The 141786-nt window shown below is 46.6% G+C and overlaps 3 protein-coding genes and 1 non-coding gene across 12 annotated transcripts; 3 read left to right on the top strand and 1 right to left on the bottom strand.

Annotated features, from left to right (window-relative positions):
- Positions 1-7255: 7255 nt before the first annotated feature.
- On the bottom strand, positions 7256-7359 carry LOC111718970. Its single transcript, XR_002769313.1, has one exon. It is a non-coding gene; the product is annotated as a U6 spliceosomal RNA (small nuclear RNA).
- Positions 7360-22667: 15308 nt separating this feature from the next.
- CCDC124 (coiled-coil domain containing 124) lies at positions 22668-63118 on the top strand. Its single transcript, XM_012542156.3, has 5 exons — positions 22668-23011; positions 40359-40530; positions 59409-59595; positions 60443-60557; positions 60728-63118. Exons 2-5 carry the CDS (start codon positions 40372-40374, stop codon positions 60930-60932), a joined length of 666 nt encoding a protein of 221 aa, XP_012397610.1. The 5' UTR covers positions 22668-23011; positions 40359-40371; the 3' UTR covers positions 60933-63118.
- Positions 63119-65284: 2166 nt separating this feature from the next.
- Positions 65285-103351, top strand: KCNN1 (potassium calcium-activated channel subfamily N member 1). 7 transcript variants are annotated; one of them, XM_031948232.1, is made up of 11 exons: positions 65285-66529; positions 80712-81191; positions 83141-83236; positions 87113-87531; positions 88560-88568; positions 91290-91431; positions 91660-91770; positions 91985-92112; positions 96281-96289; positions 97039-97108; positions 98543-103351. In XM_031948232.1, exons 1-11 carry the CDS (start codon positions 66515-66517, stop codon positions 98771-98773), a joined length of 1710 nt encoding a protein of 569 aa, XP_031804092.1. In that variant the 5' UTR covers positions 65285-66514; the 3' UTR covers positions 98774-103351. The 7 variants fall into 7 exon arrangements, with proteins under 7 accessions (XP_031804092.1, XP_031804091.1, XP_031804093.1 ...); XM_031948231.1 differs by lacking the exon at positions 65285-66529 and adding an exon at positions 75874-76725; XM_031948233.1 differs by lacking the exons at positions 65285-66529; positions 98543-103351 and adding an exon at positions 76278-76725 and having other exon boundaries at positions 91985-92087; positions 97039-97100.
- Positions 103352-104432: 1081 nt separating this feature from the next.
- On the top strand, positions 104433-127649 carry ARRDC2 (arrestin domain containing 2). Of its 3 annotated transcripts, none has more exons than XM_031948226.1 (8): positions 104433-105048; positions 119972-120038; positions 120413-120560; positions 121538-121640; positions 122174-122430; positions 124738-124900; positions 125326-125477; positions 126675-127649. In XM_031948226.1, the coding sequence occupies exons 1-8, from the start codon at positions 104796-104798 to the stop codon at positions 126726-126728; spliced, it is 1197 nt and encodes a 398-aa protein (XP_031804086.1). In that variant the 5' UTR covers positions 104433-104795; the 3' UTR covers positions 126729-127649. The 3 variants fall into 3 exon arrangements, with proteins under 3 accessions (XP_031804086.1, XP_031804087.1, XP_023352589.1); XM_031948227.1 differs by lacking the exon at positions 104433-105048 and adding an exon at positions 117079-118338; XM_023496821.2 differs by lacking the exon at positions 104433-105048 and adding an exon at positions 118948-119680.
- Positions 127650-141786: the final 14137 nt, after the last annotated feature.

Raw genomic sequence — 141786 nt, 5'->3', positions numbered from 1 at the left:
GAACCTACAATAGAGTGGTTGAGGAGGTAAAGGGAGGGATTGAAAAAGGAGGGAAAAAAAGGGGGAAATCTTGTTTTGCTGGTGAAAGGGAGTATTGTTGATGAATCCTATGGGAGAAGAAAGATAGTCTGTGAAAGGAGAGGATGACCTTAAAATGTATTTTATTTGGTGTTTAAAGAGCTTAGTCATCCAGCCTCAAGAGAAGTGGGAATAACAAGTCTTAGGGGCAACTGACACCCAGAAAAGTGGGAGGATATGGACCCAGGGAAGAGATCTTTAAATGACCTAGGGGAGGGGGAAAATCAACACTGAACAGTTAATCAGGGACACAGGAAAAATTTACTGTGAGGCAATATTTTCTTTGTCAGCTGCAATAATTGGTATTTGCCTAAGAATAAGGCATATCCAAACAAAGGGAACCAGAAGGCAAAGTCTGTAAGACAAGAATAGCAATAATTCAAAAGGGAGAATCAAAGATAGGGAGCCCCAAAGTTTTAATTTTATGAGGAATACAGAAAATAAGTATAAATATTATGCCCTGAATAAAATTATTATAACCCCATCTTTTTCTTTGCCATTAGGACTGGGAAAATTGAGTCAGAAAAGAAGCCTTGAAATACCATTGAGTCATAAAACTGCAGGTGCCTTATCTCAATCCTTACTGGAATAATTCCCCTTCTTTTTGAGTATTGTCCCTCGCCTTGCTGTCTCCTGCCCTGACCTTCTTATCTTGCTCCTTATCCTGTCAGGACTAAGTTATGATCCTTTCCTGGAATTATGGTTTGTCTGCCCATCCAGTGTCCTCACCCCCCTTATCTGCCTTTGTTTCCCCTTTAATACTGTATACACAGGTTATTCTGTTTGCAAATCCTTGTTAGCTATGAGTTCCCTGCTTAAGTCTCTCAGGGTTGAATGATTTTTGAAAATATATTAATAGGTACAGAAATTGAAATTTCAAAAACTAATGATATGATATAGTTTCTAGGGAAATATAGTGGTGGTTTTGGGGTCCTCTTGTTAAAGTTGGGAAGGGGACCCCAAAAGTTTAGGGTCATAGACCAGTGAGATGTCTCAAAAGACTTTGCAGGTTTGAACCCATTTCCTTAACCAAGGGGCAAAATTTATTGTAATTTTAATGTTATTATAAGCAGACTGAAATTCTGGGAATTCTTCAGAGAAACAAAAGCAAGGAGACACATGTATTCAGCTTTTAATCATTAACATGCTAATTCTATGGCTCTGGAGTGGTCTCTGGAATTTGGTGATCACTGACCAATAGATTATCACTATTGTCTCAAGCGTTTAGTCCCTGGGATTATTTTGAGGAGACCAGAAGTTATCTGGCAGTCAGCAATGAATTGAGGAGTGGTCTATTCAGAATCAGACAGATTGTTGCTCTTAGACTGGGAGAGTGGGAAGTCCCTGAGGCAGACTCCAAAACCAGAAGATTTAGGATTACTGATTTGTTGTTAGAATAGAAGCCTCCCCCCCAAAAAAAAAAATCAGGGGACCACAAGATCATATTACCTCATCCTGACCTTGCGGCTTCTGTTGTGGCAATCTATTTGATTCTGTAGTTCTCTGGTTTTGCCCCACACACACCCAACCTAGGAATGCTATTGTTCTGCCAATCTGTTTGATACTCCTCAATTCATTGCTGACTATCAGATAGCTTCCGGCCTCAGGATAATCCTATAGACTAATGCTAATCCAGCACAGAACAGTGCTAATCTGTTGGTCAGCAAGACCAAATTCTGGAGACTACTCTCTAGTCCTACCCTTGAGCCATAGAATTAGCATGTCAATGATAGAAAGCTGGATAAAAGTCTCTCCTGGCTTCATTTTTTCTGCTGAATTCTCTTAGAATTCAGTCCACTTGTAATTGTGTTAAATTACAATAAACTTTGCCCTTTGACTTGGAACCTGTTCAAGCCTGCAAATTCTTTTGAGACACCTATGACCCCAAATTTTTGGGTCCCCTTCCCAACCTCAACACTGACAAAAAAAATTAAGACAGGAAAAATCTGACTATTTCACTGATAAGAAAACTAGAGGGGGAAAATTAAATAACCAGAAAACAATGACAGAATAAAAAAGAATTAATTTTTTAAAATTCCAAAACAGGGGAAGGAGTAGCATATAGGGGAGCAGAATTGAGGGGCAGGAGTGTGACAGCAATGAGAATAGAACCACATTAACAAAGTTTATGCTAAATAACTATAGAGATATAATACTGTGATTGCAGAGGAAGAAATAAAAATCATAAGTGTGGGGAAGGACAATATCAGAGACAAATAGAGGCAATTGGGATTCCTGAGGCAATTGGGATTAAGTGACTTGCCTAGGGTCACACAGTCAGGAAGTGTTAAGTGTCTGAGATCCAATTTGAACTGGGGTCCTCCTGACTTCAGGGCTGGTACTTTATCCACTGCATCATCTAGCTGCCTCTTAAAGCTTTCTTTTCTTTTCTTTTTTTTGAAGATATAAACTTAACTCAATTTCAAATGTGACTAGATTAAATAATTCAATAGAAGGAAAAAGAGTGACAACTTTTAATGGTATAAACTGAGTGAAGACCTCACATAAGGATGTGGCTTCCACTTATGCCTAATTGGTACTTGAGACTTTGAAATAACAAATTGAGCTATTGTTAAAAACTGCAGGTGTTTAATTGTCTTAGATAAACAAACATTTCTCTCCTGTCTCTCCCCCACAAATACACCTTTTCATTAGCATTTAAGTACTTAATATGGTAAAATATGTGCTAGAGTCTATATTTAATCTCTACGTAAATTAGAACTCTTCAGCCAATGTGAGAAAAGTTCAGAGGGTGGGGTAGGGCTTCTGGTTAAGGTATATAAAACCCTATGTTTGCACTTTGCATTTTGCATTCCTCTGTTGACACCTTGTCTGCTGGCAGTTGCCCTTTCTTGCAAGATCATAATAAAGTCCTTTTTGCTTTTCTTACTCTGAGAGTCTTTGATTTTAATTTGGGTTCATTGTCCCACACAATTTGATTAAGAAAACATAACCCTACAATCTGTTGCGTATAAGAAATATATTCTTAAAAACAAAGATTCAGAGAATAAAAATAAAAGACTGGGGGAAAATGTTTTACTATGCAACAAGTGAATCCAAAAAAGCAAGAGTTGTGATCATGCTATCAGATAAAGCAAAAACATTCAAAATACAAAAAGAGATAAACAAAGGCATTATATTATGCTAAAGGAAACTATATCAATTAATTAATTAATATCAATTTAATTTTGTTAATTAATATCAATATCAATATTCATTAATTATTATCAATTACTTAATATCAATTAATATCAATATTAAACTTATATGCTTCAAATGCCTTAGCATTTACACATTTAAATTTGTAAAGGAAATATTAACTGAGCTAATAGTGAGAGATTTCAATGTTTCTCAGTTTGGGATAAGTCTAACAGAAAGATAAACAAAAAGATAGAGATAGATAGAATTGACCACATTGCTGGAGAAACTAAACCTAAAAGACTTAGGCATCATTTAAATCAGACAGCAAAGGAATATACATATACATGGAATTTATTGACTATATATTATGACACGAATATTTTGCAAACCAATATACAAAGGCAGAAATAGCAAATATAGACTTTACACCAATGATTAAGAACTATTAACAAAAGACACAAATTCAAGTGGAGATTTCACCACGAAATCCTAAATAATAATTCATTTAAAGAATGAATCATATTTCCTTCACAAACTAATTGTACAATATTTCAGAGTCTGATTCTTTTTGTACAGCAAAATAACGGTTTGGTCATGTATACTTATTGTGTATCTAATTTATATTTTAATATATTTAACATCTACTGGTCATCCTGCCATCTGGGGGAGGGGGTGGGGGGTAAGAGGTGAAAAATTGGAACAAGAGGTTTGGCAATTGTTAATGCTGTAAAGTTACCCATGCATATAGCCTGTAAATAAAAGGCTATTAAATTAAAAAAAAAAAAAGAATGAATCATAGAAACAATTAGTAATTATATAAAAGAAAAATGATAATGATGAAACACATATCAAAATTTCTAACACGCAACTGAAGCAGTCCGAAGATAAAAAGAAGAAACACTGTCCCTACAAACATATATTAACTAAATAGGAGAAGAGAGGATTAACGAACTGAATATGCATTAAAAAAATCAGAAAGTCAACATAATAGAAAATAAAGCTAAAAGAAACACAAAAAAGGGAATATTAAATCTTAGAAAAGAAAGTGACAAAATGGAATAAAAAAACAAACAAGGATAAATAAAACTACAAGCAAATTATTTTTAAAAACTAATAAAATTGATAAACCTGTAGTCAATCTAATCAAACATAAGAGTGAAGAAAACAAAATAAATAAAACAATAGGTAAATACATAAACAAAATCAGAAGAAATAAAAAAAGAATAATCAGGGAAGGGAACAAGTTTGTTTTTTTGTTTTATTTTTTGCTGAGGCAATTGGGGATGTGACTTACCCAGTGTCACAAAGCTGGAAATGTTAAGTGTCTGAGGTCAGATTTGAACTTCTGTGCTTCTGACTTTGGGGCTGGTCCTCTATCCACACTGCACCAACCACCTAGCTGCCCCAGAATAAGTGTTTTTTAAACATCTACTCTGTGCCAGGCACTATGCTTAGTATTTTTATAATTATTGTCTCATTTGATCTTCAGAAGAATCCTGTGAGGTAGAGGCTATTTTACAGTTGATGATGTTGAGGCAAACAGTGGATAAGTAAGTTGCTGAGGGTCTCATAGCTAAGTATCTGAGATTTGTGAGTATCTGGATTTGAACTCTGATCTTCCTAACTAGAGGCCCACTGCACCACCTAGCCTACCTTAATCAGAACATATTATTTGCTGACAAAACTGAGCCTACCAAAGAAACAAAAGAATACTTTCAAAAATACAAAATAAACAAAATGACAGAGGATCATGCAAAGATCTAGTTTCAGAAAAAGAAATAGAACTAGCTATAAAGGAACTACAAAATATAAAAACTCATCAGGGTGGATTCACTGGAGAATTTTTATGAAACTTGAAAAAAGTTAGTACCCATATTATAGAAATTATTCTAAAAATTGAGAAAGGAAACACTCTATAAGAATCCTTTTATGAGAAAATATAGTTTTAATGTCTGAACTAATGAAGGATAAAATATAGAAGAAAAACCATATTATTAATATAAACCAATATTATTAATAATGGAGATTCAAAAATTTGAACAAAATCCTGTTTAAAAAAAAAGACAATGGCAATTTATCAAAGGAATCATTCATCACAACCAAGTTAGATTTATACCAGTCAGTTGGTCAGTCAGTAAACATTTATTACTTGGCTTCTATGTGCTAGGTATAGTACTAAACAGTGAAAAAACAAAGAAAAGAAAAAAAAAAAATCCCAGTCTTTAAGAGGCTCACAATCTAATGGAGGAAACAACATATAATTAGAAGCTGAAAAGTATGTGGGAGTGGGGTGGGGGTGGGGGTTCCTGCCCAGGTCCCATCCTGAAAAGAAGGATGAGGGAGGTATTCTCCATGTTATCCACCCTCTACTTTCTCCAGTAAGAGGGAGGGAGGCACCCTGGGGAAGGAGGTATTGAGGAGTTATGATCTTGCAGGAAGATGAGTTTCCATCATTGGAAACAATGGTGAAGTCCAGTTGGACATCCAGAGAGGCAGGGATGGTTCAACATTTAAGAAAACAATCAGTTAATAATTTTACAAACAAAATAATCAAATACAAATGATTATCTCAATAAATGACAAAGTACAATACTTTGTTTAAATTTTTTTCAACACCTAATAAAGTATAATCAGAGAGACTTTTTAAATATCATAAAAAGTATCTATTTAAAACTAATAGCAAACATGAAATGCAAAGAACTCCATATTTGACAAAAAACATTCAGAAAACTGGAAAACAATCTGTCAGAAATTAAGCCTAGAATGATACCTTACAGTATATTTTCAAAACATATGCAAGGATAATTTTTCTTTTTCTTTTTTTTTTTTTTATTTAATAGCCTTTTATTTATAGGATATATACATGGGTAACTTTACAGCATTAACAATTGCCAAACCTCTTGTTCCAATTTTTCACCTCTTACCCCCCCACCCCCTCCCCTAAATGGCAGGATGACCAGTAGATGTTAAATATATTAAAATATAACTTAGATACACAATAAGTATACATGACCAAAACATTATTTTGCTGTACAAAAAGAATCAGACTCTGAATTATTGTACAATTAGCTTGTGAAGGAAATCAAAAATGCAGGTGGGCATAAATATAGGGATTGGGAATTCAATGTAATGGTTTTTAGTCATCTCCCAGAGTTCTTTTTCTGGGTATAGCTAGTTCAGTTCATTACTGCTCCATTAGAAATGATTTGGTTGATCTCGTTGCTGAGGATGGCCTGATCCATCAGAACTGGTCATCATCTAGTATTGTTGTTGAAGTATATAATGATCTCCTGGTCCTGCTCATTTCACTCAGCATCAGTTCGTGTAAGTCTCTCCAAGCCTTTCTGAAATCATCCTGTTGGTCATTTCTTACAGAACAGCAAGGATAATTTTTCAACACTGACCCTTGCAAAACCCTATGTTCCAATTTTTCCTCCTCTCTCCCCCACACCTCCCATAGATGGCAAAACTTATTTTTTTAAAGTTGATATTAAATAGTTAAAGGGAACTGGAATGTTAGTCACTAAAATCAGTAATGAAGTAGAACACAGCAGGTAGGGGCTCAAGCTGTTGGATTTAGAGAGACACCTCCAAATATCTCATGGTTCCTCTAAGCCCTGAAGGAATGAATCTTATGGAGGAAATTTGCTGAACTATACTTTTTAGAAATGTATACATGAGCTTCTTAGCAAGGCATCATCTAGAATGCACTTTTGTTGGCTGAGTGCACTATCAATATATGAATTTAATTTTAATTTTTAATATTAAAATCTTAATTTTTATGGAATTATTATAATTGATTTTTCAATATTAAATAATTTTTATTATGTCCTTGTTTACAGTATTAGCAACTTTTAGAATGAAGAAAAAAAATGGCTTCATGATGCTTGAATTTACAAAAAAGAAAAGAAAGAAAACCTTGGGTGTCTGACCCTCAAAGCCATAACATCACAATTGTATCATCCATATAACAACATCTCAATATTACAGGTAAGTTGGAAAATGAAATGTCAACATTGATGCATACATTTTCTGAGATAGCAAACCCAAATTCTAAATTTCTTCATCCTTGTGTAGGGGTCACATTAATCTTCTCTGTTATCATTCCAATTTTAGTTTATGTGCTGCCAAAGCAAACACTAATACATGAATTTTTAAAGGACAGTGAGTCTGGTAAGATGAGATGGCAGGCGTCAGTTAAGAGAAATGAGAAAACACAACATCCACATCTAAGTCGTGCTAGCACTTATCACGGTCAAAAGAGGTGACAGTAGCACTGAGGAGATCTGCATGTACTAATATGCAACTCTGAGAGAAAATAGCTCCCCTAGACTAAAAGTTGGCAAATTATAGCCTAGGGACCAAATCCAGCCTACTGACTACTTTTGCATAGACCATAAGCTAAGAAATTTTTTTATGTTTTTAGATGGTGGAAAAAAATTTTTTAAAAGAATAATATTTCATAGCTCATGAGAATTATATGAAATTCAAATTTCAGTGTCCATAAAGTTTTATTGGAACACAATGATGCTCATTCATTTATGTACTGTCTACAGATGCTTTCAATCTAAAAAGTCAGAGTTAAGTACTTGTGAGAGTGATGTGTTCATTGTTTCTTGCATCTCGTTGTACTATGAAATTGCAGTGATACAGTTAAAGCTCAAAAGTATTCCAAGAGTCACATGTATGGCCACATTCTTTTTTTGGTCCCAGTACATAACCATAATGTAACACAAGAAAAAAAAAGTGAACTTTGAACATCAAATGTTATATTTTATTTTTTATAAACTAAAGCTAGCATTTATTTAAGAGATTATTAGCAATATTTATATCTTGGAACAAAAAATTTTTTTGGTTATGGATAAGTGGTGAAATTTAGGCAGAAAAAGTAAAAATACTGATGAAAATGAGGCAGTCTTTGTTATCAGATTGTAGTATACCTAAATTGACAAGGAGAAAAATCTATTAAATCATTTTGCAATATGGATTTACTTCTTTAAAAAAAAATAATAATAGCTTTTGGAACAGCTAGGTGGAGCAGTGGATAGAGTACCACCTCTGAAGCCAGAAGGACCTGAGTTCAAATCTCACCTCAAACATTTAACACTCCCTAGGTATGTGACCCTGGGCAAGTCACTTAACCCCAATTGCTTCAGAAAAAAATAATATATTTTTATTTTCAAAATACACGCAAAGTATTTCAACATATTTAACATATATTGGACTACCTGTCAGCTAGGAGAGGGGATGGGGGAAAGAGGGAAAAACTTGGAACAAAAAGTTATGCAAGGGTTAATTTTAAAGAAAAATTATAATGTATTAGTGTCCCAGTTTTCCCACCTCCCCTCCAACATTCATCATTATCTTTTCCTATCATCTTAGCCAATATGAGAGGTGTGAGAGAGCAAAAACTTTTAAACTTAATATCATCAAAATTATCTATTTTGTGATCAATAATGATCTCTAGTTTTTTTTTTTTGTTGTTGTTGTTTTTTTTTTTGGTCACAAATTCCTTCCTCCTCCACAGATCTGAAAGGTAAATTATACTGTGTTCTTCTAATTTTATTTATAATCTCATTCTTTACGCCTAGGTCATGAACCCATTTTGACCTTATCTTGGTATACTATGTTAAGTGTGGTTCAATGCTTCATTTCTACCATTCTAATTTCCAATTTTCCCAGCAGTTTTTGTTAAAGAGTGAATTCTTTTCCCAAAATCTAGGGTCTTTGGGTTTGTCAAACATTAGATTGTTATAGTTATTGACCATTTTGTCCTGTGAACCTAACCTATTCCACTGACCAACTAGTCTATTTCTTAGCCAGTACCAAATGGTTTTGATGACTGCTGCTTTATAATATAGTTTTATATCTGGTACAACTAGGCCACCTTCATTTGATTTTTTTTTCTTTAGTTCCCTTGAAATTCTTGACCTTTTGTTCTCCCAGATGGATTTTGCTGTTATTTTTTCTAGGTGAATAAAATAGTTTCTTGGGAGTTTGATTGATATAGTATTAAATAAATATATTAGTTTAGGGAGTGTTGTCATCTTTATTATATTTACTTAACCTATCCAAGAGCATTTGATATTTTTCCAATTGTTTAGATCTGACTTTATTTGTGTGGAAAGTGTTTTGCACTTTTACTCATATAGCTCCTGACTATGAAAAGTTATTTCACACAAATAAAAGTTATTCCATTTTCTTATTGGTTTTATATTATTAAAAATATGCTGCTATTATTATATTTTGAGTTTCATCAATAAAAATTCCATGGAATTTTTTTCTCATTATGTAAGTATATATGATTTGCTTCTCAGTCTGCAAAGTCTAAGCTATTTACTATCTAGTTCTTTACAGAAAAAGTTTGCTCACCCTTGCCCTAAATTACAACTGCTTTACTAAAAAGAAGCCAGCAACAATTTCTCTTAAAATTCTTCAGTTGTATATCAAGAAATTAGTGGTTCCCATCTGCTACTATAATGAGTTTCACTTACATCTATGTGTAAGTGAACTGACTTGTCACTTTTCCTCTGCATTAAAGAGAATAAAGGGTCAGTTGGAAATTAAGGATAGTGCCATCAAGAGTATTTAACACCTGACTCAATTTCTTATTATTACTTTGTTATTCTATTCCTATTGGATGTCTTTTTATTGAGTTAATGTGCCATCTTTTTGATCTGGCATTAAGAGACATATTGGTGGGGCCTTAAAACTATGAATTTGAAAAATGACAAACCTGACAGTAACATGAACCTGGATCTGAGGGAACTCCCAGTTGCCCTAAGTAAATTTTCCTTTTTCTCTTAATGACCTTCAGATAAGATAAGAAAAAGGGGATTGCCTCATCTCCTTTGCTCTGGCCAGATATGAATATGTTTTTTTCCCCCATCTCCCCAGCTTCTAGTTTTTTATGACTTTCTTCTATGGCAACAAACTAATAAAAGTTTGCATGTTTCACCAAGGAAACAAGGCCATTGAGAGAATAAAAAGAGCATTTATATGTAAAAACCAAACAAAAGTAGTCTGGGTTGAGGGAAGGCTAAGAAGAATTGAATTGCTATTTCTTGGAAATGTTATAGATGAAGGTCACTCAAACTAGTAGCTGGAGAGATGGTGATGTAATATTGGAGGAGGAGTACCAATGAATCATGAAACACAGTAGTATCTGGCCCAACCAAAGAGATAAAGCAATCCCTTTTAGAGGTCTTACCTTGTCTGGAGGCCATCCAAAGGACAAAGAGAAAAAACATTTAATGTTAGGAATCAGTAAAGAAGTGGGAATGACTCTCAGTGTTGAATATAGTGAGTAAGAATAATAGAAGCATAGTCGGAGACAGGAAAGAGATCTTAGAGACAACTGGATAACTCAGTTTCTTTTGTAGACCCCAGGGAACTAGGGTCCAGAGAGACAGAGTAATCATACTTATAGGTGGTAAATGGAATAGCCTAGATTTATCCTGATTCTTAAAGTCTCCCTCTGAATCTATTGATCATCTCACCATGTTGCCTCCTTAATCTTTTAAAGAAATGGGAAGGAACAGGGGCAAAACAAAAGAAAAAATATATTGTTTCAGGAACAGTTGGGTCAGAAGACAATTGAGAGAACAAAGAGGATAAGACCCTTCAAGAGGAAAATGACAAGCAAAAGTACTTTAGAGGAGGAAAGGAAAGGGAATTAAAGAGTTATCACAGAAAGAAGAAATTAGATTTGACCCCATGATGAAGAAGTGGGAGAACTGGAGAGGCAGGTCTTGGTTAAGTTTAAGGGAGTACTTCTTAAAAAGAGCTAATGTGAAATGATCACCTCTGGAAATAAATAGTCCTCCATCATTGAAAACTGGATGATCACTTTTCAGGGATGCTATAAAATGGATTAGTGGAAAGATAGGGAGTCAGAGGAGCTGGCTTAGAATCCTAGCTTTACCACTTAGAACCTGGGTGACCCTGGTTAAAGGTGACCTTGATCTCCATGATTCAGGTTCTTCTTTTGTAATGCAAGAGTGTTAGATTAGGTGGTATTTGTAGTCCACTCCAGCTCCATATCTATGATTTTACAATTTCTATACAATACAGGTCCACCTAAATTAGTGGAAAATTAATGAATGAAAAAGTATTTATTATATGCTTATGATGTACCCAGTACTGGGCTAATGCTCTATGTTGTTCCTTCCATCTCTGAAATTCTAGAATACAATTTCCTGTATCCTTCTCTAAAAAGTAGTCAGAGTGATGAGGTTCAGCTCCCCTTGATTCTCGGTCAGGGAGCCAAATGATGAGGTTCGGTCAGGGAGTTATGGGAACCCCTTTGGTTGGCACAGAAGTCCTTCATAAAGGAATTTGCAAACTTGAAAAGCTAGACTGGCAAAAAAAAGTTTATTATTGGCATTGGGAAGTCAGCCTTTGCTATGCATGAATAGAAAGACTGAATTCCTTGGTGGCAAGATCCCAACAGAGAAGTAAAGTTTCTAGTGGAGGAGTCCTGGCAGAGAGAGAGAGAGAGAGAGAGAGAGAGAGAGAGAGAGAGAATATTTCTAGCAGAGAAATCCCAACAGAGAGGTGAATAAGGTCTACATTGTAAGGGAAATAGGTGAGAAAGATAAAGAAGGGGTAATGCTGAAAGAGAATATCATTTCATTGGGCAAAAGATTGCAGCTGAGCAAGCTACTTTAGGCCTTCTGCAAGGAGTAAGCCCCAAGTTGCCTTTTTTTATAATGGAAACCTTGGCTAAAAGCTGGGGGCACCGCTTGATGGGGGCTGGAACCAGTTTGAGCTGGAATCAGAATAGAAAATCTTAGAATTCTTTTTTGGAATTCAGTTTTTTTAGACCATGAGTGAAGTAGAATCCACTACAGAGGCAGCCTATTATTAAGTTTAAGAGAATACTTTCTTAAAAAGAGCCAATGTGAAATGATCATCTCCGGAAATAAATAGTCCTCCATCATTGAAAACTGGATGATCACTTTTCAGGGATGCTAGAAAATGGATTAGTGGAAAGATTTTGAAGTAGCTCTGATTTTTAATCGGTTAATAAGCATTTATTAAACACCTAATATGTTCCAGACTCTATGAATACAAAGACAAATGAAACAATCCCTGCCCTCAAGAAACTTATATTCTAATGTAGGGAGAGAAAGAAAGAGATCACTTGTACACATGTAAGTGCATCATCCCTTTACTCAAGGAGTTGGGTTGCATCTGAGATTGGTGCTTGCAGGATGAGACAAATTCTTGGTGTATTTGATTAGAGAACTATTCAAAGCCAAAACTGTATATGAAAAATCAGTCTCATCCTAAAAGAGAGTATTGAAATCTAATTTAAAAAAAATGCTTAAGCAAATTCTTAAGGGAGGACACAAGGTCTCTCTTGGTGTGATAAAAAGAGAGGCTACAGACTGCTACTGTCCTGACCAAGAATGAGACAATGAAAAATCATTATATTTGAACTAAGTAGAAGTCCCTCAGAAGAGATGCAGAATGATTGTAGCTGTCCAGGGTGCTGAGACAAAATTGGTAACAGTTCAACTTCCTCTCCCAATTTGACTCTTGCAGAGTCTATCTATATCCCTGAGATTATTTAAGGGTTCATTTTCTGTCTTTGCCATGTATTTTCAAAAGATGGCATTCATTGCTTATGTCTGTCTCTGAAGGATTAAATACATATGAGAGGGAGACTATAATCAGTCAAATTTGCAGAGGAAAAGAAGAAAATTGATTTTATGTCTAATTATTAAGACTACCAGTTAGGAATTTAAGATATACACACACATATATAAAATTCATATACATACATACACATGTGAATATGATGATGTGTGAATGAATAAGATCCCTTCTGCTTGGAGATGCAGGTTTAGAAGCTAAAGAATTCACTAACCTCAAAGGCAAAAAGAGAAGATTTTATTTTTCACTAAGAGGCTTTCCCTTAGTGGGCGTATTTTCCTAATGAAGAAAATTTTGCAAAGAATGACTGGCAAAGACCCACTTTATGAGCAAATCTGGGGCGGTTTGAATTGATAATCAGATCAGGATTTCTCAATTGAATGAAAATTTAGAATTTCCTGAATGAAGATGTGAGCTCCCAAAAGATCAATGGGAGTTGATTTGCCCTTGAATAATGCTGTTAATCTCATCCTGGGAGGGTGGGTCTTCTCTCTAGACTCCTTGGAGCTTGGGAGACCCTGACTTCTTCTTCTTCTTCTTTCTTCTTTCTTCTTTCTTTTTTCTTCTTTCTTCTTCTTCTTCTCCTCCTCCTCCTCTTCCTCCTTCTCCTCTTCTTCCTTCTCCTTCTCCTTCTTCTTCTTTTTTTTTTTTTTGCTGAGACAATTGGGATTAAGTGACTTGCCCAGGGTCACACAGCTAGGAAGTGTTCAGTGTCTGAGATAAGATTTGAACTCAGGTCCTGATCTCTCTTCTTTTGAAGATCAAAAGGGACATGATTTTACACAATTTTTACAGAGTTCATCCACATCAAATACACATACATATAAAAATATTATTGTAACTACTCCAAAGCAAAAAGAAAAAAAATAAGTGAATCTGTACTATCCCAGACATAGACTGACTTACAGTTTTTACTGGAAGGAGGCTTAATAAGGGAGTACAAATCAGTCCAAAACCAGTAGCCCAAGGCAATTTCTATTCAAAATGTCTCCCGAGAGCAAGTTTAAAAGACTCTCATCCTACTTGAAGGGCAGAATGAGAACACTATGAACAGAATGAGACAAAGATTAAAATCTTTCTAATGGGGATGCCTATTAGAAAACTAGGAAAAAGTAAAAGCCACTCACACAAACGTAGCAGGACATAGAGAGGGGGTAGCTATTTTTCCTCATCTAACTTCCTTGACCACTATTAGTAAAAAATAAAACAAATTTGCTTGCATTTTGTTTTCTTTCTCATTTTTTCCCTTTTCTAATCTGATTTTTCTCATGCGGCAACATAATTGTATAAATATGTATACATATATTGGATTTGCGTTTGAAAGTGGAGAATTTGCTAATTCTGCTAATTTGATAAAGTGGGAAGTTTAGGGATGGTTATGGGGATGGGGGGCAGCTATTTTTATAATAATTGTGTTTACCTACTTATCAAATACCATTTGTAAAATTAATTAATTGTCTGATGGGGGCTCAGGACATTCTAGAAGTACTAGAAATCTGTAGATCCCTTGGGATTAACTCTAGAATTTTGAGGGGAGAATTAGTTGTCCATCTTCTGGGGATTTAGCTTGCCAATGTGAATGGGAGGTGAGAAAGTATTCCCAGAGAGGTATTACGTTACCATATTAAAAGTAGCCATTATGAAAGGAGTCAACTGGAGGGAAACTTTGCATTAAATTTCTTGAATTATGATTTAGTATCCAAAATGCACAAAGAACAGACCAAAAGTCATTTCCTCAATAGAAAATTTATCAAAGAATATGAATAATTTTCAAAAGAAGAAATGCAAATTATTAATAGTCATAAAAAGGTCCAGATAATTAATAAGAACAATGCAAATAAAAGCAACTCTGAGGTTTAATTTCATACTCAGAAAATTGTCAAGAATGTTAAAAGATTGGAATAGTCAACTTACAGGAATTGTGGAAAGATAGGCACACTAATGTATTGTTAGTAGAGCTAAACATTATAGCAATTATTATGGAAGGTGATTTGAAATTATGCAAACAAAATGACTAAAATTTCTGTATTCTATATAGAAATTGCCCCAAATTTCCAAATTCCAGTGCTAAGCATAAAATCCAAGGAAGATATTATTAAAAAGATAAAGACTAAAGATAAAGATATTTAAAAGATAAAGACTGAAAAGATAAATATATCACTTCCATATAAACCAAAATGTTTATAGCAATTTTGTGATAATAACTAGAGCCTGTTTTATTGTACTGAATTAGTTTCCCTAATTGTCCTGACTCAGTTTCCCTAATTGGTCCTTCCTCATTTTCCTTAATTGTTCTACCTCAATCCCCTTAGTTGCAACCTCCTTCTCTAGTTCATTAAGACTGATATTGTAATGCCGGAGAAACTGAAGCAGGAGAGAGATTAGAGAGTTTTCAATATTATTAATTGGAGAGTATAATTGACTGGACAGGACTCTCGTCTCAAATTATCCAGTCAGATAAAGATATACTGGGACCACGGAATCCATGTTGGTCCCAGGGCTGGAAGAGACTGTCATCTCAAAGAATCCAGCAATCAATGGGAGGAATCCAGCTTCTTAAATACTCTTTAGAAACAAAGAACAAAGAAGCGCGGGAAAACTTCTGTCAGGTTGGGGGGAGACCATAAATCCTAAAAGCCCAGAGACAGGATGTCTGAATATGCAGAGATAAAGATGTCAGTGAGGTATCTTGGAATATTTTAGAGGAATATTGTAAATTCTTGAGGACAGAAAGAGGTCTACTCTCTTGTTTATCTTGCTTGCATTAACAATTTACAACCTTAGAGCAAATAGTTCCCAATCTTAATGGACCAGAGTGGGGTTTTACAGCTTAGGGGATTTGAGACAGAACAGTTAAGGAAACTCAGACAAAGGAAACTAGTTCAGGGAAACCGAGTCAGAACAGTTAAAGAGAACTGTGGCATAACAATATAACTTAGGGCTACTTGCTCTGTTATAAACTGTCATTGTGTAAACTCAAAAAGGGGGAATCTAGACTTTCTATCTGTAGTCAGACACTTTTTTACTTCCCAGTTTGTTAGAATTTATGATCCTACCCCCCAACCTGTCACAACCGGATTAATGGTTCCTGCTTGGAGTTTCCCACTCACCAGCGTTTGGACTCCATCCCTCTGCCTTTGTTTAGCTACTATGTACAAATATGTCATTGAGAACTCACATTGGTTGCTGGATGCTGGATGCTGGATTCTTGGAGACCATAGTCTCATTCAGCCCTGGGACCAAACCATGGATCTATTTGGACCCAGTAAATCTCTCCCTTTCAAATAAATTATTTAAAATTTTCTAATCTCTATCTTGCCTCAGTTTCTCCGGCATTATAAACCAAAGGATATGTTCATTGATTGTAGACTAGCCAAAGAATTTGTGGTACATAAATACAATAGAATACTGATGATGATGGAATTGGAGGTTTTGGAACAACAAGTGGTGGTAGGAATTTAATGAACCATATTGATTCCATCTTGTTACTCAATTCTGGAACGAGCTCAGTTCCTTTTCTTTTTAATTATGGGTCAAATCCAATTTCTGTCCTGTGAGAAAATTTTATTTGATTGTGGGAATTGTGAGGGGAAATTTTTGCTTTATTTGAATTTAGCCCTATGTTGCTGGGAAGCTGGAGCACCTCTAACTATTGCTTAGAGATCCTTAACTACAAACCTTGATTATGCTGATCAGAAACCTGGTCAGCTCTAAAGATTGATGCAGTTTTTTTTTTATAATTTTATAATTATACATCTCAAGCAACCCATATGTCTTGTCTAAAAACTAGACTCCTACTGATCAATCCGTTATTGTGTCCGTGTTCCTTTCATTGTTCACAGACCCTTGTGGAGAAATGAGGCACATCTGATTTCAAAAAATTGTACTTCTTTACTTTCCCCTTCCCTACTTAGAAAGTCCTTAATCTTTTCCTCCAATTAGAAATCAGATTACTTACTGTTGTATGCTGGCTAATTTTTTCTTTTGATTAATTAGTTTTATCTCATTAATTGCTTTTAATGTGTAAAAATTTGTCTCCCCCTATATTCAGGGTCCAATCCAAAGCTGAGGAAGGGGTCTGGTCCTGATATGTTAAATAATTGGCATGCATTACTTAATAAATCAATATACTCATAACCTCAAACTTTTGTTTCCTCAGTCATTTCAACTTTAACCTGCCATATTATGGTATAAGAAATGACAGATAATGATAAATGCATAGAAGCATAGACTTAATGAACTGACAATTGATATGAAGTAAGCAGAACTAAGACAACAAAATACAAAATGACTACAGCAACATAAACAGAAATAAAACTAACCTCAAAACAATTGAAAATGAATGTTGCAAAATTATAAAAAGCAAACTTGGTGTCCTAGAAGAGAAATAAGAAGACATTTCCTTCTGTCATTCCTTTGCAGCGATGGGGAAAGTAGCGGTCCATGGGGGTGGAACATTGCATGTATTATTAGATATGCTATATATGCATCTGTTTTGCTGTTTTTTCCCCTTTTTTTCCTTTTCCTTTTTTTCATTTTCAATTCTTTATTTTAAGAGATAGCTCTTTAGGAGGAAGAAGAGGAGGATATACAGAGGAATCTAGACAATGCAATAAAAATATATCAATAAATTTATTTTTAAAAATGTTATATATAGCACTTCAATGCCTTTGTTTTACTATCTTTTAGAAAAAATAAATATTGTGCTTTTTTCCAAGGTTTATTCTGCATCTTGCTATAATCATGTGGTTTGAGGCATTTTTGTTTTTAATATGATTATGTCATTTTCCTAATTTTGAACTATCCTTTTATGCTTAGTATAAATTCAACTTGATCATTCAGATGAGTGACCTGGGGGAAGGTGCATATTTTTAATCTCTTTCCTCTAATTTCAAAATTTTTCCATCAAAATTTACCAGTGATATTAATCAATAGTTCTCTTTTTGTTTACTTGTCTTTTTTTTAACTCCCTAATTAATTAGGACTAAATTGTTTTGTAAAAGAAATATGGCAACATTTTCTTTCTCAACTTTTTAGAATTTGTATAACATAAGACTATGCTTTTTAAATAGTGAGAGAATTCATATGAAAATGTTTTTTTTTTTTTTTTCCTTCAGTGGGCTCTTAATGGCTAATTGAATTTCATTCTCTGTGACTGTTTAAGTAAGATCTCTATTTCATGTTCTATTATTTGGGTTACTTTATATATTTATAAGTAACACTCTCTATCTTCTAAAATACCAGATTTACCATAATAGTGTAAAATTTGTTAATTCTCTTATTTGTTCTTTCCCTATTTTGATTTCACCCTCTTAATTTTTTTTAATTTGATTTTTCCTCTCTCTCTTTTTTTTCTTTTTGATTAGGCAATTGGAGCTAAGTAACTTGCCCAGGGTCACACAGCTAGGAAGTCTTAAGTATTTGAGGTCACATTTGAACTCGGGTCCTCCTGACTTCAGAGCTGGTGCTCTATCCACTGTGTCGCCTAGCTGCCCCTTTCTCTCTCTTCTTTTTCTTCTCAAGTTATTGATCTTTGCTGCTTTTATTTTTTGTAAGACAATTGGGGTTAAGTGACTTGCCCAGGATCACTTAGCTCATAACTATTATAAGTGTGGATTAGAACTCAGATCCTCCTGACTTCATGGCTAGTACTTTATCCAGTGCCATTTAGCTTCTGCCCAAGGCTTATTGATTTTGTTAGCCTTTCAAAATATCAATTTGGAATTTTGTTTATCATCTATCTTTTCTTCTTTTGTTTGTTCAACCTCTAATTTTTAAAATTGTGTGCTTATTGGGGAGGGTCATGTTTTGATTTTCTAGGTTTTTTAATTATATATTCAGTTCATTAATTATCTCTTCCTATTCATTAATTAAACTTTCAGAGATATACTTTCCCCTAGAGAATTTATTTAACTGCTTACAGAAATTTTGGTGTATTGCACATTATTGAAATTCTTTCACACAGTTATGAACTATTTTATGATGTGTTCTTTGACCCACTCAATATTCAGGATATTATTTCTCATCTCAGTCTGTATCTATTACTGTCTATATTATGTTATAATGTGTACATAATTTTTAGTTTTGCTTTTATATATATATATATATATATATATATAAATTTTCTATGCCTTAGCACACAATCTATTTTGTAAAGTCACCATGTATCTATGGATATTCAAAATATTAGTATTTAGATTCTACCTTAGTTCTTTTTTTTATTATTTAATAGCCTTTTATTTACAGGTTATATGTATGGGTAATTTTACAGCATTAACAATTGCCAAACCAAAAAAAAAAATTGCCAAACCTCTTGTTCCAATTTTTCACCTCTTACCCCCCACCCTCCTTCCCCCAGATGGCAGGATGACCAGTAGATGTTAAATATATTAAAATATAAATTAGATACACAATAAGTATACATGACCAAACCGTTATTTTGCTGTACAAAAAGAATCAGACTCTGAAATTAGCTTGTGAACAATTACAATTAGCTTGTGAAGGAAATCAAAAATGCAGGTGGGCATAAATGTAGGGATTGGGAATTCAATGTAATGGTTTTTAGTCATCTCCCAGAGTTCTTTCTCTGGGCGTAGCTGGTTCAGTTCATTACTGCTCCATTGGAAATGATTTGGTTGATCTCATTGCTGAGGATCTACCTCAGTTCTATATGGAAAGAGGCAGGATAGTTCCTAAATAAGTTGGGACACTGATGGGCAGCTCTGTTGGTATGGTAATATCACTATGGAAACTGTGCTTGTACAGTCTAAGTGTACAGGCTCCTTCCTAGGTTAGCTTTTGAAATGTGGCAAGATAGGGTACCACTCAAAGTCTCTGAGACTAAAATGGCAATTTGTCATTTTTCTTGCTTATTTGCCTTTCTACTAAAGGAAGAGAAAACAGGTCTACAGGTATCTTTTGCAAGACTTATAGAAGATAACACAAACCTTCACTAAACTGTTTTGCTCTCAGTTTTGCTGAACAAATACCTCTTACCTTTTAAAGGGAAATCCTTTCTCTCTCTTTTACAAATTATGCAAACTCAGTGTTCAAGGCCATTAGCATTTTAGTTGTTTTGTTTTTTTAGCATTAGTCTTTTTTATAGTATTTTATTTTTTCCAAATATTGCAAAGATAGTTTTCAATATTCACCTTTGCAAAATCTCGTGTTTAAAATCTTCCTCCCTTTTTACCTCCCTTAGCCTTTACCTCCCCAAAACAATAAGCATATGCTATTCTTTTAAATAGATTTCCATATTTGTCATGCTGCACAGGAAAAATCAGATCTAAAGTAGAAAAAAAAAAAAAAAAACCATGAGAAAGGAAAAACAAACAAACAAGCAAATGAACAATAACAACAACAAAAGGTGAAAATACTATGCTTTGATCCACATTTAGTCTCCATTGGTCTCTCTCTGGATGAAAATGGCTCTTTCTACCACAAGTCTATTAGAATTGCATTGAATCACTGCATTGTTGAAAACAGCCAAATCTGTCACTGTTGATCATCACTTAATCTTGTTGCTACTGTGTACAATGTTGTCTTGGTTCTGCTCACTTCACTCAGCATCACTTCAATGTAAGATTGTTCGAGCTTTTTTGAGATCAGCCTGCTCATGATTTCTTATAGAACAACAATATTCCATTCCATTTATATATCATAGCTTATTCAGCCATTCCCCAACTGATGGACATTCACTCAATTTCCAGTTTCTTGTCACTACAAAAATGGCTGCTACAAAAATTTTTGCACATATGGGTCCTTTTTACTTTTTTATAATCTCTTTGGGGCATAGACCCAGTAGACACACTGTGTATGGTTTTATCAAAGTGTATAATTTCATAGCCCTTTGGGCACAGCTCCAAATTGCTCTCCAGAATGGTGAGATCATTTTATAACTACACTAACAATGCACTAATTATCCATTTCCCTCACATCCCCTCTAACATTCATCATTATCTTTTATGTCATTTTAGGTAATCTGAGATGTGAAGTAGTATCATTTATCTAATCAATCATGATTTAGAGCATTTTTTCATATTGAAGAAGGGACCCTGAAACGCTAAAAATCCTTGAAGGAGAAAATCTCCTTCAACTCTAACTCAGTGAAAGACCCCCCCAACCAAGGGAAATAAGACAGTTTCATCCTGTTATCTAAGTGGAGCTGATTCTAGTCCTTAGGAAAAGAATTCCAACTCTATCCAACAAACTCATTCTATTCAAATTCCAGCTCAAGCTGAAACCCAGCTAGGAGATGAGCCAACTTGGGACTCCATCCAATAGCCCCCTTCAGCTTGTAGCCAAAGGTCCTATTATAAAAGAACCAAACTAAAATCCTCTCTTTGCAGAGGTTCTAAACATGCCATGCTAGGCTATGCCATGCTACGCCAAGTAGGCCTCTGCCCACTAGAACAATATTCTTTTCCAGGGCTATCCTCTCTTTACCCTCGCCTATTTCCCTAACCAGATTTTATACCTCTCTGTCAGGATTTCTAACCTTACTTCCCAATCCCCATAATAAACTTCTATTTATCAATCTAGATTTTTGGGTCTGTAAATTCCTTTACAGAGAAGGGAGTTCCCCCAAACTCTCCATCCTTGCGCCAAATCCCAAGAGGGTGCAGGGGAACCAAACCTCTCCATTTGGTTCTCTGAACCCCGAACCTGCCACTAGACCTTATCATTTAACTCCCTGACCACCAGAAACCCTAATCTCGTTTCGGTTCCCTAAATCTAGACCTTATAATTTGGTTTCCTACTAAAAGGAAACCCCCAAACCTAAACCTCATCAATATGACTAGAAATGGCTTTAATTTCTTCATCTGAAAATTGTATGTTTATATCCTTTAACTAGTGGGAAACATTTCTGTATTTTAGAATTCACAATGAAAGTAAAACATTTTTTAAAAAAATTGAAATCCCTACTCCCGTTGAGTACTCTGACTTGTCTCCTTTCCTTTGAATAGTGATATCAAACTCAAATAGAAATGGGTTCACTAAACTGTGCATAAAGATCCCTGCAGGCCATTTATTGACTTCGAATACCACATATTAATTTTAATAAGTTGCTCATAAATATGTTTCTCATTATACATTTCTGGATTTTTTTAGGATGTGTTCTTCGATCCACCCAATGCTCAGGATACTATTTTTTCTTTGTATTTTGTTACTATATTTACTATGTTATGATACATAATATTTATTATTTTTGCTTTTTTTACATTTATTTGTAAAAATTTCTGTTTTACTCTATTTTTATTACTTTGGTTAAATATTTACCAATTATATTTTAATCTGGTTTGTTGATGCTTGGGAGGATTTTGGACTGCACGGGGAATTCAGGCAGCGAGAGACAAAATGAGAAGAAGAATTTAGTTTTCCTCACCCAAGTCTTTGCAATCATTGCTCTTTGGGGACGGGGACGAAAAGCTGTTTTTTTTTGCTTATTTATGTTAGATTTGTCCGTCTGAGAGAAAAATATTAAAGATCGCTACAAGGATGGCTAACTTTTTCCAAGACCCCGTTTTTTCAAGGGCTATGGCCACCTTGCGCTCAGAGTTACGACCACCGATGGAAGAGAAGGATTGCAGAGATTTGTCTGGAAGACCTGAGTTGTTAAGCACCGGCAAGCTCCCCGCTAGGTCGGCAATAGGATGCTGGCGTTTTGGCCAGCTTCGCCGCCGGTCCCGCAGCGCGCTTCCAGAAGGAACTGACGAAGACGCGCTTTAAAAATTGTTAGCTGGTTTGTTCCCTGTCGGGCACCGTAGGCGTGGAAGGCTTATACTGGAAGGGCTAGCCCTGGCCGGGGAAGGAGGGAAGGAGATGAAAGACCGTATAATTTGGTTTCCGGCCTCTTGGCCGGAGTTCGCGGCCACCATTTTGGAAGTAGGAGGCTTCCCCACCCTAACCCGTCTCCGATAGGAAAAGACGAGGCGAGCCGCCATCTCCCTGTCCGGTTGTAAACTACAAAGTCGAGGCGGCGGAAGCCTCGCGACAGCTGGCTTCCGGGGGCGCTCTCGCTTAGCTCCGCCCAGCAGGCGCATGACATCAACAAAAGGCGTCGGCCCCGCCTCCCCTCTCGTCGCCAGTGACGGAGTCTGCACGCGACGGGGTCCTGAGCTCGGGGAAGGAGGTAGGAGGAGACGGCGGCGACGGCGGCGGCGGGGCCTGCGGGTGGGGGGGACCGGAGCGGGGCGGGGCCAGACTGTGGAGGGGGGCTAAGGCTTTGGAGCCCTAGAAAGCCCTGGGGAGGAGGGCTCTGCGACGTCCTCCAGGGACAGCGGAGGGGGTTTGGGCAGAAGGCATTTGAGAGGGGCGGTGGGAGAAGCGAGAGCCGGAGGCGGGAGCATGGGGAGGGGGAGGGGCTCCCATTCATTCATTCGTTTCTGGGGTCCGGCGTGCCGGATGTTGACGGAGCCAGGGCATCCCCGAAGTAACGACCGCTGGTCCGTCTTTGTCCCGCTTTACGGCAGGCGACCCCGCTGGAGACGGTCTTTTTTTTTTTTTTTTTTTTTAAAGGGCATTGTGGGGCTCCGGGGACCCGGAAGCCACGAGGTTTCTGGGCTCTCGCCGACTTGTGACTCTGGGCCAGTCACTTAACCGGTGGCTCAGTCAGTCAGCATTGATTAAGCTCCTACTGTGCGCCGAGGGAGAGCCAGTCCCTTCTCTCTGGGAGCTCAAACTCCAGTGCAAACAAAAACACACAAAGTGATACGGGAGAAGTTAGAAGCAGCCAACAGGGGAAAGGTAGCAGAGTTACGGAGGTCGGGGAGGACTCCCCACGAGGCAGAAGTTTACCAGAGATTTGAAGGAAGCCGGGGCATCCTGGGGGGAGGGTGTTAGAACGTTCCAGACGTGTGCGACCGTCCGTGAAAATGTCTAGAGGCAGGGGGCGGAGAGCCCTGCTTGAATGAAGGATGGCGAGGAGGCCAGGGTGTCGCTGGATAGCAAACTATAGAGGGGGGAGGCATAAAGGATACAAGGCTTTGAACGCCGACAAGTCCTGGAGGTAATGGGGAGCCGGTGGGGTTTATTGGGGAGCAGAAGGGGGCACTTGAGGAAAACACCCTGGCAACTAAATGGGACTTGAGAGGATGGAGTGGGGAGAGTGACTTACTTAAGTAACCCAAATACAAGACGATTTAGGGCATATACTAGAGGCAAATAAGATGCAGAAATGTTGAGACTTCAAGATGGCAACTATTTAAAACCCATGCAAATCTCTTAATGTAAATTCCTCACCTGGGAGTTTACCATACTTATACTTCCCAATGGAATCGCAGGTTCCCTTTCTGTGTCTTTATTGATGAGGAAATCAGGAGCAGAGAGGTGAAGTAATTTATCTAATAATAGTTGACGTTTGTATGATAGTAGCAAGTTTACAAAGTGCTTCTCTTTCCTGTTGTGAAATTTATAATCGAATCTGCCCTTGTGCCTGGTGCGAGTGTGTCAACCTCCACAGCCCCATTCTGTAACTTTCTGTGCTTTTCCTGACCACCTTTGTTAATAATAATAGCTTACAGATTTGTGAAAGCTTTGTGTGTTGTCTTATTTGAACCTCACTATGCTTTTTGAGGGAGGTTAATGATTAGTAATGATACTAATGATAAATGAAATGATTCATTTTCATATGAGGATACTGAAGCTAAGAAAGGCTGAGTTCCCTTGCCCTGGATCACAGTTAGTGTCAAGAGGATATGTCTAAAGCCAACCCTCTATCCACATTGCTCCTAGCTAGCTGTCTCTCCCTTTATAAGCCTTTTTAAGAGAACTTTAAAAAATATCTTTAGATAACTATAATTTAATATGACAGTTGCTTTTGTAATCTTGTGTTTAATGAATTTAAAAACATTCTGAGGAGAGGTTTTACTTAAGAGACAGGGTATAGAAAAGATTAAGAACTTTCATATATTTGAATGTAAGCCCCTTAAGTGAAGTGACCATTTTTATTTTGAAGTAAGCATTTAGTAACTTTTTCATTCATTTATTAATGAGGAAGCAGGCCTAGAGATATTAGAGTGACTCGCCTAATAATGGTTGACATTTAATGCTGACTAATACTAATACGTGCTGGAAGGTTGACACACCCCTTCACACATTCTCTGACCTCACAACCTTGTCTGAGTTAAGTTTAACTCCATTTTACAAATTCAGAGGCTCAGTGCTCAGAATATAGACAGAAATTAAATGGGGACTTTTGTGAGTTAAATATTAAGATATTTACTGTTTACAAATAAAGAAACTGAGGCTTAGTGCTCAGAATATAGACAGAAATTAAATGGGGACTTTTGTGAGTTAAATATTAAGATATTTACTGTTTACAAATAAAGAAACTGAGGCTTAGTGCTCAGAATATAGACAGAAATTAATTGGGGATTTTTGTGAGTTAAATATTAAGATATTTACTGTTTACAAATACAGAAACTGAGGCTCAAAGCTGAGGATATAGACAGAAATAAAAAAGAGACTGCCCTCCAGAGATAAAGCATGTGTGAATAAGTATGTACAAAATGTGTGTTAGGTCTTTGTATCTATCTAAAATAAATACAGCCTAGTAGGCATCAGAAGCAGGATTCAGGTGTAAATCAAACTCCCCAGTCCGTTGCTTTCACTGTTATACCAAATTGAAGACAAGGACAATAGGAGAGGAAGAGAAGTGATTGTAGATATTCTCAAGGAGGGAGAGCTCACCTTTTGCTGAGATCAAAAATATACAGAAGACTTCTTAGAAGGATGGTTTTTGAGTTATTCCTTGAAGGCTGTGAGGAGATGGTATCCAGGTATAGGAAACAGCCAAAGCTGGAAACCTTCCCTCAGACCTAAAGCCTCTTTCCCTAAGGACCCTGGAGTCTTTTCTCAGTTCCTGATTCCAGCCAAGAACAGGATATTTCCTTTCAATTTCCTGTCCACCCTGTGGGCTAAAGATCCATGCAATATATGCCATCAACCCCTTTGACTCCAAGTCTGATTACCTTCAAGTATTAGAAGGGCTATTTTAGGAAAGGCAGGATTAGACTCATTCTGCTTTTTTTCCAAATAGGATAATGGGGACCAGTAAGGAGAATTTGGACTAGGGAGGAGGACCACTTCAGGTCAACATAAAGAAAAACTTCCTACCAATTTGAACTGACCAGTGATAGGCTAGGCTGCCTCCAAAGGTGGTGGATTATTCTTGACTACTTGTCAGGAATGTTGTAGAAAGAACTGCTATTCTAGGCTGGATGAGACTTGCCTTTGCAGCCCCTTCAAACTTCGATACTCAGACTTTCAATTTTCTGGAAGAGGGGGTTATTTATTTGGACTTATAGGACAGTAGGGCAACACAAAATCAGACCTTGGAGCCTCACACTTTTCTCCTGTGAAATCAGGAGATTTAACAAGATGATTTATATGATCCTTTATAGCTCTGACAAATTGTGTGCTTAGGATGTTAGATGGAAATGTCCAATAAAGAGCTGCTAGAAGTATTTCTGAGGGCATAACCTCTTTCCTTGTACTGTTCCAGTTTGCCTCTATAGCACCAAGAGTATGAAGGAAGCTAGCTGGTGGGGGGAGTGGGGGAGATGATTCTGGCTATAGAGTTGTGGGAAAACACATAAGCCAGTGTGGGAAAGGAAAAATGTCTTTCTTCCCTTTAATCCTGGTTTCAGAGTCTTCCAGAACATTCAGAGCCCTAGCCAATGATAGGTCAAGGAGACAAAACCGGTAGGTAGAATCATATTCAAATGTTCCTTAGAACCATTATTAAGAGCTTCCTCCTCTTAATAATGCTAATAAGAGCTAACATTTATATTCAGTTTGTATGTGTCCTTTTCTTGTGAGCTGGGTACTGAAGTTACATGACAAGAGCTTGGGCCCTTGAATCAGGTCTTGGGCTAATATCTTACCTTCACTATCTGACCTCAGGCTAATCACTATGTGACTCCTTGATTTTTGTCTTCTGTGAGACAGCACCCTGGGATCTCTTTGTAACTTGGGATCCAATTTTTAAAAAAATATTTATTTTGTTTTCCCTCTAATTACACATAAAAACAATTTTAATTTTTTTAAAAATTGTTTGAGTTCCAAATTCTATCCTTTCCCTCCTCTTCCTTGAGCCAATAAGCAATCTGATATAAATGTGCAACCATGTGAAATATTTGTATATCCATCATTTTATGCAAGAGGACTTGAAAAAGGAATGAAAGGAAAAGGAAAATAATATGCTTCAATCATTATTCCAACAATATCATTTCTTTGGAGGCAGATAGTATTTTTCATCAGTTTGATGGGATTGTCTTAGATCATTGTGTTCCTGAGAATAGTCAAGTCATTCACAGTTCATGCAATGTTGCTATTACTGTGTCCAGTGATTTCCTAGTTCTGCTCACTTCACTTTGTTTTCAGTTCATGTACATCTTTCCAGGTTTTTTTTGAAATCATCAGGACCCAAGATCTTGTGGAAGAAATGGGTAGAGGTGGGGGCAGGGACATTTGGAGTTGAAATTAGTGAAAGGATTCATGGTCTACACTACTCTTGCTGGGGTTTATTTTACCTTTGTAATGGGAGGTAGGTGGAGGCTTTCTGAGATTTCTCTCCATGCTGATTCGAAACAAACCTAAGTCTCTTCCATCCTGAAAAAGTTCCCTACATCCTCTCAGCCTATCATCCTTTTTTTTTTTCCTCCTTTTTACAACCAAATTCTTACCAAAAAGCTCTTTACTTTTGACTCAACTTTTCTTTTCACTCTTAATCCTCTGCAATTAGGTTTCTGTCCAATTTATCCAACTATCCAATGCTGTCCAAAGTGAAAAATATTCTCTTAATTGTCCAACCACATGACTTTTTCTCAGTGCTCACTCTTCTCTAGAAGGATTTACACTATTGACTGCTGTCTCCTCCTGGATACTCTCTTCTCTGAGTTTTCATACCTTGACTCTCCCTCTCAGACTTTTTTGTGAATTCTTTATCCATATCCCAGCCTCCAGTTCTGGGGGTATCTTATGGCAGTGGGGCCAAATTCAGGGTCTCTATATAATTTTTAAAAACTTAGACTTAGAAAAACTTTTAAAAACCACAAAATGTATTTTTATTTTTTTTACTTTTTTGTTATGTATTTTTACTTATTTTGTCATAACATTTTTTGTTATGTATTTTAACTTCTTTCTTCTGCTATGCCTTTTTTCTGCTTAATCTGAACCCTTCAGTGAGAAAAAGATTAGTGAATCAAGGCTTTCCTTCTGACTATCTTTCCAGTGTCCCTAGTATCCAACCTCCCTCACTTGATTAATATTTTCACACCTGGTCATGACCATCACATCTTAGTGATTCTGAATCCCCATCTCATCTTCCAAACCCCATTCCCATCACCTGATTCTTTATTCCTGTCACCCTCAACCTTTCCACCCCAAAGTTTTAACCAACTACCACCACCACTTCCAGTCTTTCCACTGTGCCCTCTGAAATTCCTTTTCATCTTTAATCTTTTACTTTTCCACTCCTTCTGTCTACTAGCTTTTAATGAAACCTGGTTTCTCCTAGAAGACAACCTATGCAGCTACTTTTCCCAGTTCTGACTATACCTTCTTCACCCATTCTCCTCAGCTCACTGTTTGAGGAGAGTTTTAATATTCCTTGTTCTCCATTGCTCTTCTTAGCAATCTCTCCTTTAAAGTCCATGCTGTTCATATCTACTACCCAATCAAAATCCTGGTAGGTATTTTCTACAGATTCCCCTCCCTACCCTGTCCCTTTACCCTCCACCTCTTCCCAATGACTTCCCTTCTTTCTTAATGAGCTCAATACCTGGCTCATAGTTTTCCTCTCCTGCTCACATCTGCCCTTACGAGGGGACTTCAACATAATCTCTAACCATTCATTTCATTTCCTCAACCTACCCACTTCTATCTCTTCCATCTCCCCTCAGCCACATACAAAGATGGTCATATCTTTGGTCTTGCTGTCATCTACTAATGCACTACCTCAAGAACTTCAAAATCCCTGTATCTGACCATAACTTATTGGCTTTTCACTTCTCCCTGTGTCTTCTCTTACCAAACTCTAGTCTTTGTCTACCTGTGTGACTCTTGACCCTTTTAGTTCTTTTTTGAGACTGTCTCCACTAGGCTTAGGGTTTGATTAGAGTTAACTCTCCACTCCTCAACTTGATGAAGCAGCTCACCTCCATGCTATTTTCCTCTCTGGATTGCCTGGTCCCCTTACATTGTCACTGATTATGCTCTCCCTAGAGTCCCCCATTTGTCATCTTTGCACCGACACGTATGCTTCTGAACAAAGGTGAAGAAAATCACAGTCACTCTGAGTCTGTTACAAATGATGTTACCGAACCTCAACTGGACCTTCACTGCTGCTAGGCAATCCTAGCCATTAAGCAGCTCTTGCACATCTTTTCACCCTTTTTCAAACCTCCCATGGCTTCCCTACCACCTTCTCGACTGAGATATCACCTCATATTTTACAGGAAAAAAATGAGTCCAAACCGCTAAGAGCCTCCTCTTCTTCCTTCATCTTCACCTTACTCAGGTATCTTCTATCACCTTCTCCCCTATCTGTCTCACTTGATATAGTGGCCTTACTCCTTACCTAGACTAACCTACTTACTCAGAGGAATCCCATTCCTTCCTGTCTCCTCCAACTTATCCTTCTTTGTCATTCCTACTCTATCTCTTATTTTCAGCCTCATGACCTTCACATCCTACTGATTCTGAATTCCTGTCAATCATCTTTTAAACCCCATTCCCACCACCTGGTTCTTTATTCCCATGCCCTTCAACCCTCTCACTCCAAAGTTTCAACCGATTACTATCATTACAGTTTTTCCCTCTATTGCCTCATTCCCTACTGCCTACCCACATGCCAGTGTCTCCCCCATCCTGGAAAAACCCTCACTTGGTCCTTCTATCCTCATTAGCCAGCGTCCCATATCTTTTCTGCCCTTTGTGGCTAAACCAGGGGTCCTCAAACTTTTTAAATAGGGGGCCAGTTCACTGTCCCTTAGACTGTTGGAGGGCCGGACTATAGTAAAAACAAAAACTTGGTTTTGTGGGCTTTTAAAGAAACTTCATAGCCCTGGGTGAGGGGGATAATCGTCCTCAGCTGCCTCATTGGCCCATGGTAGTAGTTTGAGGACCCCTGGGCTAAACTCTTTGAAAAGGCTATCTAAAACAGGTGCTTCCACCACTACTTCTCTCTTAACCCTTTACAATCCAGCTTCCGACTTCATCATTCCACCAAAACTTCTCTCTCAGTGATCTCTTCTTTGCCAATCCCAGTGACCTTTTCTCAATCCTCATTTTCCTTGACACCTTTGCCATTGATCTCTCCCCTCTGGCTCCCATTTTCTTCTGAGTTTTTAGGACCTGATCTCTCCTTGTTCTCTTCCTCCATCTGATCGCTTTTCCTCAGGATTCTTTTTTGATCCTCCTCCAGATCATACTGCTAATCCTAGGGCCTCTTCCCTGGGCCCTCTTCTCTTCTCTCTCTTGGGAGTTGGGGAATTCATTTATGCACATTTTCCCTTCAATAAGAACAGACATTTTTGTTCTTGGCATGTTCATGGTCTGATGTGTTTTGAGGTTACAGCATATGTCTAATAGGCAAATTTTGTTTATTTTGTGAATAAAATGTTTAATCTGCAATAACATGACAAAATTTTGCAGCACACCTAGCAAAACACCAATTACACAGACTGTAACACGCTTTTTGAGAGCCTCTGCTCAGCTCACAGTACCAGCAGCAAAATGCAAACCCCTGTACCCTCTTACCCTCCCATTTTTCTCCATCCCTAACCTGTCCTTCCCACCTGTTGCCAAATGAAATGTCACTGCCTAAGAAGGTCTAGGGCCTCCCTGGTACCTTGAAGATCTAATAAAAATTCTGTCAAGCCCTTCACAAGCTTCATTCTTCACAAGAATCATTTGACCTCTTGGACCCTCAGTTTTTCCATATGTAAAATGAGGAATTAGGACTAGGTGGTCCGCCCCAGCGCCAACTCTCTTAAGTGCTGAGTAAGATTCCTTCTCGACCAAACTGTTGATTCTAAATAACTCCTCTTCCTTGTCTTATTTAAGATGGATTTTTTAGTTGACCTGAATCACAAGCTGGCTCCTGCCCATTCTAGCTGGAGTCTACTTGACTTCCCTTCTTACTATGTCATATATAATATTCCATCTCCCCCCCACCTCTAATTCTTGAAAACCCCTGTTTCTATCTAGGCTCACAAGGGCTTCCTTTTTTTCTATATGAAGCCTCTCCTAATCTTCAAAGTTGATAGCATTGTCCCTCTTGGACTTAATTACCTTTATATATTTTGTGTGTTCTCCATATCCTTATTTTTGTGTATTCTGTCTTCTCCAATAGAATATATTAGTGGCCTGGGCCACTTTGTTTTTGTCTCTGTGTCCCTAGCAGTGCTTGGCACACAGTAGGCACTTTCTGATTGAAATTCCTTCCAGCTCTCAAACCCATCATCTCCTCAGGTTTTAATCTGTGGGTTCTGCCACTAATTTGCTTGTGACTTGAATCATTTGACCTCTTGGACCCTCAGTTTTCCCATATATAAAATGAGGAATTAGGACTAGGTGGCCTGCCCCAGCGCCAACCCTCTAAGTGCTAAATAAGATTCCTTCTTGTACAAACTGTTTATTCTAAATAACTCCTCTTCCTTGTCTTATTTAAGATGGACTTTTTAGTTGAACTGAATGACCTTTAAGGTTGAGCCTTGCTTTAGAAATGGAACCAAGCCCATAAGTCTTCCTGGTCCCTCAGACAGGTCTTACCTGATTCTGCCCTGAGCTGGGGAAAGCTAGTCCAATACCTATGAGGGTGGGGATCTGTTGTGGCTTCCTGATGGACACTAGGTAACACCTGCAAGGCACCCTATGGAATCTTTCATTGTTTTCAAGCTCCAAGCCTCCACTATCGTAGCCAAGAGCCCACTTGGAGCCTTGTAAAAGGTGGTCTGTTTTGCATGTACATGAGTGTTAGGGTAAGAATGCACCATTCATATCACAATGCTATCATATGCTTTACTCTGTGGAATCTGTGAGACAGGGAAAAGAGGGAAAATGGTTATTTTTTGCTTTTGTAGTATTTTAGCCTTTCATTTGTACATCACATGCAATTCTGAGTATACCATTCCTCCCTTGCAGTCTTTATCAAACTTTCTTACATAACCAGAGTTTAAAAGGAAATTAAAACAGGTTGGAGAACCTAACATTCATGTGCAATATAGTCCATACCAAGCACACCCAATTCCAGTAAAAGGGGAAAGGTGCATTTTTTTTTATATTTAAAAGTCTCATTTTTATTGATATCTTTTGTTCTAATGTCTAAATTTTCAAATATATTTCTCTCCCAATATCCAGGAAGCTGTCCTATTAACCACCAAGGGTTTTTTTTCAAAGGAAGAGAAACAGTCAAGCAAAATGGATAAACAAATCAACCGTTACTGACAGGATAGATTATACTATATTCCATACCTCTGCACAATGGGGCTGGAAGTACATTTTCCTCAGTTTCCTTCCTGGGTCAAGCATGCCCATTACATTGATGACATCTTCTGATAAGTGGTGGTGGGTAAAAGACTGAAGTGCTTGAGGAAACAGGTTCAGTCTCTCCAATGGGCCAATTGCCCAGCATATTCCTCACTTGAAGACTGGACCTCAAATACAGAGGGAGGTATACTTTTACACATTAAAAACAATCAAATAAGACCAGTTAATTAAAAGGAAACAATTCAATATTAGGTAATCTAATTTCTATTTGGAGGAAAAATTGGGAGGGGGAGAGTAAACAGGTGCAATTCCCTGAATTCAGAAAAAGGTGGTCAACCTCCTCATCCCCTCCCACCAAGTGTCTGTGAACAATCAAAGAAACATGGAAACTTGCTTTTTTTTTTACATTTGATTACTAAGGGGCAGTTCTCATGTGAGGCATGGGTTTCTTGAGATGTCCAATTGAGAAAACTTTGTATCATTCTTTTGAGTTTGACTGGGTTTCTGGCCAGCTCCTTGGTTAAAGGTCTCTAAGCAGCAGGAGGAGTGGGTCACCTTCCCAGCCCCAAAGGTCCAGGTAGGTACAAACAGTACAATAAGGTTTTCTCCCAATTTCCATAATTGAATAAAGTTTTCTCAAAAGACAGAAGTTGGACTAGATCCATAAATGAATAAAAAAGGGAATAGAGCCAGCTCCAGATTGGATCACAAGATGTAGGCAACTTGACTCACTCAGTTCCTACAGTTAACCCCACTTTGCCCTAATCCCCTGAGTTTCCTCATGCTGGTAGAGCAGTCTTTCTATTTGTGTGGCTGTTGTGTTTTGTATGTTGTTTTCCTGGTTCCACTGACTTGAGTCACTCCATATGTCTTCATGTGAGTCTTTCCTGTCTCTGTTTAGTTATAAATGCCATAAGACTTTAAAGAATGTTGCATTGGGACCCTGTGTTCCTTTTTTTTTTTTTTTTTTTTTTTTTTTTTGATTAGGGCTTGATAGTCTCCTTTCATGAGGTTCTCAAAAGTTCTGAGTGAACAGCAAAGTGAACACTAATCTCTCACATTTACATGATGAATTTAAACTTTGCAATGGTACTTTTCCCATCTATTATTTAATCTGATCCTCAAATCAGACCAGGGAGGGAGATAGGACTAGGATTAATTTCCCCCTTTGATAGATTGTCATTGATGTGTGAAGGTCACCCTGGGTTCTCAAAGGCTGTGCCAGGGGAGCGCAAGCTCCAGCAAGCCCTTTCAGTCTGAAAATGAGTCCAGGGCTGGCGAAAGGTGCCATCTGTCCCAGGGTGGGGACAGGCCTTGTGTATTCCAGGACTAGCTGAGCTGAGCATGGGTGCTCATCCCCAGAACTGGGCTGCCTGTTGTTGGCTGATGATTGTTTGGGCCACAGTTACACCATCACATGTGTCTGTTTAGGTCATGAAGGGCCCTGACCTCTGCCAGTGGTATGACTGCCAACTCACACTACTGAAATCACTTTTTATTTTTAAGTACCTACAATATTTCTGCAATTGAAAACAAACATTTTATCCTTTCTCCACAACATATCTAACATCCAACTCCTTTCTACTTGACTGGATCTTAGACATTTTTGTTCTCAGCACAGCATTATTTGCCACTGTTTAGATTGGCAGCACCCGAGAGGGTTGAGAAACTCATTTATGCACATTTTTCCCTTCAATAAGAGCAGACATTTTTGTTCTTTGCTTTTACTAGTTTGATGTATTTTGAGATTATTGTATATATCTAATAGGTAAGTTTTGTTTATTTTGTGAATAAAATGTTTTATCTGCGGTAACATGACACAATTTTGCAGCATACCTAGCAAAACACCAAATATACAGACTGTAGCACACCTTTTAAGAGTCCTTGCTCCTCTCATATTGCCAATGCCATAGTGCAGATCCGTAGACAGTGATGGAAATCTGCCTGTTTTTAATCAGACATGCCCTTCTGAGTATGTCAGAACATTGTCTTTATTTTCCAGGAAACAGGGTTTTTTTAAATGTAGGTTTAGGTTTTTTTCTCTCCCACAGCTCCCCAAACCCACTGAGCAATTATTTTCCAAAAAACCTTTAATAAATATCTGCGTAGGCAAAACAAATTCCCCTATTATCAGTGTCTGAAAATGTGTCTTTGCATTTTAAATTAATCATGTCTGTCAGGAAGTGAGGGGCATGCTTGTTTCAATTTCATTCATTTGGATTTAAGAGTTTATCATCGCACTGATCAACTGTTCATCGTTGTAAAGTTTTTCAAAGTTGTGGGGTGGTTTTTATCATTATGTATTGAACCATTGACGGATGAGGAAAAGAAGGTCAGAAACTTCTGACTCGGAGTCACAGCACTTGTATGTTATATCTAGAACTTACATGGTCGAGCTGGAGTGTGCTGACCCTCCTTCTAGAGTTCTCCTTGACTGATGTTGGAGTTTCCCTCCATGAGTTTACCTAAGCCCCTCTTGGATGTGTTTGTACTTTACTTTGGCCTTGCCAGCTTGTTGGTGGTGATCGGGCCTTTTCAAGTTCATTGCCGGATAGGTAAAGTAGCTTCATGGAATCAGAGAAGAGACCCCAGAGCTCAGCTGGTCCCAGAATCCAGACCCTTGCCTTTTTTTTTTTTTCTGGTTTTCAGTGTTTATTCCTATCTTTGTTTTTTCTGTATCTTCTTTTCTGAGTCTACTCATCCCTCTGCCCTTCCCAGCAAGTTGTTCTCCGGTCATAGGGAGAGAGGCAGCAGATTTGCACGTTCACTGCTCCCCACGCTGGGAAGCAGGGAGTGGACAGGTGAGCTTCTCACCCTTTCCCTGGGTCGGGTCTGGTCACCAGTCACCCAGACACCAGTGAGTCTGTGTATTTCAGGCTGCGTCAGATTATATGACTTTGTGGCACCATAGTGCCCAGAGAGCTGGGCCTGGAGTCCAGAAACCCTGAGCTTAAGTGCGGCCTCAGTCACCTACTGGCCAGCAACCCTTGGCAGGTTACTTTTTAAAACCCTCAATTTCCTTCAGTTTCCCTAATTGTAAATTTTGGGGAAGGGTAGTAATAAGAGCATTTCCCAGATCCTCCCAGGGTTATTGTGAGAACCAAATGAGATATTTGTTAAGCACTTAGCACCCTGCTGCAGGCCAAGTGCTATGCTATGTCAATGTTTATGTTATTCTCTGAATTCTTCATATTCATTGATTCTCTTTGTTTTAAGGATAAAATGAAAGTTGAAAGTGTTAGGTAATCCCTCTGGAAGAAAGATGAGTCAGAATTTGAATCCAGATTCTTTGATTTCCACATTTAGTGCTCTCCACATTAGACCTTATCCTATAAAACTCTTAAAAAACAAATCCCCAAATATGACACCCTCAGTGCTCAGCTGCCCAGATTTGTTGAACTGATTAATGCTTACCCTATTCTATTGAGTTCTTGCTGTTTACACAGCCAGAACAGATGAAGATGAAAAGGCATTCCCATTTGATTCTGCAGTGTGAGCAGAGCACGGAGGCTGGAAAGTGTGGGCCTATCTGGACACTGAGCTATTCAGTTTCCTTGGAGCAAAAAGTCTTGTGTTAGGGAATATTGGTTGGTTAAGTTGGAAAGGGAACTTGGGGCTGGATCATGGCTGGCCTTGAATGCTGAACTAATAAGAACCCCTGGATGTGTATTGGTGGGAAGCCATCAAAGATTCCTAAATAATAATCACTTACACTTCCCTAAACTTTACAGTATATGAAGCAATACCACTCCCTACCCCCATTCCTCCTGTGAGCTAGGTAATGTAAGTAATGTTATTCCCATTTTACAGATTTTGAAGCTTGGGCTCAATGAGATGAAGCCCAGGGTCACAGAGCTTGTCTGTCTCAGGCCAGGGCTCCTGCCCCACTCCTGCCTGAGCCCAGAGGATGGGGATGGCCTGGCCTGAGCTGGCCTGGCAGCCCAGGCGGGATGGAACAGAGCGGGGAAATGGGAAGTGAAAAGCACAGAAGCCAAAGGATGCACCCCTGATGAGGGCCCACGAAACCAGGGAAAGACAATAATGGCCACAAATCCCTGTCCAATCAAGAGGAAAGAAGTTCATGATTATTCCTTGTGAGAGTCGATGCACGTTTGTTAACAGTCAGGAAACCAAGGAGCTTTCTTCAAGTGTACAGTGATTTATGTTTATGTGCTTTTCTTCTTGTTTGTGTATTTTATGCTTGTACTTGGTTATGGAATCTAAAATAAAATTTACTTTAAGAAATACAGGTAAGACTGAATAAGAGCCAGAGATGGAGAAGGACCAAGATTCATTTTAAAAATAGAAACTCCAAGATTTGACAGTTTATTGGATGTGAAACATAGGAGAGTCAGGCAGACACTTCGCTGTCAGAGAGGATGATGGTGCCATTAAAAGAAATTGGGAAACCTAAAGGAAGAATGTGGACAGCGTGTCTACTGGGTTTAGGAAAAGATGGATTTGAGGGGTGGCAGATGGCCACAAGACAGCTGTGCCTCAGCTAGTTGGAAATGCAGAACCAGCGCGTGAGGGTAAGATTGAGGGTTCATCCCTGGGGCCTTTGAGGATATTACCTCTCATTCTCAGGCTTTTTAGACCATAGCATCATTAGTCAGGATTAATAATAGTAGTATTTATATAGCACCCACTATGTGCCAGACACTGTGCTTAACATTGTGCACATTTTTTCATTTGATCTTCACAGCAACATTGAAAAATGGGTGTTGTTATCGCAATTTTATAATTGAAGAGCCTCAAGTAAACAGGTTAAGACACTGGCCCAAGGTCACGCAGCTCATGGGGTCAGATTTGAACCTGGGGCCTCTTGACTCCAGGCCTAGTCCCCTAGCCTCTGCACCAAGGTGGAGTAATGGCCCAGCAAGCCAGACTAGCTATTGGCATGTGTTAAATGGGGTCTTGACCATTTCAGGGATCCATCATTTCAACTTAGTGGATGCTCTTGTGGCTGAAGTTTGTAGCCAAGCCACTAGTGATGAACCTCTTAAACGTGGAGCTAGGTTGGTGCTTGGATTCAAGCTGTCGTGGTGCTGTCATTCAAGGCCTTAACCACTTGGTAGCATTTGCCAGAGCTTGTCCTCCATTGGGACCACTTTGGAGAACCTTGGTCTGCCCCAGAGCCACACTGAGGTTTTTGCGGAGTCCTTACATGGATAATTGTGGCATATGAGCACTAAAGGAGCAGTGCTACTCTTCTTCTGGATTCTCAATATTCTGCCTCTTTTGAAATCATAGAATCTTTGAGTTAGAAAGTCTGGTGCCCTGGCCTTGGCCATTGGTTCCATTGCATCTCCTGAAGCAATTCATAGATCCTTCCCTGAGTTGTAAGATTAGAAATAAAATGTCTGTCACTCCCAGGGCTGTTAGGAGGGGAATGAAGTTTTTGAGTTGAGACCTCTTTAAAGAACTGCCTAAAATTGAGATATTTAAAGGTCCAAACCTCCCAAGGACTAACTCAAAGCATCCCTCACTGGCAGCGGCCAGTATAACCTACACCTGATTGTTTCTGGTAATAAGGAACTCATTGTTCCCCTAACAGCCTGTTCCATCATTGGCTAATTTACTCCTCTTGAGCTGAAAACTTACTCTGTATTACTTTCTACTAAATAAGAACCCTTTAAGTATGTGAGTACATTCCCATTTCTTTCAACTGCTCCTCTTAGGATGCTTCCACTTAGCTACACATTTTTGCTTGTAGATCCAGCTGATAAGTGCCCCCTTTTAAAGTGAGCTCCCCAGAATGGGACGCAAAATCTCAGTTTTAGAGTAATGGAGAAAAAAAAAAAAACCACCAAAGCAAGGTGTTTAGACTGGAGGAATGGCCTGGAGCATGGAAGCTCCTTGTGGATAGAGGCTTTTGATTGTGTTTGTATCTCCAGTATCTTATACTTGGGAGATATTTAAAAGTGTTTGTTGAATTTTGCAAATCCTGTCCTCTTATCTTTGAGAACACAGTCCAGAAGAGGGCATTCCCTTTGCTTAGCCCTCTCCTTTTTGCATATCCCACTCTCCTTTGTATTTGTTTACTTCTTTTCCCATACACCATTTAATTATCTTTATATCTTGGTTGTGAAACATAGTGCCTTCTTGCTTATAGTGGATGCTTAATAAATATTGTATTGAAAATGCAATACACTATCCTACCTTGTATAAACCTTTTAAACCACCAAAAATATGGTTGAAGTCTTTCCCCTCATAGTAAAGGGCTTCTCTGTCATGCCTCAAGTGCATCTGGATATTTGAAATGAGATTGAATTCAGGGAGAAAAAATCTATCAGGTTCCATGTGAGAGAGAGCTCTTAGGCTACCAACTGGGGGACAGGATGACAGTCTTGTCAGTGACATTCCCTGGAGATAAGAGACAGACACCCTCCCAGACCAGGGGAAGGGCTCTCCAGAAACTGCTCTAATGTGCCTTTCCCTGGAGAGTTCTAAAATTGTTTTGTTGTATTTTGGTGGCTGTAGGCAGCTAGAAGTCCTCCTCACTTCAGCTGGGGTTCCCCCAAGGCTTCCCTGGGTCATTCTTAGGGCTGATTGGCCCAGGGATCTCTAAGGGCATTTTCCCTAGGAGTCACAGAGACAAATCATGGGATATGATAATATCACTTACAAACAGTAAATCTACCTCTGACCTTCTGTTTGATATTTTCTAAACTACAATTTCCAGGTCCTGTGGGTATTGTCATTGCTGCTTCCCATGGAAAGGAGGACCTATGCCTTACAAACATTTCTGTGTCTGTCAGTTATAAAGGTCCATTATTCACATATATTTTGCAACTGGTTGATAAATTGCAAATGCTTCCCTTAACTTGTCCCAGTAGCTGTAGGAAAGAAAATTGAACAATTAAAGCCCTTGGCCCTAGTGTGGAATTGGAGTCAAATACAGTTGAGTTATCCATAGCTGTATCTTGCCCTTTCATTGCTCTTCTTGGTTTCTTTTCATCCTTTTTTAATCCTGGATAAGGAAAATACATGAAGTCTCTGGAATCTCAATTTCCTAAATAATCTCTAAGATTCTTTCCAAAGAAGAATATTCTATGGTTCTAAGCCAGCGATAAAGCCAGGACTTTGGAGTCCAGATCTCCTGACACCCCAATTCATAGTTCTTTTCATCAGATTCTTGATGTTTATAATGATGACCATAAGTCATCAGCACATTTGATTCTGCTCTTCATACTGATAAAAAAGACAAGTGTGGATGTGTGTATAATCAATTTCTTACTGATTTTCATGCAGAAGAATTAAAAATGTTAAAAATGCTTACATGGGGTTAGCCTTCAATTATCTGAAAGAATCAGATTTATGGTCCTTCATTCAGTGAGGGTCAAGGATGATTGGTGTTTTAACATATTTGATTTTTATTTTAAGTAGCAAAACTATACCCAAATTTTGAGGTACATTTGAAAAACTGGGAAAGGGATAGTTAGCCAGTTTCTCCCCAGGAATCTGGCAAGTATGATCAGGAGCCAGGTGGAGAAAGGTTGACTAATAGATTGCCAATTTGGCCTATAATAGGTCTCATTTCACCCACACACAAAACAATTTTAAAGTTAACTCAAGTAGGAAGAGAAAGGTTCTGGGAAGAACCTTTACAGAATATTTGGGCCCGTGGGAAGCAGGACGCATGTTGTTTATTGGAGTTGTTCCTAGGAGCTACCTAAACCTCCCTTCCTCCAAGAAGCCTTCCCTTGGCAGCTCTATCCCCCACTGTCTGTCTGCTTACTGCATTGCAGCTTTTAGCACACCATTCATAGTTTTGGAACGGTTCTTAGCTCAGAGGGTGTCGGTGCCGAGAGGTCCACAGAGGGCCCCTGGGCCAGCTCCTTGCTTAGCTAGCGATGGGCCCTGACATCTTCATCCCGAGGCTGCACTGTGGGTCTCTGCGCTGGTTGCTCAGTGCGAAGCGAGGGGGACGGGTGGTCTGGAGCTCCCACAGATCCCTGACCCTTGTTCTTCTCTCCCTGAAGTCCATGCTGAGGGATGCCCAAGAAGTTCCAGGGCGAGAACACCAAGTCGGCCGCTGCCCGAGCGAGGAAGGCCGAGGCCAAAGCGGCAGCTGATGCCAAACGGCAGCAGGAGCTGGAGGATGCCTATTGGAAGGATGACGACAAACACGTCATGAGGAAGGAGCAGAGGAAGGTCTGTGACGGGCTTGTCTTGCACTTCCCGGGGGCCCCCTCCCATTCCTCTCCAGATTCAGGTTAGAGGCATTGGGAGTGTTTAGCTCGATGGAGAGAAGCTATAAGGCAGCCATGATGGCTAACAGCATCTCTGAGTGGCTGTCTTGGGACAGGGCCCATCAGGCAGAACTGGGAAGATGAAAGGAAACTGCAAAGAGACAAGTTGCTGTTGAGTGTTAAGGAAGGAAGTTCTAACCGTTGGAGCTGTCCAGCAGTGACATGAGCGCCCCCCAGAGTGAATGAACTCCCTATAACCTGGAGCATTTAAGAAAAAGCTGGATGGCTTCTTTCTGAGAATGTTGGAGGTGGGATCTGATATGATTTCAGCCGTAAACTCTTTAAAATAGCCTTGTTTGCCATAGAAGAGGCTTGCTTCTTATGTTCTTTCTTCAACTGTCAAAAACTTGATTTCCAACCTCAGCACTGAAATATTAATGTTTACCAGTGGATATAAAAAATACATTAGAAATTTCCCTGAAACCAGGAATGGGGATAAGAGTCTATCTAGCTGGAAGACAGGATAGATAGAAAGAGGAAATGTGGCTGAGGTCACATTTTCTCCAGTCTTCCCTTATCTTTTCTGGTGTGAAGTGACCTTTCTCATCTGCACTCACAGCATTTTAACCCTCTTATTGAAATACTTTCACATTATCGGGGGTGGGGTAGGGGGAGGTGGAGGGAGAAAGAAAGAGGGAGGGAGAGAGGAAGAGAAAGAAAGATCTCAGGACATGGAATATCAGAAATGGTACCTACAGCATAAAAATACAGGTTCTTAGAGTAAATCCTTGATAAATACTTTTGGGGGAGATTGTTGAATTTCAGAGGAGGAGAAACAGGCCCAGATTCAACTCACCCCGAGCCAGTGGGTCCTTCCTTTGAATCCCTCGGGTCATGGGGAGCCCCTGCCTGCCAAGGCTGATGGGAACACAATGGGCTCGCTCTGAAGGTTGGGATGGTCTTTCTGATGTTGACCCCAAATCTACCAATCATTCCTAGTTTTCTGCCCTTTGGGACCAAAGAGGACAAATCTCATCTCTTGTTAATGGAAAATTCTCTAAAGTACATGAAGACACGGCTCCCTAAGTGTCCCCTTGTTTTTTCTCTGACAGTTGTTCACTTTGGCCAGAAGGTGGCAGGAGAGGACCGGAGGTAGCGATCCTCTCCCTGGCACTAAGAGGACTGTGGTGGTGCCTGGGGGCCAAGGGAGCTGCCACCCCTTCTCCTTTCTCCTCCGACATGTGACGGGTGTCTGTGTGACACTGGTACTGATGGCCCGGCCTGGCTGGCCCCTCCCCACTTGAAGAAAATCATTTTAGGGTTCGGTAGAGCTAAGCACAGTGCAGGCAGGTGGGCTCAACTTGTGTATTATGGGACAAACAGCCCATAATAAGGATAAAGACTTGGAGACTGGGAAGTGAATGCCTGGAGGGAATACCATGGAGAGTTAATGGGCTGATTCCTGTCACTGCGACATTGCTATTTATTTGGCACTCATTTCAGCTCTCGTTGTGCAAGTCCCCAAATGAATGTCTGATTTCCTTGGAGAGCCGCATGAACATCCTTTGAACTAATATAATGTTCTAAACCTCTTATTGCATTCTTACATTTTAGTCTGTATTCTGTTTTTATATTCATAGGATGTCAAATCTAGATGCGACCTTAAAACGGGGATATAGAATTTGAAAGCTGGAGGGATTATTGGAGAGCTTTTAGTGTTTCGCTCGCTGCTGAGAGCTCATAGTCTAGCAGAGAAAATAAGAGAGAAGTTTATAGGAATATCACTACTATGATCCAGAATTGGATATAAGAACAGCAGCGAGGTGGGGAAGAGCCAGCCAGAATGGGCCATCAGCGTCAATGTCATGTAGGCCAATGTCACATGTTGGAGGAGAAAGGAAAATGGGTGGCAGCTTCCTTTCCTCACAGGCACCCACGTTGTCAGGATAAGCTTCCCTGACATTGTTCTGTGGTTCCTGCCATCCCTGCCATCACTCTGATCTAAGGTCTCAGGGACACTGCGAAAATAGACTCTCTCTGATGATGTACATTGCTTTCCAAGGAAATCAAGACATTCATTTTGAGGCCTCCAGAAGGCATACCACACTTGATGCCTTTCCCTACAACAGGGCATTTTCTCCAGGCCTGAAGGGTGTATAAGATTTCAGGATAGACAGATTGGGGGAGAAGACATTCCAATTATGAGGGTGTGTATCCTAAACTAAGGCACTGAAAGACAGGATACATGCAGAGAATGTCTAGTACTTGGATTTGAAACTTGATTCTATGCGACTTGGAGCAATTTCCTTGACCTCTCAGGGCTTCAATTTTCTTGTCTCTGAAATGAGAGGGTTGAATTCTATAGCCCCTTTAGCTCCCAACATTTGGTAAGTCTCAATAAGTGCAGTTTGATGAGAGTGTAAAGTGGGTGAAGGGGGAGTAGTGTCAGGAGAAAAGGTGGGAGAAGCAGCATGTGACAGTGCTCCAGGAGATGGAGCAGAGGAGAAAACTGTGGTTTGACTCCCAGCTCAGCCATTCACCATCTGTATGAGCTTTAACAAATCCCTTTCCTTCTCTGGATCTCATTTTCTTTTTCTGTAAAATGAATCTGTTGAACTCAGTGATCTCTAAGATCTCTTACAACTTTAAACCTTATGATCTTATAAATGGAGGATCAATTCAGAATATGACAGGCCTTATGTAGTAAATAAGTTAAGGAATACACACATTTTCTATAGGTTAGTCATTAGGAAAATGACTCTAGCCAGGTCCTTAACCTGAGATCCATAAACTTCTTAATCTTCCAATAAATGCATAATAATGTATTGGGTTCCTTAAATAATTCTATGTATTTAGTTTTACATATTTAAAAACATTTTTCAGAAAGAGAGTCCATAGGTTTCACCAGACTGCCAAAGGAGCTAAATAATAGATAAATAAAAAGATGAATAAGATCTTGTTCAAGCAATCTGATCAGAGAAGAGAAAGAAAGATAATATTAAGATCAGACTCTATCCCCTCTTGCTTAGATTGTTCATTCTTGATCCATTCAGAGTCAAGTCTTACTAATCCATCTCTGACCATTCAGAACCCTAGATCTTGAAAGAACCTTAGAGAAGTCATCCAGGTCATATGTTGTTTGGGTACTGCTGGTAGCAGGAAATTCACTTGCTATTCAGTCTTGATTTCTAGTCCACCCAATTTATACCTTTGCCCTATTTGGAAAATAGGGTACAAAAAATGTTCACATTGGAGGCAGCCAGATGTTGCAGTCAATAGAGAGCCTGCTTTGAAGTTAGGAGGAACTGAGTTCAAATTCCTGCCTCAGACCTCAACACTTATGTATCAGCCACTTTTTTCTATTCTATACTCACCCACTGCTGGCCCACTTCAGGTACCTAATACTTCAACTCAGAAACAACTAATTCTTCTTTTAACCTGTCCCAGGATTATCCACCTCCGTACCTTTGTTCCAGGCACTTTTAATATTAAATGAAGGAATGAAACTTGATATTCTCTGGAGCCTTTCTAAAGACCTCAGCTGCCTTGCTGCCTCTACTGAGGATGACATAATCCTGCCATTGTTCATGAAGGATTGGACTCAAGAAGTCTCTTTGACCCCTGGATTCCAAAGGTGATGGTGATGATAATGATGGAGGCAATGATGATCATTGAGGTGATGGAGGCAATGATGGTCATTCAGAATTAGAAGCTGAGAACTGGTTTCTGACCCCTCCATGATCTCCTCATAAATGTATTGGTTTTAAAACAGAATCAGACTCTGGCCACCAATTTCCAGATATTCTAAGTGAAATCAAATAGGGAACAGAGACATTCTGATTTTTCCAAAAGACAGTATGTTCTTGGGAAAACATATCTACTATTAGTGCAGGGATCCTTAACTTGTATGTATCGTGGACCTCATTAGCAATCTGACTGGAAAATGCATAAAATAAAATACATAGAATTAAGGCTAGAGACTCCTAAGGAAGGAATCTTATCCATTCTGTCCATCAATCCTCCAAGTTAAGAATTCCCTAAGGTATTAGTGTTGCTGTGTTGACTTATTAGATGTGTCACCTTAAGGACCAGGAGTTTTATCAGGACCTATATTTCTTTTAAAATAGTTCCAGCTGGGAACTTGGAAGTAACCTTGGAGAGATCATCCAGGTCAGCTGTCACTTGGATACTACTGGTGGTAGGAGATTCACTTGTTATCCAGATTTGATTTCTATTCTTCCTAATTTGTTTATTCTACTTGTGAAATGTCAGAGTTTGATAAGACCTGAAAATACAGAGCCCAAAATGGTAGAACTGGAAGGGACTTTTCATATACATACTCCTCACTTTAGGTCAGTTGTATTTGTTGGGAAGTTTTTTCTTACGTTGTACTGAAATCTGCCTCCTTGTGACTTGTGCCCATCTCTCCTAAAAGGTCCTAGTTCCGCCCTTTGGACCACACGGCCCAAGTCTGCCCTTTCTGATTTATAAAGGTTCCTCCCATATATGAAGATCACTGTCTTTCTGGACTGAGTGTCTGGGGAGGAAGTTTGTAATCTTTAAGAAAATCCTTCTTCCCCAAGCATCATCTCTTACTCGGGGTTGGCCGTCCCCTATTCCTTCAGCCAAACATCCTTGGCATGATTTGGGGACTCATCCCCTTCTGTTCCATCCAGTTTGTGCTCCCTGCCTGGAGGTGGTTTATGGTCTTGGGGAGGAGGGCTGCAGCTGTGGGAGGAGCAGGGAAGGTGAGATCAGGGAGGAGAGGAAAGGTCTTCCTTTCCACATCTGTGATGTCATGGGTGCTGGCCTTCCTCCCACTACTGTGGAGCTCTCTTGAGCCTCCCGCCCTTACATCCTGAAGCCCTCGACTCGATTCACAGAACCCCTCCGTGGGGGGAATTGCCCTGACTGCCTAGTCCGGCCCCCAGCCTCCCTCTGTCACCGATCACCTTGGTCCCCCTTCTCACCGTGGTGCTCAGCTTGGGTCAGGCCGGAGGTAAAGGGCAGGGACATTCTCTCTCCTCCCTGGAAGCCTGGTCTCTCTTCCCATAGTGAGACATCCTGAGCTCGGGGTTCCCAAACCCCCAGATCTTTGGCAAACTGCTGACTCACCCATGTCTGGGGTCCCTGGAGTCTGTTTTTAAAACCAAGAGTCAGACTTGAGATTTAATGGGTAAGTGCCGTCTTACTGTGTTCTTAGCCTGAGTTGCCTTTTAGGTTCTGTCATCCAGCAGGCCCGGTTCTGGTCATCTGCAGACAGCCCACACTAACTAAGGACCAGCCTCTGCAAGGCCCTGGCCCCGGCCCGGCCTAAAGGCAGACAGTCCTGCCCCAAGAGATATGCATACGTAGAGATCAGTAAGGAGTTGGGAGAGAGCTCGAATCCCCCGGCTGGCTGTGCGACCTTGGTCACGTCCCCCTCGCCCCCTTCCCCAGGCTGTCCGAGGCTCTAGCTAGAGAATGCACACTGAGCGCTTCGTTGGTGCTCACTACACCAGTGCTCACTACGCTCATTGGTGCTCACTGTGTCCAGTGCTCGCTACACCGTTCTCACTGTAGTGCTCACTACACCATGCTCACTACACTTAAACACAAGGAGACTCACTAACAAATAAACCCAAGGTGACTTGGGGAAAAGAAGGTTGACAGCTGACTCCTCCGGGAAGGCTTCCCTGAGGCACCTTCCTCCCTCGTCCTTCCCTTCTCGGGGTACCAGGGCACCTGCTGCCTAGCCATCTGTCAGCTGTCAAAGAGCCTCCCCTCCTCCCACTCCAGCCACGCACTTCCTGCAGCCCCTTGCTGGTAGGGAAGGACTGCAAGCTCTCCCTGGGAGCAGTCCTGGCGCAAGGTGGACGCCACCTCGCACCCTGGGCTCCTCACAGGTGTTTTTGTTCTGTTTCCCTCCCCCTTCTCCCTTCCAGAAAGCTGCCCCAAAGAATTCTTTTTAAGAGGAAGAAGGACAAAACAAAGCAAGCTGAGAAAACAGGCTGACTGGTGTGGGGCTGATGGGGGAGGGAGGGCCTGCTCTGGGGGTGTTGGGTTCTTTGCTGGTGGTTGGGTTTTCCCGTGTAGCCGGCTGTGGTCACCATGGAAATCACTGGCTCGGCTCAGCTGCCTTCCCGCCCTCCGCTCCTGGCTTCTCATTTCTCTGTATTCATCATATTCTTCCACAGCCGCCATGGGTTGCAGCTCTTCCCCAGCGGACAGGCATTTCCCTTGTTCCCAGCTCTTTGTTACTGTGGGGGTGCAGAGCCTTTCTTTGGGTCACTGACCTCCTGGACAACTTGGAATATCCCAGTGTCACAGGTGAGGAAGAGGAGTCTCTGTGTCAGGATTTGCCTGGGGTCACGCACCTAGTTGCTGGCAGAAGCAGGATTGGGTATTCCCAGATCAAGTCCTCTGTAGGCTGTGCTCCCTTCCCCCTCATGGTGTGAGATCAGCAGTTCGCCCAAGGCTTGGAGACCAGCGAAGAGGGAGTCTCACCAAGGGCTGATATGACGGAGCAGCCTGGCTCTGGCCAGAGGCCCACCAGGAGGGGAAAGGAGGAGGAGGGGCAGAGGCGGCCGAGCTTCCAGAATGTTAATGAATCAGTGCCCCAGTGACTGGGCAAGGACAAAGCTGTATGCGCAGGCGTGCCGGAGCGTCCAGCCGTGCCGAATGACCAGGCCAGAGGGAGGGGTTTGCGCCACCTGCCCTCTTCTACAAGCTACCGAGCCCGGTTAGTGTCCCCTTAACCCTGTTTTCTCCCTTTGATGGGTAGTGGCTAGGGGTCTGAGCAGTCTTTGCTCAGCCTGAATATTCTTCTGTTTCTTTCCTCTGAAAGTCCTTGGACCTTCCAGAGGCTGATGAAATGAGACTGACCACTGTAGATAGCAGCTTATGTGCTTTTGGATATGGAGAGATTCTTTCATTCCCTTCCAATTATGGGATCTTTAAGGCCCCTCCTAACACTGTAGCTCTACAAACTTCCTATCAGCCCAAGCTCTTGAATAATGAAAAGGGGAGTTGGCAGAAGCTGGCTGGCCACTTGGTGGGCAGCAGGCCCTTAATTGGGAATCAGACGCAATTTCTTCAACTCCCATCTCTGCAATTTGTCATCTCTGTGACCTTGGGCCTTGGAGAATGAGGGGGGTTAGAGAAGTGCGGATTGTTAGGGCTGGAAGGGGCCTAAGATCTGGCCTAGCCTCTTGTTGTATAGGCAGGGACTAAGGTCCAGGGCAGAGGGCTCTTGTCACCCTTGAGGCAGATTTAGGGCTTGATCCCAAATCCTTCATGTCCCTTTGGAGGACTCTCTAGGGCCCTCATCCAGCTCTCTGTTTATAATTGTGCATTTCTACATCAAGCAGCTTCATGAACTCCTGGTCTCTTCCAGCTCTGACAGAAGTTAAGGTGGTGAAAATAAATGCTGGTTATCTCAACCCCATTTCTACCTTCCTTTTACCTTCTTATCCTTCCCTGCCCCCAGATCTTGGAACATCTTCTCTCTTTAACCTTGCTATGTTAGTTTTGTTGGTAGTCTGAAACTCTGTTACAGATCTCTCTTAATTGCCCCCTTCACAGTGTTTTAAAGTTTTATAGTAGTGTGAGAGTTTTTAAGAGCATCTAAATGATCACCCTGGTTAAGACCATTATTCTTCTGCCTTTGACCTATCATCTACCTTTGAGTGGGAATGGAGGATGGGATGGAAATGAAGAATTTTCTAAAAGCTCCAAAACTGGGGGCTCAACCTGGGCCCAGTTCATAAACTCAGGTTGCTTGTTTGGAGTAGGGTTTTTAAATATTTTTATAACTGTATTTCATTATGTTTGGTTTCCTTTGAAATCTACAATTTTATGCTTTTAAAAATATTCTGAGAAAAGAGGTCTGTAAGCTTCATCATACTGCCAGGAGGGATCAGTGACATAAAGAAATTGAGAAGCCCTGATTTAAAATATAATGCAAATAAAACTCTTATATCTGTATAATGTGAGACAATTTATAAAGTCCTTTCTGACTTCATTTCCTGATTGGATGTGAGCAGCTCTCTTCAGAAGAAGGAAGCACTAGCTGGCTTGAGGTAGCTATTGATTGAATGTTGAATTGTCCAAGGTCACACATTGAGTCGGCTACAGAGCTGGGACTGGAATGAAGGTTTCCCATCCTTAGGCCTCATGCTTCACCTGCTATCCAAATAGTTCTGATTTAATGTCCTTGATATTCAGGATTTGTATATTCACTTCTTGTCTCCCAGCAAGAAACCTGCTGTACAATTGTGGCTACAGTCTTAGAATATCAAGATAAACATCTGAGGCCTGGGGTCCTTCTGAGACTGACTGTCTTCCCCGGCCTCTGAATAGAATAGCTTGGTTAATGAGCACAGACTATTTCTCCTCCACCCCCCACCCCCAAACACACACATACACAAGAAGCAAACATGTTGTGACCTGAAGTAGGGCTCCCTTTTAAATGAGGAGGTTAGACTTCATGTTCTTTGAGCGTCCCTCCTAGGTCTAATATCATGTGACCTATATCCACCCACCCCTTAGCTCTGACATTCTATGTTCCAAAGACCATCCCAGCTCTGATATTTTCTGTTCTAAGGGTCCTCACAGCTCTGGCCTGTGTTCTAAGGGCCCTTTCTCTCAGCTCTAGCATCTGACCTCCTAAAGTTTCTCTAAGCTATAATACTATATGAGTCTCCCCTCTGTATCCCAACTGGCTCTTCTAATTTGTGCTCCTGTGCTGACATCACAGATCTTCCCATTTTATAGATAGAGAAACTCATCCACTGAGTAATGGGAATCTGGTCTCTGGGCTCTGATGATGATTTGAGATTTCTAACAAGGTCATGTACATATTGTGAACCACAACTCCCCCCTCTCGGCCCTGGAAAGTTGGCTGGCTTAGCTGGGGTAATGTCGTGCTACTCTTTCAGAGCCTGAGGAAAATTCAGGCAGAAGGTTGGATTAAACCAGGTCGCTTCCTTCCCTGCTGAGCAGCAGTGACACTCATTTTGCTTTTCTTCCTGAGCTGATGGTTTTGCTGCGAATCTGTTGCTGTCAGATATATTTAAAACCATCAGGCCATCCTGCCCAGGAAATTCTCAGAGGAGGGGATGCCTTTTTCGTTCATTCAACAGCCTGCCCATAAAATGGAATTATGGCCTTCTCAAATGCACCGGTTGGAAATGGAATTGCTGAGCTGTTAATGTGGTGGTGGTGGTGGTAGGGGGGGATGATGGCTTTGGAGCTGGGGAGGGAGTGCAAGAAGCCCTTTCTGATTTATTCTCAGCAAACACAATAAGTACACTATAAATAAGTCAGTGACTTTGCTGCTTGCCCTGTTGGGGTGGGGTGTAGGGGGGAATAGATGATTTACAGCTTAAATAGGGGGATACAAATCCTGCCTGTGCTATGGTGGAGCTCAGCCTGACTCAGACTTTCAGCAGCCAGGGCCCCTTTCAGGAGCAGTGTAGATGTGACTTTACCCTTGTGATGCCCATGGTTCTTGTCTCTGCCATAGCACTCTCCTCCTCCTTGGCACCCCTGTCCCTTTGAACCCAGAGAGCTGACTGTCGCACAGACTAAGCCAGCTTCAAATGGGCCTGCACACAGGCCTAGGGCAAACAAGAAGACAGGATTCCTGTCAAAAGTAGCCCTTAAGAGGAAAAAAAGGTAGAATGGAAGGAAGACAGCTCCTTGATGTAGTCCTGGCTCTGTTTCTGACTTTTCTTGTGACTTCAAGCCCCTTCTCTCTGCTCCTCAGTGTTCGCAGTGGCCCTTACAAATCTGTCATTCTTTGTTCAGAGGTCTTTGACCTTCTGTGTCCTGAGGACCTTCCCAGTTCTGACCTTCTCTGTCCTAAAGAACTTCCTTTCCTAATGGTTTGTACTATGTTTAGAGATTAAGTCCCTTCTTTCTCAATAGGCTATATTATCACATATGATGAGCTAGTTCTTTTCAGTTATTTTTTTAGCTCTCTTCACTCAAGAAGGGTAAGTGAAGAATGAGCAAAGAATTTATTGATGTTCTTTCTCAGGGTTGGTGAAATTTTATAAAACCTACATATTTCATGTTAAAAAAAAAAAAAACCCAACAGACACTAGAAGAAAGAAAGGACTCTGAATGGAAAGCCCCCTTTCATTCGCCTCATTTTAGTGACTAAACCGATTTCTCTTTTCTTACTTTGGCTTAGTGTGGGGCAGTGAAACTTGGACAGCTATGCCATTGACCTCCTGTTTAGCGAAAGCAGCCATGAGTGATTGGATGTTCAAATATATGATCAATGTATAAGAAATTTAGTTCAACCCTGTGACTTTTACCCTGTCTGTGGATACCCAGAGTGAGCCAGTTAAGGAGTTTTCCATTCTGTTGCCTGTTCTGTTATTAAGGCTGAAAGTTTTCTTGCAGCTCCATTTTGTTCCCCAGGGATCCAGCTCAGATCTTTGTCTACTTCCTTCTTCCATTGCTGGCTGCCTGCCTGTCCACAGATACATTACCTTCTTCCCCGCCAGTCTCCATCAGCAGACATTTTCTGTGGCTGCTCCTCTGGGAAAGCCTGATGCAGTGACCCAAGTGCTGGCCTTGCAGAGAGCTGCCTAGAACAGCTCTAAGGATGTTTGGCCAAAAAGGGAATGGGAATAAGAACTCCTCCCCATTTTGGTTCCAAAGGGCTGTGAGGTTTCCACTTAAGTGTCCTCCTCAGGGACTGTGATTTGGCCATATCTGTTATCAGCTGGGGAGGTGCCATATTGATAAAGTATGAGCTTTCCCTTGCAAGTACCACTGGGTGATTAGGGCATGTCAGCACACAAATTCTGAAGTCTCTAGTTGCCTGGCAAGTGAAGGACGGGCACCTTGGGAAGGTTGTCGAGGGGAGGCAGAGTGGTTCAGCAGAAGGAGCCTAGTGCTCCGCCTGACATTCACCATCCTTGGAGCTATGGGCCCCAGAATCTCTCTAACTCCCTCAACTGCAGATGGACAGGATTGAATTTAGGGCTTAGGACAGGGGAGGTCAGAGCTGAAATCGGTCCTGCTCAGGTTAATGACCTCCCTTTACATGAAGCCCTTTACAAAGGGTTCACTCACATTGTTTCATTGGAGGAGGTGCTGGTATGGTCCCCATCTTCCTGAAGAGGAAGCAGGCAGAGATGAAGTGATTTGCCCATGGCCATACCATTAGGAAGTGAAAGAGGCAGTCTTCTGTTCTAGGGCCCTGAGCTGGGCCTGGCAGAAACAGAACAGAGCGGGCCCTGGATACAAGAAGGAAGCCCGGCTTCTTGTTTTATAGGTGACCAGGTCTGGGCCCCAGGCACCAGGGAGTTTGGCAGCAGAAGTCAAGACTTAGGGCTCTTGGCTCCCCTACCAGGTTTTCTCCCTTTTACAGCACTGACTCTTCTTGAAAAATAGTAAAGAAGCATTTCCATCCTTCTGATTGGAGTCTTGGGAACCATGACCTTTAGTGCCGACTAGAAGGAATAACAATCTCCTCGTGGTTAGCTGAGCGGCCAAACTGCCGGAAGGGGCCTGAACATCCCTGGGAGAAAGAGCAAGCATGTGTTCTGAGCAGGGCAGGTGTGTCAGGCGGCAGTCCGGGCCAGGAAATGAAATCCAGCTCATTCTGTGCTGGCAAAGAAACCTTGGTGTCTTGTAAATAAACAATGAGTGTCCTTGGGGAAACAGCTTTTGAACAGATGGTTGGGTGAGGCTGGGGTGGGGAGCTGGGAGGCTTAAAAAAGAAGCCGTTGGAAACACATGGTCTGAGTTCCTGTAAATCCTAGGGCCTTTGCTCATCCAGAGACCCAGGCTGGTTTCAGGCATGTTGGTGATGTCCGTCTTATAGGAAGGACGAGCTCTCTGGGTTTGTTTGCTCCTTAATGGCTTCTGTGAGGAAGCAACCCCAGAAGTGACCAGTGCAGCCCCTTTGTTTTCATATAGAGAATCTGAGATTCAGAGGGGGTGATTACTTGCCCAAGGTCAGATGGAATTGGGTGTAGGGCTCCAGCCTAGGCCTCCTGTCTTGCTGCCTCCAAGCCTCCCCTCTTTTTTAATGTATGGGAAAAGTGGGAACTGGAAGTGCCTGGTCATGGACCAGGGATGGTCTCGCCAGGACTCCAGCACTGTTGTCGCTCAGAAGAGAGCTTGATTCTTCTCTGTGACTTTGGTTTTTGTTAATGGCATCTTCCATCATCTTCCAGTTAGCCATGCTTGTAATCTTGGAATATTCTGACACCCTCAGCCTCACAGAATCTTCAGACTGGACTGTTCACTTGATACCTGCCCCTGAACCCCTTCTTCCACATCCTAAGGAAGGAAAACCATGACTTCCCAAGGTAACCATATTGGGAGTCGAGCCTGGATCTGTTTATTGCCCCACTTTTCCCATTGCCCTAGTTCCATCCTCAGTACTAAACAAGAGTAATCTCTCTTCTGTAAAATAGCATTTCAGATAATCAAAGAGATTCTCGTCTTTCCCTCCTCCCCTCTTTTCCCACTAGATGTGGGAGCAAGGAAGATCAAGGTTCAAACTCAGGCTCAGACACTTTCTAGGTGGACAGATCACTTCTATTTCTTTTTGTTTCCTCATATGTAAGATGGGGGTAATAAAGGTACCTACCTGCCAGGGTTATTGTGAGGATCCAATAACATATATAAAGTGCTTTGCAAACCTTAACTTGCCGTATAAATCCTAGGTTTCATTATCATAATGAGGATTGTCATCAATATCATAATCATTCTCCTTTTCAGATTGAGCCATTTCCTTCAGCCAGTCCCCATGTATCAAAGGTCCCTTGCCATCCTGGACACTAGTGTGGGTGCTTTTCAGCATGTTATTATCCTTCCTAAAATGTCTTTTCTTCATGTGGTTTGGCCAGGATGGGGTTTGTAGTTCTGCACACTGTGTTCTTCTGCTCTCTTTTCTTTTGACTTAGATTGAACCCACCCCACTGTCCACTAAAATCCCCAGTCTGGGTGCTAGCCATACTTCTCCCTTCTTGTATCTGGAATGGTAATTTTATGAGTTCACATCTGAGCACATTTGGCCCATAGTTTTAGCCTATAATGACCTTACAGAGGTGGGATTGTCCCCCAGCCCGGTCACTCCCCTGGCTTTATTGTCATCTGCATACCTGATAGACATGGTACCTGTGACTCATCCAGATCATTGATAGAAGTGTGGGCTTATAGGGGGCAGCTAGGTGATACAGAGCGCCAGCCCTGAAGTCGGGAGGACCTGAGTTCAAATCTGATCTCAGATATTTAATACATCCTAGCTGTGTGACTCTGGGCAATTCACTTAACCCACAGGGACTCCCAAATCATTCATCAGAGACCTCCATAAGCTGGCATTGGTCATTCTTAGATCATTTAGCTAGAGTGACTCTGTGGCCTAGTTCTTATCTTCTCTTCCTTCCTCTCTCCATCCCTCCTGTTCACCCATCATGGAACGCTCCTCATCTCCCACCCAGAATGTTGCTGCAGCTTTCTGGTCAGTCTTCCTGGCTCAGGGGTCCCTCCATCACTTGGCAGCCAGAGTGGACCACAGTGCAGTCCCAGGCCTCCAGGCCTCCAGGCCTCCAGGCCTTTCCAGTCTCCTTAAACACTTGTCTTCCCTTCACATACTCTACCATCTGGCTCCAGACATTGTCATGGGCAGTCTGTGTCCTGATCTCCCTATTTTCTTCAAGTTCTGGCTAAATCCCACCTTCTGCAAACAGCCTTTTCCAGCAGACAGCTGCTGTTGCCTGTCCTGTAACACCTTGTTTTGTACACAATTATTTGCGTGTTGTCTCTTTGCCTTTTTTTGTGTCCCTAGCATTTAGCACAATGCCTGGCATATAGTAAATACTTAATAAATGCTTATCAACTTCTTTCTATTTTGCTGTCTTAAGTGGTCATCAAATCAATCAGCAGACATTTATTAAACTCCTACTGTATGCCAGGAATTAAATTGCAAAAATGAAACAGGCCGTGTCCTCAAGGAATTCTTTGGGAATAGATCATGTGGAAACATACATTTTTAAGCACTTAGTATGTGCTATTCACTCTTGAGATCTGGGCATAGAAAAACAAAAATGAGACCATTTGTGCTTTCAGTGGGTATCAGTTTTTCCCCTTCCCCTCTCCTCAAATAAATATATACATGCAGTGGGTCCTGGCTACCCTCTATAAGCAGGGAAACCTGTAGCAGAGAAAGCTCTGACAAAAAGAAACTCCATTTTCTTTCAGAGCTCTAAGAAACATGAGCTGAGTTCCTGCAGAACAGTACTAGTTTAGCCTTAATATTGCTGCCTCCCAGGTTGATTTCCCCATTCTTCCCCCAGGCAAGCCTGGGGAATGGGCAGACAAACCAGGCCCAACGCTCCCAGTGCCAAAGTGTCCCAGGCAGAAACGAGGGCTTCACCCGCTCTGTCCTGCTGGTTTTGACAAACTGCTCTGAGGTCATTTATAAAGTGGCCAAGGAGGAAAGGAGCTGATGGAGGCTGCAAAGACTCTGTGCTTTCTCTCTGAGTGACACAGCAGCTCATGGGCTTGGGGCCAATCCCAGAATCTTGGCTTTGTGAGGCTGTTGCAGCATTTTCTCATACAGCTTCTGTCTTGGACCTGGGAGTGAACCTGACCAGATTCGAGCCGGGGAGTCCAGAGAGCAGAGTGGAAAACCATACGGAAGGAGGGTTCGATGGGAGAGACTCTGGGTTGGAACCACTGCCTTAGACTGGTCACTTAACTCGAACGGGCCAGACTGGGCTGCTCCCGGCTCTGACTCTAGGCCCAGGATCTCTCTTGCTAGGAAAGGGTAGAGGTAGGATCCTTACTCCCTCGCTTTTCTCCTTGCTAGCAGACAATGACTAGATGAGAGCTCTCTAACAACCTCTCGTCCTGGCCTAACCGGCATCTGGGTTTATACCTGCCTCTCCTTTATGGCCAGGAGGGAAAGGATTCTTTTGGACCCCCTTCTTTTGGCCAAAAGGGGGAAATAGTTTCCTGTTCTCCATATGCTCACCAAAGACTCTGCATACTTAGGACTGCAGCAACTTCCTCCTACCTGGCCTGCTTCCAGCCCCATCTCGGTAGTCATCTCCCTAAAATCTATCTCTGACCATCTCTCTGCTTGGCTTTTGAAAAAAGCCATGGCACCTCTCCATGATCTGTGGCAAAAGATTCCATTCACCAAAATAGTTTTGAGACCCTCCATGATTTGACCCCAGCTTCCCTTTGCAAACCCATCTCCCACTGCTCCCATTCTGTATAGCTAGGGAACAGAGGGGGCTGGGCCTGGAAATCTAGCTTCAGACACTCACCAGCTGGGTGACTTTGGGCAAACTTTAATCTACCTGCTTCTGCTTTCTTATTGTGAAATTCCCTACTTCCCAGGACTGCTGAGAAGCTCCAATTGGACAACATTTGCACTTTGTAAACCTTAAAGCTAGGCTATGCAAATATAGCTGTTTTGGAAGAGAACTGGGCAGCACAATGAATGTAGAGCTCTGGAAGACCCAAGTTCAAATCCAGTCTTAAATGCTTACTCATTGTGTGATCCAGGGTATGTCAGGATCTATAAAATGGAGATAATAGCACCAAGCTCCCAGGGTTGTTGTGAAGAAAATAAAATATGTTCACAGTGTTTTACAAATGTTAAAGCACTATAAAAATGCTAGCTATTATTCTTATATTTCTTTTTTTTTTTAATTTATTTATTTAATAGCCTTTTATTTACAGATTATATGTATGGGTAACTTTACAGCATTAACAATTGCCAAACCTCTTGTTCCAATTTTTCACCTCTTACCTCCCCACCCCCTCCCCTAGATGGCAGGATGACCAGTAGATGTTAAATATATTAAAATATAAATTAGATACACAATAAGTATACATGACCAAACCGTTATTTTGCTGTACAAAAAGAATCAGACTCTGAAATATTGTACAATTAGCTTGTGAAGGAAATCAAAAATGCAGGTGGGCATAAATATAGGGATTGGGAGTTCAATGTAATGGTTTTTAGTCATCACCCAGAGTTCTTTCTCTGGGTGTAGCTGGTTCAGTTCATTACTGCTCCATTGGAAATGATTTGGTTGATCTCCTTGCTGAAGATGGCCAGGTCCATCAGAACTGGTCATCATATAGTATTGTTGTTGAAGTAAATAATGATCTCCTGGTCCTGCTCATTTCACATCAGTTCGTGTAAGTCTCTCCAGGCCTTTCTGAAATCATCCGGTTGGTCATTTCTTACAGAACAATAATATTCATATACCAAAATTTATTCAGCCATTCTCCAACTGATGGGCATCCATTCAGTTTCCAGTCTCTAGCCACTACAAAAAGGGCTGCCACAAACATTCGTGCACATACAGGTCCCTTTCCCTTCTTTATGATCTCTTTGGGATATAAGCCCAGTTATTCTTATATTTCTAACCAGAAAGAACTATTTTCTTTCTCTCCCTTTTCAAAAAAAAAACATAGACAAGAAAGTAATGGATCTGAAATCATGTGGCCCAGATTTCTAATGCCAGCTTCAGTGTTTCTTACCTGTGACTTTGGCTGAGTTGCCTAATAATCTCTTTGGGCCTCAGCTTCTTTGTCTATAAAGTGAGAAAGTGGGTCTGAATCTCTAAATTCCCACTTAGTCCAGTGCTCAAAATCATTGCTTTCCTAATTCTGCTATTGCAGATATTAACCCCTCAGCCTTCTTTATCTCTGTTTTCCTTTCTCTTCTCCCCTTTACTGTATTTTGTGGTGTCAGCTAATCATTTGTATATCATTACCTTTCTTACTAGATGGAGTTTCTTTAGGTCGCCAATCATGACTTATTTATCTCTGAATATGTGCAGAAAGGAGATACTTACTAAGTGATTGTCAGGCAATAAACATTTATTAAGCATCTATTACATACCAGACAGTGTGCAGGTGCTGGAAGAGAGTTATTGCTCTCAAGGATCTCTCAATCTAATAGTGGAAGGCAACCTATAGAAAGAAGGTGAAGGGAGGGTAGGAGGGAAGCATAGACAGGCACAAGTCCTGCAGGTACTTGCCTTGGGTCCCCATTGTGAATGGAGGATCTGGGAAGAACTTCCCATAATGTCTTCCCACACTAGTCAGACGGAAAGCTGGAGAGATAAGAGTTTGTGATCCTGCAAAAACACTGAAATTTCTAGAGTTGTTGATGAAGGCCAGAAGAACATCCAGGTGGGAAGCAATGGCTCAGTGACTGGGGAGGCTCTGACTTCACTCAGGAGATGGTCTTTCAGGTTAGCTGAAGAAAGACATATTTTAAGGCCCTGCCTTGTTAATAAGCATGTTCCATTTTTGAATAATTCTGTGGGTTAGAAATTTCTTTCTTAAATTGACTTGAAACTTTTTTCCATAATTTCTTCATATTGGTTTGGGAAAAGTCTCCAGTCCTAAGTTCAGTCACAATAAGCCTGATTGTGTAGGAATGGAGTGGAGCAAAGAAACCCTAAACCTAGATCAAACCTTTCTATTTCTCATTCATAATCATTCATCTTGCTCTCCCTAACCCTCATTCCTTTTCTGATGTAACAAGGTTCTCCGGGCTTTTTTTGTTTTATATATTTACATATTCTTATGTATTTTTTTCTTCCCACTAGAATGTAAATTCCTTGAGATTATATGTAGGGATTGTTTCATTCTTTGTACCCCCAACTCAACCTCTCTAGTGCCTAGCACAGAACCCGGAACATAGTAGGTATCCAATACATGCTTATTTAATCTCCAGCCTATTTCTTTGCATCTCACCTGCAGTGAGAGGGAAAACCCATTACCTCTTTTTTTATTATTTTATTTTATTTTTTTTACTGAGGCATTTGGGGTTAAGTGAGTTGCCCAGAGTCATACAGCTAGGCACTGTTAAGTGCCTCAGGCCAGATTTGGATTCAGGTTCTCCTGATTTCAGGGCCAGCACTATCCACTACACCATCTAGCTGCCTCCTCCCCCCCCCCCCCCATTACCTGTTTTTTAAAAATATTTTTTAATTATCAAAAATCAATTAATTCTTACACATTCTCCCTTCCCTCCCCCCTACACACACACAGACACACACACACTCACTCTCTCTCTCTCTCTCTCTCTCTCTTTTTCTCTCTGTAAAATAAGTAAAACAGAGCCCTTTCAGCACACATGCAGAGTCAAGCTAGCAAATGTCTGCCGTAGTTATCCTGAGTCTGCCAGCTCTGGGATGGGGAGTGTCATGGGTCAGTCATTGGCCTTACTCAGAGCTCTTCAGTTTCAGTTGTTTGTCTTTACAGCATGGTCCTGCTGTGATATAAATTGTTCTGGTTTTGCTCCGGCTTCACTCTGGATCAGTGGGCTCTCTGAAGCCCTCCCTCCTCTCTGTTTGCAGATTGAAGTCTGGGTAGCCATTCCCAGCAAAGGGCTCCCCTCAGTTTCCATCCTTGGCACCAGAAAAAGAGCTGCAGCAGGCATTTTTGTGCTCGGGGTTCTCCTCTCATGGTCTCTCTGGATTGTGGACTTCTCAGTGTCACAGAGTAAAAGGAATCCATCCTCTCTGAAGGGCATATTCTAGTTTTCACTGTTAAAAAGTTTTTATTCCCATTGAACCTGCTTCTGCTGTTGGTCCTACTTGGTCCCAGCTCTGTCCTTGAAGACAGACCAGCTCCATCCCGCTTCCCCGTGACCGCTCTCCGGCGGCCGTGGGCATCAGTCGTCTCAGCCGTTGCTGGGCCACAATGGGCCCTTCCTTGACTGGTGCTTGGGTGCCATGTTTTCCTGTCTTCCTCTGCTCCATCTCCTTTCTAAAGTGAATCCCCTTAGCCTGCGCCCAGGAGGCCTCTCTGAGCACGTGGGGATTGACCAGGACCTCTTTTCTCTTCCCACAGGAGGAGAAGGAGAAGCGCCGCTTGGAACAGCTGGAGCGCAAGAAGGAGCTGCAGAGGCTACTGGAGGAAGAAGACTCTAAGCTAAAGGGGAAGTCGCCCAAGCCGCTGACCCCCGGCAAAGTGACCCGGGCCCAGATCGAGGAGACGCTGCGCCGAGACCAACAGCAGAAAGAGAATGAAGACACAGGTAGGCCCCTTGTGTGAGAGCTTGCCAGCTGGGCCCACTGCCCTAGGCTCAATGCTGGGGCTGCAGAGCGAGATCAGATGGCCCGGGTGGTGTAATGGGACAGAGCAGACAAGGCAGCAGTGGGACTGCCGGAGATCTACTCCATAGGGGGAGGCCCAGCCTGAGGGGATCGCAAGGTGGGCAGGAAGCCGGGAGGAGAGCCGGACCCAGCAAGGGACAGCATCTTGTCCAGAGCCGTGCGCAGAGTCTGCTTCACACCCAGTTCTTGGGTTCTAACTCTTCTCTTTATATTGAACCCTGCTGCCGCCCTGAGAGCGCTCTCTAGGCTAAGGGAGACGAGGTCCCACAAAGGATCTGGCTGAAGTTTGCCCAGAAGAGCCGGCGGCAGGCGCTGCCCAGAGGGCTCGGTGGCCACAGCAGAGCCCAGAGTTCACAGCCCCCGGCGTACTTGGTGTGGGCCACATGAGCAGCTTTCCCTGTCGCCCCAGTCACTAAATAGCTCAGATCTTTCCCACCAAGACCGGATGGGAGCAGGGGTCTGCCTCCATCACTGAGCCCGGGGGTGGGGCGATCAATGCGGGCAGAGAGCCTGGAAGTGCACTTAGCTTTTCCTACATCTCCCTCTTGGAGACAGACACAACTTAACAGCTTTTATCTCAACTCAGCAAAAGCGTTCATGAAGTGTGGGTGACGTGCCAGGACCGTGCAGGGAGCTGTAGGCTGGCCGGCCCCCGGCTTTGTGCCCCTTCCAGGCTCCCCCTGCCTGCTGGCGTGACTGGTGCTGTGGCACCCTTGTCCGGGTTCCTTTTAAAACTCCCCCCCTCTCTGTTCATTCTTTCTATGACAGTGGACAAACCAAAAAGTCACCTTGAAGTTCCCTTGGAGGAGAATGTCAACCGCCGAGTACCAGAGGAAGGGAGTGTGGAAGCCAGAACGATTGAAGATGCCATAGCTGTTCTCAGGTGCCAGGGTCTCCCGGGGGCCCGGAAGGGAGGAGGGTGGCAGAGGTTGGGCTCCCAACCGATCCCCCGGGGCTTGAGGGCCCATGTCCCCAGGCTTGGAGGGCGTGGTTGGGAGGCCCCCCCTTTGGCCTCCTCTTCCTGGTCTTGACCCCGCCCCATCTCCCTTGCAGTGTCAGCGAAGACTCTGACCGTCACCCTGAGCGCCGCATGAAAGCTGCTTTTACTGCCTTTGAGGAGCTGCACCTGCCCAGACTGAAGAAGGAGAACCCCAACATGCGCCTCTCCCAGCTGAAACAGCTGCTGAAGAAGGAGTGGATGAGGTCCCCCGACAACCCCATGAACCAGCGGACCATGGCCTACAATGCCCAGAAATAGAACTTGGGGAATAGAAACAGGCAAGGGGAGAGAGGGATCCATCCCAGTCTGGACCGCCGGTCCTCCGGCTGCCAACTCAGGCTATGGGTGGGTGGGAAGAGGACAGCCCCAGTTAGAACCAGTGGCATTTTTAAAAAATCCATGCCCCTCCCCTGTTCTCAGTACTACTGATTAAAAGAAGAGTCACCCGTCCAAGGTGCCTGCTGTCTGGCCTTATCTGCTGCCTCCCTGGGAACACGCTTCTGCCCTCCTCTGACTTCAGAGCAGAAGGGTCCCCATCCCACTCCCTGACCCGGCATGACAGCACTGGCCACCTTTTTTCTTCCTCTCTCTGTCTCTGTTATCTCTCTATCTCTCTAATTTTTTGGGGGGTGGTGGTGGAGATACAGCTTTAATTTTCATCTGCAGGATCCCAAAGTTCAACATGAATTTCTCAGGCCTCGCTGACTTTGGCAAGGCAGGGAAGGGGCCCTCTTCCTCTCTTAAAAGAGGAAGTTGAGCCTGTCCTAGGTGAACAGGGCTTCTGCCTGAATTGGGGTCTAGATCCTAGTTTTCCTCTCCTCATTGACCTTTGAACTTTATGCTGAAAGTGTCAAGGGAGATTTACGTGTATATAACTGGCTTTTCCCTCCTCTTGTGCTTGTAATTGCTCAGAGGACAAGTGAGTAGTGGCCCCAGGCTCTGTAGGTTAGGCACCTGCTCCCTCCTCCATGAGACCGCTCCATGAGACCCCTCCAAGCTAGTTAGATGGACCGGTTACAAGCACACCCCATATTCCCTTCACTCTGGTCATCTGCTTTTTGCCAATTTTATCATGTACCCGATTCCTTAGGAGCATGTTCAGTCACAAGGTGAAACTGGCCTCCAAGGAACTAGGTAACTGCCTTCATTGTGGGGCTCACTTAATTCCCACTGGGGTTATGGGCAGCAGAACTGAGTTCCTTAAACCAATAAAAGATTTGGGCAGCATTAAAAAAATTTTTTTTTCATAATAAGTGATTTAAACTTAATTTTGCTTAATTCTCCCGCCATTATGTAGCTAGAGACTAAAAGTTGCCCCTTTCTTCTTGTCCCCCTACTCTCTCCTCCCCCATTTACTGTCCAAGGTTCCTGGATCTTAGCAGTACAGGGCTTATTGACTTCCTCTCCCACCTGCCACCTTCCCACCAAAACTTAAGGGGCACAGTCGTCGGCACACCCAATGGCCACCACTCCTCAAGTGAGAGTCCCCACCCAGAGATGTTCTATTCTAGGCCTAGCTAGTGCCGGACCTCCCTGCTCCCACCAAGGGTTTCCTTCTTTCTCAAGGGCTTGATGCACGTGTTTGGGGCTGTAGAAGGCTATAGCTGCTGCCTCCAAAAAGCACTTGCACTTTGGGACCTCGAATTTTTCAAGATATCAGAGTTTCTCCTCGTCCTAGCAAAGGTCACCTCCAGCATTAGTAGTAAGACAATAGGGAACTGAGGAAGTAAAAGGCAGGGTGACCTCTATCCAAGCCAGTCTCTTTTCCTGCTTCCTTTTCTTTTCTTTCCCTTACCAGACAGATAAAAGTTTGCATTTTTGGTTTTAACTTGCAGACAACTGAATACTACTTAAAGGACCGCCTGGTCCTTTAAGCCTCCCCTGCTTAGTGTTAGGAGACTTCTTCCCTTTTAATTCCCCTGGGAAGTATTTGGGCTTCTGGGAAATTAAGGGAAGGGAACTTAACCTTGAAAGAACCATGAAATTTGGAGCAAAGTGCCTGCTCCCCAGGTTGAGAGAGGGACGAGAGGGTCCCCAGGGGATTCTCTGGGCCTATATGGAGGAAGGGTTTAGGAAAAAAAACTCCTTTTGATTAAGTGGGGGAACCTGTTCTCCACACCTGGAGCTTTTCTTTTCCCTTCCATGCTGAAATCCTATCCATTCTGGAAGGCCCATGCCCAGGAACTTCTCTGATTACCCTGCTTCCCAAGAAGAAGCAACCTCTAACCACAGCTTTGTGTCTGGGCCCCTCTTGTAAGCTTTATCCCCTTCTCTTTGCTGTTGTAGTTAGTCTCCATGCTCCTGCCTTTCCCCATGCTCCCAATGGGGAGTCCATCCCTGTCTTTCCCTCTCAATGTAGCCCACAATAGGGCCCTGCACACAGATACTCAGTGTGCGATCCATTCATTAAATAAACAGAACTGGGTCCCAAACCTTTGTCTCTATCCCTTGTGTAGGTGTCTGGTATCTGACCCATTCTGACCCGTTGCCTAACACTTGAACTCCAGAAGGAGGCAGATGGCCGTTTCTGCAAGAGCCCTGGTCTGAGCGTTCCATTTCAGGCAAGGCAATCCCCATCCCCTGGGGAGAGCAACATGGACACAACCTAAATTTTTAACTAATCAGGGGCTTTTACAGCCTGGGAGAGAGAAGGGGCTCTTGAGTGAGGATGGCCTGATGTCTGGGTGAGGGTCATACAGCCCCTTCCAGTTCTAGCCTGGGAGTTAGGGAATCCCTTTTGGCAGGGGGCAGATAGCTGGTGCTCCTGGGGGATTGAGTGATGGGCCTGCTTCCTCACCTGTAAAATGGGGATAATCACAGCCCTCTGTCTCAGAATTGTTGTAAAAAAGCATTTAACGGGTGCTATATAAATGCTGATCCCTTCCCTTCTCTGAACCTCTTCCTTTCCAATGAGGACAGACACTTCCTTTGCTGCTTTGGCAGGCACCTAATTATTGGGGGCAGCCCATTTGGGACAGCTGAATGGAAAGAGTTCTGGACCTACAGTCAAACATTAACTGTGTCTCTGGGCGAGTCACTTCAGCCCTGCCTCTATTTCTTAATCTGTAAAATAGGATTAATAATAGCATCCACCATTCCCTGCCATTATGAGGATAAAATGAAATATGAATTGTACTCTCACTACATTTTGGGGACAGGGGGACAGGGAAGCCTTTGGGAGAGTCCTGTAAAGCGATCCAGTTTCTTGCGGCGGCAGCACGAGTCGCCCCGCCCCCTCCTGTGCAATGCGGCATCCTCAAGCGGAATCCCCGGCTGGTGCGCATGCGCCGCCCAGGAAGGGGGAATCCCTGCACACACCCCCTTTCTGCTGTCCGTCGGCGAAGGCTGTGGGGGAAACCGGCTCAAACCGGAGCTACAATGAATTATTGATCCCTGCGGGTGGGGTGGGAGTGCTACGAAGTGAGCTTAAGGAAAGGCTAGGCAACCCCCTTTCGTCTCTGCAGGCCTGCCCGTTGCCATGACGATGTGGCGCTTCGGACGTCTGGCGGGGGCGGCTGAAGCCGGGGAAAGCCAGGCTCGCAGAGCGCCTGCGCGAGGCGCTCGGCTCACGAGCCGGGGCTTCCCTGAATGCTGGGCTTGCCGGGGAGGGGGAGGGACTGCGGTGACGTGGCGGGGACTGCGGGGCTCCGAGGGCCAACTGGGAGAGGAGAGAGAGAGAGGAGGGGGAGATACAGGACAAAGGAAGGGGAGACATGGCGAAGGGGTACACGCGAGGATGCACAAGGGGTGGCGGGGGCTGTGATAGCGGGAGAGAGGAGACCTCACGAGGAAGCATAGGATGCAGGAGGGAAAAGGACACGGTGGAGATGGGGAGGGAAACACCAGGCGGGCGGGCCGGAGCAAAGGACGCAGGCAGGGACCCAGGGATGGAGAAGGCAGACACGGGGATGCTCCACGGGGGCCCAGCATTGCGGGAAGGGGAGACACGGAGATTCACAGTACACGTGCATCAGGGGAAGTCTGGAGATGCAAGAAGCTTTAGGGGAGCCCCTGCAAACGTGAGGGGGCCCCCGCGGCACTAGTACCAGCACGAGGAATCCCTCCCCCTACCCCCCGCACTGCGGCATCCTCCGCGCGGAATCCCCTAGCCCACGCGCATGCGCCGCCCCCAGGCCGGGGAATCCCCCCTCTTCTCCCTCCCCCATATCCTCTCCGCAGTCTGTCTCGAGGGGGCTGGTGGAGAAACTGGCTTAAACCAGAGCAAGGATGAATTATTGATTTGCTGAAAGAAGCAGACGGAGGGAACTGGGAAAGGAATGGGGGAGGGGCGGGGGCTCTCGCTCTTTTCTTTTGAGATTCCCTTCCCCCCAACTTCCCCTTCGCGGTTCATCCCGGCGGGGCTGCCCGTTGCCATGACGACCGGGAGCCTCGGTTGACAGGCTGCGGGGGCGGCTGCTCGGCTGCTCGGGGGAAGCCAAGCACGCTCGGCGCTTGCGCGAGGGCCCAGGGCTCACGAGCCCGGGCTTCCCCTCCTGCGTGCGTGGACCCGCAGGTGTGGGGGGAAGGGCGGAGAGCTCCGCAGAAGATGCAGCCTGGACTGAAGGGAAGGGGTCCCGGCCTCCTCCCCCTAGGCTGCACTAAGACCGGGGCGGGTGTGGGAAGGGGGACAATGGGGGCAGGAGACCAAAGTTAGGGCTGTTGAGGTCTACCTGGAGGTCTCCAGTGGAACGCCCTCTGTACTATTTCGACTGCCAAGTGGACGGAGGGCTGGAGACGGCCTGCTGGTCAGTGACAGGCTAAAGCGCTGGAGGACACCGAGCTTCTCCCCTAAGCCAAAGCCCGTGTTTTAAACATTGCTGGGCTTGCAGCGCGCTCCTATGGGAGCCAGTAACTGAAATTGAAGCTAAGGGCCCCCCCATCCCCAAAGGGCAACGGAGCCCTGCGGGGTGGCGTGAATGGACTGTAACGCATGACAGAGGAGGAAACCGGGGGAATCGTGGAAAGGAAGTCGTCCAAGAAAGGCATGCGCTAAAATGGACTGTTCCCATTCGGTGAGAGCCCATGGAACAGCCCAAGTCCTCCTCTGGTAACCTGGACACGTCTCCCCAGCGACTTGTCCGGCCCGGGAGACGAGACCCCCAGGGATTTTTCAATAGTGAAAAGTAGACCCCCAAAGGGACTCCGTGCACAGAGTAGAGCCACACTTAATACTCGGTTCTTAAGCTCCGCTGGACAAGGACAGGCTAGAACAATCCAGAAAGCTGAAGCCGTGGGTGGGTTGGACCAAATGTAAAAGTCTTCCTTTTGGGGGCAAAGAATCAACTTCAGAACGCCACGAGAGAAGCCCAAGAGTTCGTCTGGAAAACCCCAAACTTAGTGGACTTCAGGGTGCCTTTGGCGGCAGCCCAGGAAGCCAATGCCTTTAACTCTGGGATGGAGGGATAGTGTCCGGAACTGGGGAGCTATTTAGTCCTCCCGCCCTCTTCTCTGGTCAGACCCCATTTGGGAAATTTTAGGTTATAGGAGTCGAATTTTAGCAAATGATTAGAAGAGGATAAAAATACAGATTGGCCGAGGAGCTCAATTAGGACTCTGAAGAGCCTTGAGTTTGTGCTATCCAAGGATCAATCAAAGTTTGGAGAAAAAAGACCCGAGGGGGACATGACAACTGCCCTCAAGTATTTGTGGGGCATTCCTTAGACTAGTATTTGGCCCCAGAGAGACAGAGCTAGAAGGAATGGGTGTCACTTGCAAAGAGGCAGATTTAGTTTTGATTTAAGGGAAAACTTGTTAACAATGAAAGCTGTGGTGCCAAAAGGGAATGGGCTGCCTCCATTCTTTGGGTTCTTTGTCACTGGATATCTCCAAGCAAAGGCTGGATGACCACTGAGCAGGTAAGTTCTAAAACAGTCTGTTGGAAACAGATCTGAGAATCTGTGATTCTGTGATAGGGGAGGGTAATTTGGAGGGGGGAAGACAAAGGAGTGATGGGGAGGGGAATGAGGGAAGAGGAGGAAGATAGAGCCACAGTCGGCCAGGCGGTGGAAAATACAGGGACTTCTGGAGAAAGGCCCCTCCCCAAGCTGGGAGCTGGCCAAGGCAACAACCAGCTTGTCAAGAGAAAGGAGGATGGAGTGGGAATGGGAGGGAGGATGGATGAAGGATGGAGGGAGAAGGGGAGTAGGAGGAAGGGAAGAGCCCTGGGCTGGGAGTCTGCAGACCTTGATCCTGCTGCTATCTCTGTGACCTTGAACAAGTGTCTTTACTCCCTTAGTCTATTTCTCTTGGACTGAAAAACTGGGGAGCTGGATCTGCTGGTTCCTAAGATCCCATATATCTTTCTCCTGCTCTTTCTCTTTCACACAGATACATGCACACCCTTCTATCACCCTCTCAGCACACTTCTCTGAACCTTCCCCCCCTCACACACACACCCCTACTCACACGTGCATCCTGACACTGAGTGCCTGGCATTTTTCCCTACCCTGTTTCCTGGCCAGCCCTGAATTCATACAACTGAGCCCTTTTCACACTCTCTGCCTGCTTTGTTCATGTGTGTGCTATTCCCAGCACCCCTTCAGATACAAATATATGGCATCTCACATACAGCATTTTCCTTCCCTCTTGACCCTCATGTTCTCCTTTGGTGCCCTTGTGCTGTTTCCCACATCCCTTTCTCTTTCGTTGGCATTTTCTGATATTCTCTCTCTCTCTCTCTCTCTCTCTCTCTCTCTCTCTCTCTCTCTCTCTCTCTGTCTCTGTCTCTGTCTCTCTTATACATACACACACACAGTGTCCTCCCTCTGATACGCTCTGATTTCCATCTCATATCCAACATCACACAGTTTCATTCTCATACACACAATAGTATTTATTTTTTACTCCCTTATCTTTCTTACATACCTTTGTGTATTCTTTCTCTCACTATCATTCTCTCCTTAAACACCCTTGTTGTCTTTGACACACGCCCACTTGTGTTCTCCCCTCACACACACACACACACACACACACACACATCCCTATGTTCTGTCACACACCTCCATATTCTTTCATACAGATGCCTACCTTCTTTCTCCTATTCCCTTTGTTCTCTTTATCTCTGACTCTTCCCCTTTCCCTCATCCTCCCCTTCTCTCTTTTCTTTCTCTGCCTCTTAACTCTTTTTCTTTCCCTATCTCTCACGCATACACACATTTATTTTTTTCTCACAACTGGGATGTGTGAAAGATCAGAGACAGAGAAATTAGAAAGAGAAATGAGAGGAGAGACAGAAGAAAGAAAGACAGAAAGAAAGGAGAAACAGGATGGGAACAGAGGGAGAGATAAAGGAAGAGAGAAGAGAGAAAGAGGCAGAGAAATGAAATAGGGAGAAGAGAATCATGGTGGGGATAAAAGAGAGAAAATAAAGAGATAAAAAAGAGAAAAGAGGAAAAAAGAGGGAGAAGGCAAGAAAGAGAGAAAATAGATGTGTATTTGTGAGACAAAATACAGGTTGTAAGACAAAATATAGATATATATGAGAGAACACAAAAGTATATGTAAGAGAAAAAGCATGAATGCATCTCTCATATCCCATGTTCTCTCTGTCTCTTTATTTCTTTTGTCTGTGTGTGTGTCTGTCTTTCTGTTTGTCTCTGACGTTTTCCCTCTTTTATACCCTACCTCATTCTATCACACATATCCATTGTTCTCTTTTACACACTGTTGGGTTCTTTCACATACCCCCATGCGCGCTCTCTCTCTCTCTCTCTCTCTCTCTCTCTCTCTCTCTCTCACACACACACACACACGTCTATTTCTTTTTCATTTATATATAGTATTGCTCTCTCTTCCTCTCTCTTTTCTCTCTCTTCTCTTGCTCTGTTTTTCTCCTTTCTCTCTTTTCTCTCTCTCATTCTCTTTCACAAACACTCCCCCTATGCTTTTCTCTTATAAATCCTTGTTCTCTTTTACAATCATATTCTCATACACCCCTCTCTCACACACATACACCACCTATGTCCTCTCACGTACACACTCTCTGCACTCACATTTCTGCTCTCTCGAACACCTACTTTCTTTCTCTTACACATACTCTCACCCACACTCATGTTCACTCTTACACACCCACATTCTCTCACACATACCTCCATGTTCTCTCTCTTACCTCACATTCTCACTTTCTAACACCCCACATTCTCTCTTTATCTTACATACTGATGCCTTTATCTCTTGTACACCCCCACATTCTCTCACACTTCCCCAGGTTCTTTGCCACACACTCCTATTTTCTCATATCTACCCTTGTTCTCTCATATGCCCACATTCAAATACACTCTTGTGTCCCCACAAATGACCCCCATTTTCTCCTCTCACTTTTATCTTTCTTGCACAAACTAAGCTCTCTCAAATCTCTTTCCTTTTTGCTGTTTTATCTTCACTTCCCCAGGTGGGAAGGAGAGGAAGTATGATAGAGAAGTGGGAGCAGGGGCAGGGAGGGAGGTGAGGAACATGATGGAGGGAGCCCACCTGCAGAGAAAGAAGGGAGGGGGTGCTACATGGGCAAGATGGAGGGGAAAATCTCATCCAATGACTGCAGCTCTTCCACGCTGGCCCAGTGCTGTGGGGAGGGCTCCGAAGAGCATCAGGGCTATTTTTAGAACAAGGAGAGAGAAAAGGAGAAAGGGACAGCCCCAGAGAGAGTCCAATTGGGAGAGAAAACTCCCCTATTCAGGGGGTTCCTAAACCCCCAGTGCTTGGGCATCCCTCACACCCGGTAGGCAGCCCAGCCATGCCAGAAGGGGAGGGGGGATGATGAGGGGTCTCTCCCTATCCACACTATACCTATTACCCCACCCACCCCGCAGAGGTTAATAATCGGGATACCCTCGGCTTGAAAGAGAAACCGAAGGTTGTACAAGTCATTGCTAAGGGAAGAAGAGGAGGAAGAGGGGAAAAAAAATTATATCAAAAACAAAACGAAATTCACTGTCTGCATGTTTATTAACCACAATATGAATCACAGAATGTCAGAACTAGAAGAGATCTTAGAAACCTTATAGTTAGAATTCCAAGTTTTACATATTAGGGCTGGGGGGAAGGACGAGGCGATAAGGGACTTGCGGAGCCCTGAGCCCGATGGGCTGACAAAGAGATCTGAAATTCAAAGTCTAGACAAGATTCATGACGGTTCCTGCCCTCCTGCGGAAGGTTAAACTGCAAACACAAGTAACTCTAAATCAGAACATTTCATGTCAAGTATGTTAAAGAGATTTTTAAAAATACTGAGTGAATATTGTCACATCCATTCAGGCAAGGCTTCCTGAAAGAGGGAGTATTTGAGTTGGGCTTTAAAGATTGATAGATTTATTGTCATCATCATCATCATCATCATAATCCACAATATTATTATTATAACCTCTGCTTGTCTCAGTTTGCTCATCTGTAAAATAGGTATAATCATAGCACCTAACTCCCAAAGTTGTTGTGAGGATCACATGAGATATATGTTTAAAGCACTTTGCAAATTTTAAACTTTTTATATAAATGCTAGCTAATATTAATATTATTATTATTAATAACAACTTATAAGAAACAGTCTGGTGTAGTGAATATTAGGTCAGGCTTAGAATCAGAAAGACCTACCTCTGGCAAAAATTACTAAAATTTGTGTGTAATGCTGGACAAATTTCTTGATTTCTCTGATATTCTCTAAAGCTAAGGTGTGGTCCTGCCTCTGATCTTTATCATTAGGGGGTATTTCCACACTGAGTCTGAACCAAAGTAATAATCATGACAACAACTACTACTATTACTACTACACAGTCATTGATGCATATATCGCTCTTTAAAGCTTTCCAGTTTTTCTACACATTTATCTCAAGAGGAGGATTAGAAGGGACAAGAAGACAGTACAGACAAAAAGAATAAGTATCATAATATATATAAAAAAATAAGTATAATATATAGATAGATAGATAGATAGATGGAGAGAGAGAGAATACATAAATAAAAGCAGAGGATAGGTAATTATTTGGCATATTAGGCAGGCAAATTGTACCCTAATCAACTCAATGGGTGCATGGAGTGGACGCAGGGGTCCTCAAACTACAGCCTGTGGGCCAGATGAGGCAGCTGAGGACGATTATCCCCCCTCACCCAGAGCTATGAAGTTTCTTTAAAGGCCCACAAAAGAAAGTTTTTGTTTTTACTATAGTCTGGCCCCGCAACAGTCTAGGGACAGTGAACTGGCCCCCTATTTAAAAAGTTTGAGGACCCCTGGAGTAGAGTATAGCATTTGAGGAAGATAGGAATTGTGAGAACAAAAAGGTCTCTTGGCACCAGATAGTTGGAAAGTCTTGAGAGCCAGGCAAAGGAGTTTGAACTGGATACATTAAATGAGGCTGAGATGACCAGAATCCTGCATCAGGACCAGGGACAGAGCTGAGCTCTGCCCCAAGGCCTGGGAGGCTTTTGCTGCAATCAGGCCCACTGGCAGAAATGAAGGCCTGTACTAGCTAGGGCAGAGGACAGTGAAAAGAGCAATGGAATTTCACTGGCGTCAGGGTCACTCTGAGCCTCACTTTCCCCATCTACAAAATAGAGTAATAAATAGGACGTAAAGTACCTAACCAAACAGGTCAAGGTATTTTGAAATTTAAAGGAGATAATGGATGTAAAGTACCTTGAAATCCTTAAAGGGCTATAGAAATGTCAATCATTATCACCATCTTCATTGAGGGAAGACACTTCAACATTTTGTTGTCCGTGAGAATGAGAGAAGTCAAAGATAGGCCCCAAAGTTTTGAACAAGGGAGAATAGGGAGTGCTAGTGCCCATGACAAAAGAGAGGAAAAATCAGAAAGGGCAGAGGAAAGATTAAATAAGTTTCTCCTTGGACTTGCTGAGATTCCAGAAAGAACTTCAGATGAAGATGGAACTGGGAAACTAGAGCTCAGCTTTACACTGATAGCCATCGGCCATCCCTATGATCTGACGATCACCCAGAACTGTTCCTTCTCCATGATGGAGAATGCCAGAAGCCTTCTCTCTAATCACTGCTGCCTCTCCTCCTCCTTAACTTCTCTCCTTATCTGTCCACCCACCATCTCCAATTCTCACAGCCCAACCCTGTTTCAGCCTCATTTCCCTGCCTTCCTTATCTTGGCCCTATGCTTGACCAATTCAATAGATGATCTCAGTTATTCTTTATCCTTTGCCCCCTTGTCCTATCATCAGTTCTGCTTTGCTAAGCCTTAAAGCTGGAACCCTCCCTCCCCATTCTCACTCATTTGCCTTCTCTTTTCTATTTGTTGGTAAGTGCTGCTGAAATAAGTCACCCAGTGCTGCTAATTGAGTTCTCCACAGATTTATGTCCTCTGATATCAATTTGGCCTTCAAGGGTGCATACGATGCTTTTATTCTTCCCTGTTTGACTACCTGTCAAAATTTCCACAGCAGCTCTTCTGGACCTTCTCCTCTCTCTTTAACCTGTCAATTTTTCAATAGAAGATCCCAACTCTTAATCCATTGAGAAAAGAAACCATCCATCCACCATGACATTTACATCATGCCTCATTCTCTCCTTGTATGATTCGGTCTTTAAAGAGGACATGACCCTTTTTGCTAAAGCTCACTTCTTCACTTATGCTCTCAATCCCATTCCCTTCTGTACACTGCAAAAGTTTGCTCCTTTGATCATTTTCTTTCTTTTTGTTAATCTCTCCTTATTCATTGGTTTCCAAGTTTCTCCATAGCCTTTTTAAAAAAAATCACTTAACCTTGCAATCCTCTCATGCTCTTGTCCTACAGTATATCAGTTTTCTCTTCTATAACCAAAAAGAGTTTTCTGTGCAAATTATCTCAATTTCCTCACCTGCTTCTCAGTCCCTGGTGATCTGTTCTCCAAAGCTACCACCAGACTAGAATATCTACCATCAATTTCTTCTCTGTTCACCAGTGAGTGGTCTTTCTCTGTCTTCTGTGTCTTCTCTGTGCTGCTGATACCCCCTCAAGCCAGATACTCTCTCCTCCCTTGGTTCTGTGATTACCACCCCCCTCCTTGGTTTTCTGTCTGGGTGACTACTTTGCTTCACCATCCTTCTCGATTTCACTAAGTGTGGGTGACCAAAAAGGCTCCATTCTGGGGCCTCATCCGTCTCGGTTGGTGATCTCATCAGTTCCCATGGGTACACCTGAGTGTCGTTTCCATGCAGACTCCACATCTACACATCCAACCCCCCAACCTGTCTCCCAAACTTCAGCCCTACCTACAAATTCAATATTTCTGAAACAGAAATGTATTCTATTTTCCCCAAAATTCATGCATCCTTCAAACTTCTTTATTTCTCTTGAAGTCACTACCATACTTTTAATCCATATAAGGTTTGCTACCTCACCCAATCTTCCCTTTCCATTCACTTGCCAAGTCTTGTCAATTCTCTCTTCACAGCTCTGGCATCTGTCTCTTTTCCTTCTCTCACCCTCACCTCTTGTCTTGATTCAGTGATTTCTCATTAGTCCCTGCTTCTAATCTCTCCTCTCCCTAGTCTACTTCTACACAGCTGCCAAATTGATATTTCTAAAATACAGATCCCTTCATCTTACTCTCCTGTTCACAAGCTCCACTGCATCCCTGTTGCCTCTGGGACAAAATACAGCCTGGTCTTCAAAGTCCTCTGCAATGTGGATCCCACCTCCTTTTCCTGTCTGATATCATAATATCCCCCCTTTTGTGCAATCTCTGATTCAGTCAGACTGGCCTGTAATCGTTTTCCCCATGTGAGATTCCATTTTCTGCCTTGATGTTTTTATACAATTGTCCCTTATCCCTATCAGGTAGCCCCTTTTCATTTCTATTTTATAGAAATGGACCTGGCAGCCCATAAGTTCCTTTCAAAGCATAGCTTGGGCCTCTCTGGACTGCCCTATTTATCTGTAATCTCTCCTTCACTTTTGAAATTACTTAATATTTATTGATTTGCTTTCCCACGGTCTCCCCAGTAGAATGGAAGGTCGTCTCCATATCCCCAGTGCCTAGCCTAGTGTCTGACTCCAAGGAACTACTTACTAAATGTTTCCTGAGCTTAATTGCTAAAGAGCTTCAGAACTGTACACAGAGATTTGGGAGTCCTCTTTAATGGTGCTAATTGAATCCATGGCAGTGGATAAGATCACAAATAATAACAACTGACATTTATCTGGAGTTTCTCATGATCTCATTTGAGATGTCCTCAATTTCCCCAAGCCTTCCCCACTCCATCCATTCTGCCACACTTTGTGTCTCAGTATTCCAGATGAGATCTGGCCAGGGCACATACAGGATAACAAGACCATTATTTTCTCCTTCCTGGGAGTTCTGCCTTTCCCAAAGCAGCCCAAGATCATAATATTTTTTTTTTTTTATATATCATCTTACCCTGTTGGTTCATAATCAGTTGGTAGTCCACTAAAGCACTGAGCTCTTTTTTTCCCCAAACTGCTGTCTAGCAGTTGCCTCCCTCATCTTGTTCTTGTAATGTCTATTTTTTAAACCTAGATTTGAGACCTGACATTATCCCTGTTATGTTTAATTTTATTAACTTTATTAGCTCTATATTCTAAAGTGGCAAGATGTTTCTGTATCCTTTGCAATCCAATGTGTTTGTCATCCCTGCCAGCCTTTTGCAGTTATTATGATGGGGTGCTATGTTCTAAGGGGCAACCTGGCTCTGACATTTTATGTCCTAAGGGTCCCCATCTCTGATATTCTGTGTTCTAAAGACCCTCTACGCTCTACATCCTGAGCTCTCCAAGCTCTGACATTCGGTTTCCCAAGTGCCTTCCCAGCTCAGACAACTAAGGGCCCTTAAAGTCCTGACCTTTTCTGTTCTATGGTCCTTTCTGATAGAACCTCAGGGTCACAAAAATCTCAGATGGGGAAGAGGCCCCACAGGTCAGCTAACTAAGCCTGCCCTGCTTAAGAATCCCTCCCCCATTATATCTGTGACAGATGTCATAGAGCTGCCGCTTGAAAATTTCTAGTAAGGAACAAATGCTCCCTTCCAAGGAGGCACATTTCGTTTTTGGACAGCTCTAATTGGTGAAGACTTTTTCCTTCCATTGAATTGCCCCCTTCCTCTCTGCCAGCGCTCCTCATTGCTCCATGTTTTGTCCCATGGGACCAGACCTGGCTTCTCATGTCCATTTCTACTCTAACCTTCTATATTTGAGTCTCCTTCCGAATTCTATGTTCTACATGCTAAGGACTCTTCCATTTCTGAGATTCCATTTATTCCAGGGATCCTCCCAGCTCAGCTTTTATGTGTTCCAAGAGCTCTTTCAGACCTCACGTTGTGAGATCCTAGGAAGGCATGACCCAGCCTGGCCGAGGAGGGGCCGCCATGTGGATAAGACTGGCTATGGGCAGATGAGATAAAGGGGCCGTTCTCCCTCTAACCACCATCAGTCTGGGGGAAGAAAACCCTAAGTCCTGGGGTTCCACCACCAGGCCCGGTCCACTTTCTACCTGGGGAGAGTTGCACCAAGCTGCTCCACTAGCAGTATTGATTGACAGTTCAGCCCACCAGTGAGAGAGGAGAGACAGGACCACCTGCCCATAGTGCCTACCCTGGATGGATCTCCCCCAAGGTCATGGCAGCTGCCTGGCCCTTCTAGACTAGTGAATGGGGCACTGCATCACTGGCTCCCTTCTCGGGCTACTCGGCCCCTCGGCTTAGACCTGCCCCTCTAAGCCCAGAAGAAGGAAGCTGAGCAAAGCAGGGGCTCACGGGCGGAGGGCAAGGAGCGCTGTGCTGGGGGATTCTGGGCCGGAGCCTTCCCTAGATGCTGGGACCTGGCCCAGCATCCTGCCCCCCCAGGTGCTACTGGTGTCAGGGCTGGCGTGAAAGTCCAGGGAGTCAGGGTGTGAGGCTGCTGAGGCCCTGGGAGGCCGCACACCCAGCTCTGAGAGAAGCGAGTACCCCCTGGGCCGGGAAGCAAGCCGAAGCCCCCAGGACCCCGCGGAAGGCAGGCACGGAGCGGGGGAACACGGACTGGAGGGGCGGTGGGGGGGAGGCTTAGAACAGAAGGAGCCTGGAACACCCTCAGGAGGGGAGGGCAGAGCTGCAGGAGCCTTAGAACAGTGACTTCTGGAGCGGCCTGGGCGCGCCGGGACCGGGCAGGCCCCGGAAGCCCTCTGGGGAGCCTTGCCCGGGAGGCCCGAGGCTGGGGAGGGCTATGTGACTTGGCCAAGGTCGCACGGGGAGTAGGGAAGAAATCGGGCACCCACACGCAAGTGCTCGGCTCCCCGGCCGGAGCGCTCGCTCCTCCACCCCCGAGGGCTCTGGGAGCCAGGCTTCTTCTCCCTCCCAAGCTGGGGTCCGGCGGCTGGCTGGGACCCTCTTCCGCTCCTGCGCCCGCTTCCCCGCCCGGAGAGAAGAGGGACTCGCGTGGCCGAGCAGCTGCGCCCACGGCCGAGGGGCCGGGTGCGCAGGGCACCTGCGAGAGATGCTGCCCCGCGCTGCCCCGGGCCCAGGGCTCACCGACTCGGCGCGAGCCTGGGACCCCGCAGGGGGAGGGAGATGGGGGCGGGGCTTCGGGTCCGAGGGGGCGGGGCCTGCTGGGCGGGCCGAGAGCGTCACGAGGGTCTCGCGCCCGCCCGAGCCCACCAATCAGCGGGCCGGCGCGGACGTCCCCGGCCCCCGGGAGGGCGCGGGCCCCAGTCGGGCGGGCGGCAGCGGCGGCTGCAGCGGCTGCAGCCCCCAGTGGAGGTGGAGACGGCGCGAGGCGGCGCGGCTGCTGCCGGCGCGGGGCGGGGCGCGGGGCGGCCGGGCCAGGGCAGGGCATGCACCAGCCGCCGCCCCCCGCCATCCCCTGCCCGCGCCCGCCCCGCAGTCGCCCCCCGGAGTCCCCGGGCCATGGCCCGCCGCCGGGCTACTGGCACTGCCCGCCCCCGCCGCGGCCCCGGCCCGCGGCCCCGGGGGAGAGCCCGCCGGGCTCCGGGGCCAGGACGCGGCCGCCCCCTCAGCCGCCGCCGCCGGCGCCCCTCGGAAACTTCTCCCGCTCGCCCTCCTCCTCTTCCTGCCGCTCCGCCCGCGGCCCCTGGAGCCCGAGCCCGGCCCCGCTCCAGCAGGTAGGCGGGCGGCTCGGGACGGGGCGCCGGAGCCCCGGGGCCCCCGGGGGGAGGGGCGGGCGCTGCAGTGAGGGGCTGCGGAGGCCGGCGGCCGGGCCCGGCTTCCGGGGCGCGGGACGGGGTCCGGGCGGGGGAGGGGCCCCCGGGGAGCGCTCCTTCCCGCGGCCGGGGCCTGGGCGGCCGCGAGTGCGTGCGTCGGTGCCGCACCGGGGAAGGCGGGCGGAGGGCGCCCGGCGGCGGCGGCGGCGTCAGGCCGGCTCGGGAGAGCTGCCGCTAATTGCACCCCGCTGACGGGGCGGCCGCCGGGGAGACGCGGCAGGGAGCGCCCCGCCTGGGAGAGGCTAGTCCCGGCCGTTGCATAATGCGAGGACCTTCCTCCTTTGTCTGGAGGGAGAGGGGGGCAGGAGACCGAGCCCAAGCTGGCGGAGGACCCGGCTCCCGGGGGAAGGGAGGGTCCCTGCGTGGAGCCCCTGACCCCAAAGAAAGGGGAGGACCGCGGTCCGGTAAGCTGCTGCGGCCCCTCCGCCCGGGGCAAGGCGGCCCCCAGCCTTCTGTGGCAGGCGCTTCCTTCTGGGAAAGTTAAGTCCTCTTCCCGGGGGCAGGGAGGCCGAGTGCCCGAGCTCTGGGTCACTTCTCAGGGGGACTCCCGCCGCTTGCTTCCCTCTGGGAAAGTTGAAGTCTGGGCGCTCCTCCCTCTTCCGCCCCACTGAATGGGGGGCCTGGGGGCGCCTCGCGCCCCTCTGAGCCCCTCTTCGCGGCCCCTGCGCAGAGCTCCCTCCTCCTTCCCGCTCCGAGCCGCCTGCTCCGAAGTAGCTCTCTGCCCCCACGGAGGGTGGGAGATGCGGCGGAGCTCCCCCCGGGTCCCTTTGCCAGCTCTGGGTCCCCCGTCTGACCTTGAACAGACCCCTTCCTTGCTCGGGGCAAAGCGGGGAAGCTGGTCTCTCCCGGCGCCCTCGCTTTTGTGTTCCGACGTCCTTTCCAGCCCTCAGGTGGCCTTCCCCATGCCTCTGCCAGGTTTCAGGATGCGTGCTGAAGGCCCTCCCTGCTTTGATGAGCTATTAAAGGCTTCTATGACTCGTTCCCAGGAGCTCCTTCTAGCCACATTACCACTTCCCAGGGCTGGTGAACCTGTATGGGCGTGGGGGGGGGCTGAGGGGAGAAACCCTTCCCTTATCTCCCCCCAGGACCACCTGAGGCAGCATCCTTGGGTCTTCGCTTGACAGAAAATCCACTCCTATCCTAAACTGCCAGAGTGAGAGGGGCACTGAGACATCAAGCTCAACCCCCCCCCCCATTTTATTTGGGTAGGAATTGAAACCTGGAGAGGAGGAAGGACTGTGTCAGACACAGTGTGACCACAACTGACGGGAGGAAGGAGGGTTTTTCCTGAAGCACACTTGGTCTGTTTGTGAGACCTGGGCACATCTGCCAGGGGACCTTTTGGCCAGTCCAATAGAGCGGCGACCTTAGGCGTCTCGCTGAGCCTGCACCTCCCCAACCAGGACTCTTCAGAACTGGAGTCAGAAAATATGGGGAGGGGTTGCAGGTTAGGGGGAGAAGGCCAGAAACAGCAGCATGGCGGGAGCTCCTGCAGGCTCCTGTGTGTCCGGAGGCACTCAGCCGAGGAGCCAGATTTCCAAATGGCAGCTTTGTCAATGCATTTCTAGAAGGTCACTTGTTCCCAGCCCTCTGGCCCACTCCCTTCCCCTCCCCTCTTGTTAAACCCCTTTAATAGCCTTCAGCCTCCACAGCCCTGGTGAGAATTCCACCACAACCCTGCCATCCTGTGTGGATTTAAGTCGCAGCATTCACTGGGTGATAGAGAATCATAGATTCACAGAATGACAGAGCCCAGAAAGGCCATTAAACCATGAGATTTCAGAGCTGAGAGGGCCCTCGGGCCAGACTCAGCAGAATCTGTGAGCCAAGGGGCATGGAAAAAACACTCATGTAATAGGGTAGGAGCCCTGCGGGGAACATCAGATTACAAATGGAGAAAACTGAGTTGATTCCCCCTACCTTCCCCCCTCCCCCCGTGTTTGCTGCTTCCTAACCCCCTCAAGGTGTGACCTTGAACACCAGGTCCCTTGAGCATCCTGAGCCTCAGTTTCTCCCTGTGTAAGATGAGAGGCTTGGAACGGATAGCTCCTTCCAGCTGTGATGTTCTTGCATGTCTTGTCCTTTGTAACAAGTGTCCCTGCTCTCCTCGTGGTTTGCCAGCTTTTTGCTTTGACCTTTCTTTCTCCGGCTTTTTGGTTCCTTTTCCAGGCAAAAACAACATCTCTGCCTGTTCACCTTGGGAGTATTTTTAACAGGTCGTTCTGAGACTAGGGAGTGAAGGGATAATTAGCCCTTTGTTTGGCTGTGGGAGCTGGGCAGGCCCATAATCATCCCTCACATAGGCACCCAGCTTTATAGTTTGCAAGGTGCTTCTGCAAAGTGATTTTGATTAATCCAGTATCATTTTTTTGATCCTTATGGCAGCCCTGGAAGGGAGGTGATATGACTTTTACTATCCCCTTGTTATGAATTACTAATGGGGAAACAAAACCTCAAAAGGGGAAGTAATTATCTGTGGTTCCAGGTCCATGCAGAGTCAGGTCTGGAATCCACGTGCCCTGCCTCTAGCCCCAGCAGTCTCTCATCCGTGGAAAGCTGCCTTTATCTTGATGAGATCTTCCTACTCAGAGGTTTCCTTCTACCCTGATTCTTGGGCCCAGAAAAGAGCATCTTTTTTCCTCCATGTTGAGAGCAGGTAGTCACCCTGATGCCCAGATTTATCCTCCAACCACTTAGACCTCCTGCCTCCCTGGCCCATCCCAGACAGCCTCCTTCTGCTCTGATACCCTCACCCAACCACCCAAATCCAATAGACCTTTCCCAGAACTCTATCCCAAGCAACTTTCCTTGGAAGGCCCCAGATGAACTTTAGCTAGTTTTGACAGCATTGACTTGTCAACCCTGAATTGCCATGGGCTTGACTGGTGTGATGTTCATGATTGCTATTTGTTATGTGGTGACTGTGGAACCTGAGTAGCCTGGGGCAGCTAAAACAAAGGGGCTAGACTAGACTGCACTGGAGTTCCCTTTCGGTTCTGTGGCCATGATCTTGTACCCCTCAGGGACTCCTCCTCTTGGGACTTGTTTCCTCAGATGTCCAATAGAAGATGGATATCTAAGGTTCTTCTGGTTCTGCCCCGAAAGTTCTGTGGTTCTGTGATGGGCAGGGAAGTGCCAGTCCCCTGAGGCCCATCCAGATAAATCATCAGGCAGCATTAAATTAGACCTTAGAAAAAGGTCCCAAGGAAAGGCTTGGAAATCCTAAAACACACTCCTGGAGAATTGAGGAGAAGTTTGAGCACATTTCTGATAGGCTCTCTTAACCTGGCTCCCCAAGAGCCTGTGTGAGTAATGTGGGGTACCAGATACTCGTTGCCATAAATTAATCCAACTGGCTAGCCAGCAAAAGACATTGAGGAAATGAGCATAAAAGGAACCTGCAAGTTATATCTGAGTCTCAGTTTCCTTGGGTATAAAATGTGAGTGTCAAATTATTTCTAAACTCTGGGATCCCTTCAGGTTTCTACCCCTGTGCATAATTAGAGGTTAGACTCTTAGAAATAAAGAAATAAATATTTTTATATTTTAGAAATGGACTTAGATTAACTTAGAAATAAACTCGGGATTCCAGGAACTTCTGAAGTAAATATTAAGTTCCATTTCTGAGCTCTCTCCCCATTCCACTGTCAGCCGGCCCTCATTGACAGGTAAATGTGGAGAGTAAAGCGGCCATGGGAGTTGAGCCCTGGGCCTGGCCGGCCCCCGTGCCTGACAGGAATCCCCTCGGTGGTGCAAGACGGACGGCTGTCCTCTCCCCGGCTCTGAGTTTGCCTGTCTTTGTTTTCACGCCATCCAATGACAGTGAGTCCTGCCTTGCATCATCGAGGGGGCCCTCCTGACTCACAGCCTCCCCTTGCTGCCCGCAGGTTGGCGTCGACAGTGGGAGGCTGAGCCATGCCGCCTCAAGATCAGCCAGCAGCGAGCCCAACCCCTTTGTCCCAAGAGCTATGAACAGCTGCAGGTACAACGGGAGTGTTGGGCAGCCCCCAGGTGCTCTCGGCTTTTCCCTCCACGAGCCTGAGAGCCAGCCCTTGCAGGCCCTGGGTGGCGGGGGCACCAGCCGGAGCTCGGGCCTGGAAGTGGTCGTGTCTAAAGGGGAGCAGGTGCGGGTATCCCCGGCTAGCCTGCACGATCGAGTGGAGGAGGCGGAGGAGGAGGAAGAAGAGGGAGACCACACTTCCCGGAGGGGCCCCCGGAAAACTCAGAACATCGGCTACCGGCTAGGACACCGTCGGATCCTCTTCGAGAAGCGCAAGCGGCTCAGTGACTACGCTCTTATCTTTGGCATGTTTGGCATCGTGGTTATGGTGACTGAGACGGAGCTGTCCTGGGGCGTCTACACCAAGGTACCGCCTCCTCTCGTCGGACCCCCTCCCTGGGGGTCTCCTGGGAGACTTCCTTCTGCAGGCGGGAAGGCCTCCCCTGGCTTTCTCCCCGGGGATTTTCACTCTGGCTCTTCCCCACTGGCCCAGCCCTTCTCTTTGAGTCCCAGTGAAGCTGTGGGCTTGGATGGGCCCGAGCAGGGCCTAGGAGCCCACAGCAGGATCAGTGTCAAGCTTTGCACACTTGGGTGCGAGAAAACGGCATCTCTGTTTTCTCTGAGCTTTAACTGAAGTGTGGTGGGTTTTGGGTGGTGTTTTGTTGCATGATTCCTCAGTTTATTACCTGGATGTGTTACCCTGCTCTGGGTCCTACAGCAGACCCCAAGGGGAGACATTCCATGAGCCGTAAAATTTCTTCTGATAAAGGAGAGGCCCCTGACCCCAAAAACATAAAGAAGCCATGGACGGGGATCAGTGGCAAGAACACCCTAGTTCTTGGCCATGGGGAGGACTTGGGTTCAAGTGCCACTTGTAGTCTTAAATATTTGCATGACCTTGGGCAAATAACAACCTCTCCAGCCCCTGTTTTCTCAACTGAAGAAGGCAGGGGTCCCTGGTCCCTTCCTTGAAGAGACCAATTTAGCACCTGCCATCCTTGCTCCTGACCCTCAGGGGAGGAGCCTTTTCTATGTAAATGAGTGTCATGGGGAAGGATGCCAGGCAAGGAACGCAGAGGTGCTTTAGGCTCTGCAGGAGGGAAATCCAGAGGAAAGAGTGGGGAGAAGGGAAATAAAACCCAGCCAGTGAGAGTCAAAAAGGAGGGGCCTTTCTCTGGGACCATGCACTCAGGATCCCTGGAGACTTACACCGCTGCCCTTGGCCCTCAAGCTGACTTCCCAGGAATTTGTAGGGAAAGTGCCTGAGATCTAACTAGTTCATGGGCCAGAAGAGCTAACATAATAGCCCTAGGGATGGCCATGAAAAAAGAAATCCCCCTCCCACATCACTTTTGCCATCTGCAGAATGGACATGATAATACCGAAACCCAGGGGGTGCCCTCTGTTAATCGATTTGTGTTTCACATCACTTGTTTTTCTCAGTCAGCCCTGGGAGATGTGAATGGTGTGTGATGGAATAGCCCTTGTGATCACAGCTTAGAGGCTGAGGTCAAGGACTGGCTCCAGAGCTTCTGGCTGTGTGACTGTGGGCAAAGGGCTCCATTCTCTTTAAGAAGGACCCCTCAAGGGCAGCTAGATGGCACAGTGGAAAGAATATTGACCCTGAAGTCAGGAGGACTGAATTCAAATGTCTCAGACACTTAACCTTTCCTAGCTGAGTAAATCACTTAACCCCAATTGCCTCAGCCAAAAAAAAAAAAAAAAAAAAGAGCCCCTTAAGCTTGCACTTCAGATCCCACTTTGTGGGTCCAGATCCTTGTTATCACCTAATGAGGAGGATGGAAGAAAACCAAGAGCCAGAGAGGTGATCAGGCCCCCTGGAGGCCAAGGGACTGCCAGCTCCCTGTATTTCCCATTATGTCACCTGGCCTCCCAGGGCACCATTCTACAAATATTTATTAAGTTTTTTTCAGGCTAAAGGTAGAATGTCCCACTGCCCCAGACTTTTCCATGAAGGATTGTTCCTCTTTCCTTGTTGTCTTGCTATGTCCATAGACCTGCCTCCAGCCTATTACCAAAAGGAAAAGCTGGGGGGCTTTGCTAATGTCTAGGAAAGAGTACTGGATTTGAGGTCAGAGGATCTAGATCCAAGTGCTGCCTCTTGTAATTAATTACTGTACAATTTTTAGCAAAATACCGGATGTTTCTGAGTCCTTTCTTTTTCTTTAAAATGAGGATGGGGTGATCCATGCATTCTGAAGTTCTTCTTGACTCTAAATCTACAGTCCTTTGCAAAGTGTGACCACCCCTCTAAATCCCCCAATTATCATGGACCCATTTCTCTGTCTTTCCCAGGAATCTTCATATTCATTTACACTAAAATGCCTTATCAGCCTCTCCACTGTCATCCTGCTGGGTCTCATCATCATGTACCATGCCCGGGAAATCCAGGTGAGTGCTTCCCCAGCCCCACCCCATGCCCATGGAGCTTCTGCACCCCAGCAGCAGAAGGCAGCTCCTTCTGGCCACAGCCTTGGAGAAACACCTCTGCTGGACTAGGGAAGTGGGCCTGCCTCTGGAGGCTTCTGCTTCAAGAGACCAGCCAGCCTGGACTTTCCAAAGCGCTGCATTCAGTTCATTTAGTTAAAATTGATTCAGTGCCTACTGTGGACGAGACCCTATGGATGGAAAGACAAAAATACAACAGTTTTTGTCCTCTAGGAGAATATGTCCTTGTGAGGGAATCAGCATACCTCAGAGAGGTAAAGAGCAAATAACTGCAGCAGAGAGAGGAAATGGGATGAAGGCTTTCTCAAGCCTCTTAAATGAACCAGTGGGACCAAATATCTGGTCTCTAAGGTCCTCCCAGCTCTAACGTTCTGTGTTCTAAGGTCTCTCCCAGCTCTGACATCCCGTGTTCTAAACCTTCTCTGCCCTGATATCCTGGGTTCTAAGGGCCCTCCCAACTCTGACATCCTGGGTTCTAAGGACCCTCCCAGCTCTCACACTCTGTGTTCTAAAGGCCCTCCTAGATCTGACATCCTAGGTTCTAAACCCTCCCAGATCTGACATCCTGGGTTCTAAGCCTTCTCTGCCCTGACATCCTGGGTTCTAAGGACCCTCCCAATTCTGACATTGTGGGTTCTAAGGGCTCTCCCTGTCCTGACATCTTGTATTCTAAAGGCCCTCCCAGCTCTGATATCCTGTGTTTTTTGCTTTTTTACATTTAGCTTAATTTTATTTGTGCTCGCTTTGAGGTGGTGATCATTTAGTAGAAACAAAATGTGTCTTACTATGTAGACCTTTTAGCCTACAATAATGATGTACCTTAATTGTGTCCTTGAACACAAGTCTAACATTACAATTTTAAAAATAAACACAAGTAAGACTTCTAGGAGCCTTTTAGGATGAAGTCATTCCTAATTTTTCTTTGTAGATAGATCAAGCACCTCCAAATACAGGTTCCTATACCCAATGGATGCTTTATGTAAAATGAACTCTTAAGTAAATTGAACACAAGGTCAGTCTCAGAACAAGCCAACATAACATTCAGCCCAGCTGGCAATAAACCATAAGGCCAAGTGAATAAACTTTATTTGCAAATAAATTTCAAAATCTAAGTTAATTTTCTATATTTAAATCCAGAAAACATGCTGATTAATACTTCGCTACACAGAATGCTCACCAGAACGCTAAAAACAATGAATGATGCTGATTTAAAAGTTAATATAATAACACTGATTAGAAGTGTAGCTTGTGAAGCATTGTGGGTGGTACATGTTTGGCCACATACCTCAATGGGTAACATATACTGAATATGTCCTTCATTTTCAATTGCTGTTGGGATCATGTGCTGTAAGAAATGTGTACAGTATGAAAAACTCAAATACTCAGGAATGAAAAATATTTTAGGGGAAAAAATAGATTTTTCACCAAGCAATTATGCAGTCTCACTGTATAATTTTCAGGCAAGATTTTTCCCCCCACGTAAAATAGATAACATTTTACAGAACCAATGTTTTTAGTTGGCTTGGTGCATTTCCTTTGTCTCTGTACATTGCATTATTTTGGCCTGTTCTTTAATTTTATGTGCAAACAACATGCCAGTTTTAAAGGAAAACGATTTCTTGTGTCAAAAATAATTCTGGATTTATTTTATTTTATTTTTTTTATTTTTAACAAATGCAACTTTATTTGGGTAAGATTATAGGCTACCTCTCTTTATGGATCTCATAAATGATACTCTTTTATTTTTTTATTTTTTTTTATTTAATAGCCTTTTATTTACAGGATATATACATGGGTAACTTTACAGCATTAACAATTGCCAAACCTCTTGTTCCAATTTTTCACCTCTTACCCCCCCCCCCCTCCCCTAGATGGCAGGATGACCAGTAGATGTTAAATATATTAAAATATAAATTAGATACACAATAATTCTGGATTTTTAAAACCAAGCCCTAAAGAGATCCATACAAAAATGACATCATCTGATTCAAGGGGGAAAATGACATAACTAGTAATAGAAAATACTAAATATTTTTCATGAGAAAGAAGTCTCTGCTGAGAGATTAGTTTTGATGTTTCAGAATGCTGCTGTTTCTTTTATTGGAAATCATGGGGAAGGAGTACCAGCAGAAAACATGAATGTGGTCTGCATTGATTTTAGTGTTGCCCTGTGAAACTGGGAGGTGCCCCTAGACTCAGACTTCTTGTTAAAAAGGAGCCACTCCTCACCTTCACTTTCCCCAAACTCATCATCCTCCACTGGCTCAGTTGCTAGCATTTCAGTGTCTTTCTTCCTGCTAAAATAACGTGTCTCGGGAACTAGTAGAAATGATTTTTTTCTCAGATGGTTCATCTTATCTTATTTCACAACAAACTGATAGATGACAAAACTTTCTTCCCCAAAACTTCCAAGCCAAGAACATGGGGGCAAAGATTTCAACTGAGCCAAATTTGCCCTTCCTTTTTCCTATTTTTCCTGGCTTCCTAACTTTGATATCAAACTTTTCACTTCCGTTTAGGACCATGAGCTATTCAAGTCATTTAATTTATCAATTAATTATTTTAGCAAGTCATTTTGTCAATTTAATTGATTAATTTATCAAGTTATTTAATTTATCAATATCACTAGACTCCTTCAGTAAAGGAATGCAAGTCAAATCCTAGATTCTCCACATTTTTCAACCAGTTGCTGCAATGCTTCTTCAGGGGCTATTTGAGCTTTAAGCAATCTTTTCCTTTCATTTTGACTTGCCTCTAATCAGATTGCTCTTTGCTTTGTTCTGGCTCCAATTAGAAAGATCTGTCTGAGTGTAAGCTGCTAGTAATGGTTAACTTCACTCTTTCTTCAAATTATGTTACCCAGGTGGGATGACAGCCTCACTTTGTAGTTACAAGTATGGCTGCCTTCCAGGTCTCAGTACTTATTTTCATGATGTTCTAGGGATAAGCCAACAAGGCTCAGTAGAGAAATGAATTGGGTATCAAAGGTAGGATCCTTCAGATACTTTTCATTATCTCCATCCAAACATTTTCAAGGATTTATGTATATTCTCTCTTCATCAGTGACATCAGAAAGAGCACCCTTGGTTTGCTGAACTTTACCATCAAAATTATTGTATATATACAAGTCATGGTCTGGGAATGGACATACTCTGGGTTCTAAGGGCCCTCCCAGCCCTGACCTCCCGGGTTCTAAGGGCCCTCCCAGCCCTGACCTCCTGGGTTCTAAGGGCCCTCCCAGTTCTCTGATATTATCTTTTTGCCAAATGCCAAATGTGGCATTTGTAGTTCTCAGCTGTGTGCCAGGGTGCTGTCTGGATGCTCCATCTACCCCCTAGGACTTTGGGTGCTCCCCAGGACCTCGGGTAGTCCCTCCCCCTCAGTCTCCTCCCCCTTAGGGCCTCGGGCAGCTCCTCCCCTTTAGTCCCCTCCCCTTTAGGGCCTCCGGCAGCCCCTCCCCCTCAGTCTCCTCCCCCCTAGGGCCTCCGGCAGCCCTTCCCCCTCAGTCTCCAACCCCCTTAGGGCCTCGGGCAGCCCCTCCCCCTCAGTCTCCAACCCCCTTAGGGCCTCCGGCAGCCCTTCCCCCTCAGTCTCCAACCCCCTTAGGGCCTCCGGCAGCCCCTCCCCTTTGGTCCCCTCCCTTTGGGGCCTCCAGCCCCTCCCCTCAGTCCCTCCCTTTGGGCCTCCGCGCCTCCCCTCAGTCCCCTCCCCTAGGGCCTCCGGCAGCCCTTCCCCCTCAGTCTCCTCCCCCTTAGGGCCTCGGGCAGCCCCTCCCACTGAGTCCCCCCGCCCTGAGTCTCCTCCCCCCTCCCCTCACAGCTGTTCATGGTGGACAACGGGGCCGACGACTGGCGCATCGCCATGACGTACGAGCGCATCTTCTTCATCGCGCTGGAGCTGGCCGTGTGCGCGGTGCACCCCGTGCCCGGCCACTACCTGTTCACCTGGACGGCGCGGCTGGCTTTCACCTACACCACGTCGGTGGCGGACGCGGACGTGGATGTCATCCTCTCCATCCCCATGTTCCTGCGCCTCTACCTCATCGGCCGGGTCATGCTCCTCCACAGCAAGCTCTTCACGGACGCCTCGTCCCGGAGCATCGGGGCCCTCAACAAGATCCACTTCGACACCCGCTTCGTCATGAAGACGCTCATGACCATCTGTCCCGGCACCGTCCTGCTCGTCTTCAGCATCTCCTCCTGGATCATCGCCGCCTGGACCGTGCGCGTCTGCGAGAGGTGCGCCTCGGGCTCTGCGCCTTCCGCTTCGCTGTGGCCTCCACTTGAGGCCCCGAGTTAGGCCCCCCGGCTCTTCTCCCAAGCTCTTCCTTAGGGGTCCCTGTGACCCCCAGTTAGATACCCCCCAATACGCAACCCCAGCTCTCCCCCAGCCGCCCCAGGGTCCTTGCCATCTCTTCTTCCCCTTCTATCCTTGCAGTGACCCCGGCCCCCCCTCTGAGGCCCCCCCTTCCCTGCAGATTCCCTGGGATGCCCACTCGGTGCTCTCACGCCAGGTCTCTCTTCCAGCCCTCTCTGGCTCCTCTCCCCCAGACGCCCTTCGGGTCTTGGCGAGGTCCTGGCGCCAATTTCTCTCGGTGACCCACCCCCCGCTCTGCCATCCTGATACCCCAGCCTTCTTTTCTGCACCTCCTGATACCATTTCTCCCCAGTCTGCTCTCTGACCCTGCATAGCCCCAGCCCTCAGTGACTTCCCCCAGTCCTTCTCTTCTCTGAGCCCCAGCATTTGTGGGTGGGGACCCTCGGCTCCCCACCCTTATACCTCTCTGCTCCCAGGCCCTCTGGGACTCTGTTCTTCCAGGACTCCTACGGTCTCTTGTGTCCTGAGCCTGAGGTCAGCCCCAAGTGGGCTGCACGTTGTCTCCTTGTCCTGCCCCAGCTCTTGTCCCCTCTGACGCAGGGAGCTCCCTGCTCCACCCCACCCCCTTCTTCTTTTCTGACTCCTCTTGACCATCCTTCTTCTAAGTAGCCCAGAAGCCGGAGAAGCCGACAGTCTGCCTTATGTCCTGTCAGGGACCCCCTTTTCTCTCTGCCCCCCCCACTGGAGCCCAGCTCAGAGTGGCTTGCAGCCCCGTGCCCAGGTAGCATCATGCTTGCTACCTGGGGCAAGGAGCCTTGGCAACAGGGCAGATGCTGTGGGTCTCTGGCTTCCCAGCCCCCTCTCCCCTCTTTCCGGCTCCCCAGAGGGTAGGCAGATGCTTCATTTAACCACCTCTCTTCTTCCTTTCCTTTGCTCCGTCATCTGCTAGGGAAAAAATGTGAGTTGGCCTCCATAGCACAGAGCTGTTCGCTCCCTCCCTTCCCTGACTCATGCCCGTCAGAATTTATGATGAGCTGCTGTGGCTGGAGGAGGGTGGGCCAAGGGAGGGGGAGACAGGGAGAGGCTCCCTGGGGGAGGCAGCGAGGCCAGGGAGGATGAACCTTAAAGGCTGGAACATTGCCCTGGAGATGTGTCCGGGCCCTGCTGCCACAGCCCTGCTCCAATGGAGCCTCTTGGGGAGCAGCCCAGCTTCCAGCTCCTTTCTGTCCCCACCTGTGATGTGGGACATTGTTTCTCCTACCTGAGCTTAGAGGAAGAAGCCCTGGGCTCAGGCGGCCCTCCAGCCTCCCCCTCCCGGCCCGCAGTGCTGGGAGAAAGGCCCTACAGACCCTCTGCTAAGTCCCCCATTCCCCTGGCATGTGGGCATGTCGATCTGATCCTTCCCAGAGAGCTTCAAGTCTAGCTGAGGACCCGAGACTTGGCGGGGAGGGGGATCGGGATGATTCACCATCAGGTTGGGCTGCGGTTGGCCAGCAGCCCAGGGAGTCAGAAGAGCTGGGGCCGCATGCTGGCTCTGCCCTCACCGGGCAGCTCGGGGTCGCCATCTGTAAAGGGAAGGGGTCGAGCTGGTCCCTCCCTGCTCCAGAATGACGCCTCCGTGTCTTCTCAGACAGGAGCCCTAAAACCTTAGGATTCTAGTCCTTAGAGCTGGAGAAGGTCCCAGAGGAGGCTCTAGTCCAGCCTTCCATGTCCCTGTGGGCATCCAGGCTCTGGTGCTGGTACTCATCCCTTTGAAGACCAGGGACACATTCCCTAAATCATCTCTCAGTGCAGCAAGAAAGGGCTGAGTGGAGAGATGAGGGTGGGGCTGTGAGGGATGGGCAGGGGGAGGGTCCCCGCAGTCCCTTCCACCCAGAATCCTCCCAGCTGAGGCAGGGGTAGCTTGTCCTGCTTGGACTCAGAGAGCCCAGCCTGGAGGCTGGATCTGGCCCAAACCCGCCAGTTAGAACGGTCCCTGGTAGACCGGCTGCCCCTGGGTGAGGAGCAGGCGCTGCTTCAGAATAGACAGAGGGGTGTTCTAGAGGCAGCTCCCATTCAGGAAAGGGATGGCCCGCTGCCTCTCCTTAGGGTGTCTCCTGTGCCCAGGGCTGCGCTCTCAGGCTGGGCCTGGACTGCAGAGTCCCCCCTTCTTCCCTGTCCTCCCCAGGCTTGTTGGGGCCTGACTCAGGAGTGGTGGAGCCTCTGTGGGCCCCAAACCGTCCCAGCCCTTGGAGGAGAACACTAGGCTAGGAGCCCCAGCTGAAGGCCAGGCTGCCCCCTCATCCCAAGAGAGCTGAGCCCCTGGGTCCTCATAGCCCCCAGCACTCCTCAGATCCCAAGCTTCTCCCTTTAGGGATTGCTTCCTGCCTCGGCCTCTCTGATCCCCGAGGACCTAGGGAAAGGGAAGGAGCCTGGGAAGGGAGTGGGGGGGCGGGGAGAAGCGGCCAATCCTAAATTCTCAGCCTGACTTGCTTAAAGCTGCCTGTGTGTCCTCTGCGAATCTGTTCCCGCTCCTGCCCCTCCCCATCCCGCATGTCCCCTTGTCCACCCCCGCCCAAGAGGGTTTTCTTGGCACTCACAGTGTTCTTAGTCCCTTCTCTGTTTCGTGCCCAGCTCCCCAGTCCCTTTGAGGGGCCCTGCCATGGGTTTGATCAGGACTGGAGGGGGCCTGGGGTACCCCAGCACCTCACTGGCTCACAGGGCCCCAAAGTGGGGTAAAGAGGGGAATGGCTTTCAGGAAACAAGGAGCTCTCAGCCCCTCACTGTCACCATTCCTAACGGGGTCCTGTGGCCATTTTGGGGGGCAAGAGGGGACAGTCTGCTCGAACTCGGGGTAGACCCTGACAACATCCTCCTTGCCCTCGGCTGCTTTGCCCCAATACCTGCAAACATTACTTCGAGATTCCTGCTCCAGTTCTCTGCCTCCTTTTCCCCTCCTGCACCCACTGTAAATCCCGGGCTTTCAGGCTTTCTTTCGTCTCCTTCTCCCTTGTAGGCTAGGCAAAGTTCTGGCCACTGTTCTGCCATTGACTGTATGATATGGACAAATCCCTTCCCTTCTTGGAGCCTCAATTTTCCCACCCATAAAATGGGGGCACCATTTCCCATCCTCCTTCCTTTCTCATCACTGGGGGGGCAAAGAGAACAGTTTCCCCTGAGTGTCTCCCTCATGTTCCAGGCATCCCTCATGGCTTTTCCACCGGCCGGGGCGGTGCCTCCTTGTGTCTGGCCCCCGTCTCCTCTCCCCTGCTGCAGCTTTTGCCACCGCCTCAGTCTCTTGCTGACTGTCTGTGTCTCATTCTGTCTCTTGGATGGGTGTCTCAGTCTCTTAATGCCCCCGGACTGGGGGAGGGGACCAGTAAAAGCCCCCTCCCATGGGCTATAGGGAGGGTCAGGGAGGACGGCGTCCCTAGGGGCCAGAGGGAGCTCTGTCTGTCTGGGGCCACATAAAATCCTGTGTTTCCCAAGCTTCCCTGGGTCAGCCCACCGCCCTTCCTGCTTGGCTCATGCTCCCTAGCCCTGGGTGGGCCTATTTTGGGCTGCTTCGAGCTGCCGCCCAGTGGGCAGGGGTCGTGGGGAGGGCACACCCCCACGCCCGGAGGTTCCTGTTTGGGCAGCTGTTGGGGCAGGAAGAGCCTGCCACGAGTTCGCCCTGACCTCACCCTTCCTTTCCCTCTAGGTACCATGACAAACAGGAGGTGACCAGCAGCTTCCTGGGGGCCATGTGGCTGATCTCTATCACCTTTCTGTCCATCGGCTACGGGGACATGGTGCCCCACACCTACTGCGGGAAGGGCGTGTGTCTCCTCACGGGCATCATGGTAATGGGCCCGGCCTGCGTAGGGTGGGCCCTGCCTGGGGGGCTGTCTCCCACCCCCTCCCTGCCGGCATTGAGAAGCTCCTGTGCCCCCCTCCCCCCACGGGCACCGGCAGGGCCCACAGAGGGCGAGATCGGAGGCCTGAATCCCTGAGGGCTTTCTGGGCTGGGCCTGGGGAAGGAGGCTGGAGGGGGTGCTTCGGTCATGGCCTCACGCTGGCCCCCTCCGCAGGGTGCGGGCTGCACAGCCCTGGTGGTGGCCGTGGTGGCCCGGAAGCTGGAGCTCACCAAGGCTGAGAAGCACGTGCACAACTTCATGATGGACACTCAACTCACCAAGCGGGTAAGTGTTCCTCTGTCCCTCCCAGAGTGTCTGCCCCCGGCTGGCAGTGCCAGCCCGGGATCCTCCTCCTTCCTTCTCTCTCAGGGGCTGCCTGGGCACAGGCCCTCATCTGGGGCCAGATCCAGGGTCCCTGGGAGAGGGGCTGCCTGGGGAGGGCTCCCAGAGGTGCCACACGCTGGGGGCAGGTCCCCACTTTCTTGTGTGTCTCACCCAGGTCAAAAATGCTGCCGCCAACGTACTCAGGGAAACGTGGCTCATTTACAAACACACCAAGCTGGTGAGGAAGCCCGACCATGCCCGAGTTCGGAAACACCAGCGTAAGTTCCTTCAGGCCATCCATCAGTAAGTGCAACACCTTTCCCTGCTTCTGTTTCCGGGTCAGTCCTTCCCCTCCCACGCCCACCGCCCCGGCCGCCGCTGCCGGACAGTGAGCCCAGCTCTCCCTTGGCCTCAGGCCGGCCACGTGGCCGCCGTCCCCCGGGAGGAGAAGCAAGACCCCTCCTTGGGCCATTCCTGCCCCCAGCACTGCCACCCGCGGCTCCTCAGGGAAGCATCGGGAACTGCTGCAATTGTGGGGGGGACCGAACCATAACCATTGTTTGCCCGGTTGGGGGTGGGGCCCTTGATAGCCTTGGAGCCATGGGCATTCTGGGTGCTGGGTAATGTGGGCCCAGCCTGGGGGCTGACACAGATGGTCCCTGGCCTGGCTCGTGAGTGTCTCCTACACGCTGGGCGTTGTGTGGGCCTGAAATGGCCTCCAGGGGCTGTGAAGGAGAACTAGCCGTGTGAGCCATGTTGGAAAGGGTGTCCCAGGCCGCCGGCAGCTAGGCTGGACTGGACTGAGCGGGACCAGAGGCCTAAGAGGGAGATAGCCTGGCCAGGGCCACGCTGTGTCTCTGGAAAGCCAGGTCCCATCTCCTCCGCCCTGTGCTGGGCACAAAAGGCAGGCCGTGTAGGGAGACACTCCTTGGGCCTGGGGAAGGGATGGGGCCAGGGTGCACTGGCCCCTGGGGGGGTTTGGCACTGTCAGGAGGCCACTTCAGGAGTCCGGGCTGGGGTATGAGGCCCTGAGCGGGCCGGACTTGGCCATGGAGAGAAAGAGATGAATCCAAGCTGTCCCGGGTTTGGAGCCTGGGAGATGGCCTTTGGAGGGTCTCTGGGAGAGACGGGGGATTGGGAAGGGGGGGAACAAGCTTGTTCCAGTGTGGTGTCCAGCAGAGGCTGGGAGATACGTGGGACGGGCCCCCAGAGCTGGGGGTCCGTGTGGTCGGGCTGGGAGGTCACGCTCTCCGAGGGCTGGGGCCGGGGCTGGGACTGGGTGCAGTGCTAGGCTACTTTGCCTGACCCATGAGGCCCAAGGCCTCCTGTGCTCTGCTCCTGTAGGACCTCAGGACCGCCTGAAGGTTAAGTGTACTCCCAAACATAATCAGGAGAGTAAATTTGGTGAGTCCCATTCAGGCTGGGCATCAGAGGGCGGGTGAAGGCCTCAGCTCTCTCATCTGGGAAATGGGGAAGCTGGCTCTGGTTACACCCGCCTCCGGGGATAGCTCCAAGGGAAGCCCTTAAACGTTAGGCCAGAGGCTGTGCAGGACGAGGAGACCGATATCCTCCATGCAGATTCAGGCCGGAAGGAAGGGCAGCGTCCCTCCCAGACTCCGAGGGGCAGCTGTGGGAGAGCACCTGGGGCTTGGGTCCGGCTGGACCTCTCTGGGGACCTCTCTAAGCTGTGCTGGGGTTCAGGGAGTCGGCCCCTGGGGGTGCAGTGCCCTGCCCTGAAGACACTCCCCCACCATCAGGGGGCCCCCATTCTGATGGGGAGAAGCTCCCCGGGAGCTGTGTGCCCAATAGATGGAAGGTAACCTCAGAGAGTGGGGGGGGGGAGATGTGAGAGTCCAGACTCTGCCCCTGCCCCTTGGGCGGTGGGCCTGGGCCAGCCCTCGTTAGATCTCAGTTTCCTCATCTGTCCAATAGAAACGTAGCAGCCCCTGGTCACTGTGAGCATCAAACATGGCTGTAAGCCTTTTGGGGGGGGGGGTGCCGGGAAGGGCCTCCTGGAGGAGGGGCTGTCTGTCTGACAGAACTGGAAGGGCTAACCAGCAGTTTGCCCAAGACAGATCAAAGCTACAGGGTGGGGGAGCTGGGACGTGAATGGATCTCCCAGCTCCAAAGCATGAATTAGGCATCTGCTGTGTACTGGGCATTGATAAAGGAACAGAGAAGACCCGCTCCCTGCCACAGGAGCCCAGTCAGAGCTGGGACTCCACAGCCCCGGGACACCTCTTCTTCCCATCTGGGGGGGACACAGGGCGGAGAATGACGGTGGGGACAGAGTCTGGGACTTGCCCAAAGCCACCTGGCAAGCAAGAGACGGTCTGCAAGACAAGGGACTACTCCCTGCCCCTCCCTGCTTCCTGGGGGCACAGACACTTGGTCATTTTTTAAGGTCCTTTGGTTTTAAGGAAACACTCGTGGCTAGCTTTACCATCAGCTCACACTTAACCGCTTCTGGTTCTCATCAGCCGGTAAGCCCTGATTAAGCCCTCACACTGTGCCTGGCGCGGTGTGGGGGGATAGAGCGCCCAGTCTGCTGGGGCTGTGTGTGAGAGATGCGAGCACTCACAGAGCTCAAGGACCGGGGAGGGGGACCAAGGGTGCCCAAGGAGCCGGGAGGGGGTCAGAGAAACGGGGGCAGCCAGAGCGAGGAGAACCTGAAGGAGAAGTGGCTAATGGGCGGTGTCAGAGGCCCCACTTAGAGAGGTCAGCAGAAGGCAGGGCCGAGAAAAGACCATTCGATCTGGCCATTAAGAGATAATTGGCAATTTTAGAGAGGTTCTGGTGGCCGGGCAAGGGTGGGTGCGGGGGGCTTGCAGAGGACGTCAGATGGAATGATGAGCTCCAGATGCCAAGTGTCGATGGCTTTCTCCAGGAGTCTGGCCAGGAAGGGAAGAGACACAGGCTGTTAGCGCCAGGGAAGGGGCTGTCCAGCAAGGGTTCAGAAGGCTGGGGGGACATCCCGGGAGTGATGGGAGAGAGCAGACAGGCCGTCTGGGGGAGCAGGGCCGCCCAGGCCACCTCTTCCCGTGAGAGGGGGCGACGGGAGGTGGAGGAAGGCGTGAGGGAGGGGGGGAGGGGGGGGGGGGGGGGGGGGGGGGGGGGAGAGCGCCCGGGCCTGCTTCTGTGAAGGGCAAGTGGAGGCCTGGACTGAGGGATGGAAATGCTGAGAGGGTGGCAGGGGTGGCCAGGGGCTGCGCTCAGGCCCAGGTGGGAGGATCCGGCACCGGCCATTTGGAGGGCCCATCAGTTCCATTTCCAGGCCTTCTCCAGCTCCATTCAGCTTGTGGTAGGAAGGAAGGAGGCAACTGGCTCTGGGGCTCTGAGCTCTGGGGATCTGATGGTAACAGGGAAGAGGGCACCAGTGCCGAGGGGAAGTCAGGAAAGACCCTGGGTCAGTGCCAGGGGTGGCCCGGGGGGGGTGGAGCTGAGAGGTCAGGGAGGGTGAAAAGCAGGCGAGATGCGGTGGCGGAACATTGTGACCAAAGGGTCTGTGTGGGCCCTGATCAGGCCTGGCCATCTCTGCAGGCTGTGAGTGGGGATGCCCGAGTCCCCCCACCAAGGGAGGGCAGCAGTGGGGGTGGGGAGGAAGGGAGCCTTTCTCAGAATGCCTTCGGGTCACCCAGAACTGGGACTATAAGGCGGCTTTCCCGGCCCTTGTTCCTTCCCCTAAAATCTTGCTTAGTCTGGTGGGAACAGACTGGATTCCTTGGGGCCCTGCCGCCTGCTGCTGGGTGGGTGGGCAAGGACCGAGGGGTCGGGACTGAGGTAAAAGGCCCCGGTCTGTGCACCATGAGTAGAAGTAGCTGCGGGGGAGGCCAGGGAGGTGGGAAGGAAGCTGGCCCAGGGTTTGAGGTGTTTCTGGGGGACTGGGACACATCCTGGGCAGTCCCCCCTGGTTCCTTTATAAGAAGGTAGGAAAGTCCTCTCCCCCAGATGGCACGGGCTGACTTGTCGGCCGCCCCCAGTGTCGGCCATAAAGCCTTGGGGGACACTGGCTTCTTTAGCCTCAGCACCGTGGGCATTGCAGGGAAGAAGGGACTTGGGCCTGCACTGTGGCATGGTGGGAGTGGCAAGGACTCGGGCCTCCACAGCCCCTGAGGTGGCAGTTGGTCATTTTGGGGGCTCCCCACCCCCTGGCTGAGGGCACTGCCAGCCCACCCTTTGTCCAGATTCCTGTACTGGGTGAGAGCCCCAATTATAAGGCCAGTGCCATCCCCTCCTCTCCCCGCTGAAGGGGTGGCATCGGGTGACCCAGGCTGGGAGGAGTCTAGTCAAGGAAGCTGGCGGGTGGGGCAAGCACCAGCTGTCGGAGGGTCCCCAGAGCTGGCGCAGCCCGGGCCTGTCCCCTCCGGGGTGCCGTGGTGGGGAAGTGGGCAGAGCTAATGGGCACCGGGCTTGGGGCAGGCGCTGATTAAAATCTACACTGTGATTTCTTTGCTCTGCTTGGTCCCACCAGGGCTCAGAAGTAAGTCCCACCCCCACCCATGGGGGTCAATTGCTTGCCCACCACCTGCATGGTTCTGCATCAAGGGAGGGATGGGGAAACATGATCCAGCCCATCTTTGGCCATGAGAACCACCGGGCAGCCCCTTCTCCCCCTCCCCAGGCAGATCTCCATCCCCCAGCCCAGGACGGGCCGGGCCTAGATCAGGGCTCTGATGGGGCCTCCTGGGGGGAGGGCAGGCCGAGTCTGTCCCGGGGCCCTGCCTCCCTGCATTGGGCCTTTGCTCAGGCCTAGGGGACAGAGCAGGCCCGCCCAGCTGCAGGCCTGGCCCGGGGCAGAAGGGGCAGAGCCCATCACCTCACACCTGAAACATCACACCATGGGTCCCAGGTGCTGCCTCCTTGGGAGAAGGGGGGCCGGGAGGCAGCCAACCTGGCTTTCCCTCCCTGGCCTGTTGCCATGCCCCTGCCCCACGACACCAGCTTCGTTTCTGACTCCAGATGGATCACAACTAGGAGCGGAAAGAGTGGAGGAAATGGGGGCCCCGGGGCCACTGCCCCCCGAAACCCTCCATTGCTCCACAGGCTCCCCCTCCCACCTCATTCTCTTGCTGCATGTCCCGTGAGGCCCATCCCTCAGGGCCGGGTGGAGGGGCTAGGGTGGGACCCCTGCATGAAGGGGAGCAGGCCCCAGGGGCCACCCCCTGCTCCGACCCTGTCCCTTACCCCCTTGTCCCTTTCCACCTCCTCCCTCTCCCTGTGTCCCTGTAGGCTGAGGAGTGTGAAGATGGAACAAAGGAAGCTGAGTGATCAGGCTAACACTCTGGTGGACTTGGCCAAGGTGAGCTGGGCACGGGGTGCTGGGGGAGCCAAACTGGCCAGGCTGAGGTGGGCATGGGGTGCTGGGTGAGGCAAACTGGCCAAGCTGAAGATGGCACAGGGTGCTGGGCGAGCCAAACTGGCCAGGCTGAGGTGGGCATGGGGTGCTGGGTGAGACAAACTGGCCAAGCTGAAGATGGCACAGGGTGCTGGGCGAGCCAAACTGGCCAGGCTGAGGTGGGCACGGGATGCTGGGTGAGACAAACTGGCCAGGCTGAGGGGGGCATGGGGTGCTGGGCGAGCCAAACTGGCCAGGCTGAGGGGGGCACGGGGTGCTGGGGGAGCCAAACTGGCCAAGCTGAAGATGGCACAGGGTGCTGGGCGAGCCAAACTGGCCAGGCTGAGGTGGGCATGGGGTGCTGGGTGAGACAAACTGGCCAAGCTGAAGATGGCACAGGGTGCTGGGCGAGCCAAACTGGCCAGGCTGAGGTGGGCATGGGGTGCTGGGTGAGACAAACTGGCCAAGCTGAAGAGGGCACAGGGTGCTGGGCGAGCCAAACTGGCCAGGCTGAGGTGGGCATGGGGTGCTGGGCGAGCCAAACTGGCCAAGGTGAGGTGGGCATGGGGTGCTGGGTGAGCCAAACTGGCCAGGCTGAGGTGGGCATGGGGTACTGGGTGAGACAAACTGGCCAGGCTGAAGGGGGCACAGGGTGCTGGGCAAGCCAAACTGGCCAGGCTGAGGTGGGTATGGGGTGCTGGGGGAGCCAAACTGGCCAAGGTGAGGTGGGCATGAGGTGCTGGGTGAGCCAAACTGGCCAGGCTGAGGTGGGCATGGGGTACTGGGTGAGACAAACTGGCCAGGCTGAAGGGGGCACAGGGTGCTGGGTGAGCCAAACTGGCCAGGCTGAGGGGGGCACGGGGTACTGGGGGAGCCAAACTGGCCAAGGTGAGGCAGGCACAGGGTGCTGGGTGAGCCAAACTGATCAGGCTGAGGCGGGCACAGGGTGCTGGGCGAGCCAAACTGTCCAGGCTGAGGTGGGCACGGGGTGCTGGGGGAGCCAAACTGGCCAGGCTGAGGGGGGCACGGGGTGCTGGGCAAACTACTACTTTTATCCAGTCTGGGGAGAGGATCCCATGCTTGGGGAGCCAAAAGGATTCTCTCTCCCCCCACCCCCACCGAGGTTCTTTCCGGGTTCTAGAAGTCTGGGTTTTAGGCGTGACCGAGTGCCAGCAGCCTCGGAGCTGTGGTGCCCAACTGGCAGCAGGCGGGAGGGCAGCACAAACTAGAATTGGCTTCCTGCCAAACTCGGAAATTAAAATGAAGCAGCCACTGAGGTCCTGAGAGCCAAACACTGATCTGAGCCAGTGGCTGGCAGTGTCCAGCCCCAGGCCGAATCTCCCCCCTGTCCCCCAGGCCTGGGGCCGGGCCCTCCAACCTCGTTGCCTTCCTCCTCAGACCCAGAACATCATGTACGACATGGTGGCTGAGCTCCAGGGGCGCAGCGAGGACCTGGAGAAGCGGATCACGGCCCTGGAGACCAAGCTGGACACTCTGGGGGCCACCCTGCAGGCCCTGCCCGGCCTCATCACCCAAGCCATACGCCAGGTGCCGGCCGTGGCTGGGGACGGGGTCGCCGGGACCTCCCCCCGCCGGCGCCTGGCCCCGCTGGCCCCCGACAGCGGGTGAGCCTGGGCGGCGGGGGCAGGGAGACTTAACTCGGACCTTTTATGTTTAGCCATTGTGTGGCTGATCTCATTTGCTTTTTCTGTAAAGCCCTGTACAGTTATCTCTCTTGGAGTTCAAGATGCTGGAGCGGAGCCCGGCCTCCTTCAGCTGGGGCCCTGAGCCCTGGTGGCCCTCCTCTCCCGGTCTGGGTCCCCAGGGCTGAGGGTGGCGGCAACCCCGCTGCCTCCCTGCCTTCCCCTCCCCCCCCAGGGCCCCCTCCGAGGGCAGAGACTGGCCGCTGAGTCCCCCTGGAAACGGGGGCTCCGGATGCCGGGCCCCCGGCGCCCCTGGCCAGCCTCAGATGTCCGGATCTGAGGGAGTCTCCGGGGCTCTTGTTCCCTGGGCCCCTGGGAACTGACTGGAGCCTCCTCAGAGTTGGGGTCCCCTCCTCCCGCCGCAGGGGTAAGGGGCTGGCCGCTTGCCCACTTCAGAGAGGCGGAATCTGTCGGGGAGCTGAGCCTCCCTCTGTTCCTCCCGCCCCCAGCTCTGTGGGGTTGAGGCGGGCAGGGGGAGAGGAATACGGTATATGGGCAGTGAGGGCAGGGAGGCTCAGGAAGCAGCAAGGAGAGCATGGTGGAGAGCAAAGACCCGAGACCCCCGAGTTCTTACCCTTCCCCCCCAAGGCCCCTCTCGTCACTTCGCTAACACCTTTCTGACCCAGGGGGCTGACTCCCAAGAGGGCTGGGCCACAGAGTTAAAACTGTATGGGGGTATGGGGAGGTGGGGAAGGTTTCACTGCCATTAGCTCCAGCCCAGGTTCCCGGGTCCCCCTTTGGCAGAACATCCCAGCCAACCCTCTGGGCCTATGAGAGGGGAAGGAGGCTCAGCAGTCCCTCTGAGGTGCTTGTTGCCACCAGTGGGAGCTGGCTAGACATCCACCGGGGAGGGAAGGAGGCTGGTGGCTACTGGGTCCTTTCCCTGCCCCCAGGAGCCCCTCACACTCAGAGGCCAGGTCCCTGACTGGAGTAACTGATCCAACACTGCTTAAGCGCCACTGTCTGCAGAGCTTTGTGGAAGCCCATGGGGAGATTTCGGGGATCCATGAGCTTAGAGGAGAAAAACGACATCTTTATTTTCAGTGATCTTTACCAGAAATTTAGGATTTCCTTCAGTGGGGGCCCCGAGGCTTCAGCAGGCCAGCTGAGGGGTCCCCGGCACACATACAAGACCAAGAACCCCTGGTGGGGTGGGGCAAGGGCCAGTGATCCGAGGGGTAGCTGAGCTCCTCCCTGCTGGAGTCCCAATGATAACTAACCCAAGAGTGCAGAGAGGGGAGAGGTCTCTCCAAGGGCCTGGTCAGGCTTTCCGGAGGGGCCTCTGACTTGGGCTTTTTAAGAAAGGTCAGGTGTTCCAGACGTAAGGGGCTCCCCCAGCCCTGGGTCGGGGCAGGAGGGGACTGGTGGAGATCTGCCCCGGAAAGGCTTTGGATTGTGCTGGGGAGGTGCTAGCCCAGAGGCTTTCAATCAGCCCAAAATATGGATCTGGCGATGGGCAATTGCCCGGATAGTCCAAGGTGGGGCCCTCTGGCCCTGCCTCTCAGAGCAGAAGGAGAAGGCCCTCCCTCGGGCCACGGAGCGCTGGGCACAATTGGGGGCCCACCCGGTGTCTCCAGGGAGCACAAACAACAGGGCCTCGGCCCAAGCCAAGCCCGTGGTTCCAGGATGCCCCACCGAGAACCTCTCCTCGAGGCCCAGTCTCCTCCACCACACCTTAGAGCAGGGGTTCCCCAACTTCTTGGTCTCAGGACCCTTTTGCACTCTTAAAATTACTGAGGACTCCCTAAAGAGCTTTTGTTTATCTGGGTCATACCTACTGATATTTACTGTATTAGAAATTAAAATGTCTTAGTATTATTATAAAACTAGTTTTGATCTTGCAGACCCCCCCTAAAACAGGCTCAGGAACCACTAGCACTCCCCAGGGTCCCTGGGCCACACTTTGAAGTCAACAAGCATTTATTAAGTGCCTACTGTGTACCAGGTACTGTGCTAAGTGCTGAGGACTTTTTCAATTCCCCGGGGGCCTGGGAGTTTCCTCAGACTGGGATCCGGGGTTACCTTTAGGCAAGGTCCACTTATAGCCTATTCCCTAGGGCTTGGGGTGTTGAGGTCACGGGAAAATAGATGAACTGGGAAGGCAGGTGGCTTTTGGCTCTCATTGAATACAAGCCCCTTGGCCCCCCGTGATCCTGTCCGCCCACCCATAGAGTAAGAGCGCTGGGCTGCCTCATTCCTAGGTCCCCTTCTAGTATGCTTCCCCCTGAAGTGGTCGTCTGTAATCTGGCGTGGCCCTTCTAGACTTGGCCACAGGGGGGCGTGCGGAGATCGAGCCACAACTTGAGCTGTCCCCCAGAAGGGACCTGGGGCTCCCTTGAGAGAGAGAAGGGCTTCCGGCTCCCCACATGGCTCTGCGAGAACCGGGGGTGCTTCCCAGCTGCTGGGAGCCCGCCTTGACTTCCCCTCCACTCTGCTCTGCAGACTTCCCCCGAGCACTGCCTTCACCTCCCTCCACCCCTGAGACTTTGTAATGGTGGGAACCCCCTCATAGGCTCCCATCTCCCTGGGGGCAGGGATTGCCACACAGCTCTCCTCATCTCCAACATTCTTACAAATAGTAGGGGGCTAATAAATGCTTGTTGCAATTAAGATAGAGGAAAAGAGCAAGACTTGTGGTCAAAGGGCCAGAGGAGGAGAGGAAGTTAAAAAGTGAAACAGAGAAAGGGAAGTCCACATAACCTCCTCCCTCCCCCAGTCTTCATTTAGAATAAGCTGAAGGTGCTGCACACAGCAGGTGCTTAATAAATGTCTTGAATTCCTTCGTTGGGGTGGAGTCCTTCACTCTGCTGTGTCTACTGAGTGCAGCAGCTTCAGGTTGGCCCCCAGCAGAGAGCTGGCTCCATAGCTTAGTTTTCTGGGCACTGCTCAGCAAAGTCCCTTCGGGGTTCCCAAGCCTAGCCACCCCTTTATCCCAGGGGTTAACCCTTATGTCATGGACCCCTCTGGCAGTGTGCTCAAGCCTATGGATCTCTTTTTAAATGAATAAAATAAGATCCATAGGGTTAGAAAGGACGTGAATTATATTGAAGTACAGTTACTATTTTGAACAAGTTTGTGGACCAGGTTGATGAGCCCCAAGATCCTTCCTCTGTTGGAAATCCCTTTTTTCAGCAGCTGCAGGGGGAGGGGGAGCAGCCTGTTGTTTGAAATCCTGAGGAGCTGTTATCAGGGACACCAAACTGAGGGCCCCAGACAGGATGGGGGCCGTTATCAGGCTGAGCCCAAGTTGGAGGGAGGCCTGGACACCTCAGATAAGGCTTGTTTTCTTTTCCCCTAGGACAGAAAACATATAGCTACAGTTGGGGCCTCGAGGGAAACAAATCCAGCTAGGTTCCCTTCTCCCTCCCATCAGAATCTGAAAGATTAGTCGGGCCTTTAGAACAAAGAACATTAGAGCTGGTGGTCTTAGAACATGGAGTGTCAGCTGACAGGACCCTTAGAGCACAGACTGTCTGAGCCAGAAGACCTTTAGAACATAGGGTATCGGAGAAAGGACTTTGGCGCAAACAATAGCAGAGCCAGGACGGACAGTAGGACATAGCATCAGAATCTCAAAGGGACTTTCAGATGCTGTGTAGTCCAGGCTCGGTCCCCACAGCAATCCCTTCTGCAGTTTCCCCTACAGGAGGAACTCCAGCCTTCCTAACAGGGCAAGTTTCTATGTATGAAAGGGAGCCTGGGAAAATGGGTAACTTCTCAATAATCAGAACTGTCCAAGTCAGGAATGGCCTCTGGTGGCTCTTATTAGGAAATTTCTATTTAGATGGAACCAAATCTGCCTCTCATTTCTCTGAGACATCATGGAGACGTCTGTCATATCCCCACTGTCTTCCCCATTCTCCCAGGGCAAATATCCTGTTTCTTTCATCATAAAAATTGCTTTCTACGGCCCTCACTATTCTCGTCACGTTCCCTAATCTTAAAACATCACACCCCAGGTTGAATGCAATATTCCAGACATGCTATGTATGACCAAGGCAGAGGGATGACAGGATCATCACCCTCTTTGTTCTAGACATGATACTCCATACAGTTGAATTTATTTTTTTCCCTTCAAGTCACGCTATTTGTATTAAGCCTGTGGTCCACTGAAACCCCCCAGATCTTTCTCAGGCAAACTTTTCTCTAGCCACAATTCCCTTAGCTTGTACTTGTGAAGTTTTTTTTTTTTCTTTTAAATCCAGGGTTATGTCTGTTCAACTGTATTAGACGCAGCCTATTGCTCTAGCTAATTGAGATCTTCATTCACTGTGTCAGCTATCTTCCCCAACTTCATTATCCAAGTCAAGAGCATTAGACTTAGAATCAGGGAGACCCAAAATCCTGCTTCTGAAAATAGCTGTGTGGCTGTGGGCAAGTCAATTACCCTCAATGAGTCTGTTTTCATGTGTGAAATGGAGCTAATGCCTGTGCTACCTACCTCACAGGGTTGTTGTGAGGCTCCAAGGGAATCATGTGTGTGAAGTGCTTTGGAAACCTGAAAGGCCTTGATTATTGTTGACAGACCGCTCTGCGTGCCCTCAGCCACGGTGTCCTGGTCCAGGAGCTCCTCCTACGTTAGAGAACTTGGAGACCTCAGGGACAGCTTGGGGTGGGGGCTGGGGCCAGTCAGCCAGCTCTGAGTCTCCCAACGATGTTGTCATCTCACCCACGTTGACCAGCTAGTCCCCAAAGACTGCATGAAGACGTGCTTGCTGAAATCTAGGGACACTCAGAACAGAACACTTAAGCTGGGGGGGGGGGGGGGGGGGGGGGGGGGGGGGGGGGGGGGGAGGAATCTTTAGAACCCAGGAGGTCAGAGCTGGGAGAACTCTTAGAACCCAAGATGTCCAGAACTTAGAATGTCAGGGCTGGGAGGGTCTTCAGAACCCAGGATGTCAGAGCTGGGAGGACCTTTAGAACCCAGCATGTCAGAGCTGGGAGGACCTTTAGAACCCAGGTGTCAGGGTTGGGAGGCTCCTTGGAACATAAAACAATTTCCGAATGCCCCATTCCTGGTTGGGTCTGTTCGTCTGACCCCTTGGCCTTTGGGTTTTTTTTTCCTGTAATTTCTGGGTGGAGTTGTTGTGAAGTGTGTGCAAATTTAGTTACTTGTCATTCCATACCAAAGTCAAGAATACCTTTTCCCCCACATCCCTGGCAAGCACTGGGGGCCTCTGTTCAAAGCCCTCCGATGATAAGGAGCTCATGGCCCTTCTCCCAAGTGAGGAAAGGTACATAGATGCGCAGATGACTGGAGTGGTCTCTGAAGACTTGTAAAATGCGTGTGTGTATTGTGTGTACGTGTGTAAAAATCCGTTACATCCCTTCTTCCTGGGAATGTGTCTTCCCTGCGTCCCCTCTCCCTTTTGACGATCCATTTTTCACGCCTTGCCCAGAACTACAAGCCGCCTTTCAGCTTGGGGTCCGCCCTTATCCAGGACCCGGGAGTCCCGGGCACGCAGGGACAAGCCCAGCCTCCCCCGTCGGTGTTTCCCCGCGCTGCGAGCACGGAATTTCCAGCCGCGAGGGTGGGAACCTTCCGGGCAGAGGCAGGGAGGATGCCTGGGGCGGGGCTTGCAGACAAGGTGTGGCCTTGGGCCACGTAGGGGCCCCGCAGAGTTCAGCTTCTTGCCGGGCTGCCGCCAGCGTCCGACAGAGCCTGAGCTCCGACCTCCCACCCTCGGCCCCCAGCGGTCCTGCCACGGCGCCGTCGGGCTGAGCGAAGGACCCGGAGAACACTGGGCCGCCGTCCCTCCATCCCTCCGTCTCCTGGGACCGCGGGCCCCGAGACGTGAGCGGGCTGCTCCCTCCCCCGGCCCCCGGCCGGAGGCGCCCAGGCCGCCCAGAGCAGCAGCCCCCGGGACGACGCCCTGCCCAGCTCCCCAGCCTGGGCTGCCATAGAAGCGCCGCTCCGCGCTCCGCTGGCTCTCCGACGGCTCGGCGGCATGGGCCCCAGCGGCATCCGCAGCTTCAGGCTGGAGCTCAGGCCCGGCGCCTATCACGGCGGGGAGCTGCTGACCGGCCTGCTGGTGCTGGAGCTGAGCCGGCCCCTGCGGGTGAAGTGCCTGGACGTGGCGGCCCGAGGAGCGGCGGCCGTGCACTGGCTGGACAGCCGCAGCGTGGGCGTGAACGCGGTGTACAACGACTACGCGGCCTTCCAGAGCTTCCTGCGGAGGCGTAGCCAGCTGCTTCCCCGAGGTGAGCCCCGCCCCCGGCCCCACTACCGGCTCTCCCTAACCGCTGCCCGTCCGTCCAGGACCGCGTCGTCTGGGTCTGGGAAATGGGCTTAACTTCCCGCGGCAGCGTCCCCAATTTGTGATTTCACCCCACCCTTCCCCTGAAAAATGGGCCTCAGTTTCCCCAGTTTGTTATTCCATCCGTGAAAATTACACCTCTCTCCTAACACCCAACCTCGGCCTCAGGCCGCCTTCCCCATTCGGTACAATTCCTCTGGCGCCTCCCGAGTGCCCACCGTGGGTACATTCAGGCCTGGAGAATTCGGACCACGGCATCCGGACTGAACGTGAAATGCTGGATTAGGGATACAAGAAGCACCAGTTGCTGGGAACTTAGAATAACCTTTGTTAGAATGGCTAGCAGTTACCCTAGGGCGCAGGAAAGGGAGTAGCAAGAAAGGTCTGGGAAAGTAAACTTCAGCCAGTTTGAGAAGGGCTTTAAATGCCAAAGTGAAGAGTTCTTATATACGTGTATATGGGTATACATGTACGTATAATGTATGTATGCATATGTACACACACACATATATGTATAAACAAAAGAGGCAGTAGGGAGCCATTAAAGATGTTTGAGCCAAGAAGGATATGGTCAGATCCTTACTTTCTCCCTAGATGATTTGACATATATGTATGTGGATGATGTATTGAAGAGGGAAGAAACTGGGGGCAGGTAGATCAATGAGGAAGCTGTTGCTGTAGGGTGAGTTCAGGCCCCTTTACTCTTGGTTGCTCTGGCAATGATGAATAAAAGACTTATGAAGCATTTACTATGCACAAAGCACTTTGCTAAGCCATGAGAATATAAGCAAAAGTAAGCCACTTGGAGGAGATAACACATATGGAAGCTTTCAGCGGCAAGTCAGATGGGAAAGTCCCATGATCCTGGGAGTGTAGTAATAGCAAAGCAGTGTAATGTCATTTCCTTTGACGAAATCATAACGGTTTCTGACATCCAATCATCTGAGAAGGCCGATAACTTTGGTGATGAGAATTCTCTTTTCTGGGTCTTTGATAGCTATGGCCACAACCCCAGCAGAAGTAGGGCTAGGCCGCGTGAGTGTTGCTTCTTGGAGAAAGACAGAGGGCCCTGGGCTGGAAACTCTACTCTTTCCGAGGCTCTTGTCCCTGGCTGCCTCCATCGGGGTGTCAGGGGAGATGTTAGCCAAGGGGATGGTAGGTTGACGTGTCTGGCACAGGCTACCTCCTGTCTCTGTCCCTCAGGGGGCCTTGCTGCTTCAGCCAGGCTGGCTTACCTGCCTATGTATGGCCATTGGTAGTTAGTTGGTAAGAATGTCTGGTCCCTTCTCCATAGGAGTTGCTTCCTGGATAATAACTGTGCAACCTGGGTTGGAAGCAATACTGTGGTCTGTGGGATGCTGTCAATAAGACTTCTGTGTTTATCTGACGATTGGAGGCAGTTATCTCAGTTGGTGATGAGACAGATAGGGCCTCCTCTCTACAATTATGTTTCCCCTCAAAGATGACTTTGACAACTGGACTGTGGGGGCTGAATTGGTAAGATCACTACTATATAACTACTGTTATTTATATAGATTTGGGAGTCAGCCACGATTCTGTTCTCATTAGAGAATATATGTAGATTTGCGAATCAGTCTTGATTCCCAATTATCATTAGAGAATCAATGACCCCAGAGTTGATCACTGAGGGAGCGTGTAAAAAGAAGAGAGGAGGATCAGAGATCTGGGGCTCATGGGACAGTAGTGACCCCACCAGAAGGAGCAGGTGATGTTTATTTAGGTACCTGAATTCTTGCTTGAGTCACAAGAGCAGAATTCAAGGCCTATCTCATCTACTTATTATTTCTGGCAAATCCTGTCATCTCATCTGAAAAAATGAAATAATTGGGCTAGATACTCTTTGAAGTCCCTCTGGGATTCTATGAAAATCACATTTCAAGTGGATCAGAAGTGACTGAGAAAGACAGGGAGGAGGAGAATTAGGGGAAAACAGAGGGAAGGGGACTTTCTTAGAAAGTATGGGGGACAGGCCAGAAAGAGAGAGGTCCAGAAGACTGAAGGCTGACAAAACACTGTCAACCTCAAAAGGGCTAACCAGAGAGTACACCTTTAATAGAGTGACAGAGTTGGAACTTGGATCTAAGATGGTTGAAAAGTGAGTATCAGGAGAGGAAATGGAGACAATGAGCAGAAATGACTTTCTGAGATTTTAGCCAGAAAAGGGGTGAAAGAGCATAATAGCCTTAGAGGATGTTGAAGTTGTTCGTTGCTGTTGTTATCAGAGGCAAATTTGGGCATATGAATAGGCAGCCTGGAAGGATCCAGGAGAGAAGGAGAGGTTAAGATGAGTGGGGTTTGGGGATTTGTTTTATTAAAGCAGTGATCCCCCCCAATCCAATCCTAAAAGCATTTATTAAGTACTGACTGGAGGAATAAAGATGAAAGAAAACTAACAGCCCTTGCCCTCGAGGAGCTTACAATCTAGTTGAGAGGGTACAACATGTAAACAGATAAGTATAAACATGATAGTTTGTAGCATAAAATATAAGTAAACACACAGCTCACCCACTTCATGCCCACAATCCTTCTAGCTGTGGCCAGAACCAGATTAAAATGTAATTGGTAAATATTTAGATGATGTTAATAGATAGAGAATCAGGTCTGGAGTCAAGAAGATCTGAGTTCAAATCTGGCCTTAAACACTTACTATATGAGCCTGGCCAAGTCAATTCACCCTGTTTGCTGCAGTTTTCTTATCTATAAAAAAGAGCTGCAGAAAGAAAAACCAAACCACTCCATCATCATTACCAAGAATACCTCAAATGGGAGTCACAAAGAGGCAGACATGAATGAAATTCTGAAAAACATGAAATAAAGAATAGGGAAAAATTAACATGATAAATAAATTACAGTAAAAGATAGCACTACATTTAAAAACTAAGAATATAATCTTTAGGGATCTTTGTGTGTGGATTAGAAGACCCCTTTCTATTTTAATTAGGCACTCCTGGTGAGGAGGAAGTATAAAATGGGATGGTTGGCTCTGTCAAGAAGGGCCATTTCTTTCAAGACTGGAGCAAAGGAAAAGAGAAAGGAAACAATGCAGAAAGATTTTGAGGTGTGGAAAAAGGGAGAGAATATTACTATGGACGAAGGGAAGGTGGGAGACAGTAAAGAATGTTGCATACACTGTCACCCGAGATCACCACGTATCATTTAGTTTTGCATTTTTCTTTGTTACAAATGAAGGCTCACTGGCTATGAGGAAAGGGGATAGGGAAGAGGAGAAGATACATCCCAAACTGACTCTGATATAAAAACTTTAAGCATCAATAAAACTTTAAAAAAAATAAAGGAGGAGAGAGTGTACTTCATCTACAGAGAAGGAAGGAAACAGGAAATTAAGGAAAGAAGAGAAGGCTCAGGACAGTCACTATGAGGCCTTAGTAGCATGAAAGATCCATTTCTCTTGCCCACATCCTATGTTCCAGGAAGAGGGCCTCTCCATTCCTAATTTGGGAAATGAAAGACTAATCCCAGCCAGGAACCTGGAGGTTTGACCTAGTACTGAGGTGGTGAATGGTAGGTTGTTTTTGGAGCCCTGAGCTGGCTAGCCCGCCTTAGATGGAATTAGTATGTCTGGTCCCATTAACAAGACAGGGGGTGGGGGGGGGGAGTGTTCTGTGCCCAAAAAGCTGAAATTCACATTTGGGTCCTGCCACTGCCTAGATAGGCAATGACTGAAGACTAATATTTACTCCTATCTGTGAAATGAAGGAAGAGGACTTGCTCCTGCCTCTTATCTTCTGCTGTCCCTGTGAGATATTAAGAGTGAGAACTTAGAGAACTTCTACATTTGATGCTTTTACAGTTAGGGAAACTGAGGCTCCAAGATGGAAATTGACCTGCTCAGCATTGCACATTTGTTTTTGTGTTTTGTCATCTGGGGAGCTACCTAGCTTGAGGCTGGGCAGAGCTGTAGGCATTAAGAGCTAAAGAGGACCTTGCTGTTCATGTTGTCTAAACTACTTATTTGGTAGATGAGACCCTGAGGACTAGAAACATTAAAAATGACTTTTCCAAAGTCTCATAACTAAACTGGGCGATTTAAATCTAGGTTTTTTTCATCTCAAATTCAGAACTTCATGTGCTTTACTATAGATGGAGAGACTGAGGTCCAGAGTACCAATTGCCTCAGTCAGTCAGTCAGTATTTGTTAAGTCCCTACTATGTGCCTAGTACTATGCTAAGTACTAGGAGTACAAAGAAGAGACAGTCCCTGCCCTTAAGGAACTCCCAAGTCTAATGATCACAGTAAGATGCAAGATGACATGAATACTAGATCTGGAGGCTGAAGATCTGGGCTCAAATTCTGGCTCTGCCACATACTATTTGTGTGTTCTTGAACAAATCTCTGAACTTATCCAGGCTTCAGTTTCCTTCTCTGTGAAATGAGGGAGTTAGACTAGCTGGTCCTTAAGGTACCTTCTAATCCTCCATCTGTGATCCTGGACCTTCTCTGGCCCCTAATTCTGAATCTCCTGTCCCCCTGGCCCCACTTCTACTGAAGGCCTTTCCTTCCTTTCTGTATCCTTCTAGCTTGGTCCTCCCTTAATGGAAAGACTGAAGTTATAGCCCCAGAAAAGCTGTTTACACATAGGAAAGCAAATTGAAAAGACCTGAGGTTTCCAGGTGTGAAGATGGAGCCCTTTGGCCCATGGGTAAATATTTATCCCAGAGTTTATGCCAGCTTGGAAACTGCCTGCAGGAAAGGCAAAAGGGTGGACTCAAAAACGGAGGGAGCCCGAGAACTGTGTAACCCAGGGTCCTCAAGGCCTGGTCATCCCCACCTGGCCCAGCTCTGATGTTTTTTATTCTCCCAAAGACTTTCTAGAGGAAGTTTCACAAGGGAAGAATGCTAAACTAGGTTCAAATCCTCTTTCTACTCTTTACAGTGTGACCTTGAGCCATCTGCTTGCCCTTGTTTGAGGAAGAGGGGGGACAGATTGCTAAGGTGCTTTTCAAATCACAGATACAGGAAAAGCGAGATGTGAGTGTCAGGGTCTGGGGGAACAGAGAGAGGTCCCCAGGTGTGTTCAGAGGTGGGGTTGAAATGTGCTCCCTTCCCCCTCCTTCCCCACACATCCCTTCACCCCAGGAGAACTTTGCCAAAGAAGCTCTGGGTAGCTTGTTCTGAGATGTTCTCCACATATCAGCCCTAGCGGGAGTTAGCAAACAAACATGTCAAGTCATGGGCCAGGGATGAAGTATGCCGTGTAGAGTCCTGGCAGGCCCACTCCAAAGCCCTGGGGATGCTGCTTATCTCCCCTTCTTGCAACAAAGATGCAAGTCTGCTTGTTTATTCAGCAGACCTTCACCAAGTACCTACTATGTAAAGGGGAGAGGCAACAGAGTAACCAGCCTCCCAGATCCCAAAGATTCAAGCCCAACCACAGATACTTTTTAGCTGTTATGACCTTGAGCAAGTTACTTAACCTCTCACTCCTTAAACTCTCAGACTTGAAGTAACCAAACTAGTATCGATTTACATTGATAGAGTTTCTTTATTGAAAGTTCCTTATGCCAATGAAATCACAGATTCTGTTCCATACACCCGCCCCCACATTTGGAAGACTGGGATGGATGCTGGGAAGGATAAACAATTTAACTAAGACCAGGCCCCCGGCCTCATAGAGCTTACAGTGCAGTAGAGGGCTAAGACATAAATACGGAATATCATGTGACATCTGAGTAAAAGGTGAAAACAGTGTTTTGTGAAGTTCCCAAAAAAGTCATTACCAGCAACTAAGGGCAATGGAAGGACTTCTGGAGGAGGGGGCGTTGGAGTGGGGCTTTAATGGATCCAAAAGGCAAAGAGGAAGAGAGAGGACTTTTTGAACAAAGGTAAGGAAAAAGGCAAGGAAGCATGTGGTGTGTTTGGGGGGCAGTGGGTGGACCAGTGTGATGATGACACGGGGCAGGAATATGAGAAAAACCAGGGAACACAGAGGTTGGTCAGACAGAGGAGGCTGAACTTGGTCTTATGGACATCAGAGAGCCCATGGGAATGTTTTCGTGGGAAGGAGTGACTTGTCCAGAACTGCTGCATAAGGGAGATAAGCAGGGAAGGGACAGATTGGAGGCAGGAAGACTTGTTTGGAGGCTAATTACCATCATCTAAATTGGGGGAGGAAGGGAGTGATCAGTCAAGAGGAAAGGCCGGGGGTGGGGGGGGTGGGGGAGGGAATGTTCTGGTAGAGGAATAGACGTGACTTAGGAGAGCAGAGTTCAAGAGGACTCCCCAAGGGATTTCAAACACAGAAGACTAAAGGAAAGGTATCGCCATAAAGTATTCTGGGTAATTCTGGATATGACTTTTTAGGAAGGACATTGATTGCCATAAAGAAGAGAATACCATGATGATGCAAACTTGAGGATTGGCCAAAGGGGAAAGAAGGAAAAAGAGGGAGGGAACAAGCATCTTTTAAGCATCTACGATGTGTCAGGCACTGTGCTAAGCATTTTACAAATACTATCTCATCAAATCCTCACAATAACCTTGGGAAGGAGGTGCAGCTGAAGGAATAGGAGTAGTTTAGCCTAAAGAAGAGATGACTAGGGAGAGCACAAGCTCCACGTCAAATATTTGAAGGGCTCTTATATGCAGAAAGGATCGGACTTGTTCTGCTTAGACCCAGACAGAGTTAGAAGTACTGGATGGAAGAGAGGTAGGTTTGGAGTTCTGTGGAAAGGACATTTCCTAAGAATCATACTTGTCCAAAAAAGGAAGTGAGCTGCCTGGAAGTCACTAAGTGGAGATAGTTGGAGATATTGAAGACATTAGAGAAGAAAATCAGCCAGATCCCACTACAGCTCTCTAGCTTCTGTGACTTTGGAATAGTGGAGTTCAGAGTCATTTCAATCATGCCAGACTCTTCATAACCCCATTCGGGACTTTCTTAGCAAAAATACTGGAGTACTTTATCATTTCCTTCTTTACCTCATTTTACTGATGAGGAACTGAGGCAAAAGAAGGGACTTGTCCAGGATCACACAACTAATCTGAAGCCAGATTTGAATTCAGAAAGATGAGTCCAATTCTAGGCCGGTATCTAGAATCCTCTGTACCACCAAGCTGCCCAGGAGTAAGGGAGGAGAAGGATGTGTCTTGGATATTTTGAATTTGTGATGTTGATAGGACAACCAATTAGAAATGACCTGTAGGCACCTGGAGATGTAGAGAGCAAAATAAAGGTCAAGACAGAGGTGGAGATGTGAGAGTCAAATGTATAGATTATTTAGGGAGAAAAAATAGAGGGAAAAGGGCCACGGGTCACCACCTATCCATGTTCATATTGAGAAGTTCTGAGGTTCTATGAACATTCTGTATCCTAAAGACCCTCCCAGCTCTGACATTCTATGTTCTAAGGCTCTTCTAGCCCTTTGTGTCCTAAGGATTCTTCTATTTCAGATACTCTGCAATTCATCTCTTCTCCTAACCATCTTTTAAGATTTGGTTTGTAAAAATCAATTGATAACTGTATTTAAGAAAAATTGGTTTCATTTGCAATTCTACATATTTTTTAATTCATTTACAAAGATTATCCAGAAAAAGGATCCTAAGGTGCTGCCCACAGGGGTCCTTGAAACAAAAATAGGTCCATCATCTGTTTGAGAGGGGTCCATCACAAGGGAGGAAAGCAGAGACAGAAACAGGCAAACAGACAGAAATGGAGAAGATAAGAGGAGAGGAGAATAGAGGGGAAGAGAGAGAGAAACACAGAGAGAGAGAGATGGAAGGAGGGAAGGAAGGAGGGAGGGAGGAGAAAATGAGAGAGAGAATAGTGGAGAGGTTTTGCTTTAAATTAGAATTAAATGCATATTTAACATGTATTGGCCAACCTGCCATCTGGGGGAAGGGGTGGGGGGAAAGAGGGGGAAAGTTGGAACAAAAGGTTTTGCAATTGTCAATGCTAAAAAAAAATTACCCACGCATATATCTTGTAAATTAAAAGATATAATAAAAAAGAGGAAAAAATAAAATAAATTAGAGCTAAATGCTATTTCCACCTCCTCCAGGAGGAGTACTCTGATTTCTGTCCCCATCCCCTCCCTGAAAGCCTTTATCTTCCCTAGGGCTTTACCTAGAGAACGTGGTGCTGTGGAATCTAAATGTGTCAGGGTCTTGACTGTGAGCTCCAAAGAGGGCATCATTTCTTTCACAAAACACCGACTTTTCCCCAGGACCAAGTGCTACCATTTTCATTGTGTAGTTTATTTTGGAGTAACTAAATTCCATGCCATGGAGTTCTGTGGCACCTTCCTGGTTCCCCCACCAGATGTCGCTACAAGTGCACAGTCAGTCTATTCCAGGTGTCCTAGTGGAGTGGGTGGGGGCAGGTGGCGAGTTCCAAGGAGGTCCAAGTCTGACCTCTGTGTCCTGGGCAGGATCCAGCCTGAACTTGTGACTGGGTGTCCCCAGTGTGAGGAAGGGTGGGGTTGGGAAGGGATCACGGCTGGCTGTATTTTTCCGTACCTCTGGACTCCAGGCCAGGGCTCAGATGGGTGGGTAGCCACCTGGCCCTGTGGGCAGGATGAGGACTCGGGAGCAGGACCAGTATACCGGCTGCCCTAATGAAAGGGGACTCACCCCCTCCAGGCCAGAGCCCCCGGAAATGCCCTCAGTGGGCCTCCTTCTTTCTTTGCCCCTCCCTGTTGCCAACCCTAACCCTCAGACCTGGCACGCACACAAACAAATCATTTGATTCGGAGCTGGAAGAAGCCTCTGGTTCTCCATTCCTCATTTTACAGATCAGGATGCTGAGGTCCAGAGAAAGGAGATGTGCTTTTTCTTAGTTCATACACGTGGGTGGTGAGAAGGGAGCTAGGGTAGAATTTGAACTCAGCATTTCTTCCACTACAAAAAGACAGCCTGGTAGAATGAGAAGAGCCCTCTGCAGGAGAAGGACTGGATTCAAGTTCCCTGCCCCTTCTCCAGGCTGGCCATAGTTGGTTGTGCTCTGTCCTTTCTGACGCTTTTGGGAAAAGGTCTTGGCTATTCCTCGAATTCTTGGGAAAGAGGTCATGGGGGGGTCCCCGCCTCTCCTGGACCCGGGGCATGTTTGTCTCTTGATGATTCTTCACACATGTTTCCTGAGAGTACAGTCTGATCTCACCCTCACCCCATCCCCTGCTCCGTCTAGCCCTGCCCCCAGCCGTTAAGAGGGGGCATGGCCCTCTGCCACCCCCACAGCAGGCAGCTGGCTCTGGCTCTGGGGCAAGAGATCTGACTGAGCCTTCCTTTCCCCACACCCTCCTCCAAGCCCAGCTTCCTGAGGACAGAGGCAGGCCCAGGCAATATAGGGACTCTCAAGCTGAGGGTTTCCCATCCTAGAAGAGAGGGAGAGAAAGAAAAAGAGTGGAAGAGGGAAAGGAGAGGGAGGAAGAGAGGGCAGGTGAGTCACCAGAATCTCAGAACTGGTCCCAGGACTTCTGCAAGCTGAGGGCACAGATGAGGGGGCAGCAGGGAATGAGTGCATCCTAGAAGGGAGAGCCCATCCCCTCCCTACCAAGCCTTGCATCAAAACCCCTCTGGCCAATGCTGCTCCTCAATCTGTCTCTCAGTCTTGAAGAACTTACTCTTAAAAGAAAGGCTGTGGTAGAAAGACCATTCATTTGGTTTGGAGTCACCATCCCACTTCTGTGACTCATGAGCTGTGGCCTGAGGTGAGACTAGGGAAGGAAGGAAGATAACAATAACTGTCCTATGTGCTTGTCTGGATTGTTAATGGGGCTCAAGTAACAGCATGAGTTTTATGAACTTTAAAGCTCTTTAGAAATGAATCATCATCATCATCATCATTGTCATGATTATAGATAACATTTATATACTATCTCCTGTCAGACACTTTACAATTCTAATCTCATTTGATCCTTCCTTCCTTCCTTCCTTCCTTCCTTCCTTCCTTCCTTCCTTCCTTCCTTCCTTCCTTCCTTCCTTCCTTTTTCCTCACAACAATCCTAGGAGTTGTGCATTATTATTATCCCCATTTTACAAAGGAAGAAATAATCAGTTAATTTACTTGCCCAGATCACACATCTAGTAATTTGATCTTGTCTTCCTGACTCTACCCCCTCCACATCTTTTTTTTTTTTTTTTTTTTTTGAAGAATCATAGGGATCCTAGGTTGAAAACTGGAAAGGACCTCAGAGACCATCTAAGCCACCCCTCTGCATTTCATAAATGAGGAAACTGAGATCCAGAGTCACATAGATAAGGAGTGACAAAGTTCTAGGAAATCAAGGTCCCCTGATATCCAGCCCAGAACCTCTTCCCCTGTTGCTATACAGTCTCTACCACAATAAGGAAATGAAGCCACTTACTCAAAGCGAAACATACTGATGGAACTGAAGCCATATAGCAAGTGGCACAGCTGAGATTTGAGCCCAGAGTAGAACTTCTCATGACCCCAACCCATTCTTTCAGGTTCTCTTTCCGTCATGCTTACTCTTTAATTTCTCTCTCTCTCTCTTTCTGTCTCTTTGTCTCTGTCTCTCTGTCTCTGTGTGTGTCTCTCTCTGTCTGTCTCTCTGTCTCTCTGTGTGTGTCTCTGTCTCTCTGTCTCTATCTCTCTGTCTCTGTCTGTCTGTCTCTCTCTCTCCCTCCCCCCCCCCCAATTTATGTTTGCTTTTTCTTAATACACTTCCTACCATTCAGCCATTGTAACAAAGAATTAAAATAAACATCCACAGAATAATAGTCCACACGGTTGGATCAGTCAATAAACACTTATTAAGCACCTCCTATGTGCCAGGCACAATGCTAAGTGCTGGGGATACAAAAAGGCAAAAGACAAAAAGGAGTTTACTGCGCGATGGAGAGCGCGCAAAAGTCCTACGTGCGGTCAAGTTACATGCAGTAGAAACTGACAATAACCAGCCGAGGGGAAGCACCAGGTTTAGGGCGCTTGGGAAGGGTTTCCTGGAGAAGGTGGGAGCCTTTTAGCTGGAATTTGAAGGAAGGCAGGAATGCCAGGAGGCAGAGACAAAGAAGGAAACTATTCCAGGTATGAGAGCCCGAAAAAAAGCCCGAGTGTCTGACAGTCCCAGCGTCGTCACTCTCTGCAAAGGAGAGAAGGTCACACTCACTCTTTCACATTCTTTCCCTCCCTCCCTCCCTTACACACACATCATCTCAGATTCACTCTCACCAGTACATAAAGTCATTCCTCCTGGGCACAAACGCACACACACACACACACACACACACACACACACACACACACTGGGTGGGTGGGGTGGACCCCTGCCTTAGGAGTTCCATCCTGGGTCCCAGCTTTAAACAACAATGTGCCAGTTTTCTAGAAAGATGGGAACATTCTGCTCCTGCCCAGCAAGATGGGTGGGTGGAAGTCTGCCTCTCCAGTGCTGCCCGGGCCTGGGCTGATTTCACAGCTGAGGCCCCCACACCTGGGCCTGGGCCAGTAGTCAAGCCCTCCTGGGGAGAGGAGCCTTCCTGACCTCTTGACCTCCACCCAGTACCTCCCCCTGAAGGATTCCTGCTCCATCTGTGTGCCTGACAATGCAACCATCATATTCTCCCCCTTCTCTTCTCGAAGACTACCAGATGTTGGGGGGAGGGAGGGAAGGAAGGCTTGTGGGAGAGGGAACAGAAGCGGTCCCCCCCCCTTCTCTATATTAAGATAAAAAAATTAGTTTTGTTCTCTTCTGTCCCAGAGGACAAGACTAGGTGGAAGTTACAGAAAGACACATTTTTGACTTGATGTCAGTAAAAACTTCGTAACAATTAGAGTCTGCCCTAAATAGAATGGGGCAAAGGTGGTGCAGTGGTTAGCCAGGCTTGGAGTCCAAGTCTCATCTTCCTGAGTTCAAATCCGGCCTTTGACACAGCTAGTATGATCCTGGGCCAGTCACTTTGCCCTGTTTCCATGTGAGCTGGAGAAGGAAATGGCAAACCACCCCAGTCTTTGCCAAGAAAACCCCAAATGGGGTCACAAAGAATCAGACATGACTGAAATGCCTGAACAACAAAGTGGAATGGCTATCTTTGAGAGATGGTGGGTTCCCTTTCCTTAGAGGGTTTCAAGCAAAACTGGGCAGAAACTTTGTCCAGTCTTTTTCTATGGGGATTTCTTCGGTTGCACCAGATAACTACTGAGCTCCTTCTCCACTCTCAAGTTCCCTATTTCAGGAAAAGCCTGGGATCATGAATACAGAAAACAAAACCAGTTCTTGAGATGGAGAATGGAAGTCTTGACCTCAGGAATCATTTAGGATGATACCAGTCATTAAAATAAAACCCATGTAACTAGATGAGGATCATGGGATCCCTGCTCTAGAGCTGGAAAGATCCTTGGTTTGACAGATATAGAAACTGAGGCCCGAGTAACTTGCCCAAGCTTTTTCTAATACACTAGTGGATTCCCCTTCCCTGGAAGTCTTACAGAGAGGAGTCTTTTTCAGTTAATCCTCAGAGACCTCCAGCTCAGGGACTCTAATTGAGGGAGTCACAGCAATTTTCCCCCTGCAGGCTGGGAGGATGTTAAGGAAGTGGGGCAGAGGTGTGAGCAGTGACCAGCCCCACTGATATAGAACCTTAGAAAGGTCATCTAACCCAGCTCTGTCATTTTACAGATGAGGAAAACCAAGGCTTGGAAAAGGAAAGTGACTTGCCCAGTGTCACAGAAATAAGAGCTAAGATTTGAACCCAGGGTCCACAATTCCAAACCCTGTTCCCTTTCCACTACACTATTTAGGGAACAGGAGAAATCCCAATCGATCTCTGTTAAGTTAGGAAGGTAGGGCATGAAGAAAAAGATTTGGATCAGCAATCTCTACCTTGCCCCTGGGCCCCGGAAAACTTCCATTTCCAGAAAACTGAAGCCTTGCATTTGGATGACAATGTTTTGGGGAGCTCTTGGGCCCAGAGGGATGGGAAGAGGGATGGAAGGGCTGGTGGCCTGAAACCTAAGGGGAGGGACTGATTAGTTCTGGAGGACGGGCCAGGTCTGCCTTGAAGTCACCTTGTTAGACTAGCTTCTCCATGGGGGGTAGCGGTGGGGAGGATGGGGTTAAGGAGTGTCTCCTCCTCCATTCTCCTCCCTGCTGTAGACTGGGGAAATTCCCAACTCTGACCCACAGTTTCATCACTAGGAAGCTCAGCGCAGGCTTGGGAAATTTGGTTTCCTATCGGTATTGATGTGGGGTGTCAGAGCTGAGAAGGAGGCGCGTAGAACAGGGAAGGCAGAACTTGGTAGGCTTTAGCGCACAGTGTCAGGGCTGCGCGGGCCCTTCGAAAGCAGAGCTGGGAGGAAGGAGACCCCATGGTTGGACCCCACTGCAAAGATGGGGCAGCTGATATCGGAGCTGGGAAAGGAGCCCGTCCCCCACTGCCATTGGCCCCGAGGGTTGGGGGGAAGGGAGGGCGGCGACACTTGGCTCAGGGCCAGGGCTCCCTGCGGCCCCGGGAGCCCCGTGTCGCGGCCTCGCTGTGTGAGCTTGGAGCGGTCCCTGCCTCCTCCCGCACTCGGCTTCCCCCTCTGAGGGCGCTGGCCTGGGGACGGCGGTCAGCGGGCCCCGCGTTCAGGTTCTCCCCCGCCGCTCTATTGTAGCTCGGGAGCCGGAGCGGGTCACACTCTTCCCTCGGGAGGACGGGGACAGACCCTCCCCCAGGATGGTGGGAGGCTCCGGCAGGGGCGCGGCCCGCTTTAAGCGGTTCGGCGGCGCGGTTGTGAGGGGGGCGAGCACTCCAGGCCCCCGGAGTGAGAGAGAGGCGATCCCGGCCCTTTCCGGGCGGGGGGCGGGGGGCGGGGGGCGGGGGCGGGGGGCGGGGGGCGGGTGAAGGTCAGGGCCGGACTTTGCGGGACCGTTCCCCGGAGCCTAGGAGGGGCAGGCGGGGCCCTCGGGTTGCCGGCGCACAGGTGAGGGGGAGTGGCGGGAGGGCCGCAGAAGGCCGGGGCCACGGCGTGGGGAGAAGCACCCGGACTCGTCGGCACGGATCCGCTCCCCGAAACCCGGACCCCCACGTCTGGGCGGGGGAAGGGGAAGCGCTTCCACGTGTTTGTTTTCCTTCGCCGCTGCGCTCCGCCGTTGGCCACGCCCACCTCGTCGCGCCATTGGCCGCGCCTTCTCAGGGGCTCGCGGCGCGGAGTCGCGATTGGTCGGAGGCCGCTTCTCGGCCCGCCCTCTCGCGGTATAAAGGAAGCTGCGGGCGCTCTCGGGAAGTAGAGCCTCCGGTGAGGCGGCCCGTGGCAGCGGAAGCTTGCGCGCTCTGGCCTCCGGCGCGCTCTGGCCTCCGCCCCGCTCTGGCCCGGCTCCGGCGTCCGCGATGATCTTCGACAAGGTGAAGCGCTTCGCCGTCCTGCTGGACGGGCCCGAGCCCGAGCCCGCGTTCTGCGGCGGCCAGGCCGTGTCCGGGACGGTGCTGCTGGAGCTGGCGGCCCCGGCGCGGGTGAGAGCCCTGCACCTCCGAGCCCTCGGCTGCGCCCGGGTGCACTGGACCGAGTCCCGCAGCGCCGGCTCCAGCACCGCCTACACCCAGAGCTACAGCGAGCAGGTGGAGCTGGTGAACCACCACGATGTGCTGCTGGCCCCAGGTACGGCGCCCCCCAGCCCCAGCCCTGGCGCCCGGAACCCCGGGATGGGGGCGGGGTGCCCTGGCGCAGCGGCCGGGTCCCCGCCAGTCCCTCTAGCTCCGCTGCGCTCTCCTCCCCCGGATGGGCATGAAGACGATCCCGGCAGTCGGAGCGGACCGCTCCCTGGCCGGCTTTATTGTTGTCTGGGGGCAACTGCTCCTGATAAGGTCCCTTAGCCTGCTCGTCTGTTCTCCAGCCCCGCCCCCATCACAAACCTCACCACAACCCCCCTCAATCTCTTCCGCCTTTCAGACTCTGGGGACACAACTACCTTACAGCCGGGAAGGCACGAGTTCCCCTTCAGCTTCCAGTTGCCCACGTAAGTGTCTGAGCTGGGCAGCACTTGGTGGGACCGGGGACTGACTCCCCAACCTGTTACTGAGGATGCTAAAAGTGCCCCGGACCTCTGTGGGTGGTCCTGCCGTCTGTGCAGTTTCCCTCGCCTCTGTCTGTCTGTCCCCTCCGGCTGCCTCCCTCTGTCTGTCTGTCTGTCCCCTCGCCATCTCCTTTCCTCTGGGTCTCTTCCCCCTTTTCCTGTCCTGTCCTGTCCAGTCTCCTCCCAAGAGCCCACACGTACATTCAAGCTCAGCCCTTCTAAAGAAGCCAAGTAGGGATAGAGTAGGGGAGGTTCCTGAAGCGCTTTCCCAGGGCCTCCCACCCCCAGAGTCTCACCTACCTCTTCTCCACCGATAGGACTCTGGTGACCTCATTTGAAGGGAAGCATGGGAGTGTTCGTTACTGTGTGAAAGCCAAGCTCCATAGACCCTGGGGTACGGCCAAACGGGCCAGGAAGGAGTTCACTGTGATCGAGCCCATTGACATCAACACTCCTGCTCTGCTGGTATGTCCCGGGCAAGCTACATCACTGAGGCTGAGTCCCAGGAGTCTAGCCTCCCCTTTTCCAATGCCATTTCCAATAGCCCTGAGACACACACTAAGCCAACGGGCTCCATTATAGGAAGATCTTTAGGAGTGGGGAGTGTGAATTGTATTGGGAGCACATAGCAGGAACTCGCTGAGCAACCTTGAGCAAAATCTCCAAATCTGCCTCAATTTCCTCATCTGTCAAAAGGGTGATCTTATCTTTACTTTATGGGGTAAAATGAAGTAATAAATCGTAAACTGTCTGATCTGGGAGGGAATCTTTCCCATCCCTTTATTAAAACAGGTGTGGAGAGGGGAGGGAACTTGCTTGTGGTCCCCAGAGCCAGTGAGTCACAGAGCAGGACTTTGAAAAAAACATTTGCAGCGGGTTTATGGAGCATAGCTGGAGAGGCAGCCTCAAAGCCAGGAAAATTCACCCTTGACCCATAGTGCCTGCCTAACTCTGGACAAGCCACATCACCCATCAGCGCCCCAGGCAGTTTTCTGTGGCTAGCCGTGCCACTGTGCTTTGGTAAAGGGAATTTCTGCACTGGGAATTCCCGAGGCTCAGTTCTTGTTTCCTTGATTGATAAGGTACATTTCTTAAGCACCTGCAGACAGACGTGGGGCTGCAGACACAAACGAAGAAGACTTTTTTTTAGAACAGCTTCTGTTCTCATTGTTTCTTCCCTATTGAATCTGAGCCCATTGCAAATAGAAACGGTTCCTTTTTTATCTGTGGCCCCAGTGCCCCACACAGTGGCTGGAACTTCACAAATACTGGTCTAAATGAATCGGAGTTCCATGGGGTGAGAAAAGGCACAGTGAGACTGTGAACCCCAATAGGTTCAGGGAGTGGTACCCATCCTGGCCCTTCTGATATCCAATCAGGTGTAGCCTTAGTGTGAATGGCCTCTTGTTTATTTTTGCTTTTTGGGTTCTGTTCTTTCACAGGCGCCTCAAGCAGGTGTGAAAGAGAAGATCGCCAGGGCCTGGTACTGCAATCGAGGCCCAGTTTCCATTACAGCCAAGATTGATAGGAAAGGCTATACCCCAGGTAAATGGGGCACTGTGTGCTCACCTGCATCCTGGAGAGGGCCAAAGGGAGGCTGGGCTGTCTTTATCTTTTATCTTAATCATCTGCCAAGGGGACCAGAGACAGCTGAGCGGACAGTACTTCTAGAGGAGAGGGTATAGTGTGTGGGTGGGGAGGAACTTGTTGTATATGTGTGGCCCCCAAAGGAAAAGGGCCCTCAAGGAGAGGGGTAGGGTAGAGTACAGTGTACCCCATGTCTCACTCTGATTTAACAAATTCCCCTTCTCCCTGGACCACAGAGATTTCCCCTCTAAAATATGGGATCATCTATTTATAAAGTTGAAAGGGACCACAGAGAGTCAAACTCCCTCATTTTAACAAAAGTTTTCAGTGACTGGACAGGGTCTTACAGCTAGATCTGATGTGGAATTGGATCCTATTTTGGAAAGCCCCTTCCAGCCGTAGAATTCTACCATTCTTAGCCTAACATCAAGGGTTAGCTTCTTTCTCCCTTCTTCCTCCTCCTCATGCATCATCCATCCTCTCTTTCCCAGGTGAGGTCATCCCCATCTTTGCTGAGATAGACAATGGCACTAGTCGGCCCGTTGTGCCCAAGGCTGCCATTATCCAGACCCAGACCTTTGTTGCTCGAGGGGCCCGCAAGGAGAAGAGATCAGTGGTGGCGAGCATTGTGGGGGAGCCCGTTGCTGCAGGGAAACGAGAGCTTTGGCAAGGGAGGGCACTGAAAATTCCTCCCATGGGACCTTCCATTCTGCAGTGCCGAGTCCTTCGTGTGGATTACACTCTCAAGGTAAGACCCTCAGTTGTGTGATATGGACTAGGGGAAGGGTTTTGGGAGTACCAGAAATGAGGCCATCTGATCCTGAGGTAATTAAGTGCCTTCTCTGAGCCTCAGTTTCCCTGTCTGGAAAATGAATTAAGAGCTCTTCCAGCTCTTAAAGTCTCTGGTGAATAGAGATCATGCCACGTGCGGTTTGGTCCATTTCCATAACATTTAGTAAGCACTGACAAGAGGAGCCAAGGATTCAAAGAAAAAAGTGAAGGCCTGACCCCCATGCTTGAGTTTACTATGGGATCAGTTAAAATAACGAAGAGTGTTTAAGCCAGAGAACAGTAGGCTGAGGGAGGAGGGGCCTGTGAGACTGTTATCCTGTCTGTAAGGACTTGCTGAGCTGCCATATAAAAGCTTTGCTCTGCTTAGCCCCAGAGGGCAGAACCAGTAGTGGGTGAAGGTGAGAAGGGCAGATCGAGCCTTGCGGTCAGGGAAAAACTAACTGGCAATTTAGTGGTGCTGTTCAGTCACATGCAACTCTTCGTGATCTCATTTGGGGTTTTCTTGGCAAAGATACTAGAGTAGTTTGCCATTCGTTTCCTTCCCCAGCTCATTTTACAGATGAGGACATTGAGGCAAACAAGGTGAAGTGTCTTGTCCAGAGTCACACAGCTAGTAAGTGTCTGAGCCTGGCTTGAACCCAGGAAACTGTTTTCCTGACTCCAGGCTGAGAGTATATGCTCTGGGGCTTAGTGGCCCCAGAATGGAAGGCCAGCCTGAGTGCCTTTGAGCTGAGCCTAGTCAAAGCACGGAGGAGGGCTGATTTAGGGCTGAAAGAGATCTCCAGAGCCTAGGGTGGGTAATAAGCCTCAGAACCAGGATTTCAGCTCAGTTTCCAGTGTTCTTTGGAAGGAACACCGTCCAGGGAAAGAGTAGCCTGTGGATGCCTAGAAACACCCTCTCTTCTAAGGCTCCAGATCCAGGCGATCTAGAATGGCTGTAACTTTCTCTCACTGTGCAGGGATCCATCTGCTGCTGTGCATGTAGGCCTCTGGCTGTCATGTGAGAAAAGCATGGGCTTTGGAGTCAGGACTCCCCCAGTATGACTTTGGTTGGCCAAGTCCTGATTCCCGCACCTTGGGACCTTCTGTTAAATGAGAGGGGCTGACAAAACAACCTCTTCCCGCTCTCAATCTGTAATCTTCACGGGTCCTTCTTGTGTCAGAGGACGAGGAGAAGGTTAAGGAAGGAAAGAATTGCTTCCTCCTGGTCCAGGAGGACTTCAGGGAAGAAGTGGAGCTTGAAGGAAGAAAGGGGAAGGACTCCATGGTACACTAGTGTCCTAGGGCTGTTGTGCCAGTCTTATCTTTGAGATGCTATTGGTGTGTGGTACAGCCTGGCTTGTGTTCCACAATGAGGGGTCCTGAAGGGAGAGGAAGGGCCCATTCCCTCAGGTAATATGAAGAGAAGACTGACATTAATAGGCCTGAAAGGTTACTATCAGCTCCTCCTAGTAGGTAGGGAAAATGGGCAGGAGCTAATACTAGAACCCATGACTAACACATGATCTGAGGTTCTGTCCATGAGTCAGGTTCTAGGAGAAGATGAGACAGACAGACAGACTAGAGAGACCCAGAAAGAGCAAAAAATGATCAGCACAGTATTGGAGAAGGAGCCCAGAACAGCATCAGGAGACCCAGGTTTTCATCCCAGCCCATGGGTGAGGCCCTTCCCCGTGAGTCTCAACTCCCTCATGTGAAAAATAAAGATAATAAGATCTGCCCTGACTATCTCTGGAAGTTGTTGTGAAAGAACCGGGTTATCGGGCTACAGAAATAGTTGTCTGTATTACATTATCGTGTAATTGCATGTCAAGGGTCTGATGGCTAGACTGGCAGCTTCCAGACAGAAAAGATCTGAGTGCAAGTCTTGGTTCTGACACATACAGGACTTTGGGCAATTCGTGGGATCTCTCAGTGCCCCAGGAAACTCTTAAAACCAAAAAGCACTGAGTTGGTGCAATCAGCACTGGTGAAGGGAGTTCCCTCACCCACAAGTTCCTGCAATTGGGAGGATGAAGTTCCCCACATACCAAGTGTTGTGGAACATCTTAGAGCTACAAAAACAAAGCAGCCTCTCCTCAGGGTGCCTACCTTCAGCTCTGTTTAGTGCCTAGTGTCAGAGAAGGGGGAAGAAGATTTACCTCCAAGACAGTGGGTGCCCAATCGAGTTCAAACTCTGGCATGGTGTGCTGGCAGGACATGTGCCTCCCCTGCTCTTGTTCTTTCCTGTTCCCAACGACTCTGTTCCTTGTCTCCTTCCCAGGTGTGTGTGGACATCCCAGGCACATCCAAATTGCTCCTGGAGCTGCCCCTTGTCATTGGAACCATCCCCCTGCATCCATTTGGCAGCCGGACATCCAGCGTGGGTAGCCAGTATAGTGTCAATATGAACTGGCTGCATATGGCCATCCCTGAACAGCCTGAAGGTAAGCTTTGGAGTCTGCACTAGGTGACGGACCTTCGGGGTCATCCAGGCCAGTGCCCTGGAATATGGGGAATCTGAGGTCTAGAAAGAACCCAGGACTTGTGAGCTAGGTCTTAGGCCTCAGACCCCTCCCCCCTCCCTCCCCCAACTTCTCAGACTGAGGGGCTCTTTCTGAGGCAACTGCCTGCTCCACTGGGGGTTTGGGAGTCAGACAGCCTCGATCCTGGTCTCAGCACTGATTCACCCAGGGGGACCTCACTTCTGTCCCCCACATTTTTCTTCCCGTTAAAATGAGAGTAGTACAGGGAGGCTTCCTCTCAGTGAGCCAGACTGAGGCGGGGTGAGGGCAAGAGGGGAGGGCAGAGGCTTACCTCTGGGGCTGAGACTACTTCCCCCCTTTCTCATTGCTTCCCTATGATGTTTCAGCTCCCCCAGAGTACTCCGAAGTGGTGTCTGAGGAGACCAGCCCAGGCCTCTCGCCTCCGCCCCAGGAGGCTGGCAGCAGCCAGGCCCTGGAGGGCCCCTTCTTCGCCTACATCCAGGAATTCCGCTACCGTCCGCCTCCCCTGTACTCTGAGGTCAGTGAACTCCCTTCCCTGGGGTCCATTCCCTGAGGGTCCCTAAATGGGTCTCTCCCTTCCTGCTTCCCAGAACATCCTGGATCTCTTCTCTCGTGTAGAAGGAAATTCACATAACCTCCTTTCGTTCCTCATCAGAAACTCCTAAAGTATTGTTGAGAGGGAAGGGATTTGTAGAAAGATGAAGGGAATTGCATTTTGTTCAGTTGTTAAATAAGCCTGTGGTCCATGGAAGAGATCCAATTTTTTTTTAATTTACAAAGCATATGTATGGGTAATTTTTCCAACATTGACCCTTGCATAACCTTTTGTTCCAAATTGTCCTCTCCTTCCCCCCCACCCCTTTCCCAACTGGCAGGTAGTCCAGTACATGTTACATATGTTGAAATACATGCTAGATCCAATATATGTATACATAGTTATACAGTTAAAAATCAGATCAAGAAGGAAGAAAAAGAAAAAGGAAGAAAACAATGCAAGCAAATAACAGCAGAAAGTGAGATTGCTAGGTTGTGGTCTACACTCAGTTCCCGTGGCTCTCTCTCTGGGTGTAGATGGCTCTCTTCATCACTAAACAATTGATCTCCTGGTTCTGCTCATGTCACTCAGCATCAATTCATAAGCCTCTCCAGGTTTCTCTGAAATCATCCTCCTGATCGTTGTGATGGGCATCCACTCAGTTTCCAGTTCCTTGCCTGTGTGAAACGTGTGATAAAGGCAGAAATGAAACCGAAGATGATGCCAAAAAACACCCCTCCAACTCCTACCACAATAAACCGGGCAAATCCAGCCAAAATGTCTGGGCTACAACGCAAACATTTTTCACAAAGTTGGGGGGAGGTCCCTTTCCCTCCTTTAGGAGGAGATCCAATTTTTTAAACAATTTTTTTTTTTGCTGAGGCAGTTGGGGTTAAGTGACTTGGCCCAGGGTCACACAGGCAGGAAGTGTTAAGTGTCTGAGGTCAGATTTGAACTCAGATCTTCCTGATTTCAGATGCTCTATCCACTGCACCACCTAGTTACCCCAACTATTTTTTTAAAAATCTGTTTCTTCTCCCAATTTCTTCCACCTACTGAAGGAAGAAATACATAAATAAAATCTGAACAAAACAGACTCCCACCTTGCCCAGGTCCAGAAGCCTGTCTCATTCTGCAGCAGGAGCTCCAGTTTACCCCTGACTCTTGCTTCCCTCACAGGTGGATCCAAATCCTCCCTTGCAGACCATTCGGCGGCGATGCATGACGTGTTGAGCCCTGAGACAGCGTCTTGATTCTGACCAGAACCTGTCCCCAGGATCCAGGGAAGGCTTCCCAACTGGAGCGAGGCCCAGGAGCCCCACCGTTCCACGCCAGAGCAGGCAGCTGAAGGGAGCTCCGGCCTTGGGTGGCGATGGCAGGGAGAGGGGAGTCTGCTCTCCATGACTTTAGGACCTGGCTGCCGAGTTCCCCCTTTTTCTCCGGCCCCAAGCTGCTTTCGGGTGAAGGTGGTCCCTGACGTGAGATCATCTTGTTCTGTTCCAAACTTCTCCTCCGACTTGGAATTAGGAGAGCAGTCCTACATGATCTTGAAGATTACAGAGATGATGTCCCTTGAGGGGTCTAAAAGGAAAGCTGTGACTCCACCAAAGGCACCTGTTGACTACACATGATGGAGTCCCCACTAGAAGCAGGGCCCTCTCATGCCCAGACTGGGGCTCTCACCTACAGACTGCCTCAATTTGGACTGAGGACCCCTGAGAAGGCTGGGATAGCAAGGGCTTATGGAGCTGGCCCTATCTACTGAGCCTAAGGAGGGGGGGATGGAGTTAGAAGAGAAAGAGCAGACAAGGCTTTAAGAGGGAAGCATGGTCTGGGGTGCTAAAGGTGAGCATGGCTGGGGCTTGAGCAGCCCCCGTGAAGCTGGTGCTAAAACTGGGCAGGACCAAAGGGGTTTCCCCTGCCCACCTGGGTCTCAGAGCCCAGGTGGCTGCCCACCACAGTGCCCAACTCAAACCTAGGCAGTGCTAGCTCCTTCCTTTCATGAGCAAGTATACATTTGGCCTTGACTGCATACACACACTCATCTGCACTGTGGTTTTGATAAAAATCAAAGAACATTCAGGGGAGGTTCCTTCTCTTTTTGTACAGTTGTTTGAAAATAAATAAAGGTGAATACCAGGTTTTCTACTGAGATGGATGTTGGCTTTCTCTGTTTCATTCTAAAGCAGCGTACCTGAATAATAGTTGACCTTTCCAGAGTTCCCTAAGGTATAGAATTTGAAGGCAGATTTTAACTTTTAAATTCCAAATTCTTCCCTCCAGCTCCTCCCCCATCCATTGAGAAGACAAGCAATATGATATCTATTATACATGTTAAGTCATGCAAAACTTATTTCCATATTAGCCATGTTACCAAAAAATAAATAAAAATAAGCTGAAGGAGGTTTCGATCCGTTCTCAGAGTTCCGTTGAGAGGTGTATTTTTCTTTAATTACTTAGATATTTTTTCCTTTGACATCAACATCTTTTCCAAAAATATCCATTCTTTGGTGCCAAAGAATAAGGAATAGAGACAGTTCATTATCACTACCCGGGTCATCTATAGGCTCTTAGAATGTGCACTATTTGGCACCCATGGCTCCCCACCTCTGCAAATAAAGGCATGAGGTGCTTCTCTTCAAGACCACCTCCCATTAATAATTAATCTGCAGGTGGTTTTTTGTTTTTGTTTTTTTTTTTGGCTATATCCATTTTGTATGTTCCTCCCTAACTGCTTCAGTTTAAGTCTTGCCAGGTGAGAGAATTTCTTCCCAACCTTACTTTTGAAGGCAAAGTAAGATTCCATCTCATCTTATTTAACAACTGGACAAAATGTAATTCCTTCATCTTTCTACAAATCCCTTTCCTCTTAACCCCTCAAGAGTTTCTGATGAAGAATGAAAGGAGATTATGTGAATTCCCTGAGGTCAGACATGGCCAGTGAGTCCTGCTCCCTTCCCACTGCCCCACACTGCCTCTGAAGCTTTTGATTGGAGGATCTGGCTCTAGATTCCTCCTTGGAGGAAGAATGGCAGGAGGTAATCCTGGGAAGAACAATTAATAAATATGGATTAGATTTATGGATCTGCCCACAGTATCACTCAAGATCTGTAGACAAGGGCCGAGTGTCTTGTTTTACAAATATAGAAGAGTTCAGTTCTAAAACATGGAAATCCCTGATTTTAGTCTAGATCCAGCTAGTAATCCGTTATGTAATTTGTACAGGTGAATTTCCCTTTCTGAGCCTCAGTTTGCCCCCTTAAAAAAACAAAAACAAAATTCTGAATAGTCTGTTTGGTCCTTCCTATCTCTGAAGGCCAAAGATCCCTTCCAGCATTGACATCCTGTACTCTGAGCTCACTCTCCACCTCTGACTTTCTTTCCTGCTTTTAATAGAAATCCTCTGTTCTGGCCCTCCCTTCCCCAAGGGAGCCAGAGTCACCGCATGTGAGCGGGACTGAGGGTTTCTGGGTGTCGATTTCAGCATCCTAGCAGGGGAAGGTTGGGGCGAGCAGGACAGAGACCTGATCCCTGTCACGAGGTTCCTGCTCCCCTCCCACCCACCCCCAGCCGTCTGGGTCGAGCTTCTGGGAGGAACAAGGCCTGCCTGTGCACAGGAAGTGCCTGTCCAGCTGTTCCTGGGACACAAAGCCGCCCCAGTTTGGGCACAGAGCAGCCGTTGCTCTCTGGGGGGAGTGCGGAGGGGGGAGAGCGTAGTTCAGCCTGTACCAGCACCCCAAGAACCCCGGCTTCTCAGCGCCTCCCCACCGCAGAGGAAACGACCATTGTTGATTCTTCTGCAGACCAGAAAGCTTTACTAAGAATGTTGTAAGCATTCTATCACGTGAACCTCACACACACACAAAAGAAAGAAATCCCTGTTAGAAGATCCCTGTTCCTGGTATTATTCAACAGATTGGGAAACTGAGGAAAACCGAGAGGTTAAGGGTCTAAAGGATCCCTAAGGAACTGCTCACCTCAGAAGCACAAGGCTTGGGGATTTTAAAGGCTTGGGACTGGGTTCAATATAACCTGAGGGTGAGGGTGTCCCCTCCACACACACTCTGGAGACATGGGTGGGGTCTCCTGCTTTGCCTGGAGGGATACAAACTTTGGGTGGATCATCCCCACCAGGAGACTGGGGAAGAGAAAACTGAGTGGGGGAAGGTGGGACTAAGAACTTCTGAAACCTTCACCTTTGCCACCTATTGGCTTTAGATCTTGGACATGGCTCCTAACCTCCTAACCTCTCTTTCAGCTTCCTGTCAAAGAGCTCCAGTAAATAGAGCACTGGGCTTGGAGTCAAGAAGACCTGAATTCAAATCCAGACTCAGATACTTTTTTGGCAAATCAGTTTTCCCATCTGTAAAATAGGGATAATAATTCCATCCATTTCCCAGGATTATGGTGAGGATCAAATTTGGAAAGTCCTTAGCACATGATAGGGGCTTTGCAAACATTAGTTAAACAAGTATAACACCCATTGAAAAGCATCTGAGGGAAGGCAATCAGAATGGTGAAGGGCCTCAGATTTTTGGCATGGAAGTAACAGTAGAAGGACAGGATATTTAACAGGGAGAAAAGAGCACTTAGAAGTATTTGATTAGGATTGTCCTGTGAAGGATTTAGCTTTATTCTGCTTGGTCTCAGAGGGAAGAACAACTGGAAATAGGGGGAAGATGCAAAAAAAAACCCAATTTAGGCTTAATGTCAGGGGAAAAATTCCAAAGAATTAGCCCTCTCCAGGAGCGGAATGGGCTGCCCCTCCCCCAGTCACCCAGGAGGCCTTTTGGTGGAGGCCAGATGACCACTGGTCAGGGATTCTTGTTCAAGGACGGATCAGACAGGCTGGCCTGAGGTTTCTGTCCAGCTCTCTGGCTCTGTAATCCTGCCCTGCCTTCCTCAGAGCTGGCATTTGAGGTCCCACATGCTTGGGTACCAATCCACCTTTCCAGTGAGTGGAATTTTCCACTCTTCTCCTTGCACTCTTTTCAGTCCAGCCAAACTAGATATACTGTGGGCTACTCTCGCCCTACCCTCTCCCCTCCCTCTTGTTGTCTCCTCATCTCCCTTGAAGAATCTTTTTTCTTCAAGGCTTAGTTCAGGTACCACCTCCCCCATGAAACCTTCCTCGCTTTTTCCCACTGAAGCTTTGTAGGGCACTTCCTCTAGCCTCATTTACCCCCTATTCTGTCTTATACTTTATCTCTGTCCCTGCTGGGTCCCATCCCCAGGTGGCACAAGGGCCAGACTGCAAGGTCTGGAGCAGGTTCGAACATAGTTCAAATGTGGTCTCCCTGTGTTGGTTATATGAGGTAGGGGGGTACAGACACCCCCTGAGCACGCGAAAAATTTTCCCAGTGGAATGGGCAGATGAGAACAATTTGTTCCAATGGCCATTGGCTGAGGGCAGCTGAAGCAGGCGCCAGGGAGAGCTGAGACCTTGATTAGACCTCAGAGATGCTACGGTTCTCCACTGCATCCTGTGCCATCAGCAACCTCGACTTTTGTTCCCCCGTGGGACTTTGATGAACCTAGAACAGAGACTGAGACTGATGACTTTGTGCAACTCCGCCTTCCTTAAATCCAGTTCACAAGCAATGGAGACATCACTCCAGGATGTTGTCAAACAAGAAAAAGAAGACATTTAGTAAGAATATTGAATGGAAGCGAAAGCATCTCTTGGCCTCAGAGACCGTTAAAGCTTTAGACTGGGAGGTGGGAGAACACTGCAGATGCTCAGATGGGCACTGACCCCCTTCTGGGAAGCTCCATGAACCTTCCCAGAAGCCTTTGGAAGCGGGGTTACAGCCCTTAAGCTTTGAAAGTATTCTACTGGAAAGTTCCTCCAGCCAGGCTCAATTAGGGCTGTTGTTTTAAATCATGTAACCTGTCATATTTAAATCAAGTATCCATTTGGGGTTTATTGTGGTCTGCTGTCCCAAGCCTAATTTCTATCAAGTTGCTGTCCAGGTTTAAGTTTCTTAAGTTTTTCCAGGTTCAAGTGAGTGAATGGAGAGCTCCTTCTTCAGTGATTTGTATTCGAGAGTTTATTAAACATCCAATTGTTGTAAGACGGAGAAGAAATTTCACAGGATACATAAACTTGAAGGGAAAGACAATTACATTTTTATTTTCACTGACTTCTAACTGAAAATTTCCAACAACCATGACACAGCTAGGCCATGGGAGACAGGGAGAGTGAGCAAAAGATCATGTAACAGCTGAGCCCAGGGAAAGACAAGGACGGGGGAGGGGATATTGGTTCCCAGGTCCAGACTATTTGTCAAAAATCCCCTTAAGCCCCCCACCAAGAAGCCCCAGGGACAGCTACTTCTGTTGCTATTGTTTCCCCCCATGCAGTCTATCTAGATCTCCAGGAACTGCTTCCTGTAGCCATAGGGAACTTTAGCTCTAGCAGCAGAAGGCCTTTGTCCTGGCCCCCCAAGGACTCATTAACAGGCTTTAGAACTGCAGGAGACCCTAGAAATCATCGAGTCATCCCCACCATTTTATAGACGGGGAAATCGTAGCTCGTAAAGGCTTTGTTGCCCCCAAAAGTCGCACAGATGTTAAGGAGTTCTGGATGCCCTTAACATGGTATGGACAGATGTCTGTAGACCCATATATAAACATGTAGACATACCACATATATGAGTATGACACTACTCTGGACACACATGTATCACATACATACTCCCTCTTGCAAACACACAAGTGAATCTCACAGAAGTTCAGAGTTGGATGGGGAGTCAGGAGCCATTTAATCCCATTGGTACCTGAGCAAGAATCCATTCCATGTCAGAAAATCACAAAACTAGAGCATTGGAAGGGTCTCCAGGACCAACCGATGACTAAATGGTTGTCCAGTCTCTGCCTGAACACTTCCAAGGGCAGTGTAGAGATAGCTCATTTATTCCACTTTTGGACAACTCTTATTGCTAGGCAGTTTTTCCTGATATCAAGCCTCAATTTACCTCTTTGTAACTTTCCTGGTTCTGCTCTCTTGCAGCAAGCAGAACAAAGCTTCCTCCACGTGACGGCCCTTTAAAGACCTGAAGAAATATCCCCCTCAGACTTCTCTTCATGCTAAACATGGTCCAGTTCCTTAACTGAATCCTTTCTGTTATAAACTTAAAACCCTTCTCTCCCCCGTTTTCTCTCCTCTGGAAAGCTTATCAATGTCTGTTTTAAACCATAATGCCCGGATCAGGAAGTTCTGATGAGGGTAAAAGATAATGGACCTATCACCTCCCTGTTGCCCAAAGCTAGGCCCCCTATTCATGTAGTCCAGACTTGCTTTAGCTTCTTCAGCAACCTAATCACACTGCTGACTCATCTGAGTTTTCAGTTTACTAAAAACCCCAGATCTTTTTCAGACCAGCTGCTAACTAGCCATTCCTCCCCATCTTATAGTGATTGTGTTATTTTTTTTCACCATAGCCAACAAGTGGTCATCCAACCTCTGAAGATTCCTGGAGACAGCAAATCTGCTACCTTCTGAAGGAGCCCATCTCAGTGTGCCAAAGTGGAAAGGTCATTGGTTGAAGGTTCAAGGGATCTAGATTCAAATTCTGCCTGTGTTGCTTGCTCTATGTGTGTTGTTGGGAAATTAATTTAATCCCTCTGGACTTAAGTTTTCTTACCTATAAAGGCAGGGTAGAGGGATTAGTTCACTAGATAGCCTCTGATATCTCTTCCAACTCTAAATTTATTTTTTTGTTTGTTTTTGTTGAGGTGATTGGGGTTAAGTGACTTGCTCAGAGTCACACAGCCAGGAAGTGTTAAGTGTCTGAGGTGAGATTTGAACTCAGGTCCTCCTGACTAGAGGGCTAGGGCTCTATCCACTGCACTAACTAGCTGCCCCTCAATTCTGAATTTATGGTCCACTTCTGGATAATCCTAATTGTTAAGAAAGTTGTTTTTGTTTGTTTGTTTGTTTTGTTTTGTTTTGTTTTTTAACTAGGGCTGGAATGTATAGAAGACACCCATGTATACATGGTGTAGTGTAAGAAATATAGGTATGTGTCTGTGTACTAACATATCATGTATTCAAATCCTAACTTTTAGAAATATGTACTCACACATAATTCCGTAGCATCCAGAAGTCTTAGAGATGCTTCTCCCCTTTCCCCCTAAACTCCAGTCTCCCCAGACAGACACTTGGTTGCCTTCTTATCAATTTTCAGGGAATTCTTGGAAAATCCCCAAAATTGGCTTGAAAAATAACTATTCTTAGACCTATGCGGTTGTTTGTCCCGTTGCCGAATGGGGTCAGACTCTGAGGATCAGAATACACACCATTACTCATCTTCCGCCCCCAGCTCTGTGCCTGGCGCCATCACAAATGGGCCATGTTCCCCCATAAACAACCTCAAGTTTTTGGAGAAGGAACATGTGTGAACCGTAAACAAGCCTGCTTGGGGCCAGAAGAGCTGGATGGAGGGAGGGTGGGTCAGAGGGAAATTCTTCCTCTCAGCCCAGAGGAGGGACCCTCTTTAAGGAGGAGGTCAGAGCCCTCAGACCAAAGAGCCTGAGAACCTGAAGCAGAGAGAAGCATAGAACGTTAGAACTCATTGGATCTTATTACCTTAAAAATCCTAACATCTTAGAATAGGAAATCATGGAGTTCTAGAACCTTAAACGCACTTAGAATCTTAGAACTTTAGAAGTAAGGAAGAAAGAAAAGAAGGGAGGGGAAAGGAGGGAAGGACAGGAGGGAAAGAGAGAAGGAAAGAGGGAAGGAAGGGAAAGAGGGAGGAGAGGGAAGGGGAAAAGGAGAGGGAAGGAGGAAAAAGGAGGAAAGTAGAGAAGGAAAGGAGGGAGGAAAAGGAAGGAGGGGAAGATGGAAGGGAGGGGAGGATGGAAGGGAGAGAGGAAAGAAGGAATTATGGGAGGAAGAAAGAAAGAAAGAATATTCATTAAGTTCCTACTATGTGTAGGCACTGTGCTAAAGGTTTTACAGATATTATCTTATTTGAGCTTCACAACAACTCTGGGAGGTGCATGATGTCATTATTCCCATTTTAGAGATGAGGGAACTGAGGCAGACCAATATTAAAGTGATTTGCCCAGGGTTATCATCCAGCTAGTAAATTTCCCAGGCTGGATTAAAACTCAGGACTTGTGATTCCAGACCTTGGAATCAAAGACTCTTAGGACTTTAGAATTAAACACATAGAAGACTCAACAAAGATTCATAGCATCTTTAAAAGGTTCAATGGGATTTTTTTCCTCTTTCATAAATGCTACTTTTTCCATATGTCTTTTGTTTTCCCATTCCACTCATTCCTGAATTTGTCTTTCCCAGATCTACCAAGGACCTTTTAAAAAAGGAATACAGTGGAACTGTCCTTTGAGCCTGACACACCATGCCACAGTCTCCCAGAATCTCAAGATCACAGAATCTTGGGACCTTGAAATTAGACCCTCTCAAAGCTAGAAGCCCCCTTAGAGATAACTATTGAGTCCAATCATGCATCCCCCTGGAGGAAGCCCCTTCCAAAGACTCTGCAATGACTGAATTGACTTCCCAGGCATTTAGTAAGTGGTGTGTCAGCCATCAGGCATACAAATGTAGCAATATTTGTCAGGGGACAGAATATGCACAGCATTTAAAGAGGAAGGAAGCCTTAGGGATCAGGAAAGACCTTTTGCTCAAGGTGAAACCTGAGCTGCCTCTGAAGGAAGCTGGGGAAGGAGGGAATCACTGGAATAAAGGTCATACTTAGACACAGAGACTCATAGGCAGCTAGGTGGTCCAGTGGCTAACCCACCTCAAATCAAGAAGGCCTGGATGAATCCAAGCCCAGACACTTAACTAGCTGTGGGACTCTGGGTGAATCACTTCACCTTTGTCTGTCTCAGTTTCCTCATTTGCGAAATGGGGATAATGACAGCACCCAACTCCCAGAGTGAGATATTGTTGTTAAGTCATTGTGCAACCCCATTTGGGGTTTTCCTGACAAAGATCTGGAATAGTTTACCAGTTCCTTCTCATTTTATGGACAAGGAAACAGAAGCAAGCAGACTTAAAGGGACTTCTCAAGGTCATTAAGCTACTGACGTCTTCCTGACTCCAGCCCCAATGCTCTAACCACTGCACCACCTAGTTGTCCCTTCAAATGAAATGAAATGATTATTATTAGAGACAATTCAGTCCAATTTCCTTATTTTACAGTGGAGGAAACGGAGGTAGAGAGGTAAAGTAACTTGGCCAAGCTTGCCCAGGCAAATGAGCATTAGAAATGGGATTTGAACCTGGGGCCTCCAAATCTAGTGCTCTAACCTTGTACCACAGTGAGTCACTCCATAAAGTCGTCACCATTCTCTGACCCTCTCCCCTCCGGACTTAGCTAGACTAGCCTTTGGTCAATAGCCCAACAGCCCACAGAGCTGGGGAAGGGAGGAGGATGAAGAGATCACTCCACAATTGGAGCTCTAGATCTATAAACTCTGTCACTACATACATGTCAAGTCCAGTCAACAAGTACTTACTAAGGGCCTACCATGTGCCTACTAACAAATAGTAGGATCTTAATAAATAAAGGCCCTTAATAAATCGGCTGATTAAGAGTACAATGAAAGGTGAAAGTGATCCTTGCTTTCAAGGTGTTTCTAATGGAAGAGTCTACATGTAAACAGGTATATACAAACACAATTCAAGCAAGGAAAATTCAAGATACCTAAAATGGAAGGCCCTGGCATTTAGGAGGAAGGGGAAGTGATTTACCTAGTTATACAGATCATGTTAGAGGTGAAATCTGAGCCCAAGGCAGCCTGACCCAACTTTGGTACTTTAAACTCCTCCCCATCAACTTAGACTCACAGAATTTGCCAAATGCTTTATAAATATCATTTGATCCTCACAACAATCCCGAAGGGCTATTAACCATTAACTAATCAATTAATTAATAATCAATCATTGATCATTCATTGAATCAGTTGTTAATTTCTGATTAGATGCTGCTAGATGCTGGGGATCTACGGTAACAAAAATGAAACAGAGCCTACCCTCGCTGAACTTACATTCTATCGTTGTGTGGAAGATTGTGTCTACTCTCTCAGGCCCAGCCAGTTACAGGTAAAGAGCTGCTCCTCTGGTAAAGATGAGTTCCCAGTGAGTGATTGTTTTTTCCCAACCCCAGGAAGTTTTAGGAAAGTGTAAAAGGCCTGGGCCCCAGGAAGTCTCACTCCAAGGAGCTTCTGGAAATCTTTGAAATGTTGAAGCTAATTTCTCACTCTTTCATTAAAGACACAGACCCCATTTCTATGGAGCTCACCATCTAGGAAGGGGAGAAAACACCAACTCTGAGGAAGGAAGGAAACAAGCATTTATTAAGTTATTATTATAATAAATAAATAATTTTTAAAAGCCTTATTATGTGCCAGATACTGAGCTATCATTTTACAAATATCTTGTCTGATCCTCACAATAACCCAGGTACGTGGGTACTATTATAATATCATTACAATTAGGAAATTGAGGCAAAAAAGATCCTAAATGTCCCAGGATTATATAGCCAGTAAGCATCTGAGGCTAGATTTTAACTTGGGTCTGGACTCTTAAGTCCAGCAGAATAAATAGAAAGGAAATACCATATCATATTGATAGGGTACAACTTCTAGAGGAAATATAGCAATAATCCTAAAGTCCCCTGACCTGACATAGAATGCTGTTATTTTGACAATGAGTCTGTCAAGGATTCTAAAGTCTTCTGGCCTTATGACAATTCTACAAACATTGCTGCCTGTCAAATAATCTGCAGGTCAGTGATAACCGAATTCCTGAGATCATTTCTCAGCTCTATCTCTGGGTCATAAAATTAGCATATCAGTGACGAGAAGAATTGGATCAAAAACTGAGGGAGGCTCCTAAGAGGGAGGAAGGGACCTGGCCACTGAGCCAAGGCTACTCCACTCTTGCCACAAGAATTTTTGTAATCCAAATCTACTCAATCTCCATTTTATAATGGGGGAAAACATGGCCAGGGGGAAAGTCACTGAAATGACTTTCTTGCTATGTCTCTCATCCCACAGTCCCGCTCTCATCTCTACATCCTTGCACTTGGGTCACCAAATCTGTAAGACATTCCCTCCTCATCTCTTAAAAATTTTTGTTTCTCAAGAGAACTGTTCGGTTCTGTAGACAAATACTGTATCTAGGATATACTGTAACCTATTTAACATGTATAAGTCTGCTTGCCATCTAGGGAAGGGGGTGGAGGGAGGGAAGGGAAAAGTCAGAACAGAAGGGAGTGCAAGGGATAATGTTGTAAAAAATTACCCATCCATATGTACTGTCAATAAAAAGTTATAATTATTAAAAAAAAAATTGTTTCCTTCCAAATTCTATTCAGTTGTTATCTTCTCCATAAAGGCTTTTCTAACTCCACCCCACTTCCACCCAGCTAATAGAGCTGCCCCCCCACAAAAGTTACCTAGTCTAATCAAAACAGGTCAACATGCATTTCTTAATTTTTTACTATGCACCAGGCACTATACTATGTTTTGGAAATAAAATGCAAGCAAAAGTAGTGCCTGTCCTCAAGGAACTTCATTCTCTTCACCCCACCCCACCCCCTCTTTTCCCCCATCTATCCTCTCTCTTGAAGCTGGGCAGGATTTATGCTTCTATATTATTTAATCTTCACAACAGCTCTGAGAGGGGAATGCTATTATTATCACCATTTTACAACTGGAGAAACTGAGGCAATCAGAAGGGTTTTTTAATAGAGGGGAGTTTGTTGTTTTTTTAATGATTTGGCCCAGGATCCCACAGCTAATAGATATCTGAGATAAAATTTGAACTCAGGACTTCCTGACACCAGACCCAGCCATGGCCCTTTCTCCAGTATCACTCAAGCATTCAGCCTCAATAATTTGAGAAGTCTCATTTGTTGTACTATTTCTCTTTCTTATAAAGAAGGATTGGAGTAGTTCCAGAAATGACTTGTATAAAAGTGAAAAACATTCATAAAACTAAAAACAACTTTTTAAAAAATTAAAGCTTTTTCTTCTTTTTTCTTTTTGCTGATGTTATTGTTTTTTGTTTTTTATAAAGATTTTTATTTTTAAAACATATGCATGGGTTCTCCTCCTTCCCCCCCACTCCCTCCCCTTGGTAGCAAGCAATTCAATATATGTTAAACATGTTAAAATATATGTTAAATCCAATATGTATAAACATATTTATACAATTCTCTTGATGCACAAGAGAAATCAGATCAAAAAAAAAAAAGAAAGTAAATGAGTAAGAAAACAAAATGCAAAAGCTTTTTTATTTTTTAAATATATGCATGGATAATTTTTAACATTCACCCTTGCAAAACCTTGTGTTCCAAATTTTCCTCCCTCCCTTCTCCCCATGCCCTCCCCCAGACAGCAAGTAATTCAAAAAGTGTTAAACATGTACAATACTTCCACATATTTCCACAATTATCACACTGCACAAGAAAAATCAGATCAAAAAGGAAAACAATGAGAAAAATTCAAGCAAACAACAACAACAACAGGGAGAATGCTATGTTGTGATTCACATTCAATTCCCACAGTCCTTTCTCTGGGTGTAGATGGCTCTCTCCATCACAAGAACATTGGAACTAACCTCTATCATCTCACTTTTGAAGAGAGCCATGTCCATCAGAATTGATCATCATGTAATCTTGTTGCCGTGTACAATGATCTCCTGGTTCTGTTCATTTCACTTAGCATCAGTTCATGTAAGTCTCTCCAGGCCTCTCTAAATCATTATTTCTTCTTCTTCTTCTTTTTTTTTTTTTAAATATAAATAGCTTTTTATTTACAAAATGGCAGGATGACCAATACTAAATCATTATTTCTTTTTTTTTATTTATTTAATAGCCTTTTATTTACAGGATATATGCATGGGTAACTTTACAGCATTAACAATTGCCAAACCTCTTGTTCCAATTTTTCACCTCTTACCCCCCCATCCCCTCCCCCAGATGGCAGGATGAGCAGTAGTAAATCATTATTTCTTACAGAACAATAATATTCCATAACATTCAAAGTTACTCAGTTACTCAGCCATTCTCCAATTGATGGGCATCCACTGTTTCCAGTTCCTTGCCATTACAAAGAGGGCTGCCACAAACATTTTTGCACATATGGGGCCCTTTCCCTCCTTTAAGATCTCTTTGGATACAAGCCCACTAGTAATACTGCTGGATCAAAGGGTATGCACAGTTTGATAACTTTTTGAGCATAGCTCCAGAGTGTTCTCCAGAATGGCTGGATGTAGTCACAGTTCCACCAACAGTGTATTAGTGTCCCTGTTTTCTCACATCCCTTCCAACATTCGTTGTTATCTTTTCCTGTCATCTTAGCCAATCTGAGAGGTATGTGATAGTACCTCAGAGTTGTTTTAATTTGCATTTCTGTGACCAATAGTAATTTAGAACATCTTTTTATATGACTAGAAATGGTTTCAATTTCCTCATCTGAAAATTGTCTTTTTTTCCTTTCTTTTTTAAAATTTTATTTACAAAACATATGCATGGGCAATTTTTCCAACATTGATCCTTGCAAAACCTTTTGTTCAAAATTTTCCCCTTCTTCCCCTCACCTCCTTTCCTAGCTGGCAGGTAGTCTAATACATGTTAAATATGTCAAAATACATGTTAAATCTAATATATGTACATATATTTATACAGTTATCTTTCTGCACAAGAAAAATCAAATTAAGAAGGAAGGAAAAAAACTGAGAAAGAAAACAAAATGCAAGCAAATAACAACAAAAAGAGAGAGGATGCTATGTTGTGGTCCACACTCTGTTCCCATGGTTCTCTCTCTGGGTGTAGATGGCTCTTTATCACTGAACAAGTGGAACTGGTTTGAATCCTTTCATTGTTGAAGAGAGCCACATCCATCAGAATTGATCATTGTATAATCTTGTTGCCATGTACAATGATCTCCTGGTCCTGCTCATTTCACTCAGCATCAGTTCATGTAAGTCTCTTCAAGCCTCTCTGTATTTATCCTGCTGGTCATTTCTTACAGAACAATAATATTCCATAACATTCATATATCATAATTTATGAAAATTATCTTTAAAACAACTTTTTTTTTTTTTTTAAAAAAAGGAAGGTCCTGGATTTCCAAGGGTGGCCAGCCCTTGTGTTCTGGAGTAACCTGTGCAGCATCTTTTCACTTCACGGAAGGGCAGAGATTGCTTCCCCAGCCCTTCCCCCAGTTGGCCCAAGGTTTGTGATCTTTTCTAGCAAAGGGCCGGAAATCTCATAGGATATTTTGGATCTGACCTGAGACTCTGGGACAGCCCGCAGTCATTAGCATGGCCTGAGACTTCAGACTAGGCCCTCACAAAGAAATCTAATTACAGCCAATTCACACTTGCCACTAATTGCAGGAAGGAAAAAGTTGTGGGTAAGAGAAAGATCAGCGTGAAGATTATAATCAGAGACAGTTTGGCAAAGAAGGTGGAGGAAGGGCCTAGTGCCCTGGGCTGGCAGCTCCCAAACCCTGGCTCAATAGCTGACAAAGTGGGACTGTAGGCAAGTCTTTTCCTTTCTCTGGGTCTCGGTTTCCCTATCTGCAAAATAGACATCTTTAATGTCTATCTCAACCTTCTGTGATCTAAAGGCACTCCCAGCTCTGACATTCTCTGTCCCATGTCCCCTCCCAGGTTGACCTTCTGTATTCTAAGGCCCCTCCCAGCCTTGATGTTTTCTGGTTTGTCTGTTTGTTTTTTTAATTATTGTTATATTTTAAATTTTAAGATGTCTCCCTCCCTCCCCACCCCCAACTAGAAAAGACCACCATTTCACACAGATATAGATATATGTGCATATGTACACACACACACAGACACACACAAAAGTAAAAACAAATTATGTGTATCAGTTCTTTCTCTGGAAGTGGATAGCATCTTCCTTTATAAGTCCTTTGTAGGTGATTTGAACACATTCTCTATTCTAAGAACCCTCCCAATTCTGACATTCTGAGTTGTAAGAGCCCTCCCAGCTCTGACATTCCCTATACTAAGCTCTCCTTCCCACTTTCTGTGTTCTAAGAACCCTCCCAAATCTGACATTCTGTGTTCTAAGAGCCCACCCAGCTCTGACATTTCCTGTTCTAAAATTCCAGAATGCCTAGATATCCGAGTTTCATCATGAAACAACAAGACTCCATTAGGGGGGTACCTTATCAACTTCAGTAGGGCTTCAGACTCCAGCTTCCCCTCTATTGAGGCTTTTCAGCCTTCCTGTTTATGCTGACTGAGGCTCATTTAGGACTTTAGATGGCTCTCCTA

This window comes from Sarcophilus harrisii, chromosome 1 (assembly GCF_902635505.1).
Source record: "Sarcophilus harrisii chromosome 1, mSarHar1.11, whole genome shotgun sequence".
Lineage (NCBI taxonomy): Eukaryota > Metazoa > Chordata > Mammalia > Dasyuromorphia > Dasyuridae > Sarcophilus > Sarcophilus harrisii.
The sequence above is the reverse complement of the archived record's forward strand: the minus strand, read 5'-3'. Positions and strand labels throughout refer to the sequence as shown.

What these genes read in the sequence shown, in the direction of transcription:
- CCDC124 (XM_012542156.3), top strand. Translation starts at nt 40,372, where the DNA reads ATGCCCAAGAAGTTCCAGGGCGAGAACACCAAGTCGGCCGCTGCCCGA. An exon ending in GAAAGAGAATGAAGACACAG is followed by an intron (nt 59,596 to 60,442) that starts GTAGGCCCCTTG and finishes TTTCTATGACAG; the next exon opens with TGGACAAACCAAAAAGTCAC. An exon ending in GATGCCATAGCTGTTCTCAG is followed by an intron (nt 60,558 to 60,727) that starts GTGCCAGGGTCT and finishes TCTCCCTTGCAG; the next exon opens with TGTCAGCGAAGACTCTGACC.
- KCNN1 (XM_031948231.1), top strand. Translation starts at nt 76,438, where the DNA reads ATGCACCAGCCGCCGCCCCCCGCCATCCCCTGCCCGCGCCCGCCCCGC. An exon ending in CCTGGGGCGTCTACACCAAG is followed by an intron (nt 81,192 to 83,140) that starts GTACCGCCTCCT and finishes TGTCTTTCCCAG; the next exon opens with GAATCTTCATATTCATTTAC. An exon ending in ACACTCAACTCACCAAGCGG is followed by an intron (nt 91,771 to 91,984) that starts GTAAGTGTTCCT and finishes TGTCTCACCCAG; the next exon opens with GTCAAAAATGCTGCCGCCAA.
- ARRDC2 (XM_023496821.2), top strand. Translation starts at nt 119,413, where the DNA reads ATGATCTTCGACAAGGTGAAGCGCTTCGCCGTCCTGCTGGACGGGCCC. An exon ending in CATCCCTGAACAGCCTGAAG is followed by an intron (nt 124,901 to 125,325) that starts GTAAGCTTTGGA and finishes ATGATGTTTCAG; the next exon opens with CTCCCCCAGAGTACTCCGAA. An exon ending in CGCCTCCCCTGTACTCTGAG is followed by an intron (nt 125,478 to 126,674) that starts GTCAGTGAACTC and finishes CTTCCCTCACAG; the next exon opens with GTGGATCCAAATCCTCCCTT.